The sequence below is a fragment of the Nuphar pumila genome, chromosome 15 (assembly GCF_984573655.1).
Source record: "Nuphar pumila chromosome 15, dmNupPumi1.hap1.1, whole genome shotgun sequence".
NCBI classification, from domain to species: domain Eukaryota; kingdom Viridiplantae; phylum Streptophyta; class Magnoliopsida; order Nymphaeales; family Nymphaeaceae; genus Nuphar; species Nuphar pumila.
In genome coordinates, this window is record NC_143263.1 from 64,495,251 (window position 1) to 64,639,429 (window position 144,179).

The window sequence follows — 144,179 nt, forward strand, 5'->3', positions numbered from 1 at the left end:
GTATTGCTCAACCTCCGTGGATGAAAATCGCAAAAGAGATTTGCGATGTATGCGGTCAACAAAGGCTGGCCAAGTTCCCCCGTCTTAAATGATAATATTCAACAGCGATAAGGCAATTTTGTTGTTCATAAATCATAATTTTTCTCATCGTCATTGAATGCAAATTGCAAAACCCATATGCGATATATGTGGTCAACAAAGACATGTAATTGACGCTCAGAAATGATAAAAGTCAACATCGATAAGAAATATTTGATGTTCAGAAATCGTTGTATTGCTCATCCTCCTTGAATGAACATCGCAATAAGTGATTTACGATTCTTCTGGTCGATAAGGGCTTTTAGTGTTCGCCCTTCATAAATTATAATAGTCCACAAGGATAAAAGATGTTTTTATTTGCGAACAAAATTGATTTATTTTGATGCGATTCATACGACAAATATCACAATTATTGACTCTAGCAAACACATAATATATATTTACAATGATTCATACTTCAAATATTATGCATCGATTTTATTAGAAGTCGCTAACAAAGCAATGATTTAAATACACAAATCAATGTACATATCACATAATGTACTACATATCGATATGACAAACACTAAACCCAAACCCGAACCCTAAATATATTACCCAAAACCCAAACAATAAATATATTACCCAAAACCCAAACAATAAATATATTACCCTAAACCTAAACTCTAAACCTTAAATCCCAAAATCCAAACCCTAAATATATTACTCTAAACCCAAACCCTAAATATATTACCCTAAACCTAAACCCTAAACCCCGAACCTTATATTCACAAACCCTAACCCTTAAACCCTAAACACCAAACCTTAAATCATAGACCGTCAACACCAATCCCTACAACATAAACTCTAAACCCTAGAGCCTAAATGTTAAACCCTAAATGCTAAACCCTCAACCCTTAATATATTACTAAACCATAAACTTCAAACCTTAAACCCTAAACCCTACACCATAAACCCCAAATCATAAATTCATAAACCCAAAACCAACCCCAAATCGTTGCCGCCATACCGGAGCAAGCTCAAATATTCTGCATGGGGTGATGTTAATGTTCATCTATTTGATTTATTCATACATTTTTTGTATTCGTTGGATAGCAATAATTGGAAGTCCTCTCAGCTGAATGACGATTCAACTGATCAAAGTTTGAGGATCAGCGATTTGTTGGCAGCAATTTGTGGTTAGTGATTGAAGCTGCGTAAGTAGATTCTCGTAATCCCTGGATAGCGATTTAAAGTATCGTTGGATCACGATTTGTGGCATCTGCAGGTATCACTGGTTAGCAATTTGTGCTGTCATCTAGACAACGATTTGGGACTTCAGTTGAATAATGTTTTCGGTATTGTTGGAAAGCGATTTTTGGGTTCAGCTGAGTGTCGATCTGTAATATCGTTGTAATACCGATTTTTTATATGGCGTTGCAGGCCCGTCCTAAGTTGTGCAAGACGTTTAGTCTTTTTGCATTTATTGCGAGTCCCGTCCTCTATTTAAGAGTTGGATGAGTGGGAAAAAATTTGTGCAGAACTATCAACGTTGACTGTCTATCTATCGTCATCGTCTTCGGTGCCATCCCTAGACATATTGCTCTCGTCGTCTACTACGTAGATATCGATGTCCCTTTTGCGATGAAGCAATGTTCTTTTCACGGACACGTCGTTCTAAAGAAAAGCTAATGGAGAACCTGCCGAACTGCTTTGACCTATCAGTAAAATATAAAGGAAACGTCGCTTCACATACCGCCCTTTTTCAAAAACCGCACGCAGATTAATTGATTGCGCTGTAAATAAATAAAAAAATATCGTTTTGACTGCCTATTATAACACTAGTTAGGTGGGAGATTGACCCGACACGACCCGTTGTCCAGGTCTAAATCCCTAATCTATTTAACATCTCTTCCTCTTTGTTTTATGCGGCAGAGCTATTCTTCTTTTTCCTCTTACGACCTCGTCTTCTTCTTCTTCTCTTTCTTACTTATTCTTCCATGTTTTTTTTCTTTATTCCGTGTTCCTTTTATATTTGCTTTATTGATGGTGTTTGATCATGTTTTCGTATTTGATTTATGTTGTACTGAAAGATTTGTATAGTCTTTGATGATGATTACAGTGGTTATCTTGTATGGATACATCGATATATTCATGACACATACAATTGTGGCGTATTTGTCGTGAAGTATATCGAAGCTTACGCAGTATATAACGACCATAATCATCCTTAATCTTTGCCGCCATACCGAAAAAAGCAGAGATGTTCTGCATGATAGACAGGTGGGTGCTAATGACCTTCTGTTTGATCTATTCTTACTGTCAGATTGTTATTCGTTCGCATACCATAATTTTCAGGAACAAAAATATCTGCCTAATCTTCGATGTACTTCATGACAAATAGTGTTGGTCTTGTTGTCTGCAGCTTCTCTGTCGTTTAGGATCCATACCCTTATCTGCTGTCAATAATCATCATGTAAAAAAAATTCCAAACAGATAAGGACCATCATTGGTAGAATGATTTGCCTACTATTGTTCCCAGTAACTAGCAAAGGCCACTGAGTAAACTGAAATGACTGTTGTTGATGATGATGATAATGTTGATGATGTATGTTTCGAAGCACATCACTATATGTGTTGACGATAACCCTTCTCACCTCTCTATTAGTGATTTACGGGATGGTACAAGTTGCTCACAAGTCGCTACACAGTGGTAGTTCATAAATCGCTACTCACTTCATGGTGGTAGTTCATAAATCGCTACAATATGGATGTGGGTTGATGTTGTTGATGATGTATGTTTTCTTCGTTGATGATGATGGTAATGTATTGTATCTAAGCCAAACCATTTGTCATTTTGTATTGTAACTAAATACTCTTGTAAATGAATTACGTTGTAATGTATCGCGATAGAGCAGTCTCCATGAAAAACAAAACATTGTCTCTTACATAAAACTGATTGCAATGAAATCGTGATCTCTTATAAAAAAGCCTTTGTTTGGCCGCATACATCGCAAATCTCGTTTGTGTTTTTTATTCATGGAGGTTGAGCAGTGCAACAATTTACGAACAACAAAGTTTTCTTATCGATGTTGACTTTCATCGTTTACGAAGACAGAATATTACAAGCCATTGATGACCGCATGAATCGCAAATTTATTTTATGATTTGTAGTCACGGTGTATCGGCAAAAAAACGACTTCTGAGCAGCAAACGTTTCTTATCGCTGTTGACTTTTATCATTTAAGATGGGCAAACATTACCATGCTTTGTTCACCGCATACATCGCAAATTTCTTTTGCGATTTGCATTCAAGGAGGGAGAGCAATACAGTGATTTACGAGAGGCAAACATCTTTTATCACTTAAAATATTTTTATTTACGATGGGCGAACATTACACGCATTTGTTCGCCGCAAACATCGCAAATCCATACTGCGATTTAAATTTACATAGGTTACGCATTACCCTAGTTTTCAAGATTTACAAGATTTAAATATTTTGTATAGTCTTATTTTCGTTAATGATCGCCTTTCGTAAATGAAAATAGTCCATAACGATTGGAGATGTTTGTTGTTCAGAAAACATGATCGTTCTTACCCTACGTGAATGAAAATCGCAATAATAGATTTGCGATTTATGCGCTCAACAAGCCATATAATGTTCGCCCTTTAAAAAAATATTATCCACACCGATAAGAGATATTTTTTGTTCAGGAATCGTGGTATTGCTCACCCTCTGTGAATGAACATCGCAATATGTGATTTGTGATTTGTCCGATCGATAAAGGCTTTTATTGTTCATGAGGTGGCCATTTGCGTGTTCAAATCGTTGCTACTTTATCATTGATTATTATGGAAATAGCTTACACAAGTGTGCGTACGTGTAACTTAATAGTTGTCACGTGAATCACTATAATCAATAATTCTAAATCGCTATTACATCAAACGTATAAATTGTTCCTTAATTAAACGTATAAATTGCTTCAACAATAAAGCTATCAGTAACTTTATATATAATATATCGTTATTGCACTAAATGTATAAATCATTGTTGTTTTAAGTGTATAAATCATAACTCTTAAATAAAAATTCATAAATGCTGTTACGAAAAATATGTCTCATTCATTTAAAGAAGAAACATCATTTCATATCCCTGTCTTTGTCAACAATCGATATGCCATGTGAGACTTGTATTCCGGTTGACGATTTATGAGATTATGAGATCTATATATAAAACCCCACCCTACCACCATGAATCGAGTAGTGATTTGTGAACTACCACCTTATAGCGATTTAAAGATAGGAAGCGAACACTCTCGCTCTCTTTTTTTTTCTATTGCATCATCCAGGGATACAGTATTTATAATACACACCATATGACTAAATTGGAAAGATCAGTACGATATACAGTTTCCATAACCAACTTGATACGCAAAGATATTTCCTGTAATTGTTTGTATGAGATAAAATCCCATAAATCAAGGAGAAAGAGGTGAGAAGGGTTATCGCCAACAGTCCACATCGATAAGAGATGTTTGTTGTTGACAAATCGTTGTTTTGTATTTACATTATTTATATACATAGACTTATAAATTTTTTTATACATAATTATGTTGGAGATTAGATAAAATCTGAAATATGTCAGCACAGACACCACAATTGCGATGAAGTTGGTTATACGATCCATTCATGATCACGTCGTTTATGAAGGAATTGTCGGTTTGTCGGTTCCTTATTCATGAAGCAAAGTGAAACAAGACATCTATAACATGTGCAATGTGATGCTACAATTTGTTTGATCACGATATCTTTTGACGAGCTTCATTTATTTAATGATTTTCCTATCGAGATTTACACAATCACCGTCGAAAGACCCAAAAGATGATGAAAAACATATCCAAACGAGCCTTGTAATAGTGATTTGACTGATTCGCCTTAACTCTTTCATGAGTTTTTTAAAAGGAAGATGAAATGACATTTTTTAAACTTCATGATTGTGAAATGCAATTTATTGTCTCCTTTATAGACCTTGAGATCGTCATTCGAACATATAACCAACTTCAATGCGAATGGGGTATCGTTGAGTGAGACGACGATAGCTACATGACCAATGATGGCGAATCAGGCGTATATTGTCTAAACATCGTGTCCATTTTCATCAAAATTCGTCTCTTTTATGTAGTTTATGCGATTCGTGTTGTGTACTGTAAAACGTAATTTCAATATTGTTCATTGAAAATTCTGCTAATGTCAGTGAAACATCCACCGAAGAAGTTGGGCAAAAACTCAGCCAATCACTCCGGGACAACATCAAATGGATGCACGATGAATTTGCACAAGGCAACATGATCAGTAATTTTGTTTGTATGAAACCAGTAGCCGTTATCTATTTACCTAAGCCATGTGTATGTACGTTAGCAAGTTCATATTTGCTACAAACAGACTATGTATGATTTTGTCAGTTATATTAAATGCAATGCAACAAGCAAAACTATAAGCATCATCAACCCTTATTTCATGGTATATCGGTTCTATTTTATGTTTATTTTGGTTATTGATTTACTCTTGTTGATTCATGTTTTAACATTGTTGTTAACAATGTTTCGGTCTATAGACTATCATACGTTGATTGCCATACTTCAGTGGATTTTAATCCGGCCTACCATACTGGGTTAACGATAATCATTGCGGAGACCTTTTGTCTAGTGAAAAAGTAAGTAAACAAACTTCTAGTGCAAGGCTACAGTATAACAATCCTAACACCATTTGGGTTAACGATTTACAGATATTTATTCCTACACTCTGGCAATCTGAAAAAGCATTGGGTCTTATACGTGATGAATTTACATGAAAAACAACTATGGTGTTCCAATTCGGTGGACGTAGACGGTGGTTTACGGCTTGACATTTCGCATCTTGTAAGATTTTATCTATAAGAGTATCATATCATGTACGGGTGTCATGAATTTACTTTCGTCTGCATCAATTTCAGATCGGTTTCGTCAAAGACATTTTGGGAGTCGACATTAGCGAGTGGATCTTTCGCATGGCAGACCATGCTCCTTTACAAAATAATAGTGTTGATTGTGACTTATTTGTAATGAAGTATATTGAAGCGATATACAACGGTAGAGAACCTTATTTAGACATTGTATGTCATTTATTGCCCTCTGTTATTGGGGATTCAATATATATATATTGGTGCCACATTGCATTTTTTTTGCAGGTTGATATGCCTGGATTCCGCAATGAACTATGCAAAAAATTAATGGTGTTTCTAATTGCGGAAGAGAAAATAACTCAGTCGGCAAGAGGACCTAAAAGGCAACGAACGATGAGACCCACAACTTGATGTTCATCTATTTCAAGTAGATTTTATAGACGGTACCACCAACTTTTGTATAATCATTTACGGTTGACAACACAGTTCTTAAGTTTTCTGGTTGTCATGTTGAATATGAACCCGAGCCAATCGATGAGCTGCCTCTAAATTTATTCGACTTTGGGTCCTTACTGCACTTGAAGTTGAGTCGTTGTGTTTTTTGTTATCCGGTGGGTGGTGAGGCCCTCCTCTCCTCTCTCAAGACTTTTAGCTTGGGCAATCTTTCTTTTGATATAGATGAGTTATCTGAAATGCTTTGCGCTTGCCCATGGCTTGAAAGCTTGTGCCTATACAATTGTTCGGCCCAAACAGATAATACACACATCTCTGCATGACAACTCTCGACCTTATGGATCGTGGATTCTGAGTTTACCAACATGGAGATTACTGCACCCTGCCTTTAGTCCGAGTTCGACTATCAATCTAAGTGGGTTGAGAAGGGTTGTTCAAGTAAGTTTTTTGGAGGCATTGATCGAGTAAAGACTCTCAAGGCTTGCACCTGCGTTTTTTCAGGTAGGTGGTTGCACAATATTGTACTTGTGAACTGACAATAATAAGAATTCATTTTATGATCTGAGTTTTTTTTTAATTTATTTAAACAAGTTCTTCATTTATTGAATTGTGTTTTACATCCAATAAATAGATACGAGAAAGAATTTGACTGTTATACAGTAAAAGCAAATCGTTGATATGTTCGCCCCTCGCAACTAATAATCATTCAAGCCCTTATCGATCGAAAAAATCACTGGGTATACATGATAAATCATCTTAAAGTATAAACATCTTGTAAAATACATTATTGTTTTATTTTTCGTCATTTACAAATCAGTCATTGTGTAAAACACAAATAAAAACATATCTTATCATTGTGGACTATTATAATTTACTAAGGGCGAACATTAAAAGCCATTGTCGACCAGAAAAATCACATATCACTTATTGCGATTTTCATTCACAGAGGGTGAGCAATACCACGATTTCTGAACATCAAACATCTCTTATCGTTGTGGATTGTTTTTTTTAAAGGGCAAACATTATAAGGCTTGTTGAGCGCATAAATCACAAATCTATTATTGCGATTTTCGTTCATAGAGGGCGAGAAAGATCATGATTTCTGAACAACAAACAACTCTTATCGCTGTGGAATATTTTCATTTACAAAAGGCTGACATTACAAGCCCTTGTTGACTGCATGCATCATGAGTCTCTTTTGCGATTTACATTTACGGAGGGTGAGTAAAACGAGTTATGAACGACAAACATCTCTTATCTTTGTGGTCTATTTTATTTTACTAATTAAGAAGAAGAAGAAGACAACGAGAAAAAAGCAACTAACGAAGAAGAAGTTGCGATGCCACAGTAAAAAAAGAGAAGGAGATGTTAAATAGATTTAAAATCAAATTGCTGATATGTTCGCCCCTCGCAACTAATAATCGTTCAAGCGGTTCTGGTTGTGTAAACTGGAAATGATGAGTTTTTTTTTAACGTGCTTTTATATAAATGTACAAACATTATTTGCAAGATTATAAATAAATGGTGGAATCGGTTTGCACAAGCACTCATTGTGCACCTTTACCACAATTTGTGCTCATGAACAACGTGATTGTTATCCACTTGTGATCGACGTAGAAATGAATTTGTAAATCGTTATACTATGGCATTTTACAAAATGTTGTCTGTCAACTGGACAGAGAGGTTTGTCTAAATGAACGATAACCACATTCGTGATTTACACCATGACCTATGAAAGCTACATGTTGTAGCGATTTGCTAGTACGACAAATGTCTACGTCAATGATTTTTCCTATTTGCTTTTACTGGCGATTGGGAAAGATGGTTTAAGGATTTCAATTTTTTGCTTCAATAATAAAAGTTGAGTTAGATTCTCGAATAGATATATTTTCATTTGAAAAAAAACCCAAAGGCAAATCTTTGTCGTCGTAAATTCATAACTATAAATTCACATGATTTACAACTACTTTCGTATATAAAAATTATTAATAGTCGGTTACAATGTCTATGAGCAGTTGAGGACATATCCTCTCCAATGTAAAGGAGCTCAGCAATAATGGCATCCCACTGTACCCTATTTCTCAGTAAACGAGCTCTACTGTTTTGTTAAACTCTAAACAAATCTGACATTGTTGAAATCGGGTCATGCAAAGAGGCATGACGACTAAATTAATACTCCACACGAGATTCCTGTGTCTCATAGCTCATTTTCGAATTCATCTGAGTCTGTCATGAAAAAAAAAATATAAGACACTGCATTAAGTTTTACAAGAAATGCAAACTTCCTCCCAACATTGATTACATACAAAAGACTTGTAAAACTAAAGCTATCGTTCCCGAAAATCTGGTCAAGGGCAATTAAGGTTACAACGTTGGATATTACGTCTTTAGGGTATTGTTGCATGTTGGACATTACATGAGTTATATATTGACAAGCTTCATATAATGCAAATAACATGGAAAGCAATATAATGTCTTACATATATGTTCATGCGAAGGTCTTTGTTGCTTTTGATTACAGGTTGGTTGTTTCTTATACCGTTTCTTCCTAACCAATTCTAGTGCACCCTTTGCCCTCCGACGACTGCGATCAGATATAGGTTTTCTTTTGATACCCTTCGCTTGATGAATATGTTCATCATAATCAACAACGTTCACTACTGACTTGTTGAAGATGATGTTTATGCTTCGGCACAACTTCTCAAAAGTGTCAAGGGAAGCATGATTTTCACCAACGTTGTTCGATCTCATTATCTTCGACTGGTATTCATTAGCTGCAACGGACTGAAGGTGAATTAACTGCACATTTTTAAGTAACTCCTTTGACGTTTTTCTCATGCATACATAGCCTTCTTCATTTTTCGATGCCAAATCAGCAACATGCATAAATGACCTACACAGTTGTTGGTAACAGGAGGCTATGTAATACTTCTCGTCAATACCAAATTTACTGACATTGTCCATATCCATCATTTCAATTTTTGCTTGTCTCCTCCATCTTTGCATTACATAAGACTCAAGTATTTATTGTATCTTCTCTTGATTAAGTGTCTTTAATGCATGATGGCATAAATACCTTTGAATTTATATATTTTCAACGAACATTCAACTTTTTCGTTGTTAACATTATACGTGACATGTGCTTCTTGCCTTTTCTGATGCTCTTGGCCCTCTCATAAAATATGATATTTGTGCATATTCTCGGTTTGCACGAGTCATTCTATATTGCAATTCATAGCATGTATAACCTCTTTCTTGATCCATTCAAATACAGTTAGTGTATACAGATCTGCACGTCGCATCAATATTTTCATGCCCAAAATTAAAGGTTGTGTATTGAAGCATTTCACGTCTTGTTCAAGCTCATTATGTCTTAGACCGTCTACAAATAATTCATATTGTTCCATAAAGCGAAATATTGTTAAACATGAATACAGGATTTTCTTCAATGTGACATGCATAGATTCATCTCATTGTGTGCTTATCAAACATGCACAAAAGTATTGTCTTCCATATGCCAATGCTCACTTCTTTTTTTCTGCATATAAATTTTGTAACCAAGGACAGTCTTTAAGGTTGTATATCTTAATCATTTCCTCCCAATCTGACATAAAGGTGACCTCGTCTAAGCTCTCAAGTACACACCTTATAAACTTTTTGCCAAACCTTATCTTCTGATTAAATATGTGTCATATGTTCTTTGTTGCATTTTGAAAGATATGCCACAAACATAGGCGATGATGTGCATCTGGCCACACATGAAGCACTGCAGCCGCAATTGCGTGATCACCATCTGTAAGTACAACTTCAGGTTGATTCACATTCATTGCCTGTGTAAATACTCTGAACAACCATTCAAAGTTTTCCTTGGTATGGTCATACAAAAAGATGTCACTTAATATACAACTTTGTGAGTGATGGTTCACTCCGACAAACTGCGCAAATGGCCATTGTTCAGTATTAATGTTCACTGTAGTATCAAATACAAGCACATTATTGAAGCATTTATAATCTACTCTTGACTTTGAATCTGCCCAAAACATATTCACAGCATATTCATCTTCATCAAGTTGCATTGCATTAAAGAAACCAAGGTCAATGCTTGATTTCTTTTGTAAGTAATTAACCAAATAAAATATTTCTTTATTCTTCATGTTATCTGTCCTCTTCCTTCTCAAGTGGTTTCTTAGATCCAAATGTGTGAATGACACATTATCGCGACCACCATCTATGTGGGCAAACAAATTGTATGACTTCCTTGGTGCAATGCCGACGTTATCGGATATTTCAGCCATTGCAACATGCGCTACAATTACTTTACGATGTGACCTTAGCATATGACTCATAAATGATGCAGATAGATCATGATTATGATCACTGATTAAAGTATGGACTAAAAATTTCCCATTCGAAAGTCTTCTTAACATCATTCTCGCTTGACATCCACATCTTGATTCTGGCATACTCCTTGTTGGATTTTCAATTGATTTCTTCCAACCTTACTTGGAACAAACATATGTCTTTCTCACCACGACACCCTGTGCATTTTTTGACCAAGAAAACCTTCTAACACTGGAGCCAACTTTTAAGGCATAATTATTATAAAATCTATATGCAACTTCCTCATTATTAAATTGCATTCCTTCTACTGGAACATAGTCAAGTGTACTTCCATGTATGTTCTAGTGCCTACACTTTTATTAAGTATACTGTCGTGATCGTCTACCTCATTATCGAATTGCATTTTTTCTACTGGAACATTCAAGTCAATAGTGAATCTAATGCATGCACCCTTCTTATCATGTGCATCATTACTGCACATGTTGACTTTTTCAAGTGCGTCATTAGTATAGATGTTCAATTCTTCATATATTTCAAATGATTGAGATAGATCATCTTCATTACAACCAAATGATAAGCTCACCACTGTTATAAGTAAGATATCAATTTGCATTAGCAAGCACATACATTTACTACGATTTAATCAGGTTACATATAACAACAGATACTGATAAGGTTAAGCAAGTCAAATAAATGATTTAATGAATCACAGTATAAAAGCAATTGCGGTATGATATTTGCTTATATTGAGCATCGAGTTGTTACTTACCATGCCAATAAAAGAAACGACATGTCGACTAATATATTGCAAATCGATATGGCAATTCAGCATAGTAACTTACAAATCGACTATACAAAACCATAATATCTTAAAAGTCGATAAATATATCGCAAAATATATTACAAATCGATACGAAAATTAAACATAATAGCAAATAAATCGATATTAACTAACAAAACAATACCTCACAAATCGGTAGTATGTTACTAATACATCGGTTTGAGATACAATGCATATACTGAGTGAATGAAAGATACCTGATGGGGTAGAGGCCCTTCCTAGCATTTGTAAACAAACATTCTTGTCAACAGGTCCCAACGTCTTACAAATATCGATAAGTTTTCAACCATTATAAGGACAAGATCTACCTGTAATAACAGAACCAATACTTAATGACACACAAGACGACATGCGTTCTTCATCGATAGCATGATGAGATGGAAAGCTACTCACGACACCTTAATGGCACTGGTTGGAATGTTTGTGCGTCGTTGCTTTCTTCCATAATGCCTAATGACAACGAAAAAAAAGAGAAGACACAAGAATGTTTTGTAAGCAAGCTATCAATTTGCGTTAACAAGCGCATACGTTTATTACGATTTAATCAGGATGCATATAACAACAAATACTGATAAGGTTAAGTAAGCCAAAGAAATGATTTAATGAATCACAATATAAAAGCAATTGCAGTCTGATATTTGCTTATACTGAGCATCGAGTTGTTACTTACCATGCCAATAAAAGAAATGACATGTCGTCCATGTCTGTTGACGACAACGCTTTCATTATATCCACGAGGCTGTGAAGCGAGTTCAATAAAAATCGCTAACTGAGCAGCAATTTGAATACAAAAATCGCCACCGCAAGCGTGTAAAAATGTGTTTCTGCACGCACACGTTTTCGAAGTCTGTCTACAAATATCTTACAAATACATATTACAAAACATATAATATCTTACAAATCGATATACATGTCGACTAATATATTGCAAATTGATATGACAATTCAACATAATAACTTACAAATCAACTATACAAAATCATAATATCTTAAAAGTCGATAAATATATCACAAAATATATTACAAATCGATACGAAAAATGAACATAATAGCAAACAAATCGATATTAACTAACAAAACAATACCTCACAAATCGGTAGTATGTTACTAATACAACAGTTTGAGATATAATGCATATACTAAGTGAATGGAAGATACCTGATGGGGTAGAGACCCTTCCTAGCATTTGTAAACAAGCATTTTTGTCAACAGGTCCCAGAGTCTTACAAATATCGATAAGTTTTCAACCCTCGTAAGGACAAGATCTACCTGTAATAACAAAACAACGCCTTAATGACACACAAGACGACATGCGTTCTTCATCAATAGCATGATGAGATGGAAAGCTACTCATGACGCCTTAATGGCATTGGTTGGAATGTCTGTGCATCGTTGCTTTCTTCCATAATGCCTAACGACAGGAACGAGAATGAGACAATGTGATGTCGATCATGATAAAAAAATAAGGCGAGAACTTTGACTAGAGAGGACAACAAAGTTTGCGTTGTCAATGAGAGCTATTGTTACAACAAATGGTGCAAGAGTTTAATAAATAGTTAATATCAAACTTTTTGGATGAAATATTTTTTTGTCAACCGTCGTTTCCCAACTTTTGCATGGAGGACTTTTTGTCCTTTTCTCGAACCGTGGTTTACCAACTTTTAAATGGAAGATATTTTTGTCATTTTCTCGAACCATCGTTTTATCGCAATAATAACAAGAAAGAGTACTTAAGCCTTTGCAACCGCAACAGACCCCGATGTTAAGTGATGCAGACATACAGAGGAATACGAGCCCCATGTGCTTACATACGTGACGCTCATTCGAAACCCCGAACACAGGCGTGGGATTCAGTGAATCATCGGGGGAGAACATACACCACCCTCCCATCTGTTTTTGAGCCCACAAGTGACAGACTTTCAGCCAAATATTGCGGGCACCAGGTGCAGCGGCACATTCAAAGAGTGCCATGTGATGGCACCTGATCCTGGCTCAAAGCTAACCAACCAATCACCTGATCCTGGCTCAAAGCTAACCAACCAACAACCGGTGGGACTTTTGCGCAATAGGATCACTCGCTGCGGTAAAATACCAAAATTGCCCCAATTTCGGATCATTCATTCTCTTGCCTTGCCCCTTCCCCATTTCTCGACCGCCTCCCGTCTGGCTCTGGGGTGGAGTCTTTTTCTTCTTCTTCCCATTTGCGAGCCAAAAAGCCTCCTCATCCGATCGCCGTCTTCGGCCAGAAAATCCCCAGAGCGATAGTTTTCCGAGCGAGAGGAAGATGGGTACGTTGGGCAAAGCAATCTACACCGTCGGATTCTGGATTCGGGAGACGGGCCAGGCCCTCGATCGGCTGGGATGCCGTCTTCAGGGAAACTACTACTTCCAGGAGCAATGTACGTTCTCTGCAACATCCCCCTCTGTTTTTTTATGACCACCTTCAAGAAATTGGTTTTCCGCTATTTCGGTTATTCTTAAGACTCCCAATCACTAGATTTGACGGTACCATTTGTTCATGAATGCCTGGTGATTCGGTTTTCTCCTAGCACAGGGATCGATTCCGAGATACTGTTGTACTGCGATGGTTTGTTTCTAATTTCTTTATGCTTAAAACGACAAATTCTTTGCTGGGTGTCGCGAATACCGTTCCCCAGTTGATAAAAAACTCTGGGGATTTTTTTAGGGTATGCGGTCTGTCTGGATTTTGAGGACGCTTGGATGCCGAAAATCTGGGTTTGATAATCAGCTATTTGTAGTTTCAGAAACTCAGGGGCTTCTTTCTCGTATGGTTTGTGGACGATTAAGGCCGCTTTTGGCGCCCCATATTGTGGATGAACTTCTGTAGAAGTCAGTTATGGGGATGACACAATTTAGAGAAGTTCATCTGCAGGATAAAGAAGTTTGGAAACTGTAACTTGAAAGGATTTTTAAACATGAATGGTGTATTTGGTGCATTAGTTAAGGCCTTATAAAGCATTGTTTTTTTTAGTAAAGGAGTAAATTACCCTTTCACACCGGAAACGACGCGTCACACCGACGCCCAGGTGTGGTGTCAAATAGGCAAGGGTTCCCTCACTTTGTTGGACGGGTGAGGGTAAAGAAGTTAGTCCAAGACTATAAAATTAGGTTAACAACTTGGAACATAGGGTCTTTAACTGATAAGTTGGTAGAGTTAGTAGATGCTATGTGTAGGAAAAAGATTGATATTTTATGTCTACAAGAGACCAAATGGGTAGGTGAGAAAGCAAAAAGGATTGAACCTTGGGGATATAAGATTTGGTATAAAGGAACAAATATGAATAGGAATGGAGTATGGATTGTTATGAGTCATGAGTTTATAGATAACGTAGTTGAGGTCCGTAGGAAGGGTGATAGGATTTTACTTATTGAATTAGTATTAGGTGCGGATATTATTAATATTATTAGTGTTTATGCACATCAAGTAGGTTTAAATGATTCCATTAAGCGTCAATTTTGGTAAGATTTAGATGGAGTAGTACAAGGGATATCTTATGGAGAAAAGCTTTTCATCGGCGGTGACCTTAATGAACATGTAGGCATTAGTAGGGATGAATTTGAGAGTATCCATGGAGGCTATGGTATAGGAGAAAGAAACGAAAGTGGTGAAAGAATTTTAGATTTTGGTTTGTCCTATGATATGATCTTAGCAAACACTTGGTTTAGGAAGAGGGAGTCTCACCTAGTAACATTTAAAAGTAGGGTTAATACGAGTCGGATAGATTTTTTCCTACTTAGAAAGAGAGATAGGGGTTGTTGCATCGATGGCAAGGTTATACCAGGAGAAAGTGTAGCTACACAACATAGAGTCTTAATTTTAGATCTTAGAATTAGACAATGCCGCAAAAGGGATAGACATAAGATAGATCCTAGAATTAAGTGGTGGACACTGAAAGGAGCTAAACAAAGAATGTTTGTAGAGCAGGTAGTTAGGGAAGCTGATTGGTGTCTCGAGGAGGATTCATAATCAATGTAGAATAAAATAGCGGGTGACATGAAAAATGTGGCTAAGGAGGTATTGGGTGAGTCTAAAGGCGGTGCACCGCTAGGTAAGGATACATCATGGTGGAACGAGGATGTCAAATTAACTATTAAGGTTAAAAGAGAGTGTTATAGAAATCTAAATAAGAGTCGTGATAATGAGAATTTGGAGAAGTATATGATAGCAAAGAAGGAAGCTAAAAAAGTAGTTCGAAACGCGAGGGATAAGGTATATAAGGAGGTTTATGACAAGTTGGATACCAAAGAGGGCGAGAAGGATATTTATAGGCTTGCAAAGATGAGAGATAGGAAATCGAGGGATCTGGGTATGATTAGATGTATCAAAGATGAAACACAAAGGGTTTTAGTCAAAGATGAGGAGATTAAGGAGAGATAGAAAGATTATTTTGATAAGCTATTTAATAGAAGTCATGCCCAGGATCTTGGAGACTTGTCCATTCCTTTTCATGAGATGAATCATGACTTTATGCGCAAGATTCAAAAGAAAGAAATTGCAGAGGCTTTGAAGAAAATGAAATCAAGAAGGGCAGTTGGCCCAGATGGTATACCTATCGAGGCTTGGAAATGCTTGTGAGAGAAATGTTTAGAATGGTTGACAAATCTTTTTAACAAGATTTTGCGGACAAATAAGATGCCTAATGAGTGGAGGAAGAGTACTTTGGTGCCTCTATATAAGAATAAGGGTGATATACAAGATTACACAAACTATCGTGGTATTAAACTCACGAGTCATACTATGAAACTTTGGGAGGGTGATTGAGTCTAGGTTGAGGAAGGTTGTCATGATATCGGAGAATAATTTGGTTTTATGCCTGAAAGATCAACTATGGAAGCTATACATCTTCTTAGACAACTTATTGAGAGATATAGAGAGAGGAACAAAGATTTGCATATGATTTTTATTGATTTGGAGAAGGCATACGATAGAGTACCTAGGGACGTTCTCTGGTGGACAATGATGAAGAAAGGTGTTTTTCTCAAGTACATTAGTATAATTAAAGATATGTATGAAGGAGTAGTAACCAATGTCCGCACTTGTGGAGGGGTGACAACCAATTTTCCTATAACGGTTGGGTTACATCAAGGATCTGCTTTAAGCCATTTCCTATTTGCTATAGTGATGGATGAGCTTACGAGATCAATTCAAGAAAATGTGCCGTGGTGTATGTTGTTTACTGATGATATTGTTTTGATTGACGAGTCTAGAGCTGGGGTTAATGCTAAGTTAGAATTATGGAGACAAACATTGGAAGCAAGAGGTTTTAAGTTGAGTAAGAGTAAGACAGAATATATGGAATGTTGGTTTAGTAAGCAACGAAGTAGTGATGGGAGTGTAGTGAAGCTTGGTAAGCAAGAAATACCGATGGATGATTGTTTCAAATATTTGGGATCTATCATTCAAAAGTATGGAGAAATTGATGGAGATGTAAATCATAGGATAAAGGTTGGGTGGATGAAATGGAAAAGTGCAACTGGAGTGTTGTGCGATCGTAGAATGCCATTGCGGTTGAAGGGAAAGTTTTATAGGACGACTATTAGGCCCGCTTTACTATATGGTACAAAATGTTGGTCTGCCAAGAGACATCATATTCAAAAAAATGAGTGTAGCTGAGATGCGTATGCTTAGATGGATGTGTGGAAATACAATAAAAGATAAGATTCAGAACGAGGAGATACGTAAGAAGGTAGGCGTTGCACCCATTGAAAATAAGATGAGAGAGAATCATTTACGGTGGTTTGGACATATTCGACGAAGGCCTAATGATGCTCCAGTTAGAAGGATGGAGAAATGGGAAAATATATTAGTTAAAAGAGGTCGGGGTAGGCCTATGAAGACTTGGATGGAGATGATAGAAAAGGATATGAATGCTTTGAACCTCACCGTGGACATGACATTGGATAGAAATGATTGGAGGAGAAGGATTCATGTGGAAGACCCAGAATGATTTTCTTTGTTGGTTCATATCGCCGACCCCAATTGTTTTGGGATGAAGGCATAGTTGTTGTTGTTTGTTGTTGTAGTAAATTACCCTTGGCTTTCTAAAATGGGTTAGGTATAGGTTAAACCCATTCAACCCAACTTGAACCCAACTCAAGGGTATTGGATCATGCTGCTTTTGTAGGCCTTTTGTAATAATAGGTCCGGTTGAATATTGGATCAGTCGGAACTTGAATGCGCAAATGCAGAATTTTTGCAGGGTGAAGTTGTTAAAATACATGTAATCAATATATATATATATATATATTCAATTATACCCGATAGGGGTATTTTAGTCATTTCACATGTACCCAATAGGGGTACTTGTTTTTCTCCTCATTTTATTTTTTGCATTTATTTTTTTATTTTCTTCCTTTTTACCCACTTAAAGGAGCCCCACCATTGAGTTGTTGTGGCCCCCAACGGTCACATTTGTGATCGTTGGGGGCTCCCAACGACTCCATGGGAGCCCCCTTTGTGGCTCTTCTTTTGAGGCAATTTGGCCTCCCCCTTCTCTCATTTTATTTGTATAAATACGGGTGAACCCCTTTGTATATTTTCATTCTTGAGAGCTCCCTCTCTTTTAATAAAGAGGCATTTATATTTTGTGTTATGTTGTCCCTTTGTGGACTTGGCTATTATCTCTTTTGTTTGTCCGTTGGTGGACATTGTAAGTGCTTATAGCACTATTTGTATTTCCACATATCTCATTACATGGTATCAGAGCCTTGTGTATGCTCTTGGTTTTTGATATAACTAGTTGACTAGTTATATTTTTTATTTTGTATCTTTCTTTCTTGGTTTATCTTCTTGAGAGAGGTTAAAATACAAGGAGAACAAAAGATTGATCGCTCTTTCCAACTTAATGGTTCCAACTACATGATGTGGGTCGCCGCCATGGAGAACAATCTCAAGGGTAAAAAGCTTTGGGGATACGTTATGGGCACCATTCCGGAACCGCAACTCCAACTCACTAAGATGGATGGTGATCAAGAAAAAGCTCTTGAAGAAAATGCCCGCATGAAGGCCATTGAAGATCATCAATCTAAAGTCGAAGATTGGGAAAGCAAGCATGCTAAGATTCTTGCTTGATTCATGAACAATGTGGAGCTCAAAATTTGCGCCAACATTGTTAAATTTCGGATGGCTAATGAAGCATGGTTCTTTATGAAAGATATGTATACTCAAAAAGACCTTGCTTGTCAATTCTTTCTCCAAGAAAAAATCCGGATTATTAAGCAAGGGGAAATGAGTGTAAGATTACTTTAGCACTCTTGGACCCTTATGGGATGAGCTATCTTTACTAGAACCAAAGTGGGTTTTTAGTGTAGATGTGAAACTAATAAGAGAACTAATGAAAAAAGAACACTTTTTTCAATTTCTACATGGGCTTAGGCCCGAATATGAACAAGTTAGATCTTCCCTTCTTCATAGATCTAAGCCTCTTCCTTTGGAAGATGCCATAGCCGAAATATGCCAAGAAGAAACTCGTCTTGGTATGATTAAGGGAGAAGATGAAGTTTTGGCCGTGTTTAAACCCGACAATCATTTGAAAGTCTATAAGCCTCCACACTTTTGGAGGCAAAATAACTATAATGACAACTATAGAAAAGCCATTTGCCATCATTGCCAAGAACCGGGTCATATAAGACCTTATTGCCCTAAGCTAAATGAAGCACAAAAGAATAAGGTTGCCTCCGTTGAAGAAATTACTCAAAAGGAGGAAACTATCAAAGGGAAGGAATCCTTCTCTCTTGCTCAACTATCAGAAGCACTTCAAATTCTACTAAAATCGCCATCAACCTCAGGTGCCGCCATATTTTCTTCTTCTCCTCCAGGTATGTCTTCTTGGATTCTTGATTCTCGAGCTTCCTTTCATATAACCCCTTTTGAAAATGGGCTTTCCGATTTATGTAATAACTCTAAAAACTCTTATGTTTCAACCGTCGATGGTACATCTTTACAAGTAAAAAGTTTTGGAACTTTAAATTTTTTCAAAGATTTCTTTGTGCCAAACATAAGAGTGGTACCTCAACTTAATTTAAATCTTCTCTCTGTTTCTCAAATATGTGATCATGGATGTGAAATCTCCTTCTCAACTAAGGATTGCTCTATACAGGATCTCCGGTCCGAGAAGCAGATTGGTCAAGGACATAAGAGGGGAGATCCCTATTATATGATCAACTTGAAACTTCCCACTAACTTTTTTTGTAATCATGTCCAAGATAAAAATATTGAAACTTGACATCAAAGACTTTGACATCCAAGTTTCTAAAAAATGTACTCATTTCCTTTTGGAAAGAAATTTTGTAATAAGAAACATTTTGTTTGCAAGAATTGTATTTTTGGAAAAATGAAATCCACTCCTTTTCCAAATCGAACTTTTGTGTCCAAAATACCTTTTGAGTTAGTCCATTCGGAAGTTTGGGGCCCTTCTCCGGTCATATCGAAAGGAGGATACTCCTATTATGTTACTTTCATTGATGACTACACTAGATATGTGCAAATTTATTTTCTCAATTTAAAATCCGAAGTCTTTGACTTCTTCAAGAAATTTCATATGATAGTCAAAAGTCAATTTTCAAGTAATATCTCTACTCTTAGATTCGATTCGGGTGGAGAGCATCTATCAAATGAATTTCAAAATTATTTGGAAACAAATGAAATTTGTCATCAAAGATCATGTCCTAGGACTCTTCAACAAAATGGTCTAGCCGTAAGAAAGCATAGACATATTTTGGAAACCACTAGGACACTTCTTATTTCCAAAGAAATTCCAAAAAGTTTTTGTGCCGAAGCCGCTTTAACTTCAACTTACTTGATAAATAGAATGATATCATCATCCTTACAAAATACATCTCCATATGAAAAACTATTTGAAAGAACACCCAATTTCAATAGATTAAGAATTTTTGGGTGTAAATGTTTTGTCGTTACACATAAAAGAGACAAAGTATCTCCTAAAGCTATTGAATGCGTTTTCTTAGGATATTGAGAAAATCAAAAGGGTTTTAGTGGTTTTGACCTTAAAAATAACAAACTCTATGTATCCAAAGATATAACCTTTTTAGAAAATGAAAATGATTTTGAGAAAACTAAAGATATTGACGAAAGCGAATATGCTTTCTTATTTGATCTTCTCTATCAAGAAGATGGGACTCCGCAAGAAGATGAAATCTCTAATGATTTGTTGAATGATCTAGAGGATATTCCTCTTAACAATGTTGAAAATGAAAGTGATAGAACCATCCAAACCTATGTTAGGCGTAGTCAACAAGCTCCAATGAGTGCCTTAGAAAAATACTCTTAAGGTTCCAACATAGAAGAAACCTCTTTAAGGAGATCCGACCGAATCTCCAATCTTCCTAATAGGTTTGTTTCCTATGAGTCTCTAACCCCAAGGTATAGAGCGCGTCTAATTGCGTTACACTCTTTTCATGAACCTTCACATTATCATGAAGCCAAAAACATTCCCCAATGTGTTGAAGCCATGAACGTAGAACTTAGTGCCCTTGAAAAGGCAAAAACTTGGGAAATAACTTTATTACCAACTGGAAAGAGATTTATTGGATGTAGATGGGTCTTCAAAATTAAAACTAAAAGTGATGGATCATTAGAACACTATAAAGCCCAGTTGGTAGCAAAAGGATACGCTCAAGAATACAGTATAGACTATGAAGAAACCTTCGCGCCCATAGCTATAATGACTGGTGTTAGAACTCTTATTGTGGTTGCGTCAGTTAAAAAATGGTCTATTTATCAATTAGATGTTAAGAATGCATTCTTAAATGGTGAATTAAATGAAAAAGTTTACATGGATCCTCCACCAGGAGTATGTATTGGTGAAAATAAGATTCTTAAACTTAAAAAGGCATTATATGGTTTAAAGCAAACTCCTAAGGCTTGGCATGATAAATTTAGCAATGTAATGACAAGTTTGAATTTTCGTTCATGCTATACTGACACTGCTTTGTTTGTGAAAAGTGCAGGGTCTTCAGTAGTTATTCTACTACTTTATGTTGATGATATGATCATCACTGGAAGTGATGAGCAAGGAATCAATGATATTAAGAAAGTTTTAAAAGAAAATTTTGACATGTCTGACCTTGGTTTTTTAAGATATTTTTTAGGAATTGAAGTAACGTACTCTCCTCGAGGGTACATTCTCTCTCAGATGAAACTTGTTGCTGACATTTGTTCCAAGTCTGGTATCTCCGATGATAAGAATACAGAAACCCCTGAAGTTATCAATGCAAAGTTAAGGTTGGAAGATGGAACACTCTTCGAGGATCCTACTCCCTACCGCCAACTTGTTGGGTCTCTGACCTACTTATCCATCACTCGGCCAGATATAGCTCATGCAATCCACTTAGTCAGTCAGTTTCAACATGCACCTACAACTGTGTACATGAGTGCAGTCTTAAGGATTGTCAGATACATCAAAAACACCATAACTAAGGGAGTTTTTCTTTCTTCTTCTTCATCACTTGATTTAATTGCTTATACTGATGCTGATTGGGGAGTAAATCCCAATGATAGAGGCTCAACTATTGGTTTTTGTGTTTTCTTAGGTGACTATGATTTCTTGGAGATGCAAGAAGCAACACAAAGTATCATTATCCTCAATTGAAACAGAATATTGTGCTATGGCCACTACAACCATGGAGCTTGTGTGGCTAAGAAGTCACCTCAGTGATATGGGCATAGTCATCTTTACTCCTTCGAAGATGTGTTGTGACAACAAAAGTGCAATCTATATCGCAAGCAATCACACCTTCCATGAGCGTACTAAACACATCGAGATGGACTGCCATTACGTTCGTGATGAATACCTAAGAGGAACCATAGCACTGCCTTACGTTACTTCCGAGTACCAGTTGGCGGACTTCTTCACTAAAGCCCTTGCAGTTCCTCGTTTTATGTTCCTTCTCATCTAGCTTTCGGTTATATCCCCGTAAAGCTTGAGGGAGGGTGTTAAAATACATGTAATCAATATATATATATATATATTCAATCATACCCGATAGGGGTATTTTAGTCATTTCACATGTACCCAATAGGGGTACTTGTTTTTCTCCTCTTTTTTATTTTTTGTATTTATTTTTTTATTTTCTTCCTTTTTACCCACTTAAGGCGGCTCCACCATTGAGTCGTTGGGGCCCCCAACGGTCACATTTGTGACCGTTGGGGGCTCCCAACGACTCCATGGGAGCCCCCTTTGTGGCTCTGCTTTTGAGGCCATTTGGCCTCTCCCTTCTCTCATTTTATTTGTATAAATAGGGGTGAACCCCTTTGTATATTTTCATTCTTGAGGGCTCCCTCTCTTTCAATAAAGAGGCATTTATATTTTGTGTTGTGTTGTCCTTTTGTGGACTTGGCTATTATCTCTTTTGTTTGTCCGTTGGTGGACATTGTAAGTGCTTATAGCACTATTTGTATTTTCACATATCTCATTACAGAAGTGTATGCTGTTACGCTCGAAATCGCCAGGGAGATCTACACTCTCAATTCTCTTACAATTGAATACCTCTGTTCTTGTATGTTCCCTATACTACTCTATTGCATTTATAACCTTGTAAAGAATTCAAGTTTGGGACACATCCCTAGAAGAAATACCTTCAACCTCAATAAATATGTCTCTTTGTAGTTCAAGCGTAGTGACTGTTGTGATAGCCTCCCAATAGTCGCCTTATGGCCATATAACCTAACATCTCCTACTTGGCCATAAGGGATATCCCGTGTTTCTATGCTTATTCTTAGCTGAAACCTTGCATGCACACTTTCTGAGTGATCTTTATTGACTCTCCACTTAGACATATCTGAGTCCCATTTGACTCACATGTTTAGTGAAAATATTCTCAGTGATTGCCTTGGTTAGCAGATCAACTATCATGTCACTTGAAGGAATATAGTCTACTGCTATTTCATTTTTCATAAGCATATCATAAATATATTGATATTTAACTTCGATATGCTTACTTTTAGAGCTATCAACTCCTATTTGTATTAGTCTTATAACAACTTTATTGTCACAATAAAGTTGAACTGGATCTTTTGGAATATCCAATTTAAACTCATTTAGAAAGCGATTTATCTGCACACCAAAAGTGTCTGTCATGTTACAGGCAATATTACTCAACTTCTTGGGTATGTTGTGTCGTACACCCTTATTTGTTGCATGACAATGCAATTGCCCCACCTCCTAACATAAATACATAACTAGATGTGGACTTTGCTTCATCTCTATCACCAACAAAGTCAACATTTGAATAACCTACAAGCTTTAGACTATCTGAATAATAGGATAGCTTGAGTTTTTTAGTTCCCTTTAGATATAAAAAAATTCTTTTCACTGCCTTCTAATGAGAGAGCTCATAATTACTTTGATATTTATTCACTAGACTTACAACAAAACTTAAATCAGATCTAGTGTAAAACATTGCATACATCAGGCTTCCAATTGCCTGAGCATAGGAAACATTCAATTTTTCTTGTCCATCTTTTGGACAGGCATTCTTATTGAGTTTTAGGCCTTTTACTACGGGTTCTTATTGAGTTTTAGGCCTTTTACTACGGGAGTACCCTTTGCCTTCGTATTTTCCATTCTAAATTTCTTTAGAATGTGGTCAAAATATTTTTCTTGACTTAGACATAGCAATTTTGATTTTCTATTTCTCTGAATTTTAATTTCAAGGATATATAAAACTTCACCATATCTTCATTTCAAATCAAGAACTTAACCATGATTTAGTCATATTTATCATGTCTACGTCATTTTCTGCAATTAATATATCATCAATATAGAGAGATAACATTGTAAACTTACTCCCACTATTCTTGGCATATACACAGTGGTCTAGACTATGTCTCGTAACCCAATTTGGTTATAGCATTATGAAAAGTCAAATACCACTGTCTTGGTGACTGCTTAAGTCCATATAAGGATTTATTCAACTTGTATACTTTATTCTCTTGACTTTCAATTTCAAAAACTTCTGGTTGCTGCATGAAAATAATTTTATTTAGTTCACCATTTAAGAAAGTCGTTTTCACATCCATTTGATATATGTGAAGATCAAAATAAGCTACCAATGTCAAAATAATACGAATAGATGCCAGTTTGACTGCATGAGAATAAGTTTCTTTATAATCAATCCCTTCTCGTTGAGAATAACCTTTTGCTACTGATCTTGCCTTGAATTTATTAATAGATCCATCTGCTTTGAGTTTTTTTTTAGAACCCACTTACTATCAATTGCCTTATATCCATTAGGCAATTGACTAGTTCTAAAATTCCATTCTTTTCTATGGATTACAACTCATCTTTCATTGCTTTCTTCCATAGTTCAAATTCTTTTGAAGCAACTGCATCATCAAAACTCAGGTTGTCAAGAGTTTCATCCAGGTCTATGGAATAACATAATTCCTCACTCATGAATGTATAATAATCATTCAGATAAGATGGGGGAGTTCTTAGTCTTTTCTTTCCAATTATTGATTGTGAAGTTTGTTCATTATTCACAATTGGATCATTATGCTTTAACTCTTGAGTAGTGATGCGGTGGGGACGTCGACTGCTGCAGTTCTTGGGTGCTGAAAGGAAGAACTCTCACGGTGCAGAAAAAAACAAATAGCAACCACCGTAACACAGTTGTATAGTTTTTATTCCGATGAACTTTCAAATAAACAATAAACTGAATAGTAATGGGTAGAAAGTAACGACAGTACTAGACTCTGAAAATCAAATGAAGAAAACACTGACAGAAGAAAAGACAAAAGGAAAACCGCTAAAAAAGAAAGGCTGTTGTGTTTTCAATATCCTCCCCCCTCTCACGAAACCCTAGGCAACTTATTTAAAGGGCTTCAGTTTGGATCCGGGTCTCTGGTCCGGACCTGAAACAACGTCTGAGTATTGTTGGGTCTGTGATGCCTGGGTCTGCTCGGCATCATTGTTCTGGGCCTGCTCTGTATCATTCTCCCCGGGTTGGGAAGACGTCGGCTCCGACGACTTATTGTCACCACACTGTTCACAATTCCATCTAAAAATTTGGCCAAGTTTTGGGCATGAACATTTAAAAAGTACATTCCGCCTAAGATAATGTAGCACTCAGTGATATTCGTTGCAACTTGTAAGTGATCAAAACTCCTTCCCATAATCGCCACAAGGTATGTAAAGAGATCTAGTAGCTGCAGTGCCATTGAAGGTGCTTGAATCATTGTGGCTCCCCATAGTTGCATACTGTCCTCTAGAAAAAAGAGTTCATCAGCTGATTCACCCCATAACTTCTGAAAAAACTTAGCCAACTCATTTGCAAATGGAATGATTCTATCACCAAGATGTTCAATGATCAAAGATACCAAGTTTGAAACTACCACCTTCGATTCAAACATTTGCACTGCTCCAAACAACTTAAAACACAGACTCCAACACATTGGGAAACAATCAGAAGGACCTAGTTCGTAAGAGTTATCATCATCAATAAGAGAATACAACAACAACAACAACAACAACAACTACGCCTTCATCCCAAAACATCATCAATAAGAGAATACAATGACCAAATTGTTGCAAGTTTAACTGCTAGATCGTTATCCTAGAGCAAGATAATCAAAGCATACCACATTGGTTTCCTTAAGCCGCCTTTGATCTTTGAAACCCATTTTCCAAAAATCCATGCAACTTTTCGATGTATAATTCGCTGATTAGGATGGTTATTTGAGAGTTCAAGAGACAAAGCCCCTTCATACCAAGTCTTGAAGCTGTGATATTTTGACAGTTCGTGATATGTATGTCCAACAGAACTATAGGCAGCTTCCTTGAGAAACAAGGCAGTCGGTATTTCAGGTTCTATTGCTGAGAATCCAATCATTGCTACATGAAGAGTGGAAACCACAAAAGGGCCCAGAAGATTACTATGATTTTCAAATAACGTAATGAACAGAGCTTGAACGCAAGGCCTAAGCTTTTCAGTTTTCTGCAACAGATCCTGCTCTTGATGAAAGCTTTCAGGATCTCGATTCCACTCCTCTAAGTCATTTGTTTCGGGTCGGATAATGGCCTTGCTTGATAGCTTTATTGGCTTCTTGAGGAAAGCCTCAAAGGTAAGAGACTGCATGACTGATGATTTCAAGATCACCATTTTTTCGCTTGATATATTATCATGGAAGACCTGCCGCTTCTTGCACCATCTCAAGTAGAGGAGGACTGAGAGTAATGTTGCAGCGAATTCAGCAACAGTTGCAAAACGTTGTTTTTGTTCATTGATTGGTTGATACAGTTGCTGATGGTCTCGCTCTCGGGGACCCAAAGGATGGTTCCTTGTCCCGGGCCCGGGTCCCGTTTCCATGAACTTGGGTCTGGACCTTCTCGGGTCCAGACCTGTCCACACGGCCCCCCTGCTCCCACTCGTGGGTCTGCCGCCTTACGGCTCCCATGCGCGGGCTCAAGGGGGAAGGTCACAGCCTTCTCGGGTCGAACAGAGGAACCTGGGTCCCCTGCATTGCCCAGGGGGACGCCGGGACCTTGCAGGTCCGACCCCCCTTGTGGTGCGGGCTCCCCAGCGCGAGGCCACGATCCCTGGCCTGGGGCAGGACCCAGCGTAATGCTGTGGTCCTGCAGCTCGAGCCCAGCCTGCGATGCCGTGGCAGGAACTCGCTGCCACGACTGAGGTGCTGTCGCCCCTTGCTGATTCAGTGGGAGAGAGCCCAGAACAGGGCGATCCACAGTTGTAACAGGGTCCAGTTGGAGAGCGTGTACCGGATGAACACTGCTGCCTCCTGCATCCCTGTGCAGAGTCTCTCCAACGTCTTCCCGACGTGCCGCGAACTGGAGTGTTGACGAGGCTGGATCGACGACGGCAACACCATCAGAGTTGTTCACGCACGAGCCTAACTGGTTCAATCACACCTCATGTGCGTCTATCTTGGACTCCAGTGCTCCCAACCATGCCTCGATCCCATCCATCCGCTTCGACAAACTGGCCACGTCCCGACTGATGCGCAACAAATTTTCATCCATTCGGGTCATCATCTCCATCATTCGCGACATTTGACCCTCGCTGCCGGTGTCATCCCGCTTCTTTCCCTTTGCTGGATCGTTCCTCACGTTTGGTGGCATGCTGCCGGCGACGGAGGATGCCCGGTGCTCTGATACCATTTGATGCAGTGGAGACATCTACTGCTGCAGTTCTTGGGTGCTGAATGGAAGAACTCGGCTCCCATGTCGTGCACGGTGCAGAAAACAAACAAATAGCAACCACCGTAACACAATTGTATAGTTTTTATTCCAATGAACTTTCAAATAAACAATAAACTGAATAGTAATGGGTAGAAAGTAAGTAACGACAGTACTAGACTCTGAAAATCAAATGAAGAAAACACTGACATAAGAAAAGACAAAAGGAAAACCGCTTAAAAAGAAAGGTTGTTGCGTTTTCAATATCCTCCCCTCTCTCATAAAACCCTAGGCAGCTTATTTAAAGGGCTTCAGTTTGGATCCAGGTCCGGACCCGGACCCGAAACAACGTCTGCGTGCTTTTGGGTCTGTGATGCCTGGGCCTGCTCGGCATCATTGTTCTGGGCCTGCCCTGCATCAATTAGGTACCCCAGAATCATTTATAATGTCCAGAAGGACACCATCTTCTTTAGAATCAAAATTACTTTGTTTGGTTTCCAAGAACTCTACTTCTCTACTCTATATAAATCCTTTTTCAGGATTATATAGACGATATCCCTTTGGGTATCCCATGAAGATGCATTTGATAGTCTTGCTATCTAACTTGTCTCTCACCTGACTAGGAATCAACACATGAGCAGGTAACCCCCACTTTCACAAATGACTTAAATCTGGCTTTCTGTCAGTCCATAATTCATGTGGTGTAAGCTCTACAGCTTTAGAAGGAACCTTATTTAAGATATACATAGCAGTGCATATTGCTTCTCCCCAGAATTTTTTGAGAAGATTCGCATGTGCCAACATGGACCTTGTCATATCTATTAGAGTTCTATTCCTTCTTTCTGCTACATCATTTTGTTGAGGTGTATAAGGCATAGTTGTATGAGGAGTTATGTTATTATCATTGCAAAAAGTCTTAAACTCTTCAATTATATTCACCTCCTCTATTGGATTTAATAACTTGGATCTTTCTTTCTAGTGTTAAGATTAGTCGACCATCTGATTCTTCTTTTATTCTTAAAGTTGTTTTTTAGTATTTTATATATAATGAGGGACCCATATGTAATTTTCTTGTTAGACTAACCTCTATTTAAACTAGAGGAGATTAGCCCTAATGAGTTAACAACTTTCCCTCTCTCTCTCTGCCGACCTCTCTCTCTCTCTGCCTCGGTTCCTGTGTGCTCCATTAAAGTTTCAACACGGTATCACATCAACGTGCGATCTTGGGTGCCTGAGTTCCAACATCATCTTCCCTCGAGCAACATCTCATCGGATAGTCGGAGAAGATCGACATCTTTCTCTGCTGATCAATGTTTTGTCCTTCTTTGTGAAGATTAGACCTTGCGACAGATCTGCAGTCAAACCTAGTCACGATTATGAAGATCTGACTAGAGGTTATGACTCAGATCTGGAAGCTGTATAAAGACCCAACATGGAAATCGTGTGAAGGTGGATCCCGTGATCACGTGAAGACAGATCGTGTGTAGAAGATCGGGCGTGAAGGTGGAAATCGTGTGAAGGTGGAGAGAAAGACCCAATGATCGTGGAACCAATTCAAATGGAGATCTGGACTGTTGAAGGTATTTTCTTTTGTCAGATGCTGATTTGGAATCAGATTTGACGTCAGGTCTGGTTGTCGCAAAAGGAAGAAAGGTATTAAATTATTGTAGATTTGTATATTTTTTGTTGGATCAGACTAGTTTTTTTAGGATCCTATCGCAGATCTGGAAGGAAGTTGCACAAAAACAACAAGGTGTTATGGTGATCGCCTATTACAGACCACTATCTGCGTATTGTGGAGTTTTTTTTTTGTCGTTGATCTGATACAGATCTGGGTATTATGGTGAAGGCCTATAACAGTCGTTGATATGCTTAGTGTAGAGCAGATCTTTAGTTCGTGAAGTTTTTTTTTTTGTGGAGTGGAGAGTTTTTTTTTGGGTAATCGATTTTTTAAGTTGTGATAGTGTTGGATCGCGTCCTCCATATGGTGATCCAATCAACCATGAGTTAGTCAGTTAGAACTTTCAAGATTGAAGTCAGAGAGTATAATAGTCTGAAAGCTAGGTAACTTCTACTGAATCAACTGAGTTGAATCTGTCCTCAAAGCATGTCAATAGTGGTAGAGTGGAGGTTGAATAATTCTACAGTTTCGGGCATGAACTAGACACATCTTTATCGTGTTGGATGTGTGGTCTTGATATGCAACCTATAGCCTATGTCACATGGGTGCGGGTGCGGGGATTCGGCACTTCCAAAAAACCCGGGTGCGGGGGTGCAACAAGGGCAAAAATGTAAAAAAAGAATATATATATATATATATATATATATATATATATATATATATATATATATATATATATAGAAGGGGGTCGGGGGTTCCCTCGGCGCAGGTCGGGGTTCAGTTTTTTTTGCTGGTGTGTTTGTTTGAAGACTTGTTACCCACGTTCTGCTTGTTGTGTACTTTAGCTCAACGGGACAAAATTGATGAACCGAAAGGATTGGCAATCTGATCGACCCAACCTGCTGCGTTCTGCTGACTGTGATGATTCAATCATGTCTGAAACTCCCTGGTCTTCACGAAAAAATATAAGCGAAATGTTTGACGTGGTTTGTTGGAGAGACAATCTTCATGAGGCCTATGGCGCCACTGCCACGCCACTGCCTAGGGTTCTTCAAATTTCATTTTATATACAGTTGCACACAGATGATAGCTAAAAGAAATTTATTGGATTTGACATGTGGAAAAGAGAGGTCTACACAAGGCTACGGCTAGAGCACCCATCTCGTCGGGAGAAAAGTGAATACTAATAGCCACCAAGGCTCAACCACCACCATTATCATTTATTATGGAGAGAGAAAATCCTTGACGAAAAAGGATCTGGTTGGTTGAAGCATAAAGACTTCAAAAGGCTCTTGAATTTTGGTTTTAATTTTTGAGGAAGATGGATCATCATTTCCAAGTTAACAGTATGTTTTCCAACGTTGTGAATTAATTGTTTGGAGGTATGTATAGCATGGGATGCCAACAAAGCTCGTCAGATGTTGTGGACACAAGTGCCCCTTTATAAAACAAGAGGAGCAGCAGCAGCAAGCAGCTATCCAGAATTTTTTTTTTAAAAATTCTGCAGCCATTTCGTAGGGCAAAATTTTTTTTTTTTAAAAATCCAAACAAAAATGAACCGAAATGACCCTGGGTGCGGTCAACGCACCCAGGATCGGGTTGACCGCACCCGGTGCCGCACCCGCACCCGCACCCGTGTCGAGTCGCGTCGACGCGGGTGCGGCACCCTGCTAGCCGAATCCCTGTGACATAGCCTATAGCCATCCTTTGTTGAGGTGGAAGGTTTTGGTCAAGTTTCTTTAAAATTATATTTGAAGTTTGGATCTGAACAGTCGACGGTCGTGTATCTCAGAAATCAAAACTTGATATAGTCGGGTTCATAGTTGATTGTTGGTGTGCGCGTGTGGTTGCTTCTGCGTTTTGTGAATCAAGCCCATTATTTTATCTTATGGCTCAAGTGGTTAAATCAGATGCGGATTACTCCAATGATTATGTAACTCTTAGCAGGGCTGAATATGACGAGCTCCTTGGTTTATGCTCATCCACTTTGAAGTCTTTTGTTTAGGAGGTTGCGTGCTCGGCAGGTGATGACCTATCTGACCAAGGTGGTAGGTGGATCATTGATTCAGGAGCATCCAGACACTTGTGCGGAAATTCGTGTAACTTTTTAAGTTTAAAACCTGTGTCTGATAAAAAAGGGGTAGTTCTTGTTGATGGCAGCTCTTCACCAATTGTAGGGCAGGGAAACATTTCTATTTCCCCTACTCTTCAATTGTCGAATGTTCTTCATGCTCCCTCTTTTCCACATAATTTATTATCTGTCAGTCGAATGACAAAAGAGCTGAATTGTAGGGTGATTTTTGATCCTATGGGTTGTACTTTTCAGGACTTGCTGACGGGGAAGATGATTGGTGGTGGCTATGAGGAAGGTGGTCTGTATTATCTACATCAATATGTGGGTTCGGTTTACTCTGTTGTTACATCATCCTTAAGTCCTCTACTGTGGCATCATCGTCTGGGTCACCTTCCAGTACCAAAACTTCGTTGTGTCATTCCTCATATACCTCCTTCAGTCTCTTTTCAGTGTGAAACCTGTCAATTGGGAAAACATTGCCGAAGCTCCTTTCCCTCTAGTCAGAGTCCGTCGAGTCAAAGACTGTTTGATCTCCTTCATGTCGATGTATGGAGTCCGAGTAGGACTCAGTGTCGTTATTATTTGGTTATTGTTGATGATTTCTCAAGGTTATCGTGGGTGTTCATGTTAAAGGATCGATCTCAAGGCCCTATCATTCTTAAATCTTTAATTGCTGAAATAAAGACTCAATTTGACTTGTGTGTTAAGATTGTTCGCACTGATAATGCTCTTGAATTCAAATCCAAAGACTTCAATTCTATTCTACTAATGGGATTCAACCTCAATTTACATGTCCCCATACCTTCCAACAAAATGGTGTGGCGGGAGGAAGCATAGACAAATCCTCAATGTCGCTCAGTGCCTAATGATTCAATCTAATATGCCTGCGTCATACTGGGGCGATGCAGTTTTGACTGCCGGCTTTCTCATAAATCGCATGCCTTCAAGTTCTGTAGAAGACCAGATCCCAATTCAAATTCTCCATCCAGAGGTTCCTCTTTTTCCTATCCCCCTAAATTTTTTGGATGTGTGTGTTTTGTACATAAGCTGGGTCCTAATCGAGATAAACTTGATTCACAGTCCATTAAATGTGTTTTCCTTGGGTATCTTAAGAATAAAAAAGGATATCGTTGCTACGACCCTACTTCCCAAAAAGAGTGTGTCAGTGCGGATGTTAATTTCTTTAAGTCTATTCCATATTTTTCGAGTACTACTCCAAGGCTACAGGAGAGCCATGGAGATCCTTCCTCTGCCAATTCCTCCTTTTCCGTTAGAGTTGTTTTCTCCACAGTCCTTGGCTCCATCCTCTGGTGTGTCTCGCTACTGAAACCCTCCCATAGTATACACTCACAGGATACCACTTACCTCCATGCCCCCAAACTCTCCTTCTCCTGAGGTAAGTATCTCTCAGCATACTTGTAATGACGGAATTTTTTTTTTGAATTGATTTTGGCCAGATCCGGATCTGGACCCGACCCGAGGCCACCGCCTCTCGCTGTCAATAAAAGACAGCGAGACAGGCAGGAGGAGGGTTACGAAACCCCCCTCACCGCCTCTCTCTCTCGTTCTATCTGCACTCTCGTCTGCACCGCCTCCCTGCTGCCCCCCCTCTCTCGTCCGACCCTGCGTGCCGGCAGCTTCTCCATCGGCGCTCCTCGTCCGGCATCGCATCTCGTCGGAATCCCAACGTCTAGGAGCCCCTTTTCCCCCCACGCGTCGACCACCGCCTCCCTCGTGCTTATACAGTGAAGCGAGGAGGGGAGGGGTTTCGATACGAAACCCTCTCTCCCTCTGTCACCCTCTCGCTCTCCTCTCGTCCTCCGCAACCGTCGACGACCACAGTCACAGACGACCGAAGCCGTCAGCCACCACCTTCTTCCCTCTTCTGCGAAGGCATCGACGACACCGCCATCGCCTTCCGCTCCGGTGACCCCCCAGGTACACTCCTCCTCCTTCGTCCGTCTCTCTCTCTCCCTGCTCCCTGCGTCTCATTACGGTAGGGGGGGGCACTCCCTGCTACCTTTGACGGCAGGGGAGGGTCGAGCCCTCCCTGCTACCTCTTTTGGTCAGGGGAGGGGTCGAGCCCTCCCTCCCTGCACCATCGTCTTCTTCTTCTCTCCTCCTTTTCAGTCAGCAGGCCGGCAAGAGCGATGTCCCCTGTCGCCTGTGTCCAACTAGTTTGCAGGGGGTGATGCCCCCCTGCCGCTTGTTGTTGATCGACTGCCAGGGGTTTCCAGCCCCTGCACCTCACTCTCTCTGTTACCATTGATCGGTAGGGGTTGTGGCCCCTACCTATCGTTTTTTGGTAGGACGACAGGGGCATCGCCCCTGTCGCCTGAAACTTTTGGATCGGTAGGGGCTAAAGCCCCTGCCTGTCATTTCTGGTAGGTAGGCAGGGGCTGGAGCCCTGCCTGTCCTTTGTCGACAGGGGGCGACGCTCCCTGTCTCCTGCATCTGTTCTTCGGCAGTAAGGTGTTAAAATATATGTAATTCATATATATATATATATATATATATATATATAATACCCGATAGGGGTATTTCTGTCATTTCACAAGTACCCGATAGGGGTACTTGTTTTTCTTTGTTTATTTTTCTCTTTATTTTTTGTAAAATGTATTTTTTATTTTTTTGTTTTTTGCTCACTCAAAAGGGGCCCCACCATGTAGTCGATGGGGCCTCCAACGGTCACATTAGTGACCGTTGGGGGCTCCCAACGACTACATGGGGAGCCCCCTAGGTGGCTCTCCTTTTAAGGCCTCTTGGCCCTCTCCCTCTCCTCCTCTTGTGTATAAATAGGGGTGCTCCCCTCTTGTATTTTTCACTCTTGAGAGCTCTCTCTCTTTCAATAAGAGGCATTTATATTTTTATGTTGTGTTGTCTCTTGTGGGTTTGGGTATTAGCCCCTCTTTGTTTGTTCATTAGTAGATGTTGTAAGTGCTTAGTGCACTCTTTGCTTTTCCGCATATTTCATTACATGGTATCAGAGCCTTGTGTATGCTCTTCATTTTAATATAGCTAGTGGTGTAGCTATATTTGTTTTTTGTTTCTCTCTCCTTGATATTCTCTTGTAAGTGGTTGTTATGGAAGGAGAACAAAAGATTGATCTCTCCTTCAAGCTCAATGGTTCCAACTACATGATGTGGGCCGCCGCCATGGAAAACAACCTCAAAGGGAAAAAGCTTTGGGGATACGTTATGGGCACCATTCCGGAACCACAACTCCAACTAACTAAGATGGAAGGCGATCAAGAAAAGACTCTTGAAGGAGATGCCCGCATAAAGGCCATTGAAGATCACCAATCTAAAATAGAAGATTGGGAGAGTAAGCATGCCAAGATTCTTGCTTGGTTCATGAATAATGTGGAGCTCAAGATTTGCGCCAACATTGCCAAATTTAGGATGGCAAATGAAGCATGGTTCTTCATGAAAGGTATGTTTACACAAAAAGACCTTGCTCGTCAATTCTTCCTTCAAGAAAAAATCCGGACTATCAAGCAAGGAGAAATGAGTGTTAGGGATTACTTTAGCACTCTTGGCCCTCTATGGGATGAGCTATCCTTACTAGAACCAAAATTGGTTTCTAGTATAGATGTGGAATTAAGGAGAGAACAAATGGAAAAAGAACACTTTTTCCAATTTTTACATGGGCTTAGGCCCGAATATGAACAAGTTAGATCCTCCCTCCTACATAGATCAAAGCCTCTTCCCTTGGAAGATGCCATAGCCGAAATATGCCAAGAAGAAACCCGTCTTGGCATGATTAAAGGAGGAAATGATGTCTTGGCCGTATCCAAACCCGGCAACCATATGAAAACCTACAAACCTCCACATTTTGGAAGACAAAATAACTATAATGACAACTATAGAAAAGCCATTTGCCATCATTGTCAAGAACCGGGTCATATAAGACCTAATTGCCCTAAGTTGAATGAAGCACCAAAAAATAAAGTTGCTTCCGTTGAAGAAGCTACTCAAAAGAAAGAGGAAGCAATCAAAGGAACGGACTCGTTTTATCTTGCTCAACTATCGGAGGCACTACAAACTCTACTCAAGATTCCATCAACTTCGGGTGCCGCCATAGCTTCCTCCTCTCCTCCAGGTATGTCGTCTTGGATCCTTGACTCTGGAGCTTCTTTTCATATGACCCCCCTTGAAAATGAGCTTTCCGATTTATGTAATAATTTTAAAAACTCCTATGTTTCAACTGCCGATGGTACATCTTTACAAGTTAAAAGTCCTGGAACATTAAACTTTTCAAAAGACTTCTTTGTGCCAAACGTGAGAGTTGTACCTCAACTTAATTTAAATCTCCTCTCTGTTGCTTAAGTATGCGATCATGGATGTAAAATCTCCTTCTCAACTAAGGATTGCTCTATACAGGATCTCCAGTCCGGGAAGCTGATTGGGCAAGGCCATAGAAGGGGAGATCTCTATTACATGAGCAACTTGAAACTCCCCATTAACTCTTTTTGTAACCATGTCCAAGATAAAAATATTGATATTTGGCATCAAAGACTTGGACATCCAAGTTTCTCAAAAATGTACTCCTTTCCATTTGGAAAGAAATTTTGTAATGAGAAACATTTTGTTTGCAAGAATTGTATTTTTGGCAAAATGAAATCTACTCCTTTTCCAAACCGGACTTTTGTATCCAAAAGACCTTTTGAGTTAGTCCATTCGGACGTTTGGGGTCCTTCCCCCGTCATGTCTAAAGGAGGGTACTCCTATTATGTCACTTTCATCGATGACTATACTAGGTATGTATGGATCTACTTTCTCAATTTAAAATCCGAAGTCTTTGAGTTTTTTAAAAAATTTCATATGATAGTTAAAAATCAATTTTCAAGTAATATCTCTACTCTTAGATCCGATTCGGGTGGAGAATATTTATCAAATGAATTTCAAAACTATTTAGAAGTAAATGGGATTTGTCATCAAAGATCGTGTCCTAGGACTCCTCAACAAAACGGCTTGGCCGAAAGAAAGCATGGACATATCATGGAAACCACTAGGACACTCCTTATTTCCAAAGAAATTCCAAAGAATTTTTGGGCCGAAGCGGCCTTAACCTCAACTTATTTAATAAATAGAATGATATCTTCATCCTTACAAAATACATCTCCATACTAAAAACTATTTGAAAGAACACCTGACTTCAATAGATTAAGAGTTTTTGGATGTAAATGTTTTGTCCTTACTCATAAACGGGACAAATTATCTCCTAAAGCTATTGAATGCGTTTTCTTGGGTTATGGAGAAAATCAAAAGGGTTTTAGATGTTTTGACTTGAAAAATAACAAACTCTATGTATCCAAAGATGTAACCTTTTTGGAAAATGAAAATGGTTTTGAGAAAACTAAAGATATTGACGAAAGTGAATATACTTTTTTATTTGATCTTCTATCTCAAGAAGATGAGACTCCTCAAGAAGAGGAAATCTCTAATGAGTCTTTGAATGACCTAGAGGAAATCCCTCTTGATAATGCTGTAGATGAGAATAATAGACCAATCCAAACATATGTTAGGCGTGGTCAACAAACTCAGATAAGTGCCTTAGAAAAATACTCTCAAGGATCCGACATTGAAGAAACATCTTTAAGGAGATCCAGTCGGATCTCCAATCCTCCAAATAGGTTTGTTTCCTATGAGTCCCTAACTCCTAGATATAGAGCATGTCTAATTGCATTACATTCATTTCATGAACCTTCACACTATAATGAGGCCAAAAATATTCCCCAATGGGTTGAAGCCATGAACTTAGAGCTTAGTGCCCTTGAAAAAGCAAAAACTTGGGAAATAACTTCGTTACCTACTGGAAAGAAATCAATAGGATGTAGATGGGTCTTCAAAATTAAAACCAAGAGTGATGGTTCATTAGAACGTTATAAAGCACGATTAGTAGCTAAAGGATATGCTCAGGAATATGGTATAGATTATGAAGAAACCTTCGCACCTGTTGCTAGAATGACTAGTGTTAGGACTCTTATTGCTATTGCGTCTGTAAAGAAATGGCCTATCTATCAACTTGATGTTAAGAATGCATTTCTAAATGGCGAATTAAATGAAGAAGTTTACATGGATCCCCCACCAGGAGTATGTATTGGTAAAAATAAAATTCTTAAACTTAACAAGGCATTATATGGTTTAAAACAAGCTCCAAAGGCTTGGCATGATAGATTTAGTAATGTAATGACAAGTTTAAATTTTCATTCATGTTATACTGACACTGCTTTGTTTGTGAAAAGTGCTGGGTCTTCTGTAGTTATTTTACTACTTTATGTTGTTGATATGATCATCACAGGAAGTGATGAGCAAGGCATTAATGATATTAAAAAGGTTTTGAAAGAAAATTTTGATATGTCTGACCTTGGTTTCTTAAGATATTTTTTAGGAATTGAAGTAGCGTACTCTCCTCGAGGGTACATTCTCTCTCAGATGAAACTTGCTGCTGACATCTGTTCCAAATCGGGTATCTCCGATGACAAGAAGACAGAAACCCCAGAAGTCATCAATGTAAAATTAAGGTTGGAAGATGGAACACCTCTCGAGGATCCTACTCCCTACCGGCAACTTGTTGGGTCTCTAACCTATCTATCCATCACACGGCCAGACATTGCTCATGCCGTCCACTCTGTCAGTCAGTTTCAACATGCATCTACAACCGTGCACATGAGTGCAGTCTTAAGGATTGTCAGATATATCAAAAATACCATAACTAAGGGAGTTTTTCTTTCTTCTGCCTCGTCACTTGATTTAATTGCTTATACCGATGCAGATTGGGGAGGAAATCCCAATGACCGTGTCTCAACTACCGGTTTTTGTGTTTTCTTAGGTGACTCTATGATTTCGTGGAGATGCAAGAAGCAACACAAAGTATCATTGTCCTCGACGGAAGCAGAATATCGTGCTATGGCCACTACAACCATGGAACTTGTGTGGCTAAGAAGCCTTCTCAGTGATATGGGCATTGTCATCTCTGCTCCTTCGAAGATGTGTTGTGACAACAAAAGCGCAATCTATATTGCAAGCAATCACACCTTCCATGAGCGTACTAAACATATTGAGATGGACTGCCATTACGTTCGGGATGAATACCTAAGATGAACTATAGCACTACCTTACGTCACATCAGAGTACCAGTTGGCGGACTTCTTCACTAAGGCTCTTGCGGCTCCTCGGTTTTTGTTTCTCCTTAACAAGCTTTCGGTTATATCCCCGTAAAGCTTGAGGGAGGGTGTTAAAATATATGTAATTCATATATATATATATATTTATATATATATATATATAATACCCGATAGGGGTATTTCTGTCATTTCACAAGTACCCGATAGGGGTACTTGTTTTTCTTTGTTTATTTTTCTCTTTATTTTTTGTAAAATGTATTTTTTATTTTTTTGTTTTTTGCTCACTCAAAAGGGGCTCCACCATGTAGTCGATGGGGCCTCCAATGGTCACATTAGTGACCGTTGGGGGCTCCCAACGACTACATGGGGAGCCCCCTAGGTGGCTCTCCTTTTAAGGCCTCTTGGCCCTCTCCCTCTCCTCCTCTTGTGTATAAATAGGGGTGCTCCCCTCTTGTATTTTTCACTCTTGAGAGCTCTCTCTCTTTCAATAAGAGGCATTTATATTTTTATGTTGTGTTGTCTCTTGTGGGTTTGGGTATTAGCCCCTCTTTGTTTGTTCATTAGTAGATGTTGTAAGTGCTTAGTGCACTCTTTGCTTTTCCGCATATTTCATTACATAAGGGTCATTGGACCCTGCCTCGCATTTCTTCAAGGTTGGCGGGAACCGTTGCCCCCTGCACCTTGTTTGTTTTCCGGTAGGGGGTTTCGCCCCTCTGCCTTGATCTTGCTGTCTGTGTCGTTTCCAGCAGGGGCTGCGCCCCCTGTCCTGTTTCCGGTTGAGGCAGGTTCGGCAGGGAGCCTCTGCTCCCTCCTCTGCCTTTTTTGTCCTAGCAGGTAGGCCTGCCTTTGGCACCCTAGTCAGCAGAGTGCAGAGTTCTTGCCTCTGCAGCCCGCAGACAGGAAGCCTTGCTGCCTTTGTTGCTCTTCTGCATTTTTAGGGAGTTGAACTCCCTGCCTACCCTCGTATCGGGGTTCGGTACTGCTGCAGGTCTTACCAGACTCACTTCTCATTTGTATTTTGGCATGCTAACCTTTTTAGCATCACAAGTTGAACAGTGGATCCTGCTCGTCCTTCGTGGCTTGAGCTCGTGCTTACCTACGCCGCTGGCATACGAGAACCGCAAGCCCTCAAGGTAGGGGAAGATTGCACAGAAGACTTTGACAATTGAATTGAGTTCAATTAACTAAAAAGGACAATTAAATAAATATATATGCATATATATCATATATATTTATACGAGTATATACTTAACTCAAAGACGCGGTTTCGCGATCCTTGTTCCTTACTTTGCCGTCGCGCATCGCGCAAAGGTTCTGCATTGCCCTCCTGCTTACAGTCCCTTACTTTGCCATCGTGCATCGCGCAAAGGTTTTGCGTTGCACTCCTGCCTACAGTCTTTTACTTTGCCGTCGCGCATCATGCAAAGGTTCTACGTTGCACTCATGCCTACAGTCTTTACTTTGCCGTCGCGCTTCGCGCCCAGGCTCTTGCTTTTGCATATGTGCTGTTACTGCTTTGCTATTGCAGATGACACTCAGGTTTTCGCTCATTGAATATACGTTTGAGGCATCCTCGTGGAGGATGCAAGAGACATCTACCACTCTCCCTCTTACGACAAAAGTTCAGTCGGGAACGAGCGATACATCATCGTCTAAGGAGAGGGATACCTCGCATGGGCCCTGACTCTTCGAGTACGCAGTTCTTGCATAGTAGACTTGAGATTTAGGGAGCTGCGCAAAAGCATCAAAGACTGCCTCAAATCGAAGCATTTGGAAGGATGTGATTGGCTGGTTCTGTTCGCCTTTTCGGCATATCTTGGGTGATCCCGAATTGGGGGTTCGAGCGAACTTCTTAGCGGGTGTTCTGTTGAGAAACCCACATCCTGTCTATCGAGGCCGGTATCGAGTCATGCGAGGCATGTAGATATCCCGATAGCGGATGAGATTCGAGATAATCACATGCCGATTGTTGGCACAAGTTGCTGGCTGTTTCAAAAGATAAAGAATGTCAAAGTATAGTTTGAGAAGCATTACATCTTTGTGAAACACTTCTGCTGAGGCTCCTATTGAGGAACTATACCCTCTTCATCCTAGAGTACTTGTAGTCGTGCACTACATGCTAGTACTGCGATGATCGGATGAGACAGTTGTGCGACCTCGAATAGTGCTAAATGATAATGCTGCAATCACATAAAATGACCTCACAGGCAAGATGCTCGAGTGGGTTAAAGACCACAACATAGAATGGGTCGTTAGTTAAGCAACCTCTAACGTATCTATTCGCTTTTTGTTGTCTGTCAAGAGAGAGGACAGAGCGGTACAAAACTCCAATAGACAGGTTGTTAACAACCACCCTACGGGCAATGATCTGGCTTCCCCAATCATTGGAGTTAGGGGAAAGGGCTACAATAGTTAGCTCAACACTTCTGCAGAAGTTGGATGCATCTGTGACACTGCTTATCAGCCTCTGGAGAATCCTCTCTCGGCTAAAGCCGTCCCCTTTGGAGCAGACTCAACTAGCTATTCGAGTTATTGAAAATACATAGAATAACAGACGCCCGAACTAGTCTCAATTGTTTCTACGTTTTGCCTGTGCGTACCCGCAGGCCAGTAATATCGAAACATAAAGTCTGTTCACACTGGTCGATTGCTTGCTTGCTCGGTAGTCCAGTATGCTACTCGTTAAGCTGTACCCGCCTGTCGAGGCGTTACTCTAGTTTGTTAAACTGCTTACGCAGTTTTTTGCTAAGTAACATCTAGCTTCTCATACTAGTTAAATGCTTATAATAATAGCATTATGCCAGTTGCTATATAGTAGCATGTGACTTGCTTTACCCCTTGGTTGAACTGTTTGGTGCTTATTGTAGCGTAGCACTTGTTGGCTTGCATCTCTTATGATTGATGTGATTGCATACAACTCGTAATCTACGAACTGATAGCAAGTAGGATTGATGTGACTGTTTGTTTTATAAGCTGCTTACATATTGTGATATAACTGCTGCCGTATGATTGCTTATGAATGACTTGTGATGCAATGGTTTATGCCATACGATTAATTTAATTACTTGCAGATGGACTGAGCCATTTGATGATAATTGTATGTATTACGAGCATTGTTATGAGTGCTTGTCTTATTCAGTTGTTTTGTTTGGCTGTCGGATAGAGTTAGTTACTCTTCGCCTATAGAATCAGTTGGATTGCCATATCTGCATGTTCTCGTGTGTTGTGTTTTACTATATGAAGTGATACGATGCGTATTGCTGATATACGTGCTTGTGCCCATATTGTGGCTACTGACCCCAAGAGCGGTCAATTGTTCGGAGCAGTCGATTGTATAGATGCATGTATCACTGAGTATGGTATCTGTTGAGGACCTGATCTCCAAAGGATTATCTGTGAGGGCGTGTATGATCAAGACCAGGTAACCTGCTAGAGTGGTAGATTCTCTGTGAGGATGTACACTGTCCACAAACGGGTAGCCGCAAAGACGATGAACTTCTGTGAGGAAGTGTATGGTCCAATACCAGGTATACCATCTAGAGCGGAATTCCTTGTTAGGTTATACATTTCCCAGACCAGGTGATCCGGCGTTGATCTTGTTGATTGTAATAGTGGCTATCGACCTTGAGAGCGGTCATTTGTGTTGATGCGTGTATCGCAATGATTTTCATTGGATATGACATTTGTTTGGGGACCGGCTTCCCAAAGGTTTCGCTGTGAGGGTATGTATGATCAAGACCAAGTGACCCGGCTAGAGTGGTAGATTCTCTGTGAGGATGTACACTGTCCACGAACGGGTAGCCGCAAAGACGGTGAACTCCTGTGAGGAAGTGTATGGTCCAAGACCAGGTATACCATCTAGTGCGGTAATTCCTTGTGAGGTACATTTCCCAGATCGAGTAATCCGGCTAGAGCGGTAGAATTTCTGTGAGGATGTACACTGTCTACGAATGGGTAGCCGCAAAGACGGTAAACTCCTGTGAGGAAGTGTATGGTCCAAGACCAGGTATACCCTCTAGGGCGGTAATTCCTTGTCAAGTCGTATATCTCCCGGACCGAGCGATCCGACGTGGATCTTGTGTTTTTGCTTATCATAAAAAGTTATGGTGAGCTATGATGATCTTCTGAGATTGTTTGAGATAGCCAATTATAAATCTATAGTTTGACTTTCTGTTTTAGCATGATTACATGCAGGACTCAGATGTGAGAATCAGATCGTTAGCGATTTTAGATAGTGATCGTGTCTTGGACCTTCTATGAAAGGTTGGGTTTTTTCTAAGAAGTATGACGCCTTAGGTGAGTCATAACAGGTGACAGTTGGTCGCGTAAGGCCTTGAGAGATGAGAATAGATAAAGGTTGTTCAGGACAAAGCGTTTGTTGGAAGTAGTGAGAGCGATAAACAATGTCCTGATACTGATTTAATGCAGAGACTTCGTTCTAGGAACGAGAACAAGCTTGTTGCGTGGTAGTTCACAGCTTACGATCAAATGAATTGTCTTGCTACGTTTTGACAGTTGCGCTGCTTACTTGCTTTGAACTACTTACGCGCTTGCACTACTTACGTGCTTGTATTATTTACTCGCTTGCACTACTTACCCGTTTGTACCAAGGTTTTAAAACCCGTGACTCGGTACTCGACTCGTTCTTTATTGACTCGTGACTCGGCGGGTCAACTCGGTGACTCAGACTGGGTTTTGTTAACTTTTGATTTTAAAAGAAAAACAATATATAAATTGTCAGTCCATGGGAAAAATGTATTATTCAGTGCAAGAGTGATTCATCACGCCTACACCTTCATAGCCCTTGGGAACTACATGATCCCAATGGCACTGGTATTCTGTGTGATTATGGATTGCAGTCACTTGGATTATGCAATATACAGAGAATGACAGGTCGAGTTAAGAGATTCATTATTTTGGACAAACAAAGAACACATAATGGATTTGGACAGATTTTCTGCACCATGCATCACCTTGAAAGAATTCAAACAGCTATTAGCAGCTCGAAAGAAGATAGAATAAAATTTTCAATGCCTAAGATTAGAGGTTAGGAAAAGTGAAATTGCTGCAGGCCTTAAAAAAGATTCTAATTAGACAAAGGGCAGAAACAAAGAGAGATGATGTTGGTAAAATGGCCCAGAAGCTGCACCAAATGCTACAGGAGAAAAGTATCACTGTATAAGATAAGCTATCATTTACAAGAACATAAAGTGGAAAACTAGAAGTTGCCTTGGACCTCTAGTGGTCCACGAAAGGGTGGTGATGGGGCAATGTTAGTTATAAAGGCAGAGTTTTTATGAAGTTGTATCATCATGTATGTAAGTAATATGTGATATTCAGATAAGGAATCCTTAGGTCCTAACTCTCCAATCTCCATGTGTCTTGAAAGAAATCCCTGCTTTTAGATGCATAGAATTCTTTGTTAATTGGGTTTATAGACTAGAATGCTTTGTTGTTTGATTTATATACTATAACAGTTATTTGTTCAAAAAGATCTTTCCTGATAGTCCATGGGAAAGATGTATTATTCAGTACAAAAGTGAATATGTGTGTGTGAAATACCCAAAAAATCAAATTTCAAACATCCCAGAACTCGCCCAAGTCAGGCCTAGTTAGCAGCCGAGTTTTCGCAGCCCGAGTTAAGCTTGCCGGGTTGACTCGCTGGAGGGCCGAGCCGAGTCAGCCGAGTTGACTCGACGAGTTTTAAAACACTTGTTTGTACTGCTTACTTGTTTTAACTGCCTATCTGCTTTTAACTGCATAACCTGCTAAATTAAATGCACTTAATTCAGTTTCCTATAGTCTTTCTTGTGCAACTACTAGTTTTTGCAAAACTAACCCATTCTATGGGTACATGTGATGATTAGGTACACTACGAGCGATGGCGCGATTGCAAGATGACTTCAAGACTTCTTCTTCTTGCTCTTAGCTTGCGTCCTGGACGTTTTGGGTTTGTAACAGATTTTCCTTGGGATATCCGAATTTTGTGAGTTTCGGTTCTTTTAGCTAACGTGCCCAAAGTTGTCAGCTTGCCTTTCTAAATTTAACAAAAGAATAGTCTTCCGTTGATTTCATAAACAAACTTTGAAGGAAAGAGATTTTTCCTATTTCTTGCCTGTTTTCTGAAAGATTCGCAAGTTTGAAATTTTGAGGCGTTACAATACTAAAGTTTTTGCTCTTGATGATGACCTTCCTATTGCTCTGCGCAAGGGAAAGAGACAATGCACTCTTCATCCAATTTTTCAGTTTGTTTCAGAAGTTAATCTTGAGACATCTATGAAGAATTTTATTTTGGCTCTGTCTGCCTCCTCAGTTCCACTTCATCACATATACATATATCATCCTCTTTGAGTTATCTTTCCTTATTTTAGCATTTATCTGTTCATTGTCCTTTTACGTAAAAATCCCCTACCTTGAGGGGTTGCGGGTCCTCGTACGCCTGCGGCATAGGTAAGCACAAGCTCGAGCTACGAAGGCGAGCTGGATCCACCGTTCAACCTGCGATGCTTAGAACATTAGTATATGCTGTAATATAAACGGAAAGCGGGTTCGGTAAGACCTGCAGTGGTACCGGACCCCAAACACGAGGGTAGGCAGGGAGCTTAGCTCCCTGTAGAGAAGCAACAGAGGCAGCAAGGCCTCCCGCAGATTGTAGTGCCATAGTTTGGGGCCTCAGCCCTGCTTGGCAAAAAGCAACAGAGGCAGGGAGCAGGGTCTCCCTGCTTGCCAGAGCAGAGAAGGCAAGGGAGAGAGCAGAGTCTCCCTGCCACACCCGCCACAACAAGACAGGGGGTGGGGGGACACCCCCTGTCGGAACATGAGCTAGGATAGGGGCACCCCCCCCCCCCCCCTACTGAGAAGGAGACAGGCAGAGGCTCTGCCCCTGCTGGCAGCAAGAACAAGGCAAGGGGGCAAAGCCCCTTGCCGGAGAACAAACGAGGTACAGGGGGTTTTGCCCCTTGCTGGGAAACCAAAGGAGGCAAGGGGAGCTTCGCCCCCTGCCGGCAAAACGCAGGAGACAGAGGTAGAACCCCTTGCCGAGAAGCAACAAGGGAGCAGGGGGCTTCAAACCCTGCTGAGGAAAAACAAAGGGCATGGGGAGCTTCTCCCCCTACCAGGAAACAACAAGGGAGCAAGGGGCTCGCCCCCTGCCGGAGACAGGATGGAGGCAGGGGGGCGGAGCCCCCTGATAGAAAACCACAAGAGACAGGGGGCAGAACCCCCTGCCGAAAAAACAACAAAAGGCAGGGGCTTTGTCCCCTGCCGAAAAAACAAGAAAGAGGCAGGGGCTTCGCCCCTGCCGGAAAAGCGAGCCAACACAGGGAGCTCTGCTCCCTGCCGGCAAAAAGGAAGGAAATAGGAGGGGAGAAAGGGAGTTACCTGAGACGGCACAGGAGAAGGCGATGGCGACAACGTCAAGACCTTCTTCGATAGGCGAAAAAGGGACAAAGGAGAGGATGCCCTCGAGGTCACCAGTGTCAGCCTCCAACGAAGGATGGTGTCTGTCGAGGTGGGTTCTAGCAGACACAAAGAGGGAGTGACAGGGCCTCACACCGACAAAGGGTGCCGAGAGGATGCCCTCGAGGTCACCAGCGTCAGCCTCCAACGAAGGATGGTGTCTGTCGAGGTGGGTGCTGGCAGACACAAAGAGGGAGTGACAGGGCCTCACACCGACAAAGGGTGCCGAGGCAGAGAGGAGAGCAACAACGGGCGTCGGCTGAGCTGCCTCAACAAGGGTGGCGATAGGTCAGTTAAGGCATCAGGGACAGGGGGTCGCCGACGCTCGGAGATCGTCGATCGCAACAGAGAAGAGGAAGAAAGTGGTGGTTGGCAGTGTGTCGCCAACGACAGAGGTCGTCGAGGCTCGGAGGTCGGCGACGACGGGCAACTCAGGCGGCGAGGGTAAAAAACTCCGACATTGGGGACTCTGGCGCAGCCGACAGCCAGACAGGAGGTCTGTGGCGATGTCGCTGGTGGCCGTCGGGGAGACGAGGTCCTCGGCAACTCCGATCGCCGATGACGGCACGAGAGAGACGAAAGGGGGAAAACCGACGAGGTTGTTGCCGACGACAGTCATCGATGGTCGCGGGGAAACCAGGCCGTCAGCCGATGGAGGTTCCTGGAGAGCGTGGGAGATGGTGGCGACGATCGTCGGAGCTCGAAGATCGCTGTCGGCTCCGATCGTCAACGTCTGCAGCACCCAGGACGAAGGCGGTGGCCGGCGGCGAGTCGCTAGCGTCGGTGGCCGCAGGGAGGGACAGAGACAAGAGAGGAGAGAGAAGGGGCGAGGGTTTCTACCCCTCGCCCGAGGTGCCTGCGTCTTTTAAAAGACGCACGTTCTCTCGAACCTTCGGGAATCCGGGTCGGGGTCGGGTTCGGATCCAGGCCTGACTGAAACGATTTTTTTTTAACGGGCTTTACATCCTATCACCCTTAAAAGAATTTCGTCCGCGAAATTTCATGCGAAAGTTATATGCAAAGATCGTAGTGTAAGTTAATCGGTCTTAACAAGGATACACAACCTTTGTGTGATCTCCACCCACAAAAGCCTTTAAAGGGATCAGGACAACACATAATGAGTCCCAGAGAAAGGTTCGAAGTCAACAACTTGGTTGACCCAAACTGTATGTGTGATTTCATTAATAAATTTGTCTTCGCAAGAGTTTATACAGAGCCACAAAAAGAAAAAAGGAAGTTTAGCAGAAGTCTATACAAATATTTATTCGTTTTCTCTAAGGATGAAGATACAAGTTATCAAAGAAGAGGAGTCTAGTAGAAGACCATAGGAAAGGTTTATTCATTTTCTTCTACTTGATCTGATACGAATAAAGAGACACAACGAGACTTTGCTCTGGCTTGTTTACGTTCCTTGGACGGGGTCTCTAAATCATCATCAAGGTGTCGTTTGTCGCTCTCACAATTTCTAACAAACTCTTCATCCTGAACAACCTTAATCTATTCCATCTCTCAAGGCCTTATACGACCAACTTCCACCTATCATGACTCACTTAAGGCGTCATACTTTCTTAGAAAAGCCCACCCTTCTATAGAAGGTCCAAAACATGATCACGATCTAAAATCAATAAAGATCTAATTCACACATCTGAGTTGGGCATATAATTATGCTATAACAGAAAGCCAAATCTATAGATTCATAACTGACTATATCAATCAATATCAGAAGATCATCACGACTTACCATAACTTTTTACGGTAAATCAAAATTCACAAGTTCCATGCCGGATAGCCTGGTCTGGGAAACATACGACCTCACAAGGGATCACCGCCCTCGATGGTATACCTGGTCTTGGACAATACACTTCCTCATAGGAGTTCACCGTCTTTGCGGCTACCCGCTATTGGACAGTGTACTTCCTCACAGAGATTCTACCAGTCTAGCTGGATTACCTGATCTTGATCATACATACCGTCACAGAGAATCCTTTGGGAACCTGATCATCAAAAAAGTCCATATTCAATGAAAATCATTACGATACATGCATCATCACAAATGACCGCTCTCAAGGTCGATATCCACTAATATAATTAACAAGATCCACGCCGGATCACCTAGTCTGAGAAATGTACGACCTCACGAGGAATTACCATCCTAGATGGTACACCTGGTCTTGGACCATACACTTCCTCACACGAGTTCACCGTCTTTGCGGCTACCCGCTCTTGGACAGTGCACATCCTCACAGAGATTTACCACTTTAGTCGGGGTCACCTGGTCTTTGTCATACACACCCTCGCAGATAATCCTTTGGAGATCAGATCCTCAACAAATACCATACACAGTGATACATGCATTAATACAATCGACTGCTCAAAACAATTGACCGCGCTCGGGGTCTGTAGCCACCAATATGGGCACAAACATATATACCAACAATATGCATCATATCACTTCACATGGCAAAACAAAACACAGAATCACACGATCTTCCAACAAGGTTCCAAGAACCATAATCATATATCCAACCTAAACATTTACATGCTCTCAACAATTCTATTCAGGTGTCATGACAATCACATCATACTGAAGCTATCATTGCCACAAGGAACATTGCATCCTCAAATAGGACCTCAAAGCATGCGAAATCAAAGCATGAGTTTTAATACACATGGGAAAAACACACACATAATATATAATGAATCAACTTAACTTCAACTTACGTAACTCATACGTAATTCAATAAATTCACAAGATTCAAGTTATATGTGCAAAGATTAAAATCATTGCATTATCATATGCATTCACAATTCTTACCTCAAAGCACATTGCATTCGACCACTTCAGCGTGAAACATACACACATATCTACAAGACATTTTAGTCTAATAATCATGATACTCATCAATCATGCTATACAAGGATGATATAAACACACAACCAATCATAATGCGAACTCTCTGCAACACTGCTATGTAGGCGTGATATATAATAAAAAACGAACTGTTTATAGTCGTGAGATGTCGTTCATATAAATGATTTAAACTAAAAATTTGTAGGCATATAAGTCAACAACCTAAAAGTTAATCATTTGTAGGCGTAACGAGTCAACTACCCAAAAACTAATCAGTTGTAGGCGTGACATGTCATTTACCTACATAGGCATTCTAATCATTAAGATCCCGAAGACACCAAAATGATACATACTTTCATCGATAAACTTTTACTTAATAAAATGACGTAACAAAACACACAAAAAGTCTTAAACTAAGACTATGAAAGTATCTATTCGATGTTTTGTATGTGTTCTGTCATAGAAAAGTAGACATGTGTTACTACTTGAATTGTTCTTGTTGCTGTTGCTGAAGAGGTTGTGGTGTATCGCCCACTCGTTGGAGGTCATCGACCTTCTTCTTGCGACAATCGCGGATATAGTGGCCCACTTTGCCATAATAAAAACAACCACTAGAGTCTCGGAGGCATGGCTGTCCACGATGTACACGATTGCATCTCAAACATTTTAGATTTAACAGTTGTAGTGGCTCATTTTCTCTACCTAATTTCTGTCTTTTAGCAGGTCGACGCTTATTGTCATCACTATTTTCGGCAGACTTTTTACAACAACCATGATTAAAGTGACATTCTTCAGCAGAATGACCCACCTTTCCGCAAAAATTACAACCATCAGGGTCACGAAGGCATATCAGCCGGACAGGACATGAGGGCTAACACTTCGCCTTAGGTTGGTGATCTCGCAACCCAACCCATCCACCTTATGATCCAAGTTCTGGACCATCGCTTGGAGCTGCTCAACTGCTCCGATTAATGAGTCTATAGATTTGATTAGTTCATTGAACAACATCTAAGCAAAAACACATTCTTTAATTAAAATAAATGCAAAATAATTTAAAAGTAATAATAATCACAGTGCGATGCAGATGCCAGATGATCAAGGATTACCACTTTCCCTGTCGCTCTGATACCAAAAGCTGTAATGCCCCAAAATCGTGGACTTGACACCTTTTATGAAAACGGTTGAAAGCTTTGAAATCGATTATTTATCAGAGTTTGAAATAGGAGTTCAGCGAAAAATCATGTTTAAAATAGCAAGTCCCTAGACCTTGGGCGCATTACAACGCAAACACAAACTTTCCCTTACAAACCAATTTGCAACTCGAATATATATTTTATTGAAATGAAAAGAACGTTTTGGTAACACAGTTTTAGTAATCCAGAGTTTTAATCAGAAGAGATGTTTTCAAAGAAGCTTTATACCATATCTATCAAAATGTCCTCAGGAGCGCAACGTCAGGAAAGGGGTCTTGCCTTGAACGCATCACGTCATCGTGCCATCGCAAGCTGTATAACCTGTTCACCACCTTCCCATGAAATGGGTCAGTCTCACAACATATTAGTAGGGGTACAAAAGACAAGAAAGAACAAATGCTGCAATAAGCAAGATAATCGCTAGATCAAGCAGGAAAAGCAAGACTAGCAGATCTGACAAAACGTGCTATGGAGTAAGCAAAGCTCTAGTAAAACAAACAACTACATACAAGAGCAGTGAGGACCATAGTGCTAAACATGCAACTATAGCAATCCAACAGATACTATAGGTGAAGAGTGACTACTCTATCCAACCGTCAAACAAAGCAACTGAATAAGACAAGCATTCATAACAATGCTCGCAATACATACAATTATCATTAGATGGTTCAGTCCATCGGCAAGTAACTATATTAATCGTAAGGCACAAACTATTGCATCACAAGCAATTCATAAGCTACACATGATAAGCAATCATACGGTAGCAGTTATATCACAATATGTAACAACTAGCATAATGCTAGTATTATAAGCAATTGACTAGTATGGGAAGCTAGTTATTACTTAGCAAAGAACTGCGTAAACAGTTTAACCAACTAGTGTAACGCCTTGACCGACGTACATAGCTCAACGAGTAGCGTACTGAACTACCGAGCTAACAAGCAAGCAATCAATTCACGTCACAACACACATATCTCATAATCATGTGTGTGAGTTATATCTTGTCTCATTATGAGCAGGCCGTTGTGGGTATGCACAAGGCAAAAATGTAGAAACAACCGAGATCGATTCAGAGGTCCATTATGCTATGTATTTTATTATACCCCGAATGACTGACTGAGTCTGCTCCTAAGGGTCCGGCCAATGACCAAGAGAGTAAATCACTAAAGGCAAACAAAGGCCCATGGATGCATCCAAACTTCTGCAGAAGTGGCCTGAAGCATTTTCCCTAACCTCCGATGACTTGGGAAGCCAGACCTTTGCCCGTAATAGCCATTAATGGCCTGTCCATCGGAGTTTTGTACCATTTATCCTCTCTCTTGATGAACCGTCCTGAATGAGCACGACAGGGGGGGTTTCTTAACCGTCGTCCCATTCTACATGCTCTGGTCTTTCAACCCAGTTGAATATCTTGCCTGTGAAGGCGCATAGTTATCATTATGTGAATTACATGCGCCATTGCGCGTTCGAGGCAACCACACACCTCTCATCGTACTCACCGCAGTACGCAACGTACCTGTTCAAAAGTACAACCATTATCAGAGGGGTCAACCCATAGTGATGGTAGAAACATCTCTTGTGATCTCAAACACGTGCCATTGCACGTTCGAGGTAGACATAAACCTCTCATTCTACTCATCGTAGTATGCTAAGTACCTGTTCAAAAGTACAATCACGATGAAAGGGGCATGAATTTCTTAGAAAAAATCCATCAATAGTAATCTCGCAATAGAAGGAAGTGCGCCAACTATCTTGGTTTGATCAAAAAGCCTAGAAACTAGGTCACGCATCAGTGGTGATGCGACAACTATCCAACAGGTTCCTTTGTAGAACCTTTGCCTAACTCGTGCACATGCCCCTAAACAGGGATATCCAAGTCGTATTGGATACGCGAACTGAAGTTGTAGAACACTTCTCCCAAATGCATCAATTTGGGAGATACAGTCGCTATCTCATAAAAAGCTTTCGAAATTTGCTTTGCAAAACTATACGTTTCGAAAATAGGTTGGTGCTTAAAAAGTCATTCTTTGGAGAACCAAAGTGCATAAGTGTGCATCGTGTCCTTTAAGACAAATAAGTGAAATAGTATACACTATACACTCGAAGCTGCACTCAGGAAGTGCAAGCTGACAAGGGGCAAACGCGTGCACATACTAATACAATGGCAAATCGAGGGGCAAGACTCGATGTGCGAAACTGCACCTCGAGCGTAAAACGCACAAGACACACACGAGGTATGGAATCATAACTCGACCATCGAAACACACAAGCAGACAACTATGTAAGCAACTCACGAGGTATGAGATCCTAAGCAAGTGTAAACGACGACTCACGAGGCATGGGGTTGTACCTTGCTAAAACGATAAGCGTAAGCAAGTAAAAGAGCATACGACAGAGATAAGAATACATGCACAAAGGGCAACAACAAAGTAAGGACGAACACATACAAAAAGTAAGTGCAATAGAAGTACGACAACAACAGGAAAATAAGGTACGAAAAGCGGTAGTAAGGCCATGGTACATAAAGCGCGGGGCAATAAAGGTAAATGCAGAAAGCAAAGTGCGAGAACGTAAAAGAGGACCAAGATTGCATCCTGGAGTAAAAAGACAGATATATACGAGTAATGCCATGGCGCAAAGCGTGGGGCAACAGGAAAGTAAAGTACGAAAAAGTAGAGAGGACAAGGATCGCGAAACCGCGTCCTTGAGTTAAAAGACATGAAATGTAAGGACATGAATTAAAGGCCTAGGCACATATAGCGCGACGGCAACAGAAAGGAAAGTGCAAGAAAAGTAAAAAGGACAAGGATCGCGAAACCGCGTCCTTGAAGGTAAAAAAACATACGTATATATATTATACGTATACATATATCATCCTCTTTTAGTTATCTTTCCTTATTTTAGCATTTATCCGTTCATTGTCCTTTTACGCAAGAATCCCCTACCTTGAGGGGTTGCGGGTCCTCGTACGCCTGCGGCATAGGTAAGCGCAAGCTCGAGCCATGAAGGCGAGCCGGATCCACCATTCAACCTGCGATGCTTATAGCATTAGTATATGCCGTAATATAAACGAAAAGCGGGTCCGGTAAGACCTGCAGTGGTACCGGACCCCAAACACGAGGGTAGGCAGGGAGCTTAGCTCCCTGTAGAGAAGCAACAGAGGCAGCAAGGCCTCCCGTAGATTGCAGTGCCAGAGTTTGGGGCCTCAACCCTGCTTAGCAAAAAGCAACAGAGGCAGGGAAGCAGGGGCTCCCTGCCTGCCAGAGCAGAGAAGGCAGGGGAAAGAGTAGAGTCTCCCTGTCACACCCGCCACAACAAGACAGGGGGGGACACCCCCTGTCGGAACATGAAATAGGACAGGGGCACATCCCCCCTGCTGTGAAGGAGATAGTCTGCCCCTGCCGGCAGCAAGAACAAAGCAAGGGGGCAAAGCCCTTTGCCGGAGAACAAACGAGGTGCAGGGGGCTTTGCCCCCTGTTCGAAAACAAGAAAGCCGGGGGGCTTCGCCCCCTGCTGGGAAACCAAAGGAGGCAGGGGGAGCTTCGCCCCCTGTCGGCAAAATGCAGGAGGCAGGGGGCAAAACCCCCTATCAAGAAGCAACAGGGGCGCAGGGGGCTTCAACCCCTGCTGAGGAAAAAATAGAAGGCAGGGGGAGCTTCTCCCCTTACCAGGAAACAACAAGGGAGCAGGGGGGCTCGCCCCCTGCCGGAGACATGATGGAGGCAGGGGGCGGAGGTCCCTGACAGAAAACCACAAGAGACAGGGGGCAGAACCCCCTACCGAAAAAACAACAAAAGGCAGGGGCTTTGTCCCCTGCCGAAAAAACAAGAAAGAGGCAGGGGCTTCGCCATTGCCGAAAAAGCGAGTCGACACAGGGAGCTCCGCTCCCTGCCGGCAAAAAGGAAGGAAACAAAAGGGGAGAAAGGGAGTTACCTGAGACGACACAAGAGATGGCGATGGCGACAACGTCAAGACATCCTTCGATAGGCGAAAAAGGGACAAAGGAGAGTATGCCCTCGAGGTCACCAGCGTTAGCCTCCAACGAAGGGGGGTGTCTGTCGAGGTGGGTGCTGGCGGACACAAAGAGGGAGTGACAGGGCCTCACACCGACAGAGGGTGCTGAGGCAGAGAGGAGAGCAGCAGCGGGCGTCGGCTGAGCTGCCTCGGCAAGGGTGGCGATAGGTCAGGAAAGGCATCGGGGACAGGGGGTCGCCGACATTCGGAGATCGTCGATCGCAATAGAGAAGAGGAAGAAAGTGGTGGCCGACAGTGAGTCGCCAGCGACAGAGGTCGTCGAGGCTCGGAGGTCGGCAGCGACGGGGAACTCAAGTGGCGAGGGTCGAAAACTCCGACGTCGGGGGCTCTGGCGCAGCCGACAGCCAGACAGGAGGTCAGTGGCGATGTCGCTGGTTGCCGTCGGGGAAACGAGGTCCTCGACAAGTCCGATCGCTGCCGACGACACGAGAGAGACGAAAGGGGGAAAATCGACAAGGCTGTCGCCGACGACAGCCATCGATGGTCGCGGGGAAACAAGGCCGTCAGCCGATGGAGGTTCCTGGAGAGCGTGGGAGATGGTGGCGACGATCGCCGGAGCTCGAAGATCGCTGTCGGCTCCGATCGTCAACGTCTGCAGCACCCAAGACGAAGGCGGTGACCGACGACGAGTCGCCAGCGTCGATGGCTGTAGGGAGGGACAGAGACAACAGAGGAGAGAAAAGGGGCGAGGGTTTCTACCCCTCGCTCGAGGCGCCTGCATCTTTTAAAAGATGCAGGTTGCCTCAAACCTTCGGGAATCCGGGTCTGGGTCGGGTTCGGATCCGGGCCTGACTGAAACGATTTTTTTTTAACGGGCTTTACAGGATGAGATGGATGCCCTCTGCTCTCGGGACACTTGGAACTTGGCTGATCCTCCTACTGATGTAGATATTGTTGGTTGCAAATGGGTATATACCATTAAGTATAACTCAGATGGGTCACTTGAACGGTACAAAGCCCGGTTGGTTGCAAAAGGCTATACTCAGACTTATGGTGTTGACTTTTTTGAAACCTTTTCCCGAGTTGCTCGCCTTGGCACTATTCGTCTCGTGCTTTCTGTTGCTGTGCACTATGGTTGGCCCTTGTCTCAGTTGGATGTGAAGAATGCCTTTTTGTATCGGGATTTGCATGAAACAGTCTACATGCAACAACCCCCAGGTTTTGAGGTTAAGGGGGAGTGTCAGAAGGTGTGCAAGTTGAAGAAGGCTATTTATGGCCTGAAGCAGAGCCCTTGGGCATGGTTTCACAATTTATTTGAGGTTATGTCGTGTTTTGGATTTGTCAGGTCAGCTTTAGACCACTCCTTGTTTATCAAAAAAACTAGTGCTGGAATTGTTGTTATGGTGGTATATGTCGATGACATCATATTGATAGGGAGCAGTGCCCAAGATATTTCTACAACAAAAGATCATCTCCTGAAACATTTTGTTACTAAAGATCTTGGTTCCCTCCGATATTTTCTGGAGATCGAGGTGGCAAGAAACAAAAAGGGCTTAGTTTTGTCGCAAAGAAAGTATGTTTTGGATTTATTAAAAGAGACTGGAATGCTAGGAGCGAAGCCAACTAGTATTCCGATGGATCCCAAAACTCATATGTTCGAGGAGAAGTCTGAATATGTGGATAGTACCAGTTTCAGATCCTTGGTGGGTAAGTTGGTATATGTGACTGTTACTAGACCTGCCATTTCATTAGCCGTGAGTAAAATCAGTCAATTCATGGATAAACCTACCAAAGTTCACTGGGATGCAACTATGATGGTTCTCAGGTACTTAAAGTCATCTCCTGGTAAAGGACTGTGTTTTAAACAAAATTCCTCCTTAGATGTTGTTGCTTACACTGACGCAGATTATGCGGGTCTATTGAAGATAGAAAGTCAACAACATGATTTTGTGTTTTTGTGGGAGGAAATCTTGTTACCTGGAAGAGTAAGAAACAAACGGTTGTAGCCAGGTCGAGTGCTGAATCGGAATACCGAGCTATGGCTCAGACAACAGCTGAAATTATGTGGGTAAAATCAGTTTTGACTGACCTTCAGGTGAAAGTATCCCTACTTATGTCGATGGTATGTGACAATAGGGCTGCTACATATATTGCCAACAACCCAGTTTTTCATGAAAGGACCAAACATATTGAAGTTGACTGTCACTACGTACGTGACCTGGTTTAGGCTGGTTATATTTGCACAGATCATGTATCCTCCGAAGATCAAGTAGCTGATGTCTTCACCAAGGCTCTAGCGAGGCCTAATTTTTCTCGTTGCTGTGACAAGCTGAGCATGATTGATATCTATGCTCCAGCTTGAGGGGGAGTGTTAAGATTAGTCGACCATCTGATTCTTCTTTTATTCTTAAAGTTGTTTTTTAGTATTTTATATATAATGAGGGACCCATATGTAATTTTCTTGTTAGACTAACCTCTATTTAAACTAGAGGAGATTACCCCTAATGAATTAACAACTTTCCCTCTCTCTCTGCCGACCTCTCTCTCTCTGCCTCGGTTCCTATGTGCTCCATTAAAGTTTCAACATCTAGTAATCCTTCAACTTTATGTTTATATGCCTTAAACTTTTCTAGAGCTTCAGATTTCTTAGAGATTAGGTATATGTATCCATACCTTGAGTAGTCATCTATAAATGTGATAAAATATGATTTCCTTTCATGTGTTTCTACTGTTAAAGGTTCACAAATATCTGTGTACTAAAACTAGTAAGTCACATGACCTACTTCCCTTAGGAAAAAGGTTTTCTAGTCATTTTTTCCTGATATGCATGGTTTATATCTTTCAAATTCTACATTTTTAAGAGAAGGCAATAATCTCATGCTAATTATTCTTTTCATTTTATTAACATTTACATGACCTAACCTTAAGTGCCATAAATATGCATCAACATTAAATGAACAATCAATATAACCAGAAATATCCATTGCATTATTTATAGAAAGAGCTACATTTAAACGAAATAGACCATGGTCAATTTTATAGTGACCCCTGAGCTATGTTACACGAACTCTTCTAACAGGGCACCGCACCCACGTCGCACCTGCACCCAGGTGGGCGTGACACTTGGACAAAACTTCCTTTGTGTTAGGTGAAGTCCACCACACTGAGGTCCATTTCTATCCAAAAGTAGATTCAGTTAACCCTAATCAAGTCCATTTTTATCTATATTATATATATAAATACATAAATGCACACATACACGTAGTGTTAACTTAAAACTATATATATATATATATATATATACCCTCCCCGCACCCAAGTTTTTTTAAAGCGCCACATCTGCACCCGTATCCGCACCCGCATCTATGTGACATAGCCCCTGAGCTTCACTTTTCCATCTTTTTCAATAGTGACCTTGTTACCCCGAAAGCAGATTTCAAAGCTCTTTTTAGTAAAATCTTCTACTGCTAAAAGATTTTTTTTTCTCATAGAAGGTACATAAAGTACATTTGTTAGTAGAAGACTAGTCCCTTCTATTTGGAGCCAGTAGATCCCTATCCTAATCATATTACTATAGGTGTTATTTTCCATATACACCTTGTGATCTCCAGGTTTCAACTTCTTTATCTCCACGAGTCCTTCCCTTGACTTAGACACATGTCGCATCACCCCTGAATCAATCCACCATCGTGGGAGATCACTATCTGCAATCATTGATTCAGACACAGTGTAGACTATTTCACGTTCTCCATTTCCTTTCCTGGATTTTCTTTCTTGGTTCTATTTGGGCAATTATTCTTGAAATGCCCAATCTTTTCGCAAGAAAAACATGCTCCCTTGATTGCAGTCGTGAAGTTCTTGGTTTGCACTGGACGCTTCTTGTTGAATTTATTCTTCTTAAATTTCTTAAAAAATATGCCTTTAGGCTTGAACCTGTGAGAGGTTGTCGAGAAGGATTCGTGGGTATTCATGATTTCTTATTTCTTTTGACATGTGCTCTTGCTCAAGAGCTAATTGCAGAAGAAGCTCAATTAGAGATAGACTTTTCTGGTTTAACCTCATGGCAATTGACATCATCTTCCAAGTTGGAGGAAGGCTATTCAGTATGGTGGATATTTGTATCCGCTCAGGAATATCATTTTCAGTTATGACTGAATCCTTAGCCATTACCAGCATTCGATTCACATGATCGACTACATTGTCTGACTCTTTTATTCTGCATGAGTTGTATTTTCAGAAGAAGTTGAATATGGGTTTATGAAGTCATATCATACTTCTTCCATCATTTTCTTTACAGTGTCAAAGTCTTCAAATACTCCGATGAGGACATCTTGAATGAATGTTAGAAGAGTTGCTCGATCTAGTTGATCGTCCTCGATAAATTTATTATAAGCTTTCGTCTCTTCTTCACTAGATTTATCAATTAATGAAGATTTCATATTATTCAATACATGCAGTCTTATCATGTGTTAATAGATATTCTATCTTCCTCCTCCACATTCCAAAATTCATCCCATTGAGTTTTTCGTTTTTGGACAACTCAGCCATGACTACTCGATTTGCCATTTTTCTAGTTATAAACAAATATTAGGATTAATAAAACTTATTTCAACTAATATTTATGAATGCAACTAGTTTTGATCCTTCTAAACAAGTTTAGCATGTAACAAGATACTTAAATATGCAAGAAATGTACACAAAAAATGCTAAATTTTAAACACTTTTGACAAAAACAAGTACTAGGTGGTTTTCAGAAACTCAAGACCACCTTTCTGCAATTTTAGAAAACAAATGAAGAGGCTTTGTATAAGCAAAAATACATAAACCTCTTTCTGCAACTTTTTGAGTTAAACAAAAATTTTTGACTCTCTTTTTGTAATATCAGAAAAGATCAGATGCCTTGTTCTGCAAAAATTCAATAAAGCAAAATACTTTTTGAAAATTTTGAGTTTATCAGAAAAAGAGGAACCACCTTTCTGCAATTTCAGAAAAGCAGAAGCCTCTCTAAGAAAAAAATAAAACAGAAACCTCAAACTGAAAATTTTCTGAGTTAAGCAGAAAGATTCAACCCTCTTTCTGTAAATTCAGAAAACAAGAAGCCTGTTTTTGTAAAAAATGATGAGCAGAGACTTATTTCGGAAAAAATAAAAAAATAAGCCTCTTTTTGGAATTTCCAGAATACAAACCCTTTGAGCAGAATTTTTCAAGGGATCCTAAATGGAATTAACTAAAATGTATGGACTTAAACAAATTTTTATTTTATTTTATTTAAAAGTTGTTGATGGTGAGGAGAGATGCACAACAACCAAGGTAGAGAGAGAGAGAGAGAGAGAGAAAGATAGAGAAAGAGAGAGAGAGAGACGACTGGAGAATAATCTAACTTACACTTTTCAATTAGGGCTACTCTCTATATTAAATAGAGATAGTCCAAAGAACACAATTACACCCAGGTCCCTTATTAAATAATAAGACTCAAATAACCTCTACTTTAGAAAAACTTATTTACTAAAAGCATCATAAAAACATCTTAGTCTCAACACTCCCCCTCAAGCTGGAGCATAGATATCAATCATGCTCAGCTTGTCACAAGACTTTGAGAAATTTGGTCTCGCCAGGGCTTTGGTAAAAACATCAACTATTTGATCTTCGGAAGATACATGATCGGTGCAGATATACCCAGCCTGAACCAAGTCGCGGATATAGTGACAATCAACTTCAATATGTTTAGTCCTTTCATGAAATACTGGATTGTTGGCAATATATGTAGCAGCCCTATTGTCACACATCATCAACATAGGTAGGGATACTTTCTCCTGAAGCTCGGTCAAGACTGATTTTACTCACATAATCTCAGCTGCAGTCTGGGCCATTGCTCGATATTCAGATTCAACACTCGACCTGGCTACAACGGTTTGTTTCTTACTCCTCCAGGTAACAAGATTTCCTCCCACAAACACACAAAATCCAGATGTTGACTTCCTATCTTCAACAGATCCTGTATAATCCGCGTCAGTGTAAGCAACAACGTCCAAAGATAGATTTCGTTTAAACAACAGACCTTTACCAGGAGATGCCTTTAAGTACCGAATAACCATCATAGCTGCATCCCAATGAACTTTTGTAGGTTTGTCCATGAACTGACTGATTTTACTCACAGCTAATGAAATGTCAGGTCTAGTAACAGTCACATATAGTAACTTACCCACCAAGGATCTAAAGCTGGCACTATCCACATACTCAGACTTCTCATCGAACATGTGAGTTTTGGGATCCATTGGAATATTAGCTGGCTTGGCTCCTAGCATTCCAGTCTCTTTTAATAAGTCCAACACATACTTTCTTTGATACAACACTAAGCCCTCTTTGTTTCTTGCAACTTCGATACCCAGAAAATATCGTAGGTGACCAAGATCTTTAGTAACAAAGTGTTTCTGAAGATGATCTTTTGTGGCAGAAATATCTTGGGCACTGCTCCCTGTTAATATGATGTCATCGACATATACCACCATAACAACAATTCCAGCGCTGGTTTTCTTGATGAACAAGGAGTGATCTGAAGCGGACCTGACAAAACCAAAACTCAACATTACTTCAAATAATTTGTGAAACCATGCCCTTGGACTTTGCTTCAGGCCATAAATTGCCTTCTTCAACTTGCACACCTTCTTACATTCCCCCTGAACCTCGAAGCCTGGGGGTTGTTGCATGTAGACAGTTTCATGCAAATCCCCATACAAAAAGGCATTCTTGACATCCAACTGAAACAAGGGCCATCCATGGTGCACAACAACAGAAAGAACAAGACGAATAGTGCCAAGACGAGCAACTGGGGAGAAAGTTTCAAAAAAGTCAACACCATAAGTCTGAGTATACCCTTTTGCAACCAACCGGGCTTTGTATCGTTCAATTGACCCATCTGAGTTATATTTAATGGTATATACCCACTTGCAGCCAACAATATCTGCACCAATTGGGAGATCCACCAAATTCCAAGTGCCCCTAGAACATAGGGCATCCATCTCATCCTTCATAGCCTGCATCCATTTGGGGTCGAATAGAGCCTGACTCTGATGAAGCAGAACAGAGGAGGCAGACAAAGCCAAGATAAAATTCTTCATAGAAGCCCCAAGATTAACTTCAGAAACAAACTGAGAAATGGGATGAAGGGTGCACTGTCTTTTCCCTTTTCGCAGAGCAATAGGAAGATCCTCATCAACAACAGAAACTTCAGTATGCTCAGAGATACTAACTTCAGGAGAAGGAGATAATGGGGGCATGGAGGTAGGTGGTAACCTGTGAGTATACACTATAGGAGGGTTTCTGTATCGAGACTCCCCAGAGGATGGAGCCACAGGCTTTGGAGTGAACGACTCTAAAGGAAAAGAAGGAATTGGCATAGGAAAAACATCACCCTGACTATCTTGTAACCTTGGAGTAGTACTCGAAAAATAAGGAATAGACTCAAAGAAGGTAACATCCGCACTGACATACTCTTTATGAGATATAGGGTCATAGCAACGATATCCTTTTTGGTTCTTAGGATACCCAAGGAAAACACATTTAATAGACTGAGCAGCAAGTTTATCTCGATCAGGACCCAACTTATGCACAAAACACACACATCCAAAGACTTTAGGGGGGATAGGAAAGAGAGGAGCCTCTAGATGAAGAATTTGAATTGGGATCTGGTCTTCTACAGAACTTGACGGCATGCGATTTATAAGAAACCCGGCTGTCAAAACCGCATCGCCCCAGTATGTAGCAGGCATATTGGATTGAATCATAAGGCACCGAGCAACATTAAGGATTTGTCTATGTTTCCTCTCAGCCACCCCATTTTGCTGGGAGGTATGGGGACATGTAAATTGAGGTTGAATCCCATTAACAGAGTAGAATTGAAGTAAGTCTTTGGATTTGAACTCAAGAGCGTTATCAGTGCGAACAATTTTAACACATATGTCAAATTGAGTTTTTATCTCTGCAATTAAAGATTTAAGAATGACAGGACCTTGAGACCGATCTTTTAACAGGAACACCCACGATAGTCTCGAGAAGTCATCAACAATAACTAGATAATAACGACATTGAGACCTATTCAGAATCCTACTCGGACCCCACACATCTACATGAAGAAGATCAAACAATCCTTGACTTGATGGACTCTGACTGGAGGGAAAAGAACTTCGACAATGTTTTCCCAATTGACATGTTTCACACTGAAGAAAAACTGAGGGAGGTATATGAGGAATGACACGAAGAAGTTTTGTCACTGCAAGGTGACCCAAACGCTGATGCCACAAAAGAGGACTTGAGGATGATGTAACAGCAGAATTGGCCGAAACCTCTGGTTGGTGTAGGTAATACAGACCACCTTCCTCATAGCCACCACCAATCCTTCTCCCCGTCAGCAAGTCCTGAAAGGTGCATCCCATAGGATAAAAAATCACTCTACAATTCAACTCTTTTGTCAATCGACTGACGGATAATAAATTTTGTGAAAATGGAGCATGAAGAACATGCGACAATTGAAGGGTAGGGGTAATAGACATGTTTCCTTGCCCTACAATTGGGGAAGAGCTACCATCAGCAAGACGTACCCCTTTTTGACCTGTCACAGGTTTTAAACTCACAAAGTTGCTCGAGTTTCCGCACAAGTGACCAGAGGCTCCAGAATCAATGACCCACCTACCACCTTGAGCAGATAGGCCACCACCTGCCGAGCACACAACCTCCGCAACAGAAGGCTTTGAATTGGATGATCGTAAAGCAAGAAGCTCGTCATATTCAGCCCTTCTAAGAGTTACACAATCATTGGAGGAATCTGCATCTGATTTAACCACTTGAGCCATAATATAAACTAATGGGCTTGATTCACAAAATGTAGGAGCAACCACACACGCATACCCACAATCAATAACAAGCCCGACTATATCAAGTTTTGACTTCACCAATGAAATATGAGAAACACGACCTTCGACTGTTCAGATCCAAACTTTAAATATAATTTTAAAGAAACTTGACCAAAACTTTCCACCTCAACCAAGGATGACTATAGGTTGTAAATCAAGATCACACATCCAACGCGACTTAGAATGTGTTACCATCACACATCCACCACTACGACAAACAGTAGCAGCACCCAACACAGAATCTCACTTCAAAAGACAAGGTTCCCACGAACAGAATATTTTTCCACATGCTGTTTTCAAACATCAACTGAGTCAAAAGGATCACGACACAGCACCCAGCTGCTTGCTAAATAAAATCTAAGCACAACCAGCGATAACATGAGCAAAAACAAAATAATTTTCCCTGTGCAATTTCACGACTGCTTTTCTGATCAGTAGCAGCCTCAACGCAATACAGTCACAGCACCAACACACACGACCTGTGCAGCAGGTTCCCTTCTGCTTTACCCTTCACGACTGCGTCATCCACGACCTCGACAGGATGAATACCACGACTACAATAGGCTGTCTACTACGACTATATATCCACCACTATCGAGATGCATATCACAACTAAGATAGAGATGCATACCTCGACTGCACATCCACCACGAATATGCCTCTGATTCATGCTAGAAACTGGAGTCACTCGACCCACGATCTGAGTGCTTCCAAGGACAATGGATCAGATCTCTGCTGTATCTGATTCTTCACAGCCTTTAACAGAACCGACCCCCACTTGATTTGATTTCGCGACTTCTCTGCATCAGATCTTCACTCGATCTGAACTTCTCCACCATCCACACGCCAAAGATCATTTGTTTTGAAGCCCGCAACATTCAATCAATTTGCAACGATCATATTTTTTTTTAAGTAAAAATCTGTGTCGACAACACAGAGAATCAAATCAGACCAGCGGCATCACACGACCCACGATCTGAGTGCTTCCACGATCAGCCATGATCTGAGTGCTTCCACGATCAGTCACTTTCCACGTTTCACGACACATGATGCAGCTTGCTGCAGTTTTCCACGATCAGCCACAGCAGCATTACACGACCCACGATCAGCAACTGTATCCCAGGAGGGGACGCTGCTTTGATACCATGTTGATGGTGAGGAGAGATGCACAACAACCAAGGTAGAGAGAGAGAGAGAGAGAGAGAGAGAGAGAGAGAGAGACGGCTGGAGAATAATCTAACTTACACTTTTCAATTAGGGCTACTCTCTATATTAAATAGAGATAGTCCAAAGAACACAATTACACCCAGGTCCCTTATTAAAGAATAAGACTCAAATAACCTCTACTTTAGAAAAACTTATTTACTAAAAGCATCATAAAAACATCTTAGTCTCAACAAAAGTAACGAAAGAAGAAGGGTTCTCGACCCTTCTTATTCTCGAAACCCTTGCAGATCCTCTTCTCCGGCGATGAGGCCACGCGGCTGCAGAACCGACCACTGGTCCAGTGGCGGCTCGCTGCACCAGGCAGAACCGGCCACCGGTCCAACGATAGCACGTTGCACCAGAGGTGGTGATCGGCGGTCACCGCAAGACCTCAGGCAATGAGACCACCACCAACGACCGAAAAGGAGGTTTTGAGGGCTGAAAAAATCCGGCCAACAGTGTCCTGTCTACGACGTCACTACCGGCACCTCCAGCGTCGAATCCGGCCACCAAATCGGTTGAAAAAGAAATGAGCAAAAATTCTGAGCCCTTTGATTTTTTTTTCTCTTTCAGCCATCGCCCCTTATTTGCCGACATAGGCGATCTCCGGCGGGTCGAGGCCCTTCCCTTGGGTAGATCACCTCACGGTGAACCCCAGGCCGTCAACCGATGGTGAGAGGAATGCAGAGAGAGAGGAAAGAGGGATTCGAGCCCTCTTTCTCATGATTTTTTTCGTTTCTGGGGTTTTTCCGAAATCCCAAATTTCTGCGATTCGTCCCCTTCACCTTTTTCGGCGACGAAGTTTCTTCGCGGGTGGCCGGTGGTTTGAGTCCTTCACAGAACCCGCTGCCGCGTTTTTCGACGAAGAGCCCTGCCGAGTGAAGTTTCTCTGGTGGTAGCCGACGGTTTGAGTCCTTCACAGAACCCACTGTCGCAATTTTCGGCGAAGAGCCCTGCCGTGTGAGGCAGCGCTTCTTCTCAGCTTACCACCCGCATCGGTTCCGACGGTGAAAACAGAGGTAAGCCAATTTTTTTTCGAGTTTCCGCAATCGAAAACCCTTGGTTCACCGATTTTCCCAAAACAGAACAAAAATAAAATTGACCTTTTTCGCTAACTTCCTGTTTGTTTTTGATGATTTCTTTTTTTGATTGTGTAGTGATCCACACGATTTCGATTGGCACACATGATCACCGATAGGGGTTCTGACGAACCTCGCTCTGATACCAATGTCGGAACTTGAATGCGCAAATGCAGAATTTCTGCGGGGTGAAGTGTACGGTGTTGTACTCGAAATCGTAGGGAGATCCACACTATCAACTCTCTTACAATTGAATGCCTCTGTTCTTGTATCTTTCCATACTACTGTATTGCATTTATAACCTTGTAAAGTGTTCAAGTTTGTGACACATCCCTAGGAGAAATCCCTTCAGCCCCAAGAGACACGTCTCTTTGCAGTTTAAGTTTAAGCATAGTGACTGTTGGGATAGGGATCAAGCAGTTTTTGTGGGTCTTTTGTAATAATGGGTCCGATTGGATAAGCACATTGCACACAAGAGATACAATTTGCAAGAGCATACAATGGTGAGACCACATTGTTCTGCCTTGTCATGATCTACTTTGGCAACATTTCTCACAACACAGGATGACTGCAAAATTCCCACGAAAGGGATGCCTGTCAAGAACTAAGTGGGCCCCCAGTGGCCTCATGTTTGTCCTCAAAGAAGTGGGGTTCTATGAAAGGTTCTCATATGGAAGCCCTCTAGGGGCCCATAGTAAGCCAAATGAGGCCTTTCATTTTCCAGTGAGAACCGTTTATTTGAGCCGTCATGGAACCATGGCCTATTTTCATATGAAATGGGTCATTGCACAAGAAATAAACGGACCTAGTTGGCAACACATACAGTTTATACAAGATAAAATATAATCCCCTGCCAAAATAGGCAAAGAAATGCACAAAGTTCAAATATGACACCAGTTTGTACATGGATACAAGGATACAAGACCTCTTCAGCCTGAAAGTAAATGACATATTTGCTTAAGCCAAGTCTCCGTAAAAACAAAGCCATGTCTATCCTGTAACAACATAAGGAAACTTGTCTTTCACAAAATTGAAAAAAACGAGTGCATATTTCAACTAATGAGAAATCACAGTCAATCAACATATGCAAATCATTTTTTTGTGCTCTATGTTTCTTCAAATCAAAGTCACAAACAGTAAAGTCACAAACAGTATGAGCATGATGAGCCATTCTTTTGATCTCAATGGCCATGACACCAAATAAAAGCACCTGTGAAGAGTGCATAAGAACAATTTCATTATAGTGAAACATGTCCCATTACATGGTGAAAACATTACTGCACCATGATCCATGTTAGAGGACCAAGGTTGGTCAGCCCCATAAGAAGCAGCATTAAAACCAAATAGGCAAGAACATAAATGGAATTACAACAACCTCTAGTTACCTTTATCAACAAATGCCTCAGACTAAAATATGGATTTCTTTGCAAAGAAATTGAATTACAAATCACTGGCAATCTAACATGTATGCTATATATGCTCATGACCAACTAGGCTCATGCACCAATACAAGTTGATCAATGAAATCCTCATGTAAAAGAACCAGCATGACCTGCTGCTATGGATGATCCCACTGTTCCAGTACCATCATTAAGACCATCACTCACAACCATTAACGCTAATATTAACGTCACATCATGACCTTTGTTCCCTTCTTCCAACCAGGCTTGACATCAATGGTCAAGATCTCATCCACAACTGCCACTTTACTGAAAACAAAAAACAGAACTATATCCAGTACTAGGGAATTGTAGAAAGCATTTTCATTCTTCTATAAGAAAAGTACCTACTCAGCATTTAACCAAGAAATGAACCTATCTAGTAATAATTTTTTGTTTATGTTATTGTTCACGCAGAACTCTCAACCAAAAACATCATCTAAAGGCAATTTGCAGTTAGCTGATCTGGCCTAAAACTTACAACAACAATATTTGCAAAGTTGTCATCAGCTGACACCATATCTGCAGCACTCTGATATTCACAAAAGGAAATAAAAAAACATTATAAACTGGCATTCACAGCACTCTGATTCCAATGTTATGATGGCCAAGCCTCGTAAGCCTACCAAACATAATGTCATATTAACTTCTAAGTAGCTCCAAATTAAAAAGATACTATGACAACTGTTAAGTGCTAACTAACATCAAATTCTAACATAAGCAAAACAGGCTCAAGCAACAAAATGAGTATCTCCAGGTTCACGAATTGCAAGTTGTAAGCTGATAGTTTGTAGCAGTTCTACATGTGTGACCCTGTGCCTATATGTGCTTGACCTGGTGCAACACTCTTTATGTTGAAACTTCAACTGGCATTCACAAGCACGTTCATGGGTCCAGGTCACAGGCCATGCTATGTAAAAATATGTATATCTAACCAGTATTATAGTAAAGTTGCCAGGAATTTTCCTCTTCTCTGCAGACTTATGTAAACTTCAATTTGTGATCAGTTCAGTCCAGACTTCAGATACAGTGAAAACTAAAAGAACACTTAAAAACCATCAAATGGAAAAAAGGATAAGGCACACATATTCATGCAAGATGAAATCTGAAAAAGCAGAAAGCAAATGCTTCAATACAAGTGCAATCTTACAAATACAAATTCTTCAATACAAATGCAATCCTACAAATAGTCTCTTCTCCTTTTTTCAGGCTGGGGACTGGCATTGGTCGACATGTCAATGGCGAAGTTAAAAACTTTTCCTGCAACATGTGTTACTAGAATTCATTTAAATAAGATTCTGACAATGATGCATTCTTGTGACAACTCTAAGTCCTCATTAGCTATAGATGATTAGTTTTCATTTGTCCTGTGATTCACAATTTATCCATTGGGTAAGGGATGAAAGTTCCAGCCCACACATCGATTTGAATAAGGTTTCAACAGCCCAACAAGTTTGATGCAACAAACCAAGCTGGGGCCAGGTCTAACTGGGCCTGCTAATCTGTCTGGTTAGGACAATTAAAGAGATCCTGACCAGGGTTACCGGAAGCGCCATAGGGCATGGGAAAACGTACTTTCCCGAAGCACGTTTCGGAAGCGCAAAACGTGGCGCTTCCGAAATGTGCTGGAAAGCACCAAAAAAATTAGAAGCACGCTTTCCCATTAGGGGAAGCATGCTTCCCCCTCGCTTCCCCTTCTTTTTTTCATTTTTTTTGTGTTTTTATTTTTATTTTTCTTTCTTTTTTCGCTTTCCCCTCGCTTCCTAGGTCGCTTCCAGTTCGCTTCCAAGACAATTCTTGGTTCGCTTCTAAGTCGTCCCGTGCTTCCTGCTTCCTAAAATTTTGAAAGTGCCTCACTTCCCGCTTCCGCTTCCTGCTCCTGCTTCCCCGACTGGCAACTCTGATCCTGACCCCAGGCCAAAGCTCAACCCAATTGTTCACTAGGCCTATGTAACAAATAATGATGTTAAGTGCCAATAAAGTCATGGAGGGAAATGAAGCTTTATTCAGTCATAATGTATCCAGTAGAAGAGTAATTAACCAGACCCAATATGTAAATTGCTTTTAAGATTCCAAATTACTATCATATGCAAGGCAATCACAGTTCTCGGTATAATGGAAACAAGTGCAAAGACTAATAGGAGTTTGAATGAAACTTGGTGCTTCTCTTATTTACATAATTAGTCAAACATATTGCTATATAGATTTATGGAAATACAACAAAGCACAAATGTAATTTATAGCTGCAAACAAGCCCCTAAAACAAACTATTGATTGACAAATAATTTCTGGTATTAAGTTTTGTAGGACATAATCAGTAGGGTTTCAACAAAAATGTTGGCTCAAGTTATATCCCTCATGGAACAGGTATCTAGTTGACTGGCCTGGGTTGATGCATTTAGCTCTTGTTGTAATGGATCTAGCTGTGAAAACATATATCATTTCAGACCAAAATTTGATAACCCAAATCTGCCTGATAAATCTCAGCATGGCAGGATGGTAACCTCAACCACTAAAACTTGTTCATGATAGGTTTTCGCACAGGACATATGAAAAATAAACAGTTTTGATCCAGATGCAACATAGGTCCAACATGAACATACTGATCAAATCATGCTCCTAATTCATCAATACATATTTAGATAGATTCAAAACAATTAGCTTCAATTTCACATAGACAAATTTAGTTTTTTTTTGGAAAATCGATTGGATTAAAAAACCGATTATTAACAGATCAACAAGGACAAAAACAAAACCAAAAAAAATTGTCGAGTACCAAGGAATTCAAAAACAAAGCTACCAAAAGAGCACAAACAAAGAAAAAACCTAGATCAAAACGAACCATCTTCACCTAAAAAAATCCAAACAAAATAAAGAAAAACCCCAAACAAAATAAAGAAAACCCCCTAACCATCGAGAGAGAGAGTATGAAGATCACCCTGCCATCGATGGTGAAGTGTCGAGGAGGCCACGATGGTGTTCTGTTCACACAAGCAAGCCACAAGAGGCATCGTGAAAGTAACCCTAATGCCAGAAGCATCGGAAAAGTAACCCTAATGCCACATTTTTATATGTGACATATGGGTAATTAACGGGAATGAGCTTGGACATCATTATTACCTTACCATCCCGACGATGAAAAAACTCTCATCCCACCCCTTCCTACAGGAAGGAGCTTTTTTCTCCTTCCTGAAATCTCAGTCATGAATCACCGTTACAGATGAGGAGTTTTATTTAAGGCTTCCAAACTCCTTCCCATATGGAAAACGTGGGGCCCACGTCCTGGAAGACCTTCCTGAATCCAGGACGGGGCGCCAAATGTGACCTAAGCCAATGAATGCGAAGTTGAGTTGAGCTGGTAGTTGTTCATTGCATTGACTAAATTTTTGCTGGTGGATGAGCTTGCAGTCTGATTCTGGTATTGTTGATTGAGATGTAGAGCTTGCATTACTGTGCAGACAGTTTATTTAAGTTGCTGATCCAATAAATTAATGCATGTGGATTTTCGTTGTATTTGTGTGTTTGAGATTCTGTGATTGAATTTGCGGCAACTTCACAAGTATTAGGATCCTGGAGAGCTGTTGTCAATCTTGTAGATTTTTGCGTGTTTAATGTTTGAGAATGCTGCCATGATAAATCTGTCGTCGGCATCACCCTTTTCTCTTCATCATTTTGTTGCATCTGTTTGGTTTATGTTTGTATGTGAAGACATGGATCGGATTGATCATGTTTAAGGAGTGTATACCTCTTAAATTCTTAACTGTCTTTTTATTACTTTTGATGATCTCATATTGTTTTTGAAATATTTGATTTTGATTTTTTTTTTCATTCGGGAATTTTGACATCTGGGTGCTCAACAATTGCTTTTCTTGCCCCCCTAAACCCCTTCTAGTTTGAAATTTGTTGGGCTTAACATTCCCAATTTTAAGATTTTGATTTTCCCACAAACTTTGTAGCCTTTTTGGGTTCTGCTTGTGTGTGAAAACTTAGGTTAATTTGTATGGTGCGGAAATAATACTGTTTCTTCTGCAACAGAACCGTTTTCGTGGGCTGAGAGAGGCTCCACATGGGATAGTGCGTGGGTCCCCTTTCTGTGTGTTTTAAATGCACCCTTAGTTCTTGCTTAGGTGCCAAACCTTCAGGATGCAGTTTGAATTTCAAGTCCTACAACCTTATTGATCAAATTATAGTGGAAGTGAAATAGAACTCAGCCTCTCAGAACAATTTCATATATTCTGAAAAGAAAGGTTCATGGTAGATTATTTTTAGAATTTACACAACATTTTTCACACGTGAATTTTGATTTTTTTATAATGTTTTATTGAACAAACTAATTGTACACAACATGCAGTCTGCTTAGCAATAATTGTCAGCCACTAATCAATTACAAGGTTGTTATATGCCACACTATATATTGTGCATTGTGAGATTTTTTAGTGTATGAAGTAAAACTGGTTGCTCTTCTAGAAATTTATTCTCTAATATCTTTTATTTAACGTCCACAATATTACATTTTGCTTTTGTAAACTACCCGCTGCCATTTTTCTGTTTAAGTGGTGCTTTCTTGAATTTCTTTGAACAGGAAGATATACTAATAGTCATCCAGAACAAATATATCTTTGGAATCAACTTTTGAACATATTTAGCATGGTAGTTTAGATGTGATAGCTGGATTGGTCAGGGTCATGCTATCTTAATTGGTTTTAGTTTGAACACCTTGAGGTCTATCAAGGTGAGATGATTATGGCTATTTGTTGATTCTCTGGCCATGAACGTGACCTGTTTATGGCCATACGACCAACATGAATCTCGATCGTGAAATAGCATGTTCTTCCTTTTCATATTATAAATAAAAGAGCTTCAAAGCCATTTGAGATTATTTGTTCTGATGTTTGGGGACCCGCACCTATTCCCTCTCTTTCTGGCAGTCGTTACTATGTTATCTTTATTGATTCCTATTCCCGTTATACTTGGATATATTTCTTAAAACACAAGCATGAAGTTTTTCAAATATTTCGGGAATTCCATTCGATGGTCAAAACAAAGTTTGCTTGTGATATTGTGTATTTACAATGTGATGGTGGAGGAGAGTATTCATCGAACGAGTTTATTGCCTTTCTTCGGGATAAAGGAATAAGTCGACAGGTTTCTTGCCCTCATACTCCTCAACAAAATGGGGTTGCAGAGAGGAAACATAGGCATATTGTTGAGAGCGCGATGAGCATGCTACATGATAGCAATGTGCCCGTTAGTCTCTGGACAGAAGTTTTTCACACATCTGTTCATATCATAAATCGTCTTCCTATGGCACTTTTGGATCGGAAATCTCCCTATTATACTTTATTCGGGCAACATCCCTCTTACGATGAGCTGCGTGTTTTTGGTTGTGTATGTTATGTACATGTTGATTCATCTCTGCGGAATAAGTTTCAGGACAAGGCTGTCAAGTGTAGATTTGTTGGGTATGTAGATGAATACAAAGGTTATCGATGCTATGACCCTACTACAAAACGTATTAGGACCTCCAGAAATGTTGTTTTTGACGAACGAAATTTTCAGGTTAATGACTGTGCAGCGTTGCCATCTCGAGAATTAAAAGTATATGATCCATGGATGAGCGCAGATCTTTTTGCTAATACCGGAGAAACATGTCAGACAAATTGTCCTCCCTTCAGCTTGAGTAGGGAATTGAATGACTCACAGATGCATGTTGAATTATCTCCAATTGAGTCTCCAGCTCAGCCAACCCCAGTAGAACGCTTCTCTGGACAGATATATACTAGACGGGACAAAAATACAGAGCCGAGGAATGTGGAAAGCATCGCCAATGATTCGGCTCAAAGGCCGTCAAGCATTAAGCATCCTATTCAACGATGGGTGAGTTATGAGACCTTCTCCCTTGATTTCCAGTTGTTTATGTCTCAGCTCACAAAACATGATGAACCCACTTGTTTTAATCAAGCTCTTCAATCCCGTCATTGGACTGAAGCTATGAATGAAGAAATGGAAGCTCTTCATGAATGCCAGACTTGGGAAATAGTCCCTCGGCCAGAAGCAAAGAATGTAGTTGGCTCCAAATGGGTTTATAAAACAAAGTATAAGCCTGAAGGAAGTATTGACAGATATAAGGCGCGACTTGTTGCTCGAGGATTCACACAACAATATGGTGAAGACTACGATGAAACTTTTAGTCCGGTAGTCAAAATGGGTATTATTCGTGTCATCATATCCCTAGTAGTCGATCGAGGTTGGAGCCTTAGCCAGATGGATGTTAAAAATGCATTTTTGCATGGAGTTTTAAAGGAAGAAGTGTATATGGAGCAACCTCCTGGTTATGCCGAGAAGGATCCTACTGCCTGGGTGTGCAAACTAAGGAAATCTCTGTATGGGTTGAAACAGGCGTCTCGTTCCTGGTTTGAAAGTTTCTCTATGCAAATTCAGAGTTATGGTTTTAGAAGATGCTCTCTGGATCACTCACTTTTTATTTACCAAAAGGCAGACATTGTTATACTTCTTCTTATATATGTTGATGACATTGTGATCACTGGGAGTTCAGATAATCATGTGCAAGACGTGAAGCAGTTTTTAATGAAAACTTTCAAGATGAAAGATTTAGGGGAGTTGAGGTACTTTCTTGGTGTGGAAGTTGACAGACAACAAGACACGTTGACACTCATGCAACACAAGTACACTCTTGACCTTCTGGAAAGAGCCGGCATGACGAATTGCAAACCAGTCAGTACTCCTAGTGTATTACATCAAAGGCTGAGCTCTGAAGATGGTCATTTTTATGTCAACCCTACAATGTATAGAAGTCTCGTGGGAATGTTATAGTACTTGACCTTTACCAGACCTGATATAGTTTATGCTGTCAATCAGGTATCCCAGTTTATGCATGCTCCAACGGAGGGTCATATGGAAGCTGTGAAGCGCATTCTACGCTATTTAAAAGGAACTATAGGAGACGGACTTGTTTATCGCAAGAACGATAATCTGCATAGAGGACATGAACTCATCACTTATACAGACGCAGATTGGGCAGGGGATCCAGATGAGAGACGATCTGTCTCTGGATATTGTGTTTATATTGGACACAATTTAGTATCCTGGAGCAGCAGAAAACAAAAGGCAGTGGCACGATCGAGTACAGAGGCTGAATACAGATCGATGGCTGCAGGCACGGCAGAAGCCACATGGATTAGACACTTATTGAGTGATCTTGGGGAGACAATTATTCAATCCTTTCTTCTATGTGACAATCAAAGCGCAATAAACATTGCATGTAATCCTATCCAGCATAGCAGAACGAAGCACATTGAGATTGATCAACATTTCATACGGCAGAAAGTCGAGATGAAGGAGATAGAACTGCATCATGTTCGAACAGAAGATCAAGTGGCAGACTTGTTTACCAAGGGGTTAACAGGACGTCAATTTTGGCTATTGAAGAGCAAGTTGTACATGATCCAAAATCACGTACAACTTGAGGGAGGGTGTTAAAATATATAGCTTGCGTATGGATCTGGATCCAGATCCATACGCATGGTATGTTAATATAACACATGCTGTATATTTCTCATTAATGGCATCCTTGTAATATCACTGATATTACAAGGATAGTTGTATAACTGTTTATTTATATATTGATTAGGGCTTGGAGGTCGAGCATCTCATTGCCGCCCCAGCCATTGCTCTCTCTCTCTCTCTCTCTCTCTCTCTCTGTGTGTGTCCTGTAGATGCTATACCAGCCAGATCTCAAAACTCGCACATATCAATTATCCAAGTTTCATTTACTTGTACTAGTTCCAAATACCAGTCTAGGCTGTATCTCTGCAAGGCAATGTCTTACAATAATATAGGTTTAGTTGATAAATGTCGAGAAAATCTCAGGAAGAACTTTACACTTAAAAGGCTTCAAATATATAAAAATAGCAGAAATAAGTAAGAAACTAGCATGTCTAGATAATAAAATACACATATAATAGAAGAAATAAATAAATAATGCAAAAGAAGGAAGAAAACATATTTAAGATACCAAAAAAAAAGTGAACAAACTGATAATATTGTGATATTATCCTGGTATATATAATTTTTGATATTTTCAAAATATCATGAGATTTTGCCTTTAATATAGTTTATGAATTTACAGTGATGTTATCATGATATTTTAAAAATATCACCTATATCTATGGCAGTGGTTCAACTTGAAGTATAAGCACCAATCCATAGAGTGGTAACCCTCACAAGAGCTTGCTTACAAAAAAAAAGTGCAGCTTTCTCAAGCCTTTGGTGATCAAAAAATGGAAGGGAAGTAGTTGGAGGTGGTTAGTAAGAATCCAATTAGAGCATACTTATTCTAATATGCTGCCATTACTTCTATTTTCTTGGAGATATGATTTTTGATCTGGTGATGCAATATGCAAGCAGCAGGACACCAATCCAAATGTAGATTCTATATGCAGTTCAAGAATTGAAGCCTTCAAGGAGGTTCAGGCAGATAGTGGGTGATTTGGACTTGAACTTGATTATTCCATATTTAATGTCTGGAAATAGGTTCTCTTACTGAAAAGGGATTGGGGTAAATTATGGTTGGAGAAGACTGAAACATTAAGAATTTTGTCTGTTCTTTGTGTTCTGCTTCCTTTCCAAGTTTTGTAGTTGGATGCCTTGGGTTGGAGAAAGTTAGATTAATATTGGCCCTTATCCTACAACAAATTAGAATCAGATCTTTGATGTCTTGCTCATGATCCCTTGATCTTCACGGCAGGACAACCCCACCATCTTTGTGATATATATTGCAGGTACTACATATCATTTGGGATGCTGTCTTGTGTTTGAGCTTCTAAGGTTTGTGAAAAATAGAGGACCCTTGAGTCTCTATCAGGATCAATTTTGGTGGCACCCTTGTCAGACTCTCAAGGGTGAAAGAGAGCATGGTGAACTATTATATCCGATCAGGCTTAGCTGGATTTTAATCAAGCCCGTGTAATGGCCCAGCTTATTATAGCCAAAGTGAAAGGAAAGGTTAATTTTTTCATCTGTATTATTGAATTGGGCTTCATTTGGATGGGTGGACCCGTTTTGGCAAAATTTCTAGCAAACCTGTGCCTGGGTCTGCTTCCATGTTGGGTCTGTCTGGTTCTCTGAGTTTGGGCCCAAGCGTGGACAAAAAAAGTGATCTGATGGTCTTGTTAGGAAAGCAAATTACGTTGTGGTCCAAGCTGAGCTTCATTACTTTTGCGTGGGGCTAGGCCTAGATACAATGACCTCATGGAATATTTATGATACATCCTCCTGGTAGAATCTTATATAATGGTTGAGGAAATCAGTGACGATCTAGTCTTGCTTCTTTTGTCAACTAAGGGGAAAAACATTGTGTATGATTTCCTCTTTCCTGAACTGGATCTTGAGCAGATGGTGGTCAATGTACACAAAATTGAAAAGCCAATGCCATTGGCCATCATCCAGTTTCTTTAGGTCTCAAAATTTACGCCTGAAGTAATTGGAGGCTCTCTAATGGCTCTATTTGAATCATATCTGGGCGCATTAGCTTCCATCTTCTTAATCTGCTCAATATGATGTCTTTCCTTTTTCCTAGGCTGTCCAGACATGGATATGGACATGGGACATGGAATGCCAATTTTGTCAAACATATGGCACAGTGGTATGTGCACAAAGAATCTACATTCTTATTGCACAATGAGGTTATTGAGTCAATTGACTAAAAGTTACAAGTTATTTCAATGTTATGAAAACAATAATAGCGAACAATACAAAATAAAGATTTAAATCAGAACATAGATGAAATCATGGGCATAGCGTTGTCTGGGTCCATAAAGGTGCTGGATTGCCAGGGATGCACAAGCTAAGTGAAGTGTCAGCATGACCTTTTATGCATCTTCATCCTCCATCTCCTCTTCTGCACTTATATCTTTCCAGTTGCTTCCTAGCTTCACATGCTATGATTATTGCTATCATTGTTCTCTTTTCCAAGAACTGATGCCCCTCCTAATCCATTGGAGGTCGTGCATGACGTGGAAAGCCACTCATAGACCTTGTATTTCATTTCTTCAGAATATAACTGTTGTACTAAACTCTTTCTTTAGACATCATCTTCAAAATCTTAACATAGGAACCTGGCATATCTTGTTATCCCAGTAAATACTGGACTATTGTCTGAAACTATCCTGTCAGATACTGAACCACCTTTGGGCTTTTGGGTTTTCTGGTGTCCTCTTGTTTACATTGGATCTGGATCAAATGTAATTCAATTACTCAATTAGATGAGTAATTCATGAACTATCATTTCCCATTGATGCCTCAGGTTCTATGTGCCTGTTATAACTTCCTATATATCTATGCAATTGCCTATATATTCTCATGTTTGACTAATAGATGTAGCTTTGCCTGATTTGCTCATTTTTTTTCCATTACTTGTATTCTTAAATCTTGACATGTCTATGTGTTGATGCTAGGGCCCTATGACAAATATTTAGCATCATGAATCTTATGATTTTGGATTTTCTCTTTTGATTTTTCTCTTGTTTTATCTTTTTAATTTTTCTAAGTAGCCATTGCCCTAATCAATCTCTTTGTGTGCCACATACAAAATGCATGTTTTTTAATGACAAATTTGTACTGTTTTTTAACTATGAAGGAAAATATTTGTTTTCTTAAGACACATTTCTTTGATTTTGTTTTGTTTCTTGTGAGAAGCGTCACATGCAATTGTAAATGTTCAAAGTATCTGCTATGCAATTCTCTGAGGTTCTGCATTTCTGTTGATCCAAAAAAAAAGTGACTAACCATTCAATGTTAAGAAATGTTCTAATTTGTTTAATTTTCAAATGATTATAGTATCAAGGCACCGGACACTCATGAATATCTTTGACAAAGTCCCAAGTGTTCATAAAGAAGCATTTGTTGCTCCAAGTGCTTCAGTGATTGGAGACGTACAAGTGGGGCCATCATCATCCATTTGGTATGGCTGTGTTTTGAGAGGTATGCCGTAATCTTGAAATGTTGCCATCTTGATTTTGTATGTATCATTAAAACAATCATTTTCAGTTTTTTTTAGTATAGAGATTGTTGTATTTTGAAACTGTGTGGTATTTAAGTTCAACTAGTATCCTTTCACAAGAAAGACTTGATGAAAGCTTACATCTTGTCCTTTTCTTATCCTTTACCTTTTTTATAGCTCTGGCCTAAGAAAATTTAATTATATAGCATTGATTACCAGTCAATGAGAGAAGGAAAGCAATTTGGAGCCTTATCTTTATCTTTCCAAACAATTATTCAACCAAAACTAAAAGCACAATGGTCAAATTGGGGGGCTAGAAAAAATGGAGGCAAACAGTCTTAGTGCGGCTTTTGCTTTTGGTGAAGATTGCAGAAAATCTGAGGGACAATCTTGCCTAGAGTTACTAGGTCACATGATGATTTGCATTAGAGTTGTCTCTATTAAGCCTTGCTGCTGCTGAAAATTGCATAAGGCTACCAGAGTGTAGGTGATTGGGGCTGCCAGAAGCTGGAATAATGATGACCAAAAATTTATGTAGGTTGAGTATGTGATAGTTGAAGAGTCACCTGAGATAGATGGGGTTCTTGAATTTAGGTGACCTCTCACCGGCAGGCTGGGGTGTTGCTGCACAACTTCAAAGTTGTAGGGCATCATTTTCTAGTATAGTCCCTTGTCAATGTTGGCAGCTAGGTCTGGGCGGGATTCTCGAGTTTTTGGTTTCAAAGAGTTATGCAATCTACCGAGGTTGTAGACTTGGGTCCTAGATCTAGTAACGTCTACAACATGGAATCATCTCCTAGTGACAACCTTGAATGATCATTTTATCATTGACTACTTTCGGAGTATCAACTTTCTTATCATATGTGATTTCAGATCTGAAGACAATATCAAAAACAAATTTGGACTGAGACATTAGATAACCCCTAAGAGAGTAAGCAACTTTAATTCTTAAGTATTTTAAAAAACTCAAATCAGTCATTTCAAAGTAGTTTTAAAGAAGTTATTTAATATTTTCATCTCTCTGTTTGTCTCCTTCGGTAAAATTAGATCATCCACATAGAGGAGAAGGATGATGATACTTGCATCAGAAGTCTTAACAATGTTGTGTCAGTCAAACATGATTGAAATCCAATATAAAGCATAACATGACTAAACCTATCATGCCAAGCTTTCGGTGCTTTCCTAAGTTTACAGAGAGCTTTGTTCAAATGAAGAACTTTTCTCTTGAGAATAGTTATCCCCGATAGTGCTTCTATATAAGCTTCTCCAACTAGGGTTTCATTAAGAAATGCATTTTTGACATCCATTTGGTACATAGGTCATTTTCTAACAGAATCTAAGCCTACTAAAGTTCTAACAGTGGTCATCCTAGCAATTGGACAAAAAGTTTCTTCATAGTCTAATCTGGCTTTGTATTTTTCAAATGTTCCATCACTCTTGGTTTTCACCTAATATATTCATCTACAACCTATACGTTTCTTTGCATGTGGAATGTCTTGAATAGTCCATGTGATGCCACTGACTACTTGGGGTTGGTTCGCAAACGCGCCTAAATATCAAATTTGAATGCGGAAGCGATTTGGTCTCAAAACAGGATATAATTTTTTAAAACAAATTCAGATTTGATGGATAAATACAAATCAGATCGAGTATAGGTAGTTTGCACGATATATATGTACATATATAGATAACGAGTACGATGCAACTTGCAGCAAAACACTCCAAATATAACCTTCTCCAACTTCCACCAAACGCCAAGAATCAAGATAAAATGCACTTCAATAGTTGTCCACAAAACAATCTGATTTGCCACAGAAATTTAAAAAGTGATACAATCAACAAGCTAAGACGGCAAATACTGATTAGAAAAAAAAAGATAATCAATAAATGCAGTTTGGCAGACTATGTTAACAGGTCTGATAATCAAAGATGGTTCCAAATTTTACGAATGAAAACAGGTAAGTGCACACGCACATATGCAGTCTAAACATGGACAGATTCGAATTCTTAAGCAAAAAAAAACACGAAAAATCAATGTCCAGTATCACACCGGCTAATGGAGGGACTGGCTGATGCTGGACTGGTTCAGCGTGGCCGTTCCAAACCAACCCAGAGCGTGTATGATGCCCAGCAGGTAACAAAACTAAAATTGAGACAGCTCGCCAAGCAACACAATACAACCTCGAATGTGAAGGCACGTTGAGAGTTTCAATCGCGCGGTATATATTGGAACATGGATCAGTCAACAGAACAACAGTTAAACATGATGCAACAGGGAACAAATCAGGTTGCTGGGGCAAGTTCAGATCACACAAAATGAATTCAGTCAGAGTCCAGCTAACGATGTTGATGAAACAGAAAAAAGACTTTAGATTTGATTTTCCCAAACAGAAAATTCAAGCAAAGATAGTACCAATTTGGAGCATGCTAACAATTTCAGTAAAACAGAGATTCATTTTTCTTTGCAGGAACAACAATTGTGATTTTTCTTTCACACACTACGATTATGCATGCATCAATGAACGGAATATAGAAATATATATCAGGTTGCAAAGTGTATCTATTAAAATATGTAGCCACACATTACGGTTCAACGACAACTGTCCACCATGATAGGGATCTTGTCCGGCTCGGTTTAGCAAGGGCCTGCTTCACGTCCCAGCCACCAGTTGCAAGGTTCACAAATAATAACTGGTGCACTTTGCACCCAGCTATGTCACCTGGGTACGGGTATGACACGGCAATTCCAAAAAATGTGGGTGGGGACATGGCTAAATATATACTAAAAAATATATATTATATACAACAACAACAACAACAACAACTACGCCTTCATCCCAAAACAATTGGGGTCGGCGATATGAACCAAAAAAGAAAATCATTCTGGGTCTTCCACATGAATCCTTCTCCTCCAATCATTTCTATCCAATGCCATGTCCTCGGTGAGGTTCAAAGCATTCATATCCTTGTCCAGGTACCAGTACCCGTGTAGACACAAGTACAACACCCTAAGTGTTGACACAGTTTCGGCACCCTAAGTGTCATGTCCCGGTTACATAGGCACCCAACTTCTTCCTAGATGCCACACCAGTTGGTCTTCACACCAAGCTCCAAGTGAAGTGCAGCAAGATTCCAACGCCAGGGTTCCAAACAGCAGCAAACACGACAAGGTAGGGCATCCTTCACGTCCAGCAAAGACTTCCAAATAAAGGACGTCCCACTCGGTTCCTTCAAGTGTGGACGTCTCCAAGAATAACTCCAAAGCCCAATCACAGTTTGCAACAAAGCATTCAAGTTCCTTTCTTCTCCAAGTTCACCCACAAGTTCACAAAATCTCTCCCAAACCTCGTTCTTTTCCTCTCTATTTTTCCTTTCCCCTTTTCCAGAATTTTTTCAAAATAAACAAAAGTCCCTTTTCTTTTTTTGCTGGAATGGTTTTAAATGTGGAGTTGTAGCATGGCCTCTCATTGGCCACAAGGGAGGCCACCTCCTTGATGGTCAATGAGGAGCCATTCTTTGAATTTTTTTGTCCCATTCTCCTCTTGGTTGGCCAATGGAGAGCCACCAAAGGAGAAGGGGCTGGCAAGCTTGGGCAACACTTCTTTTCCAGCCCAATGGGGTTTGAAGAGAGGTGACTAACCCATGGTTGGCCACCTCTCAAGGCTCACACCCTCTAGTACCACAAAATGGATCTTACAAGGTACTAAAAGTCTAGAACTATCCAGATTCGTAGAATCCAACTCTTATAAAAAATAAAAATAAAAATTACAACTTAAAATTTAAATATAACATAATTTGGAAACTAAATAACACAAATAGTTTATGAGATATGAGTGATCAAAATTCTCAAAAAAATTAAAATGTGAAATGACAATTTTGCCCCTAGACCCCATTTGGACCCAAATTGGGCATTTTTGGCTTGGGGGTCATGGGCATGGCAATCTGGATTGGGTCCCGCTCCTCGCGTACATCCAGATTGGTCTAGATGCACTGCATCACTAGGTCTTAGCTTTCTCAAAGGCAGAATTCTAACTCTATTCTAATGGCTTCTACTCACTCAGAATGTTCTTTGGCTTGAGCATAGGTTGAGGATTCAATATATGAATGGATTAAGGCAATAAAAGCTTTGGAATTAGGTGAAAAAGAATCATAGGTCACAAACTTTTCAGGTAGTTTTGAAATTCTAGATGACTTTCTAGTTTGAACTTTAAATTTATTTTCAAACCATTTTGCTGTGGTGTGCGAGAACAAGATCTTTGGTGTGTGATGCCATGAAGGTTTAGATAATCTTTAAATTTCTTTTGATACAAACTATCCCCCTGAATCAGTACGAAAGCTAGAAATATCATTTTTAAATTTATTTTTGACTAAGTTGTAAAATATTTGAAAATGCCAAAAAACTTAAAATTTATGTTTAAGAAAATAGATCCTAAGTGTTCCAGACCGCCATGTTTTTCACTTTTTTGCTCTGATGTGTATACCTCTTTGGCACTCTAGAGTGCCCCACAAGGCCTTACGGCCTAAGTACCCCGTGTATTCGGACCCTCTCTTCCCCTCTTGATGTAATTTGCTTTCAAGTATCTATAAAGAAGCTTTTTGCATCTCTCTCTCTCTCTTGTGCTTGTGCATACGCGTACTCTTGCTTCCGCTCGTGCGCGTGTGTTGTGCGTTGCTTGTGCGCTTAAAAGGCCTGCCTTCGGTGTGTGATTGCCCGAAGCTACGTCACGGGGGCCTTCGCTTCCCAGCCCGTGACAAGTTGGTACCAGAGCCTTGTCGACATTGGGAGTGACAATGGCGCCGAAGAAGATTGCCATGACTCCTTCAAGCAGTGTGGTTCCTGCTGAAGAGGACTTCATGGCCGATGATCGGGTGTCAGCCATCTCGCGCGATGTGGCGGAGCTGACTGGGTCAGTGACCAAAATGGAGAAGTTGGTTAATGGAACTTGTGTTGCTTTCAGAGATCTCAATACAGAGATCAAGACAACAGTAGAGGGAGTGGAAGACTCGGTGGAAAGTCTTGCCACTAAACTTAACTACTCGGTGGAGGACTTTTCCACCAGATTTGATGATTTGTTGGGTCGGTTCAACATCATGGCTGCTGAATTGGATGTTGTTCGACGAAAGAATGAACAGTTAGAGCGGCAGTTGAGAACTGCCCCGGCTGGCGGTGTTGCGACATATGTGGAGAGACCACGTTACAGGCTACCTGAGCCCGCAAAGTATAAAGGCACGCGGCACTCAAAGGATCTCGAGAATTTTATCTACGAGATGGACCAATTTTTAGAAGCTGCGAGGATAGAAGAGGACGCAGATAGGCTGCTTACCGCAACAATGTACTTTGCGGATGAAGCGACCCTTTGGTGGAGATGTCGCTTAGGTGATGTTCGACGGGGATTGGTTGCTATAACCTCATGGGAAGACCTCCAGAAGGAAATGCGAGACTACTTTCTACCTAAAAATCAAGAGAAAATGGCCCGCAAAAGGTTATTGGCATTGAAACAGACAGGGTCAGTACATGACTACGTCAAGGCATTCTCTTCGATAATGTTGGAAGTGGAGAGAATGGATGATGAGGATCGGTTGTTTTACTTTGGCAACGGGTTGCAAGGATGGGCAAACCAAGAACTTATCCGGCATGACCCCACAACACTAGCTGAGGCGCTTGCGGTTGCAGAGAAACTTGCCGAGCTGGATAGGAATGACCCTGCATTTCAAGGCAGACAGCAGGGAAATGATCGCAACAACCGAAGGGACAATCGGAGAAATGACCAAGGACAAAATGCTGGTTGGGGAAACCAGCAGAATCATGGCCGTCAAGATGGCCAAAATAATAATCAGAATTGGAATAACTTCCAAGGCGGTAATTATCGCCGCCGCGACTGTCGCATCTGCCATGGGGATCATTGGCAGGATACATGTCCCAATAGAAACCGCGGTCAAGGGAATGGAGATAACCGCGCACCCCGAGTTGCGAATGCTGTTCAGGGTGAGGAAGATGATCAACTTGCAGAAGCGCCAACAGTTGGCGCAATGCAGATGATGAATGCCGTAAAGGTCGCAACCAGTGTGGAACCGATGGTATGCAAAGAATTGATGTATTTGGAACTTTTGCTCAACAGAAGACTTACCAAGGCATTGGTAGACACGGGTGCCACGCACAATTTCATCTCGCGTGAAGAAGCAGAACGGTTGGGATTACAGTGGGAACAAAAAGGGAGCCGCATGAAAGCGGTTAATTCAGAGGTTAAAGCCATCTATGGCGTTGCTCGGGATGTACTAGTGCGGATCCACAACTGGTCAGGAAGGATCGCGCTATCAGTCGCGCCCATGGATGATTTTAAAGTCATCCTCGGGATGGAATTCTTGAGAAGCAACAAGGCAGTGCCGATGCCCCACCTCAACGTTGTCAGCTTTGAGAGTGAGAGTCAGCCCTGCATGGTTACTGCGATGACAGAAAAGCCTTGTGAGCGTTTGGTGTCTGCGCTCCAGTTGAAGAGAGGCATGAAAAGTGGTGATGAGACTTTTCTTGTCACAATCCGGGCTACAGATGAGGTAGAAAAAGTCGCGGATGTCTCAGAGGCCTTAGCGCCAGTATTAAAGGAGTTCGGTGATGTTATGCCCGCCGAGATGCCGAAGAAGCTACCTCCGAGGCACGAGGTAGATCATCAGATTGAATTAATACCGGGTGCACGGCCACCCGCAATGGCTCCTTATCGCATGGCAATTCCTGAGCTGCATGAATTACGCAGACAATTGGATGATATGCTCGAAGCAGGAATCATCCAACCATCCAAAGCTCATTTTGGAGCGCCCGTGCTCTTTCAAGCAAAGCACGATGGGTCGAAGCGGTTGTGCGTCGACTATAGGGCACTGAACAAAATGACGGTGAAGAACAACTACCCGCTTCCTTTGATCGCAGACTTGTTTGATCAACTTGGAAAGGCGAAGGTCTTCTCTAAGTTGGATTTGAGATCGGGCTACTGGCAAGTGAGAGTTGCAGAAGGGGATGAGGCAAAGACTACTTGTGTAACGCGATATGGGGCGTTCGAATTCCTTGTCATGCCCTTTGGCTTGACGAATGCGCCTGCTACCTTTTCGACCCTAATGAATAAGATCTTCTACCCGCACCTTGACAAGTTTGTCGTCGTCTATTTGGACGACATAGTGGTGTATAGCGACTCGATGGAGCAGCATGTTCAGCACCTTCAGATTGTGTTTCAGACTTTGAAGGACCACGAATTGTATGTCAAGCGAGAGAAGTGCCTATTCGGTCAAAAGGAAGTCCATTTTCTGGGGCATATTGTTGGAGGAGGCACTCTCAAAATGGACCACAAGAAGATTGAAGCTATTCAAGCATGGGAGCCGCCCTCTAAGGTTCCTGAGTTGCGCTCTTTCTTGGGGCTTGCAAATTATTACCGACGCTTCATCAAGGGATACTCGCAGATTGCGGCTGCACTCACATATCTGTTGAAGAAAGATAGACCATGGCTATGGTCTGATGCCTGCCAGAAGGCTTTTGATGGGTTAGAACATGCCTTGACAAGGGAGCCAGTGCTGAAGTTGCCTGACTGTTGGCAACCCTTTGAAGTGCAGACCGATGCATCTGACTTTGCTATTGGTGGGGTGTTGCTCCAAGAAAGACATCCCATCGCATTTGAAAGCAAGAAGTTGAACGACGCTGAACGTCGATACACGGTGCACGAGCGCGAGATGTTGGCGGTCGTGCATTGTCTCCGCACATGGAGACACTATCTCTTGGGATCACAATTCGTTATGCGCACTGACAATGTTGCGACAAGCTACTTCCAAACTCAGAAGAAGCTGAGTCCAAGGCAAGCACGTTGGCAGGATTTCTTGGCAGAATTCGATATGGTCCTTGAGTACAATCTAGGCAGGACCAATGTTGTGGCCGACGCCTTGAGTCGAAAGGCGGAACTTGCAGCTTTGCTCGCTTGGGAGGGCAGTGTGAGCCAACCGACGAGCGATCTCCTTGAACAAGTGCGAGAAACTTCGAAAAGTGATCCAATGGCTCAACAATTGATTGCATTGGTAAAGGAAGGAAAGACGCGGAGATTCTGGTTAGAGGATGGTTTGCTCCGCGCTGCGGGCGATCGTCTATATATTCCGCGACAAGATACCTTGAGGAGGCGCTTGATGCAGGAGTGCCATGATACTACTTGGGCAGGTCACTCAAGACAACAGAGGACCTTGGCATTGTTGGAACATGCATTTTATTGGCCGCAGATGCGCGATGACGTAGATGCCTATGTGCGGACTTGCTTGATTTGCCAACAAGACAAGCCCATCAATCAGAGACCCGGTGGACTACTGGAGCCTCTACCTGTGCCAAGTCGCCCGTGGGAGTGCATAACCATGGACTTCATTGTAAGCTTGCCGAAAGCACAAGGTTACAGTTCGATTTATGTGGTTGTGGATAGGTTCTCGAAGTATGCTATCTTCGTGCCTGCCCCGGCCACCTGCTCAGCCGCTAATACTGCAAAGTTATTCGTGCGGAACGTAATTAAGCATTGGGGAATTTCAGAGAGCATCGTCAGTGATCGTGATGCACGCTTCACTGGCAAGTTTTGGCGAGAAGTGTTTCGCTTAATGGGGACGAACTTGCATTTCAGCACAAGTTTCCACCCCCAAACCGACGGACAGACAGAGAGAATAAACGACATGCTGGAGGAATACCTGCGACACTTTGTTAGTGCCAACCAAAGGGATTGGGTTGATTTACTTGATGCGGCTCAATTCTGCTACAACCTTCAAAAGAGCGAGTCATCCGGCCATAGTCCATTTGAAGTCGCAACAGAACAACAGCCGTAGACTCCACACTCCCTTGCTGTGCGAGGACGTGGAAAAGCACCTTATGCATACCAGTTTGTCAGGAACTGGCAAGATCAGACAGAGTTGGCGAAGGCATATCTAAACAAGGCAACCAAGCGCATGAAGAAATGGGCAGATGAGAAGCGTCGCCCAGCAGACTTTCGAGTTGGAGACAAAGTGTTGGCCAAGCTCTTTCCTGACTGCACAGCTATCTTTCGGGGCCACCACCGAGGCCTTATTCGCAAGTATGATGGCCCCTTCACCATTATCAACCGTGTGGGAAACTTGGCGTACCGGCTGGACTTGCCAGCAAACTTTCAAGTGCACCCGGTATTCCATATATGCAACCTGAAGCCATTCCACGAAGATGAAGGAGATCCTCAACGGAGCATGCCTCAACGTGCTCCGATTCCGCAGCGAGCTCCTTCAACAGTTAGTGTACCAGGCAGAGATCCAGATATCATCCTCAACCATTCCAACAACTATCTAGGGGAAGTCAAAAAGTACTTAGTGCAGTGGAAGGGATTGCCAGAATGTGAAGCCACCTGGGAGAAAGCCAGCAGCATGTTTCAGCATCGATAGCTTGTAGAAGACTACCATGAACAATTGGCGTCGAGGACGACGCCAACTTAGGCGGGGGAGCGTGTTCCGGACCGCCATGTTTTTCACCTTTTTGCTCTGATGTGTATACCTCTTTGGCACTCTAGAGTGCCCCACAAGGCCTTACGGCCTAAGTACCCCGTGTATTCAGATCCTCTCTTCCCCTCTTGATGTACTTTGCTTTCAAGTATCTATAAAGAAGCTTTTTGCATCTCTCTCTCTCTTTTGTGCTTGTGCATACGCGTACTCTTGCTTCCGCTCGTGCGCGTGTGTTGTGCGTTGCTTCTGCGCTTAAAAGGCCTGCCTTCGATGTGTGATTGCCCAAAGCTACGTCACGGGGGCCTTCGCTTCCCAGCCCGTGACACTAAGTATGCTTAGAGAAATCATCAACAAAAATTACATAGTAAACCACCCTTTGATATAGTTGGTGCCTAGCCCCACACATCTGAATGCATTAACTCAAGCGGTGTAGAAGCAACAAAAGTTCTTTCTTGAAATGGTAATCTCTTCATTTTCCCAAGAATATTGTCTTTACAAGTAAAATTTTAAGATTTATAAAATTTTTCCAAACTTGAAAAATATTGAATTTTGAATACATTAGGATGACCAAGTCTTTTATGCCATAAATTCAAATCTATTTTCTGAATGTTATAACAAAAAGTCTTCTTGGGTATTTTTAAAAAATCTATGTAATATAGGGCTCCTTTCCTATGGCCTTCCTTAATCAGCTTCCCTGACTGGCGACCTTACACCCAACAGCCATCAGAGGAGAAGGAGACGTTATATTCATGATCATATATTTGATAAACTGATAAAATATTTAAATTCAATTTAAAAATGTCTAATTTTTGGAATAGTAAATTTCTTTGAGTTTTGAAAAGAGCTTTTGAAATTCTATGTTCTTTTTATCTCAAGAGATGTACCATCAACAATAAACACATTAAACTCGCTTGAGTTAGTATAATATTCAAATAAAATATCATCATTAGGTGTCATATGAAATGAAACACCAAAGTCAAGAAGCCAAGGAGATTTACCGAGAATGGAGAAGGATGAAACAACGGCTCCAGTAGATGAAGATGCTCCTTTGAAGAAAGGTTGAAGGGATTCCACAAGTTAAGCCAAAGACATGTTTTCAATGGATGAGTCTTGAGTTGGAGCAGTGTCATTCAACTCTTGTGCAAAACTAACCGAGACAACCTTCTTCTCATAACTCTTTCTCAATTTAGGACATTGAAGCTTGATGTGTCCCAATTCACGACAATAATGGCAAATTATTATTTTTTATTACTCATTGCCTTGTCTTCCATAATAAGGTGGCTTGTAAGTATGCATGTAGTTTTCCGATCTAGAAGTGGCTATGACTGAGTCATCCTCATTTTTTGCAGTATGGTTTTTAAGCCTATTCTCCTTCATACTCAATTTTTCAATAGTTTCAACAATAGAGGAAATTTTTCCTCTATTTAAGAGAGTTGATTTGGTGGACTCAAATTCTAGTCTTAAACCATTAATGAATTTATAGAAGTGCTCCACATACATTTGTTTTTTGCAGAGTTCAATATCTTCAGGGCAATGCCATTTTGGTTCTAGAAGAGTCAACTCTTTTCAAAGATCGGATAATTCATTAAACTATTCTCTAATATTTCTCTTTCCTTGGACCATAGTTTGAATTTTATCTTGTAAATTGAACACATGTGCAATATTCTTAAGGGAATACATCTTTTAGAGGTATTGTCACGCCATGTTTGCATGTTCAAACTTAGCGGAACTAGAGCATTTTTAGATATCTACACTATTAATAAGCCAAGACATGATTTTGGCATGTCCCATCCTTCATTCCTTCAACTTTTTCTCATAAGTGGCTATGGCCTTAATTTTATCTCTTTGTAAAAAGTACTTCGTTCTCATTCTCTACCTTAGTGAGAATTAGTTTAGGTTTCGGTTCAGAACCATCCACTAGTCCAGATAACCCTTTTCCTCAAATATTGTGCTTTATAATTAACGACCATGTTACATAGTTAGAATCTTTGAGTTTAATGAGGATGACGGTGACATTAACTTTGTCATCCATTTTTACAAGGGATAAAGAGAGAAATAAAGAGAGAGAGAGAGAATGATGTGAAAAGTGAAGAAAGAGAGGCACAAACACTCTGCCACAAAATGGAGAAGAGGCACCACAATGGATCATATTAGACAGGGCAGATATCGTGTATTTGTATTTGTATTTAAGTTTGGATCCGGATCCAAATTACTCTTGTGTAACATGTATAGCATATATTGGACATACTTGTAAATACTTGTAACTTATTAGGGTTACTTGTAAAAACCATGTATTAGGTTTTGTTTCATATATTAAAAAGGAAGAGATCACGATTTTTCTATTATGGAAAAATGTGATTAGTAGCAGCCTCATTCTCTTTCCTCTCTGCAGTTTCCTGATTACCGATTTTGGAGAAGTCTAACATGGTATCAGAGTAAGTCTGATCCGAGGGCTGAAAGTTTTTCCAGCAGGTGTGTCTCTAAGAGATCTTATTTCCTTTCTTATCTTCTCTCTAATCTTCTACTGTTCTGTGTCCTTTTCATTCTGCATCCATCTTTAATATTCTGTTTTCTATTTCTTCTTCCCTAGATTCTTATTCTTATAACCTTTTCATTAAGATCTGATCTGTGTATCAGATCTGATGTCTGACTACTATTTTTCTGCCTTCTTTTTCCTGAAACTGATTTGGGTTTGTGTCAAATCAGTTTCACGACATCCTTATTTCCTGAAACTGATTTGGGTTTGCGTCAAATCAGTTTCATGACATTCTTTTTCCTGAAACTGATTTGGGTTTGCGTCAAATCAGTTTCACGACATCCTTTTTCTTATTTCCTGAAACTGATTTGGGATTTCATTCACGTTGATCTCTACATATTGGGTTTGTTCACCGGATCTGTGTATCAGATCTGATACCTCACGGTCTTTCCCAGATCTGTGCATCAGATCTGACGGCTGGTTAGAATCATATCTGCAGTCTGACATTTTCAGATCTGTTTTTTCCTTAATTCTCAGTCTCATCTGTTTTTGTATTCATTACTGTTGTGTGCAATTTCACATATAAAATTTTCATAATTTTCACTTGATGAAATCAGATTAGATTTGTGTATCAGATTTGACATTTTACATTCACGTTGAATACTTGAGCTTTCTCCTGTTAAAAAAAAGAGGAGACGAGTCTTATTTTGTTGCATCGTGATCTGTGAAAATTTTACATATTAATTGCACACGCCAAAATTTTAAGTCATGGATTCTTCTTCTCTTACCAATTCAAATTTCTTGATTTGGAAAAAGACAAATTCTTCCATTCATTAAAAGTCAAGGTCTCTCTGGACATCTAAATGGATCAATTCCAGCTCCTCCAAAATTTATCATACAAGAAACTAAGGCTGAAAATGAGGCTGATTTTATACAACAAATTCCAAATCACCAATACGAGAATTGGATAAAGCGTGATCAAGCTACAATTGCTTTTATTATCTCTACTATCTCTCAAGAAGTATTGGTGGGAATTCCAGACGAGTGTTCAACAAAAGAATTATGGGACAGGCTAGTGAAGACATACTCTCAGATATCAGAGGCTAGAATTTCCTTTCTTCAACGTGAATTTCAACTCCTGACTAAGGGCTTCATGTCTATCATGGAGTACTTGAACAAGGTTAAGAGCATCAGTGATCAACTAGCCATTGTAGGGTATGAAGTGGCAGATAAAGACAAAGTCAGGCAAACCTTGAATGGATTGGGATCGGAATTTCATGTCCTTTCGATTTCATTGCTATGTTTACCCGACTTACCAACATTTGAGGACTTGCAAGCAAAACTACTTCAATATGAGATGACTTTGAAGGGGATGTCACATGAGACTGATGGAAAGGTTCTTGCTACTGGCATTTCTTTTGGTCAGGGACGTGGGGATAGTAATTTTGGTGGCGGCAGAGGACGAGGACGAGGTACTCCAGGGGGGTGTGGGTTACTGCCTACCCCGAATGCTACACCTATTTATAATGTGAAAAATGTAACCACATGTTACCTCTGTAACAAGCGAGGTCACATCAAAGCCAATTGTTGGCACAATCCACATAACAAAGGAAAGTTCCAAAAGGGTGAGAGCTCCTCAGGACGAAAGGAGAACTCTTCAAAGTTTGGTGGGGATGTGAAAGAGCTTCTCTTGGCCACGTTGTTTGAACTTGATCTGAAGCGCGATGATAAAGGAGTGTGGTACATTGATTAGGGGCAGCTACTCATGTCACAGGTAATGCGGGTAAATTCTCTACTTTAACCCCCTATTTTGGAAAAAGTAACATCTTCACTGGAGATGGGTCACACCATCCCATCACTCACATTGGAAATGCTTCTATTCCCTTGCCTAAATCTCCACTTCATCTTTTCAATGTCCTTCATGCCCCAGATATTAAAAAAAATATCGTTTATATTTCTAAGCTTGTTGATCATACCAATTCTTCCGTTGAATTTACTTCATCTTTTGTTTATGTCAAGGATCTACAAACGAAGAAGACGTTCGAAGAAGGGGAACGCCAGGAAAATATGTATGTCTTCCAGGAGGATCCTTCTACTTGTGTCACCTACCTTGAAGCCCTCTCCTCAGTCTATGTCGTCAAAGAGTATTCGTGTGTTTAGTTTGCAACCTTCAAATAAATGTAATGAGCCTGATTTTTGGCATTCACGTCTTGGTCATTGTGGTCGAGTCTTTGTTGAACGACTGGTATCTAATGGGCTTATTCTTGAATCTAGCTTGAATCCTAGATCAGATGATAAAATATGTTCCAGTTGTCAACTGTGTAAGAGTCATATTCATCCTTTTCATTCAATAAATGAGAGAGCTTCAAGGCCTTTTGAAATTGTTTGTTCTGATATGTGGGGACCAACCCCTGATTCCTCTAATTCTGGCAGCAGATATTATGTTATTTTTATTGATAATTTCTCTCATTTCACTTGGATATATTTCATGAAGAATAAATCGGAAGTCTTCTCTATTTTTCGTTGTTTTCATGCGTTTATTAAAACTCATTTTTCTTGTAATATTTTACATTTCCAATGTGGTGGTGGTGGTGGTGGTGGGGAATACTCCTCTAGGGAATTTATCAATTACCTCCAAGATAGTGGAATAAGTCGTAGAGTATCTTGCCTGCATACGCCTCAACAGAATGGAGTTGCAGAACGGAAACACCATCATATTGTGGAGAGCGTTATGAGCATGATGCACAGAAGTCGTGTTCCCATAGGATTATGGACATGGGCTTTTCATTCTGGTGTTCACATTATTAATCGCCTGCTCATGAAGATTTTAGAAAATAAATCACTTTATTTCGTTTTATTTGGGAAGCATCCTAATTATGATGAACTAATTTTTTTTGCTGCTTGTGTTATGTTCATATTGACTCTTCTATGCGAAACAAATTTCAGGCTAAGGCATCAAAGTGCAGATTTGTTGGATATGCAGATCATCATAAAGGGTACAAATGTTATGATCCTGACAGCAGGCGAATCAAGATATCTAGAAATGTAGCTTTTAATGAAAATGATTTTGGAGATGGAGAACATGTTTCTGCCCAAACCAATATGAATGCGCTTTTTTATAATCCATGGCTCAGTGCAGAGCTTTTTCCTTAAACAAACGAGTGCTCTTCCTCCTGCGCTCAAGGGATATCCTGTCAAGATGGAAACAGTGGAATGCAGTAACTTGAAATAGAAAATCCTCTAGAGATTAATAAGTTTGTTGGGCAGGCTTATAGGAGAAGAGAGAGAGGCTCCCTCTTGACCCCGAATGATATTGAACAAGAAGCTCTTACATCTCATTCACCCAATGACACCACTTCTCCAGTTTCTAATACAGTGGCACTCCCGATCAGACGATCAGAAAGAGCCCGACATCCTATTGAAATGTGGGTTAGTTATGAGAATTTCACCATGGATTTTCAGTTATTTTTGTCACAGATTGAGAAAGAGACCGAGCCTAGACATTTTCATCAAGCTATTAACTCCAAAAAATAGATTCAAGCCATGAATGAAGAGATGAAAACTTTGTACCAATGTCAAACATGGACAATTGTTCCTCGACCTTCAGATAAAAATGTTGTTGGGTTGCGATGGGTTTAGAAGATCAAATACAAACCGGATGGGAATGTTGACCGATACAAAGCTCGTCTCGTAGCAAAGGGATTCACCCAAGAATTTGGACAGGATTATGATGAAACTTTTAGTCCAGTCATGAAAATGGACACAATTCACATTGTTCTTTCATTGACTGTAGATTATGGTTGGAGAATAAGCCAGCTAGATGCGAAGAATGCCTTCATGGGGATTTGAAGGAAGAAGTATACATGGAACAACCGCCAGGATATACAGAAGGAGATTCAAAGGAGTATGTCTACAGATTAAATCGAGCACTCTATGGCCTGAAACAAGCGTCTCGATCTTGGTTTGAGAGTTTCTCCCTAGAAATTCAAAGGCATGGTTTTTATCGATCACAATTGGATCATTCTCTTTTTATTTTTCGAGGTAAGGAGTTTACTACCTTCTTGTTGATATATGTTGATGATATAATTATTACAAGTAGTGAGAACCATGTTCAAGAGACTAAAGATCTTCTAAGCCAAAGATTCAAAATGAAGGACCTTGAAAACCTTCGGTACTTTCTTGGAGTAGAGTTGGATAATCACGAAAATAAGCTTATTTTGACCCAACATAAATACACCCTGGATCTGTTAGAAAAGGCTGGAATGAAGGATTACAAACCTCTTGCTATTCCTAGTGTGTTTAACCATAAATTAAGTACGCAAGACAGAGACTTGTATCATGATCCAACCAAATATAGGAGTTTAGTGGGAATGCTTAGGGATGGCAGTGGACCGGGGGAAAGCGGGGCCCCGCCCCGCCTCGCCCCGTTTGGACCGGGGATGAAGGGTATGAAACGGGGATGGAGGCGGGGGTGGAGGATAAAATCCACCCCCGCCGCGGAGGCAGGGCGGGGGTGGACGTGCACTTTTCCCCGCCCCGTCCCCGCCACGATGCCCGCCTCATCCCCGCCCCGACCACTTTTCCCCGCAATATCCCCGCCCCGCCCCGCCTCATCCCCGTTTGGACCGGGGATGAAGGGTATGAAACGGGGATGGAGGCGGGGGTGGAGGATAAAATCCATCCCCGTCGCGGAGGCGGGGCGGGGGTGGAGGATAAAATTTTGAGGCGGGGCGGGGGTGGAAACCTTGTCCCCCGCCCCGCCCCACTGCCATCCCTAGGAATGCTTCAGTATCTTACATTTACCAGATCTGATATCACATATTCAGTCAATCAAGCTTCTCAATTCATGCATGAGCCAAGGACGGGACACATGGATGCAGTAAAAAGGATACTGAGATACTTGAAGAGTACTGTTGGAGATGGACTTTTTTACACCAAAAGCAGATCCCTAAATACTGCTCATGACATCATTGCTTATTCAGATGCAGACTGGGCCGGAGATCCTGATGATCGAAAATCAGTTTCAGGATATGGTGTTTTCATTGGTGCCAATCTTGTTTCCTGGAGTAGTAGAAAACAGAAGGCAGTGGCTAGATCTAGCATAGAAGCCCAATACAGGGCGATGGTTACTGCTACAACAGAAGTAACATGGACTAGACATTTGTTAACAGAGTTAAAGGAGCCAATTGCTAGTTGCTTTTTCCTTTGTGTTGTGACAACCAAAGTGTTATTCAAATATCTCTTAATCCTATTAATCACAGTAAGACCAAGAACATTGAGATTGATAAACATTTCATCAGGCAGAAGATTGAGGAAAAAGAGATTGAGCCTCATTATATTAGAACAAAAGACCAAGTGGTTGATTTGTTCACTAAGGAACTCACAAAGTGCCGTTTTTGGTTCCTAAAGAGCAAGTTGTCCATGATTCAAAATCATGCACAACTTGAGGGAGACTATTAGACAATGCAAATATCGTGTATTTGTATTTGTATTTAAGTTTGGATCCGGATCCAAACTACTCTTGTATAACATGTCCAACATATATTGGACATACTTGCAGATACTTGTAACTTATTAGGGTTACTTGTAAAAACCATGTATTACGTTTTGTTTCATATATTAAACGGAAGAGATCACGATTTTTCCATTATGGAAAAACGTGATTAGTAGCAGCCTCATTCTCTTTCCTCTATGTAATTTTCCGATTACCGATTTCGGAGAAGTCTAACAGATCACATGAGCATTTGAAAAGAATCTTCAAATGCACGACCACGATCACGAACACTTGGATGTGAATCACCAATGAGCTCTAGCACCACCAAGCTCTGATACCATATACAAATGTGGGTGTCTTCAAATATTACCAACAAAATCCCTAAAGATGAATAAACACCAAAAGGAACTCACTGTGGAGCTCACTCACAAAACCCACACAAGGGCACACGAGAATAAAAAAATAATAATATTTTATTGATGAGAGCATGCAAGAAGCACACAAGAATAAGGGGTTTCAACCCCTTTTATATACGAGAACTAGGGCTCTTAGAGCCTTTGGAGCTAGTCCAACAACTATAATTGTAGCCATTGGATTAGCTCCAACGGCTAGTCAGCCCAACAATCAACTTAGTTTTGACTGGTCAAAGCATGGAATAAAAAAATAAAATTACAAAAACAAATATATACATATAATATATACACACACACACACACACACACACACACACACACACACACATATATATATATATATATATATATATATACATTTTAACATGTCACCTTTTTTGTTGGTAAAGGGTGGGCATCGGGCCCGTTTAGAGCTCGGCCCACCAGGCTTTAATTGTGGCCCGGCCCGGAGATGGCCGATTCTTAATGGGCTCGGGTTTGAAGAGCGGTCCATGACCCAGCATATTGGCCCAATGGGCCAATGTGAAGCGGGACGGTCCAGACTTGGCCCAGTCCAAACCCAACTAATTAGTGCAACTCTATGTCACATAGGTGCGGGTGCGGATGCAGCGATGCGGCACTTTAAAAAAACTTGGGTGTGGGGAGGATACATATATATGATTTTTAACAGTTTTAAGTTAACACTATGTGTATTTGTGTGTATTTATGTATTTATATATATATAATATAGATAAAAATAGACTTGATTAGGGTTAATTGAATCTACTTTTGGATAGAAATGGACCTCAGTGTGGTTGACTTTACCTAACACAAAGAAAGTTGTGTCCAAGTGTCACCTGCCTGGGTGCAGGTGCGACGCGGGTGCGGTGCCCTGTTAGAAGAGTCCGTGTGACATAGGTGCAACTAATTAGGTAAATAATAAATAATTAACAAGTTTCCATGTACTCAACTAATTATTTTTCTAATTTTGTAAAATTAATGCAACTAACTAGGTAAATAATAATAGTTATCAAGTTATTATGCAAATAATTATTTTTAATTTTTTTATATTATTAATAACTAATAAATAGACCAGGCCCGTTGAGCCAGCCCGGTAGCCTGTGGGCCGACCCGGACCCGGCCCACGTATATAATGGGCCGGGTTTTGGCCCGGTAGCTAATGGGCCCGAGCCCAAAACCTTGACCCAAACCTGGCCCATGGCAGGCCGGGTCGGCTTGGGCCATTGGGCTACCCAGCCCGTTTCCCACCTTTACCTGTTGGGATGGATATTTCTTGTGATCTGATTATTTGACTCGGGATGGACTAATGCATTTGATCCAATTGAATACTTATAAAGGAATACGTGAAGAATATTTATTCAACTTTGTTTAAGGAGTCTGCTTGTATTAGATCAAATGCTGTTTTGACTTGTTGCATGGTTATGCTATAAACATTTTTAGTGCAAAAACAGAACTTTGAACATACATTTTATGCAACATAAATTATTTTCCTTCCATTTTGTGTCAAGATGGAAAGGGATCCAACTATATGAAAAATTCATTCTAATACTGTGCTGCTGTAGCTGCTCTCAAGGGCCAAGTGGTCTTTTGCTTTTATAAGAGGGACTGATATGATATGTCTTGTCTCAACATCTCCATTCCTTTAACTGTAAACGGGTTCATGTATTTTGTGGCAGTGTGGCAACAGCCACCAGGTATCAGTTTTCACGCTTTTCGTTGTCAGTGAGCTCATGTAAATGTGGTCATTTCTTTAGCCAAGGTACACACAAATAAGATGGAATTCTCTAAAATGTTTCTCAATCAATCTCAATTAGCATATTCACAATGATTAAATGGTAGGAGCTAGTAGATTTCCTCTGCTGTCACAAGGACACTGCAAAATAGACACTGGATACGTCATTTTTGTGTAGTTTTCGATGAAGAGTAATATAGAAGCGGACACAACACGAGGGTAAGTTGTAGTATCTCTGTGACATAGTTCCTCTGTGCATAGGCTGACGTAAAAACTAAATTGATATCATTTCACTGGTTGCAGATTCTGCTCATAGTTCTATCTGAAATCTTTCTATGATTGAACTTTTTGTTACTTACATTTATTTCTTCATATATCGACTATTTGAGACCGTTACAGGAGATGTGAACAGTATCAGCATTGGATCGAGAACAAATATCCAGGACAATTCACTTGTGCATGTTGCAAAATCCAATCTGAGTGGAAAGGTCCTACCTACTATCATCGGGGACGATGTCACTGTGGGCAAGTACCTTTGTTCAGTTTTTGTTTTTCAATTTTCAGTTATCCCAGTGTCAGGTAGATGTGATATATATTGAAATGCTTATTTCCTTGGGCTGCAGGGGCCTAGCCTAACCCAGCAAGACTAATAAAGTTTTATATTATGAGTAGGTCATAGTGCTGTTTTGCATGGATGTACTGTTGAGGATGAAGCCTTTGTTGGAATGGGTGCAACTCTGCTTGATGGGGTGGTCGTTGAGAAACATGGAATGGTTGCCGCTGGGGCACTTGTGAGGCAAAATACCAGAGTTCCATCTGGAGAGGTACTGCCATCCTTTTTCACTTCACAAATTATCCAGTAGGGTATGGACTATTGAGTCGTTTGCCTATACGTCTTCTTCCCCACTATTTTCCCTAGCCATGGTTAAATACATCTAGGTGATGTTATATTTAGAGGGAAAATAGTCATACTGATAGTTGATGATCAAGCTTTGTTGGTCATGCAACACTGATTAGTACTTCCCTGGAGATTCATCAATGTTTTTCCTTGGACCAAGTAACTGAATTTCAGTCATCCAAATCCAGGTTTGGGGAGGCAACCCAGCAAAGTTCCTCCGGAAACTTACTGAAGAGGAGATTGCTTTTATCTCTCAGTCAGCTACCAACTATTACAACTTAGCACAAGTACATGCATCCGAAAATGCTAAGACTTTCGATGAGATTGAATTTGAGAAGGTGCTGAGGAAGAAATTTGCTCGACGAGATGAGGAGTATGACTCTATGTTGGGGGTGGTGCGTGAAGTTCCACCGGAGCTTGTTCTTCCAGACAATGTTTTGCCCGCTAAATCAGCTAAATAAGCTCATTGGTTTGCATGGTTTACTGTTTTTCTTTGCCAATTTGGCAAATGAGTTCTCTAATAAATTTGAGAACAGTTAACTGAAATTTTAGTGTTCAAATTGATCAACGTGATAATGCATGTGCTGCACTGCCCTTTGAGGGGGCTAGCTCTGCTGAGAAATTATGTATTTTTCTGATTTACCAATTTCAGAATCCTGGTTTGGCACACTTGCATTATCTGGGAAATGGCGCGAGGAAAACACATAAATTTCATCACAACTAAATGTACGGGAGCAGCATTTATTTGTACGTGGAGTTATTTACGTTCAGACCCTTTTGCTATTATGGACAGCAAATATGCAAAAAAAATGTGCCCAAGCCTTGATCAAGAATGGTTTGGACTGGTCTAACAAAAGCTAACGTGCATTCGATCTATTTGCAATCTTTGCACCTTCTGACCGATCAAAGTGTGCGAACATTAGGATATTTGCACAGTTGTTTAACCTCTTAATTCAGTGATATTAGCATATTACAATAACTTAACCTCTCAATTCAGTGGTGTCAGCATATGAGCATATGTCATGTTGTTCACAATGAAATATGCAAATGTCACCGAATTGAGAGGTCAAGTTATTGCGTGAATGTTCTGCCACTCAGGTATGCGAACACCGTCGAATTGAGAGGTTAATTAACTATGTGAATGTCTTAATGTTTGCATATTAGACTATGTGAACGTCTATTGTTTGCACACTCTGGTGTACGAACATCATTTATTTACATAAAATCTTATTTTTTATAAAAAGTTCACTTTAAAAAATATCAATACATTCATTCCTTTAAAGCTTGTCAATATATTTATTCATTTAAACCTTGCCAATACATTCATAATTCAAACATAATTTTACAAATTTATTATTTATGTTAATCTCATATTTTTATCAAAATACATTAAAATCCTTACAATACACTAGTTCTTTAAAATCTTACCAACATGTTTATTCATTTAAATCTTGCCAATACATTATCTCATTCAAACTCTACCAATACATTTATATATTCAAACACAATATAAAAAACATATTGTTTACATGTATTCTCATAAAAGATTACAACATTATAAAAGGTATGTTACAATTTAGCTGTCAATACATTCATACATATCAATCATAATATAAAAATGTTTGTTATTTACAAAACATTGCATGTTTCTTTATGAATTAAAGTACACAACAATTCATCTCAAATCATTTCACAATTATTTAAGAGTAGTTTTTTCATCGACTTCCCTTTGAGCGTGCTAACCCACATGTTTCGATGATCTAGGGGGAATATGTGACTGATTTTGTGTGTTTTTCTTTTTTAGGTATAATGTTGTCAGCAATAGAAGAGTGGTGACGTCCACTTCTCTATTGGATTAGGCCACCAAAATTAAAGACTTAAAATCGATCACTTTGCTCTCTAAGGAAAGGAAAAGGTGACTTTCGAATCAAAGGTAATGAATAAAATAGGAACTGAATAAAATCATATTCAGCTCTACATGACTAGTTGTTGGAGTTACTTCATATACATTATTACAAATATACCATAATTATACATGTAATAATTGTATTTGTCAAAGACATGTACATGTATATCTTGAGTTAACAATCGTATATGAAAGTAATTACTCATTATTTTGTTGAGAAATCTCTTGCATGGGATAAACTTGTTATTCAATATAAAAGTCATAGTCAAACTGTTCTGCAAAATAATATGCTTGAAACCCAACATTAATCATACATAATATAAGAGCAAACTAAAGACATTATTGAATAAGTTAACAATTCATACTAGATATGCGACATCTTTGTCTGCATTCGTTGTGGTTCCAGTAGAATTATACAGTTTGAACTCCCTTGAATTCATGTTTATCTTTCAAAGAACTCAATGTTGATTGCTCTAATTGAGAAGAATAAAGATCTGCAACATAAATCGGGTTGAAAGTATAAGCATGCATCTTATGTAGTGTAAATGTAAGTATGCACTATAATAGAGACCCAATACACTATAGATACCTTGTTATATTTCATAAAAAGATATCATAAGTTATAACTCTCCAAGATAAAACAAGTCTAAAATCGTCTTTCGGGTTTTCCAATCATTTGTTATGAACAATAATATTAAGCAATTAGTTTTTGTGAGTCCGGAGAAAAACATGACTATCACATTCAAAATTCACAAAGAACTATAGGTTAAGGTAACTGGTCTTTGGTAATTTCCTTTTTGTCGATTGATCTCATATATGGATGTGTTCAATTTTAGTTATGAATATTTCTAGATGCAATATAATCAATATTTGTGATATATTCATATTAGATTTAATTCGATCTATATATACAAACAAAGAAAATTATAAACCTAACACTTACATCACTGGTCAACAATGTCTACATGCCAAACTAATACCAGTGCTCCACTTGTTTTGGCTGTTGATTTGGCTGGTTTTCATTCACATGTTTTCATAGCAATTGCAATTGAATATAAATACATATATGTGTAACAAATAAATATATACACACACAACTTGTTTTTCTATATATATTACCAAAATTTGCTGTGTTTCTACAAATGGTTGTTTGACTACAACTTTTCTTCTGTTATATTTTCTTTTAGGTTCTTTATTCATATTATGAAAGACCTAAAATATACATAGAAGATATAAGAGCAGTAAATTTTTCATCTCTCAATAAAGATATTGGAGCAGTTTATTAAAAAACTCTTGATAAATATATAAAAGCAATTAATTTAATAATTCCTAACAAATACATGCACACATAAACACACACACATTTTGCAACAATAAGTACTCAAATATATTGTTATATGTGCTTCTGTCTGTTGTAACCAATCTCACCACATATAGTGAACTTGTATGGCACAACAACCTTTGGTGTTGTTTAACATCTCATCACCTTAGGTCATCTTAGTTTACGTGTCACTTTTTTGTGGATAGACTGAAATAAGAGTCAATGAAGGGTTGTGTAGGTCATTATCTGATATTAGAAAGAATGCAAATATATAATACATAAATATATATGAATCAACTTTAAAGTATTTGTTATAGTAATCTTTTGAAAGTTTGTCCTTATACAGAATTCATGCAATCACATGTTCACATAGAATCATACTCATCTATCACTCATTACAAGAGAATTCTGCTTCTCAAGATCAACACTACAACCATGACATTAGTCGTGAGTACTGACGTTGATAGCAATGTATGACAAACACACGTAGTTGTGTATTTTTTTTAGTGCCTCTATATTTTCTTGACCTTAGGCACAACAACATCTGACATTTTTTGTCCGATAGTCTTTCTTTTCTCAAATAGTGTCATCAACATGATATAGAGCCTCTCAATAAGATGCACTAGGGACTTGTTACGTTTGGGGAGAATCCACAAATTAAAGCTCTCTGCTATATTAGATGATAAACACCTATTTTTCTTTTTGAAAAGTGAGATATAGCAAAAAACTTTGGTGACAATATAATCATATGTGACTTGATTTTGCTTCCGTATTTTTTCAAAAAAATATATACATTATTATTGCATGGTTGCTCAAGTTGCATTAAACTAAAGTGCATTGAGTAGTGCACCAATTTTTTAGCAAAGTTCTCTATCAAATATTTCATTTAATATCCAATGTGTGGGGGACAATATACAAAAGCTCTGGATGCCTATCGAAAATAACTATTAATTGTGTTTTTTTCTCTAAACTCGTAGCGTATGAGTTCTTGCTTTTGACACTGTAAAAATCATGTCTATGACTTCTTGGACTCCTTATCTACGGTTTTAAATGTTGCAGGATACATCTTATGAGAAGCATCAATATTATGTGTCGACAACAATATACCAACGTATTTTCTTTTTAGGAATGTGTCATCTACCATAAGAATTCGAGAGCATACTTTTAAAATGTCATCAATGCATGTACGAAAATATACTTAAATCAATTTTCCTTATCAATCTCAATGGTCTCTAGAGTTTATGAATGCAAATATGTGACGCGAACATGCAAAGCTTGAATGAGAAAATATGCAAGGTTAAGGACTTTCACATATTTTCTACTATATGATAAAATGGATGTGTGGATCCAGACATTGATATCAAAACTTGATATGGGAAGATTCAAAATTGTAACAAGATCCAGGTTTGGTGTGGATGCTACCAGCCAGCTCCAATATGGTTTATTCCCAAATCTCTTACCTAGGATCCATCACGAGTCTCATGTGGTGACCAGTAGGTGAGTGTAACATCTGTGATTTTGTTTTAGTTTAACTTTTAAATTCATATTAAAATCAATTTTTAATTCAGGCAAAATTTGAGAGTCTAAGTTGACTAAACAATGTTTTGGACTCAAACTAGGGTCCATGAGAGGCTCAGAGGGGTCATGCCCAGCCCAGTGGGGTGCCAGGTATGGTTAGGGTGGCTCACAGAGGTTCAGGGGTGGCTCAGAGCTATTTGGATCTTGGATGAGTTAGGTTCAGATCCAAACCTGAGTTTAGATCCATCGTTGATTTGGATCTTTTGTTGAGATATAAATCTGTGATTTGATTTTAGATTTGGATATTTTTTGTTTGGTTCCTAGATTCAACCCAATTGAGGGATTGAATCTGGATCGGGTTTTAGATCTGAATCATTTTTTGATCTAGAGCCAAGTGGGATCCACCAGGTTCTAGAGATCTCATTAGGAGGGGTCTTTAAACGCTAGAGGACTCTAGAGAGGGTGTGACCCCCCCCCCCTTAGTAGACCTGATAACTAAATTGGTTAATTAGTAATTAATTAAGATAAAATATTAGATAATTAAATTAATTAAGAAGTTAGTTAAGGTATTTTTAGAATAAGACTCTTAGGGATCAACCTAATTAATTTGAGGTTGGTTTTGGACTCCAAGGAGGGGATGCCCCCCCCCCCCCTTGGTGGGTTTTTCTAATATAAAAAGGAAAAAAAAGTGGAGTCTCTCTTATTTTCTTCTTATTCTTATTCTTCTTCTTCCTCTTCTTTCTTTCTTCCTTCTTGGAGTTTTTTCACCAGTCATTGAAGCTTATCTAAGGTTTTAAAATGAGAGACGAAGGCAGATCTATGTTTGAGAACTCGATTAAAGTAGGTACATCAATCGCATAAGCATAGATTTTTTCAAACGCATGGAATATGCGTGAGACGATTTTCAGATCTAAACCAATGAAGGATCGGACCTTGAAACAGCTCTCTAAGATTGAGTTTCAATCTGGAAAACACATTTTTAGAAATCTGTGTTACCATGAAATCAAAGAAAAAAATGATTTTCGAGCTTCTATTATGAAAGACGATTTGGGAAAAACTTTTTTCTTGTTATTTGCTAGATCTTATTTATTTTAGCATGTGTAATATGTTAATCTTAGTTTATATTGATTCTAGAAATTCAATATATGCTTGAATCCATGTTCTTGTATGCAAAAAAATGTTTTAAAGATGGTTTTAGCAAAAACGTTTTTAGGGTTTTGATGTTTTTGACAAAAAAAGTTGATCTGAGCATATAGGATAGATTATTTTATGTTTAACATGATTAAACAACTCATTATTGCATAAAGAAACTATGTTTTTGTAATTGTTTAGGGTTTCTTATGATTCTTGCATAGATGAAATCATATTTGAGTTATTTTTTGATGGTTTTGTGATTCTTAGATAATGTATGTTATTGTTTTAGCAAGATTAGTATTAGTCTGAGCAAATATGTATTGTATGATGATGTAAAGATGTTTAGAGTATCAAAAATCATGATTTTATAGATTTTTACCTTGAATCTTGTTCTTGCTTAATGGATCTTGCATGAGTTTGAATCTTAGCTTTTCAATCATTTTTTATCCCAACCAATTTTAGAAATAAATTGATATCTCTATGAAAACAAAATTAATAAATTACAATAAAAATATTGGAGTGTTCTACACATTCAGCGCTTGAATTTAGAATCTTTTTTCACTTTATTTGGATCAGTATTGAGGCCAAAACTTCCATTACAATAGAGCATATGTTTTCTGTCCTATCTGCATGACTGTTCCGACCAACAATTTTGATGGTTTTAAAGACCCAACCAAGACTAATCAAAATAAATTAAGAAAAATCTTGGTGAAAGGCAACATGTATAAGAAGATCTTGTAAAAAGGATTTTATCGAAAGATTTTTCTGTAGATCTGGAGAAATTTTCCAAACCGGGATAAATTTCTGCAGTTGACAGGATGTGTCTTATATTTTTCCTAAACAGGGTTTAGTCCTAGAATTTTCCTGATTTTATTACAACAAATTTTCCGGTTTTGTTTCTTGGACTGTGTTTCTAAGATATGTGGGCAATCCCAGTAACATTAGAAGATGTAAATTTGATTTCTGTGACTTTTAGTGGGTTTTCCAAAAATAGGTTAATAGGGATCTGAATTTACACATTATAATATGTATGAATACCTAATTATATTTTACAATATGCAGCATGGTTATGGATGTTTATCTTAAAATTTGAGCTCATATGCATTCAAACTAAATATATTCTATGTTATTTGTGATTTACAACCATTCATATGACATGCATGTTAATGAACCATTGTATATAATAAGGCATGATCAGTGTAAAGTAAATTGTTACACATGTTGTTTGCTTGTTTAAGCATGATCATGATTGCATGTGGTTGTAGCCTTTATGTATGCATATGGGCATATAACATAGTGATGATGATGTGTGATATAAGCATGTGTGTGGCTCATGTGTAAGCCTGGGTTTGGTAGAACCTATGGGTGCCTATGGTGCACCAGAGATAGAAAGGATATCCATGCACATAATCACATAATTGCCTTATGGTGGCTGGGCTCACAGTGTGAACTGTGAGTTTTTGAATGGGTCAAAACAAACATGATTATATAACGTGTAGTGGGGAGATTGGGCTTGTGATCCCGGGTGTATATGCTGTGAGTACATGTAATTTAATTGATGAGCCTAATAATTAAAATAACACCTATGACCCATTCAGACCGGGTCTTTTGGATTGAGGATCACTTTGAAGAGAGTGGAGGTACACAATACTGGTTGACCGTTGTTTGGTTTTGGAGGGCAATGGCGTCTCCTTGATCCCCAGTCTCCGGTTGTAGGAGGCTCAAACTACCAGGTGTCATAGGTGTTATATCCAAAATCTCTACAGAGTTGGAATCGATTTCGTACTGAACCACTGGGAGTTTCTCTCGATCACGGATCGCTCCAGTGGAACCTCGGTGTGAGGTTATAGATTCTTCAATTCAATGAGGTTAATAAAATATATGGCATAATATACCCCCTCATTGGATTGGTTGAATCAAAGTTAGGAACCCAAGAGTGTACCTTCGAGAGGGAGAAAAAGTGAAACATAAGAAATCAGAATAGAATTATTGCAATATTTTAGTTTGTGCATAAATTATTATTTCATTGGCATGATGCATTATAGCATGTTTATTTCTTGAATATGAATGCAAGCATGATTAGTTGTGTAAATGTAAATTATGCTTAATTGTGATATTGTGATGTTGCATGATTTAGATGTTATCTAAAAAATGTGTCAATACTTATTTATGTGATTGGAATAATTGTATATGTATTTTAGTGATTACCTACTGAGGCTGTGGACTTATGTCTCTACTTATAATATTTTAGGAAATGAGTAGACCGAAAGGTGATAACAATAAGCTCGGGGTGGTGCCAAGAGGGTCATGGTTCTTTAAGGCTTTCGAGAGAGCTTGATAGTTTCATTATTTATTTAATTAAGTAATGTAAACTCTGATAATGCTTGAGACTAGTATTTGATTTATTTAAATACAAATTATAGTTTGATTGAGTTATTCTAGTCTTATAATTGGTGTGTGTTGTATCTGTAACCCACCCAAGGCTTGAACCGTATTCAAAAAAGTTTTCATTGTGTTTCTTGAAAATCATGTAAAAGAGTTTAAAAAAAATCTATAAAATTTTAGTTTAAAAAATTAACGTGTAACAATTTTGGTATCAGAGCCTAAGATAAAGAAATTATGACTCTTGGCCCGTCGAGCATTCAGTCATCACTGTAAGTATGATCTAACTTAAATTCTTGATTGTTTGATTCCTGTTGTTGTGTGTAATGTAATGCGAGAACCTAGACATATGTTAGGGACACTACTTGGAAATTTGGTTAGAAATTTGCTCAATTTTCTTGTTGGTTTAGATGGCGTGGGCTAGTCGATGCAACAATATTATGGACATTCTGAACAACCTCACAAAGGTTGTAGGCCGTGCAGGCTATAGGAGCCAACCCGCAGCAGGTGGCTCAAGACAGGCCGATCCTCGGGGGTAGCAACATGTCTTATAAGTGATTTATGGATATGGCCCCACCTTCGCTTGTGGGAAAGACAGGTCCCGAGGCAATATAGATATGGATTAGGAAGATTGAAAGAATATTCTCGGTCCTTGAGATTCTAGAAGGCTAGAAGGTCGACTTCGGAACCTACAGGCTGACAAATGATGCGGGGAGGTGGTGGGAGACCACCCATGCGGTTCGTTTCTAGAATGAGCCTATGACTTGGGCACAATTATGCAAAGTCTTCAATGCGACATATTTTTTGAAGCATGTGAGGGACAAAAAGATGCAGAAGTTTCTTGATTTGAGGTAGACTGGTACTCTAGCAGAGTACATTTTGAGATTTCACAGTTTGGAGCGCTTTTTGCCCCAATCTGTACACAAAGGATCATGATAGGGCCATGAAGTTCACCCGAGGTCTGTAGTCAGCTTTGAGGACTAAGGTCTTTATGCGAGGACCAAGGTCATTGGATGAGGCCATTGAGGTGGCGACTGTGTTGGACGATGATTGGGCAGAGATGCAGAAGTCTGAGGGGAAGTAGTTCAATCAACCCTCTGGCAGTCAGAGGAAGCATTTTGGCAGGAAGAGATTTGCACCACCTGCCAAGAAGGGCTTGAAGTAGTATCAGTGTGAGGAGCAGGGCGTATTATGCCCTAGGTGTCATCGTAGTTATCTGGGAAAGCCATGTGTGATCATTGCAAAATTTTCCCTCTTTTCCTTTTTCTCTCTTTCTCTTTCCTTTCTACCTCTTTTCCCTTTTTGAAGGGGATAAAAGAAAGAAAGAAGAGAGAAGATAAAGAAAAAAAGAAGAGAGGAACTCTTTTGCAAGGTCTCACTTGACCTTAAAAAATATTTTGAAATTACTCTCCTCCGTTTTTGAAAATTTGGAAAAAAAGATGGAGAGACGGGATTCGCTCGTCGATACGAGGTTCAACCGTTCCTGGTGCCTTTACCAAGGGGTAATTGAACCAAGGATCGAACTTATGTTTTTTGCTTTGCCTAAATAATGTCTAAGAAATTATTCTAAATCTAAAAATGCACAAAGAATCATGCTTGTGTAATGCAAATGCAAAGATGTATGCTTTTAAGAAGAATAATTCAGAAATTTTGGGATTTTTTAAGTGATTTTGAAATGAGTTTGAAAATATTTTGAAGAAATGTTTTTATAAAGTTGAAAATCGATTTGAAAAAGTTAAACTTTGAATCTAAGCTTAAGAGTTGAAATGGTTTTGAGAGAAAAGACTTTGAAGTTTCAAGTCTTGGAATAATCAGAGATTGAAAAATGGGTTAGAATTTGAATTGAAGGAGAAAGACTGGGTTTAGAGTCTTGAAACTGATAAATTGAGAGATAATATTGATTTTGAAATTTCAGACTTGGAGTCTGAATGAAATCTGATTCTGGAGTTCAAAAATTGATTTTTGATTTTGAAATAGAGATTATATCTTTGAATTTGATCTTTGGATTTTGGAAATTGAATTTGAAATTTTGAATTGGTTTCAAAATTGAATTCTGATTCAGAAATGGGAAATGGATTTGGGAATTGGATTTAGAGTTGAAAATCAAGATGGGATGCAGAAATGGAATTGAATTCTGGAATTGGAAATAGATTTTAAAATTGGAATTGGATTTGGGAAATCAAGATGGAATTTTAAAGATGGAATTGGATTTGAGAATCCTGAATCGATCTTGAAATTTGTCTTGAATTTAGAGAAAACTGATTTTTGAGATTCAGAATCGATCTCAAAACTTTGATTTTGGATTTAAAAAAAATGAATTAGATTGAGAATCAAAACTCAAACTTAGATAGAACTTGGAGATTTTGGAATTTGAAATGGAGAATAGAGATTAAAACTTGATTTTAAACTTGAATTTTGAAATTAGGAGATGAACTTGAAATTTCAAAGTTGAACTAGACTTTGGAATTTGATTTGGAATATTTAATTGATTTTGGAATTGAATCTTGATCTGGGAAATGAATTTGGAATTTCAAAGTTGAATTGAACTTTGAAATTTGATCTGGTTTGAAAATTGAATTTTTGAACTTGGAGATGAATTTGAAATTTCAAAGTTGAATTAAACTTTGAAATTAGAATATTGAAGTTTGAATTTTTAAATAAGATAGAATAACAAGATGAATTTGAATTTATAAATAAGAATTGAAGATTGATTAGAGAAATGAGAAAAACATTTGAAAATTTATCTCAAAATCACTTGAATTTTTGAAGATAACTTGAAAAAGAAATGCAATTCTATCCTAAATGATGAATGATTTGAGAAGATTTGAAAATTTGATTTGAAAAATATATTTCATTCTTTAGGAGAATTGAAATAAGATTAAAATTATAATACATTCATGACTATGGTCACAAATGTGTTATAATATAATCTATACTTGAATTCAAATAAAGAATAAAATCAATTTTTGGTGCCTTTATTGGATTTGAAATGAAATTAACCCTCAATATATCCTGACTATGGCCATGAATATATTTTAAGTTAATTTACATGTCAAATTCTGATAAAGGAAAAAAATTTTAGAAAATATGATGATTTTCAAAAGAGACCCAAGTGAGGATCAAATGTTATTCCATAAAAGATAAAAATCCTAAGTATTGTTCACATTGACTATAGCCATAAATGTGAATCATTTACTTAGGATTAATTACCTTCTATTAGAATGGTGCTCGTGCCATTCGTGTTTCACCATTTATGAATTTTTGAGAAATAAGATAAAAAAATGAGATGGAATACATGATTTATGGGGTCTATATGCTTATACATTCTACTCTAAAACGGGAAATGTGAAGAATTCTCATTATATCTAGCTATTACAATTTTGAATGGAATTGAAATTCAAATTCCTAAACTAAGGAGGAAAATGATATGTTCTACCTAATTCCTGCAAAATTCAAGTTAGCACAGGATGAAAGATGAATATAGAAAGAAATATTATATTTGAAGTTTAAGATGCCAATGATGGAATGATCATGTCTATGCTCTGAGCTAATAAAACTTCAATGCATCATGGATGAGAAAATATATACTTTGGAATGTATTAAATGTGGAAATGAATGTCCAAAATGCATATGTGATATGCAAATGTAAAGATAATGTATGTATGATATGATAGTGAGGATGGATATAAACATGGGTATATTTTGAAGATTCCATCAAGCATGCCGATTTCAGCAACATGGGATAATGAATTACCAACACAAGAAGATATGGACTTCAGCAAAATGAGATCATGGATCAATCATTATAACAACACTTTGATTTCAGCAAGATGAGATTGGTAATACAACAACATATGGATTTCAGGTAACACAATAATATATTGAATTCAACAAGATAAGATCAATAGCACAACAACATGTTTATTTTCAGCAAGGTGAAACAATGAACATTACAACAATACAGTGATTTCAGCAAGGTGAAGGCAGTAGCACAACATCATAACTTACCTTGTTGACCCATTGTCATGGATTGGTTTTTAAAAGAAGGACCACCGTGATGGTTGGTGATATACTGGAGGTTGGAGTGTGCAGGTAGATGTGAATGTAGCACATGGAGTAGAGGGTGTCGGGTATTGGTGTAATATACATACAGGTGGAGATGTGGTGATAGGTGATAATGCAGGTAAGTGGGTTGTTAACTGGTTGCAGCAGGGGCTATGGATGCTGCGAAGGGATGAAAGGATGAAGGTATACAACAATAGAGAATGGGAGATGAATCTGCCGTAGGCATAGCAACAAAAAATACAAATGATGGCTGGGCTGCAGTGTGGTGTATTAAACATGCATAGAGCGTGGGAAGTGCTGATGGTGTACATGAGATGGCTGTAGACATCAGCTGTGAGGAGGGATGTGCAACATGGTAGGTGTTGAAGAGCTGGAAATGGGGAGATGGTGATGGTAAGTTTTGTGATGAGTTGATCATCTATGACTTGAGTTATTGCAAAAAAAATGCAGGAACATGATATGACCTATATATGGATGACAACAAAATGCAAATGGACCCTGGATAAGCGACAAAATGGAAGAAAAAAAAGAAAGGACATGGAATGTAGGTGCTGGCAATTAGGAAATGTGAAGGTGTTGGTATGTGAAGGTGCAGTGAAATGCTGAAGTGGTAGAGATTGAGGGAAGATGTAGCTGTGGTGTTGTGACACTGTGCAACAGTGAGAAAGACATGGTAAACATGTATAGGAAGTGCAAGAAAGGTGCACAAGTGGAGTGTAGTGGGGTGGCTGCAACAGTGTGCAAGAGAGAAAAATACTAAACACATGAGGTGATGCTACAATAGGTGTAGCAGGGGTATGATGGGTGTTACATACGAATGAAGACCATGCTGAGTGAAATAGGTGTTAGGCAGAAAGTCTGGGGGGTGTTACAACAAGTGAGTGCAACATGGTGAATGGCGTGTGCTGGTGCACAGGTGGAGCTGGAAAGGGCTGTGGGATGTAGAAATGACAAATGCTAACCTTGCTTCAGTGGGTGTAGCATGAATGTAGTAGGAGGGAGGTAGTGAATAGTATGATTTGTAGGAAACACAAATGGTAAAAGATGCTAAATGCTGGAGATATAGTGCTGTGGTGGGTTGAGATTGAAGTGGTGCAATAGTGGATGTGTACGGTGGATTTAACAAGTGGTATACGCTGTGAAGGTAGAGTAGCATGAGATGGATGCATTGGTGATTGCGACTATATAGGGGATCACAGCTCAATATTAGAACCTTTTATGCAAACTCAAATGTCGCTGCAAGTATTTCAAGTGTCAGCTTGACACCACCATCATTTAAGACATAACAAGCAAATTTTTGAACAGGGTAGTTCACTGCAATAATGGACAGAACAATATTGGCAATAACCAATGGAGATTCCTTCATGAGATCCACTATACTGATAAAGTACCAATATCAGCAAACTCTGATGGTCTGCCAGTGCTTTCATACCTTAATGAGGGTCGATCTGGGTATGTCTCTCTTTCAATAGGGGACCATTAGGAAACTTGTCCGGAATCCATTACCATATAAAACATAACTCACAGATAACAAAAGTGAGCCACATCCCAAATGTATCTGGAACAGGATGGAGAAGTCTGGATAATTGTTGTTTTTCTTCATTGTTCCTATGATTGTTGTGCTTTGGTGTCCTTCTGCAAATGCTCCTCAAACAATAGGTGAGAACAAATCCCAGCTGCCAGCTGTTGTACCACTTGTGAATTTGAACCTGGGCTATTTGAGCTTGCGCTCATTCATCCCAAGTTTTTATGTTTCAGCGCCAAATGCTCCTAATAACGTTAGAGATCAAACTTTTCAAGCATGATGGTATTGAGTCTATTGACCGTATCCAGAATTTCAACCACTGTTGGACATGGCAAGCTAAATGAAAAAGTGCTTGATGGATATTTCAGAAGCAACTTGCATATTATTTATGAAATCACATCTCTCCCATACTCTAACACAAGGTAGACCAACTTACCAGACAACACTCCCTCGACCTACATTCCATCAACAAGGACTGTGGCTTTATCCACAATCTCTTTGACTACAATCACCAAAGACTAAAGCCGAGTAAGGTACAACATCAGGCGCTAGTCCCCTTTTCTTTCATTTCGCTGAACAAGGTAGGAGTCTTGGCAATCAGAGTTCAAAATATTATTTTAATTACCTACGGCTGTTAGCAATAACAGATCACGACCTCTTGATTCCAACAACTAATTAATGGAGGATTTTAACTCAAGAGGAATTCATTAACCCCCACTTCTATTAAGCTTTTGCAGTGGGGATTAACTCTTGCAATGCTTGCAATGAGCCCTTACGATAAACTCTCAGAAATGAGGCTCACCACTTGTAACCCGATCTGGATTGGACTCACGATGCCATGATAATATGCAACAAAACAAATCAAGGTAAGGGATATACAAATGCTAATAGGTACTGCAACCTATGATTAATAATTCCAGGCAGACTGATGACGCTGAACATGTAAGATGGAGATACAAAATACTATGCTGGTCACAAGCATCAAATAAAATGAATGAGGGGGAACAAATGTGATGCACGATGCTGTATGAATGTGGGATGCTACATGAAATATCCATATGAGACATACATAAATTGATGCAAAATGCCACAATTAGAGATGATGCACACGCTGAAAATAGGAAATAAAAAAGAAGTTGTGCATAATGTAGTGAAGAAATGGCTATGCATCGTGAAATACTAAACAAGGAAACAAAAAATGCTCATATGATACGACAACAATGAAGCAATCAACCATCGATTCTATGAAGCAATTAAAAAAATGCAGAAATATCTAACAGAATGATGATTTATAAAAGGGGAGAAAGAGGATGAAAGTATGGACAAGGAAAAACAATCGATCATCGACAGGAAGACAGGAATTAAATGCAAACCAAAAGAATAAGTAAAAGGGAAAACAGAATAAACCGTAGACTGGAATATAATGCTAAACAAAATAACAAAAATACAGGAAAGGGGAAACGTGAAATCAAAATGCGATAGATGGTTAAGATTAACAGATGAGCAATAAGAAAAACATCAGCAGATCAAGCCCTCCCCCCCCCCCCCCAAAAAAAAAAATGCAAACAGAGAGCCAAACATCAAAACGTAAGCCGATTGTCAAAAAAAAGAAAAAGGAAAAAAGAAATGGAACAAAAATTTCGATGCAAACAAGGAATTGAAATAATGAAAGGAAATCAGAAATAAAATCAACCATAGATTGGAATGTAACAAAACGTGAAATATAGAAGAAAATGAAAAGAAATATGTTGGAATATGCAATTCCATTAATGTCGCTCTGTATGAGCCGAGGCTGCTATATGCAGATCGGCACCATACATGAGACATGCTATTTAAACTATGCAAAGAAACTCAAAAAAATAAAGAAAACAAGAAAAAAGAAGGGGGGGTGCGATAAAACAAGAAAACTTACAAGAATTTTGAAATGAAAAGAGGAAGATGGTAGTTACTTACCGTGATTCGATGAAAGATCTGGTTTGCAGAAGTTTTGAAGAAGGGAGTTCCTTCTTTGTTCTACTGTAGAAAGTCCTCTACTGAAGAAGAAGAGGGGAAGGAGAACGATCGAGAAGAAGAAGAAGATGGCAGGGTGAAAAGCGATGAAGATGAAGGACCCCTTCGGCTCATTTATATAACGGAAAACCGTTAGAAGTTTTTACAAAAATGGTCCCCTAAGTTTTAAAATTTTCAAAATAAAGGTTATATTCACAAAGCTTTTTAAAAAAAAGGGGGTGTCTAAGCTAATATTTTCAAAATCTTTTTATATTTTTGAGAACAATTCTAAAAATAAGAGGTAAATTTTGTGAAAATGGGACCTAAACGAGGTTTTTGAAGTATTTTTACAAAATTTTTATTTTAAGATATAAGGATTTTCAAAATGAGGTTTTTGTGAAAAATACATGATTTATTTCGAAAAATGAACTCTAAAATGGATCTAGATCCAAGATTTTTAGAAAATATTGGGGTTGGATCTCAAATTGCGATTGGATCCAGATAAAATGTCTGAGAAAATACAAAGGATTGATTTTTTTTTTGAGAAACAGAAAATCTGGGTTCAGACTTGGATCCGGATATCAGATTTGGATCCGAGGTCAGGTCAGACATAGGAATTGAATCTGGATTTCAGTGAATCCGAGAAATGAATGAAATTTTGATCAGAAGTTGACCGATTTATTTAGAGGATGGGGCCAGGGGCAAAAAGGGAATTTTTTGGATTTTTTGGAAAATTTGGGGGTTCACATCGTGTCCTTTTGACATGGGTGCATGCCTACAATGTGGACAGAAGGGTCACTTCACGAAGGAGTATCCCCAACGGAGGAACGACAGTGGAAGACAAACAGCGGGAGGCTAGCCTCAGCCTCAGCAGCAGCAGCAACAACAACTACAACATCAGGGGCAATAAAAGAAGGCTACTAAACGAGTGTATGATACTATAACATCCAAGTTAGAGCACGATGCTGATATCATCAAAGGTACTATTCCTATAGCTAGTTTTAGTGCTCGAGTGTTATTCGACAATGGAGCAACTCACTCTTTTGTAGCCATATATTTTGCTTCTTTGTTGGATATAACATATGTTACTTTGGGTTACACCTTTAAGCGGTAGGACTATCGCTCGTGAGTACCTATCAGAGGTAGAGGTGTTGATTGCAGGGCATAATCTATCTGCCAACCTGATTATCCTGGATATGATTAGTTACGACATGATTTTGGGGATGGATTGATTGCACAAGCACTATTCTTATATGGAGTGTTGAAGGAGGCGAATATGTTTTGTTCGCTTGGACCAACCCATCTTCGATTATAAAGTAGGTAAACTGATGGAAAAAAGCAAAGTTGCTTTCAGCGATGAAGGCTCAACATCTGGTTGGATGTGGTTGTGAGGCTTTTCTTACTATTGTGTCTTTCGTTGAGCCCACACCGACCATGATAGAAGAGTTGAAGGTTGTGAGAGAGTTTGCAAATGTTTTTCTTGAGGAGCTACCTGGGTTACCTCCTAGGCGAGAGATGGACTTTGCTATTGAGTTGGTGCCTAGAATGACCTCAATCTCCAAAGCTCCATTCAGGTTGGCGTCAGCTAAGCTCGAGGAGCTTAAGAAGCAGTTGTAGGAGTTGTTACATAAGGGTTTTATTCGACCGAGTGTGTCACCGTGGGGAGCACCTGTGTTGTTTGTTAAGAAGAATAACAGTTTTATGCAATTATGCATCGACTATAGGATGTTGAACCAAGTGACGATCAAGAACAAATACCTTTTGACACAAATTGATGACTTGTTTGATCAGCTTCAAAAGGCTAAAGTAAATTCTGACTTGTAATTTGGGAAATTAAAGAATCGTAAAGACATAGCTTTTGACATGATTGTTGATAGATTGTAGGTATTTTTTAAGATCGACCTAAGATCAGGTTATCACCAACTCAGGATTAGGGATGACGATATCCCTAAGACAGCGTTCCAGACTTATTATGGGCATTATGAGTTACTAGTTATGCCTTTTGGACTCACAAATGCCCCAACAACATTCATGGACCTTATGAATAGGATATTCCGACTGTATTTGGATGCGTTCATGATTGTCTTTATCGACAATATTCTGATCTATTCTGAGAGTAAGAAAGAGCATGAGGAGTACTTGAGGATCGTTTTGAGCACCCTTAGAGAATATCAACTTTATGCAAAATTCTCTAAGTGTGAGTTCTGGCTTAATCAGGTGATGTTTTTGGGTCATGTCATCTCTAAGGATGGTGTTACGGTGGACCCTACTAAGGTGAGTGATTTTTCTCATGAGCATTAGTATGAATTTTTAGAAATTCTTGATCTTTAATGGATAAAATGTTGGTATTATAATAGGTGGAGGCAATATTGAAGTGAGAACAACTTTAGAATGTTGGTGATATTAGGAGTTTTCTTGAACTAGCCATATATTACAGACATTTTATACAGGATTTCTCACGAATTGCTTTGCCGATGACAAAGCTTCTTCGTAAGAGAGTGAAGTTTGTATGGGATGCCTAGTGTGAGGAGAGTTTTCAAATGCTGAAGCAGAAGATTACTACTTCACCAGTGTTGGCATTGTCGTCAGGGAAATGTAGCTTTGTCGTGTACACAAATACTTCAAGCACAAGTTTGGGGTGTGTTCTGATGCAATACGGGAAAGTTATCGTGTATGCATCTCGTCAGTTGAAGGTTCATGAGAGAAACTACCCTATTCATGATGTAGAGTTGGCGGCAGTGGTCTTTGTGATGAAGATTTGGAGGTATTACTTATATGGTGAGAAGTTTAAGGTTTTCACAGATCATAAGAGCCTCAAATACCTCTTTGTGCAGAAAGAGTTGAACATAAGACAAAGGAGGTGGCTTGAGTTCATCAAGGATTATGAGTTCACGATCGCTTACCATCCAGAGAAGGCAAACGTCATAGTAGATGCTCTTAACTGCAAGGCAAGAGGAGTTTTAGTAGGTTTATGGAGTTTGACTCAGGATCTCATTGAGTAGAGACCCTTTAGTGCTAAGGACGGCAAGATCAACATCACTAGTATGGCTATGATGACAAAGATTATGGAGCGGATCATAGATATCAGAAGAATGATCATAATTTTCTTAGATGGTAGCTACATGTCAGGAGGACAAGTCAACTCTGCACCTTTAGGAAGATGAAAGCATCTGGTATGAGAAGAGGTTATGGGTACCTAGCGACCCTCAGATCAGAGAAGAAGTGCTTGGTGATGCGCATAAGAGTAAGTTTACTATAGACCCTGGTAGTACAAAGATTTTTGAAAACTTACAGAGGAATTAATGGTGGAGCGGTATGAAGCGAGACATGGCAGAATATATTTCAAAGTGCTTGACCTGTCAGCAGGTGAAGATAGAACATCATCGGCCTGGTGGTTTATTGTTGTAGATTGAGATCTTTCAGTGGAAATGGGAAGCTATCATGATGGATTTTGTGGTTGGTCTACCCAGAACCCGTAGGGGTAAGGACGTGATTTGGGTGATTGTGGATCGATTCACTAAGTCGGCTCATTTTCTTTCGATCAGGACCAACCAATCTTTGGAAAGTCTGGCAGATTTATACGTGCAAGAGATCGTGCGACTTCACAGAGTACCTCTATTGATCATCTCGGATCAAGACCCATGTTTTACGTTGAAGTTCTGGGGACAGTTGCAGAAGGCTTTGGGGACTCAGTTGAAGTTCAGTATGACCTTTCATCTTCATACAAATGGTCAGTCGGAGATGACGATTCAGACTCTTGAGGATATATTGAGAGCTTGTACCTTGGATTGGAAAGGTGAGTGGGATAAGCATATTGTGTTGGCAGAGTTTGCCTACAACAATAGTTACCATGCGAGTATTGGTATGGCACTATACGAGGTACTGTATGGATGACCGTGTAGGTCACTAGTATATTGGATTGAGGTTGGTGTGCATACTCTAGACACACGTCAAAAGCTCACATTCGAGGTTGGAGATTTTATTTTTGTGCGGGTTTCTCCTACCAAGAGTGTGTTCAGGTTTAAAAAGAAAGGGAAGCACAATCCTAGATTTGTAGGACCGTTTGAGGTTTTAGAGAAGTTAGGCGCAACAACATATAGGATGGAGTTACCACCCCAGTACGCAAAGATCCATGATGTGTTTCATGTGTCAATATTAGGGAAGTACATACCAAACCCGTCACACATGATTCAGTATAAGGATATTGAAGTACGGAAAGACTTGACTACAGAAGAGTACCCAGTAGAGATCATGAATCGTAAGGAAAAAATGTTGAGATCGAAGACTGTTCCCTTAATAAAGGCGTGTTGGCAACACCACGGTATTGAGGAGTGTACGTAGGAGCCTGAGGCCAACATGAAGGAAAAATACCCTTATATATTCGAGTAACTACAAATTTAACGAACAAAATTTCTTTAAGGGGGGTAGAATGTAACATCTGTAATTTTGTTATAGTTTAACTTTTAAATTCATATTAAAATCGATTTTTAATTCAGACTAAATTTGAGAGTCTAAGTTGACCAAGCAGTGTTTTGGACTCAGGGTCCATGAGAGACTCAAAGGTGTCACGCCCAGCCCAACAGGGTGCCAGGTACAGTTAGGGTAGGTCATAGGGGTTCAGGGGTGGATCAAGTCTATTTGGATCTTGGATGGGTTATGTTCGGATCCAAACCTAAGTTTAGATCCATTGTTGATTTGGATCTTTTGTTCGGATATCGATATTTAATTTGAATCTTTTTGTTTGGTTCATAGATCCAACCCAATTAAGAGATTAGATCTGGATCAGATTTTGGATCTAGATCTTTTTTGGATTTGGACCCAAATGGGATCCACTCCATGTTCTAGAGACCTCATTAGGAAGGTCTTTAAACCCTAGAGGAATCTAAAGAGGGTGGGACGCCCTCCCCTAGTGGACCCCATAACTAAATTGGTTAATTAGTAATTAATTAAGATAAAATATTAGATAATTAATTAAAAAGTTAGTTAGGGTATTTTTGGAATTAGACCCTTAGGGATCAACTTAATTAGTTGGAGGTTGGTTTTGGAATCCAAGGAGGGGACCCCCCCCCTCTTGGTGGGTTTTTCTAATATAAAAATAAAAAAAAGAGAGGAGTCTCTCTTATTTTCTTCTTCTTCTTTCATATTCTTCTTCTTTTTTTCTTCCTTCTTAGAGCTTTTTTAGCAGCTATTGAAGCTCATCTAAGGTTTTAAGATGGGAGACGAAGGCATATCTATGTTTGAGAACTCGATTAAAGTAGGTACATTAATCGTGTAGGCATAAATTTTTTCAAATGCATGGAATATGCATGGAATAATTTTTAGATCTAAACCAATGATGGATCAGACCTTGAAACACCTCTCTAAGGTTGAGTTTCAATCTGGAGAATACATTTTTAGGGATCTTTGTTACCCTTAAATAAAAAAGAAAAATAATTTTTGAAACATGACAATTTTCGTGCTTTTTTTGTGAAAAATGTTTTGGGAAAGCTTCTGTCTTGTTATTTGCTAGATCTTATTTGTTTCAGCATATTTAATATGTTAATCTTAGGTTATATTGATGAATTATAAGTTTTATAAGCTCTGAAAATTCGATATATGCTTGAATCCATGTTCTTGTATGCGAAAAATCATTTTAAAGAAAGTTTTAGCAAAAACATTTTTAAGGTTTTGATATTTTTGATAAAGAAAGATGATTTGAGCATATAGGATAGATTATTTCATGTTTAGCATGATTAAAAAACTTATTATTGCATAAAGAAACCGTGTTTTCATGATTGTTTAGGGTTTCTTATGATTCTTACATAGATGAAATCATATTTGAGATATTTCTTAATGGTTTTGTGATTCTTGGATGTTGTATGTTATTGTTTTAGCAAGATTAGCATGAATATGAGCAAATATGGGTTGTATGATGATGTAAAGATATTTAGAGCATCAGAAATCATGATTGTATAAATTTTTACCTTGAATCTTATTCTTGCTTAATGGATCTTGCATGAGTTTGAATCTTAGCTTTTTTGTCCTTGTTTCTTATCCCGACCTGTTTAAAAAATAAAGCAATATCTCTATGAAAACAAAATCAATAAATAAAAATAAAAATATTAGAGTGTTCTACACATCCAGGCTTGAATTTAAAATCTTGTTTTGCTTTGTTTAGATCAGTATTGAGGTTGAAACGTCTATTGCAACAAAGCATAGGTTTTTTGCATTGTCTATAAGACTATTTCAACCAACGATTTTGATAGTTCTAAAGTCTCAACCAAGACTAATCAAAATAAATTAAAAAAAATCTTGGTGAAAGACAACATGTATAAGAAAATCCTGTAAAAAGGGTTTTGTCAAAAGATTTTTTTGTAGATCTGGAGAAATTTCTCAAACCAAGATAAATTTTTGCAGTTGATAGGATCTGTGTTATATTTTTTTTTAACAAAGTTTAGTCCCAGATTTTTTTTTATTACAATGAAATTTTCAGTTATGTTTTTTGGATTGTGTTCCTAAGATATGTGAGCAATCCCAGTAGCATTGAGAGATTGAAATTCAGTTCCTGTGATTTTTTGTGGGTTTTCAAAAAATGGGTTAACAGGGATCCGAATTTGTAGATTATGATATATAGATGCCTAATTGTATTTTACATTATGCAACATGGTTATAAATGTTTATCTTGAAATTTAAGCTGATATGCATACAAAGTGAATGTATTTTATATTATTCATAATTTATAACAATTCATATGGCATGCATGTTAATGAACCAATGTACATCATAAGGCATGATTAGTGTAAAGTAAATTGTTATACATGTTGTTTGCTTGTTTAAGCATGATCGTGATTGCATGTGGTTGCAGCCTTTATGTATGCATGTAGGCATATGACATGGTGATGATGATGTGTGATATGAGCATATGTGTGGCTTGGGTATGAGCTTGGGTTCGATAGAACCTATGGGTGCTTATAGTCCACCAAAGACAAAAGGAATATCCATGCAAATAATCACATAATTGCCTTATAGAGGCCGGTCTCATAGTGTGAACTGTGAGTGTTTGAATGGATCAAAACAGACTTGCTTATGAAATCTCCAATGGAGAGATTGGGCTTGTGAGCCCAGGTATGTGTGTTGTGAGCACATATAATTTAAATGATGAACTTAATAATTAAATAACACTCATGACCCATTCATACCAGGTTCTTTGGACAGGAGCCTACTTTGGAGAGAGTGGGAGTACACACGACCGATTGATCGTTGTTTGGTTTTATAGGGCAATGACGTTTCCCTGGTCCCTAGTCTCCAGTCATAGGGGGTCCAGACTACCAGTTATCCTAGGTAATATGTCCAAAATCTCTGCAGAATAGGAATCAGTTTCGTGCTGAATCTCTGGGAGTTTCTCTCGGTCACAGACCACTATAGTAGAACCTCAGTATGATGTTGCAGATTCTTCAATTCAATGAAGTTAATAAAATATATGACATAATATAGCCCTCATTGGATTGTTTGAATCGAAGTTATGAACCCAATAGTATACCTTCGAGTGAGAGAAAAACTGGAACATAAGAAATTAGAATAGAATTATTGCAATATTTTAGTTTGTGCATAAAGTGTTATTTCATTGGCATGATGCATTGTAGCATATTTATTTCTAAAATATGAATGCATGTATGATTAATTGTGTAAATATAAATTATGCTTAATTATGATATTATGATGTTACATGATTTAGGTGTTATCTGAAAAATGTGTCAATGCTTATTTATGTGATTAGAATAATTATGTTTACGTGTTTTGATGATTAACTACTGAGGCTGCGGATTTATGCCTCTACTTATAATATTTCAAGTAATGAGTAAACTGGAAGGTGATGACAGTAAGCTCGGAGTAGTGTCAAGAATGTCACAATTTTTTAATGCTTTCGAGAGAGCTTGATAGTTTCATTATTTGATTAAGTCTTGTAAACTTTGATAGTGTTTGAAACTAGTATTTTATTTATTTAAATATAAACTATAGTTTGATTGAGTTATTTTAGTCTTACATGTGATGTGTGTTATATGTGTAACCTGCCCAAGGCTTGAACCGTATTTAAAAGAGTTTCTGCTGTGTATATTGAAAATCATGTAAAAGAGTTTAAAAAAAAATATTTCCAAAAATTTCGATTTCAAAAATTGAGGCATTAGTGAGCACTGAGTTTATCTACACTTAAATAAGTGCATAATCTGCACCAACATCAAACTTTTCATGTGTTAAGCACTCTTAAGATCCCGCCTTACAATAAGGCAGGAGGCATTCATTTCATGCTCTTTCCGGAATGGGTGAAACAAACATGCCATGAGAAAAATGTGGTGGGACCCACACAAATAAATGCAAAGACAACTTTTCTTGTCAAAGTGCGTTCTTACTTCCCTTCATCCATGGGGAAACACTTTCCCTCCAAAGTGGCCCTTTCAAATGAAAGAGGCTTCTTTTGGGTGGGAGTGTAACAAACGAAATACAGCAATGAAATGGAACCCTGACCCAGAACTCGACTGCCCTTTCTATTCTGAATAGGTCGGTTTTAGTACTTCAAATCAAAGGTCTTTTTGTATTTTCCTAGGTTGGAGGGGGCTCGTGAGCATCACCAAGTGTTGAAACGTCGTGGCTTCGATACTCATGGGTGTAACTGGCAGGGATCTGCCTAACCTCAACTTGTCTATTGAGAAAAAAGTAAAAACAAAGTTTTTTTTGGAATTCCAGTCCAAATCCCTTTTCATGTTTCTATTCACTCTAATGCCCCTGCTGAACATGAACCTGCTAGTACTTGGAATCAACTGGTCATGGATCCCACTGCATAATGTTCTAACAAGATCCAAAATCCCATCTTGTGGGATCTAATGTAGTTGGAAATTTACACTTGCCCAGATCGCTTGAGTGGCAGCAGGCCTGGTGGGAAGGTGCTGACCCTTTCATTCCAGGTTCAACTCCCACAGGTGTGCAGATGCTTTTAACCTAAGAGCTTGGGTGTCAAGTGACTTCACTTGGGGTTTAGGTTATTAATTTCTTTATTCTCAAAAAAGAAAAAAAGTTTATTAATTTCTTATTCTTATCAATAAAAAATAAAAAAATACCAAAACTAAACAATAAACGTGCTTTCTGCCATTCTAGGTGTTTTTCTATACTATTATTATTATTTTTGTTTAGTTATATCATAAACCACAGAAACGGAAAGACAGAGAACAGGGGAGCAGTGAATCGTATGCACCGCTTCCGAGAGCAAATGACGAAAAAAGACTTCCATTCGTTTTTTTTGGCTTCCCAAGAAAGAACAAAAATCAGAACGTGGCCGATTTCTCTGGTTCACAAGTTGCCACACATCCTTCTATTGTAGTCCCTCCCCTCCCCTTGGATGATGATGAGCATCTCTTTTTCTTCTTCTACGTTCCTTTCCTTCAGAGACGATGCCCAACAACTTGACGATCCGCTCCCCGTAAACTCTCACCATGGATCTCGCTCTCAGGGTATCCACGTCGTCTTCCTTGTCTCTCTCGTCGTCTCCCAGATCGGAGGAGTTGGTTTCCTTTCGTCAGCCCCATCGGATAGGTTGCAGCGCCCGACTCCATCCCGGTTTCCCACCTGCCCTCTTCCTCCTCTTTCTTTGTTTCTTTCTTCTTCTTCTCTAGAATGTCGTGTTTTTTTGTTCGTGAACTGCTTCATTTCTTGCAATTTTAAAAATTTTGGTTTAAGTAATGAGTTGGGGATTTCATGGTTTCAGGGATTAAGCAACGTAGAGTGTTGAGAAGGGGTTTCATCTCCGAGGGGCTTAAGATCGCCGCAGTTTCAGCATCGGCCGCTTTGACGGAGGATGCTCCTACTCAAGGTGGGAGTTCCCGATTTCCCTTTCTTTTTTATTTCTTTTGGGGTGTTGTAGAATCCAATCTGTTGGTTTGGTTGGATTTCTTTTTTCAGTTCCTCAAAATTCTAAGTTTGGTCATGTGGTTTTGCACTTGCGACAGCCACGGAGTAATTCCCATCCATTTGAAACTACGTTTTCATGCGTCGAACGTCTGTAGGTAGAGATAACGATGAGTTTTGTCCCTGCCATTGAGTTCTTATTGCCCAATTGTTTGGTCTTCTGGAGCTTGAAGAAGCCTAGCTTTTCCTGCTGTAGCAGAGAAATATGGCATGCTTGTCACAAGTTCGTGAAATATTTCATGTTGGTTTTGCAAGTTTATTCTGGGTGTCTCCAATTAGAACCCAAATGTAAAGGCCTATTTTAAGCTAATTGATCATTCAAAGCATCCTATTGGATAGTGCATCAAGCATGAATCCAATTTTATAGATAAACCTTTTATTGGAGATAATCTTTTGGACTAAATGTTACAGATGTTGAGGGGGAACCAAAAGATGCAAAAAACTTTCCCGTTATATGAATTTCTCAGTAGATTCGACAAAATTTTTGTGGGCACGAGCACATAAACCCCAAAATCATGGTAAAAAAAAAACAATAGAGGAGCTAAAAGCTCTCTCTCACCTTAATTACTTGAAGAGTTAAAAGCTCTAATACCTAGAACTTAAGGTAAAAAGTAGACCTCCATAAATTAAAATTCATTACTATATACAAAAGAGGACTCGAGGTGGGGCCACTGATATTACGGTGGACAAGCCATAGTTACTGGGAGCACTTAAAGTAGGAATCCTAATTCCTAAGAAGTGGGAAGTGGAAGCGGTAACATGGCCCTGATTCCCAGTCATTGGAATCCTGATTACCATGACATTTTTACTTTACATTTGACATTAGATATCATTTCACAAGTTTATATCTACAGACACTTTATACCCTCGGCATTTTTTTTTTATTGTTCAAAAGTATCATGTAGCAGTTGACTTGTGTTGTTAGGCTTAGTTGAATTTTCTTATGTTCATGATATTTGTGATAAAGTGCATAAATTATTCCACAAAATAATCCTTTTATTATTTTAATGTTCAGTATCCAAAGTCTATTAATTTCAACTTCCTGCTTTCCCGATCCTCTAAGGATTTGAATTGACTGCTCTCTGATTCTGATCCTGTATTCATTCCTGCTTTTGATTCTCGTATTGGCAACAGTGGGACAAAACCAGATGGATACTCTTCCCCCTTGTCAAAAGGATTATTGGAGGATTTTTTCCTGAGGTTTCCAATGTCTTGATAGGGATATCTTTGTTTGGGATCAAATGAGATTTTTCTGATTTTCTTTCAAAAGTCTGCTGTAGGGATGGAGAGATTGCCGTTCAGGCCCGAAGGCTATAATTATTGGACATGGCGTGGTCATAAAGTGCACTACGTAGAACAAGGAGAAGGGGATCCAATTGTTCTTATTCATGGATTTGGTGCTTCAGCATTTCATTGGAGGTCTGTTATTTATCTTCGTAGTATTTCTTGGTTGCTAGCTCTGTTTATCCATTCATACAAAGGCCATTTCATTATCAGTTCTCCTGTTTATGATAGTGGCAGAAATTTATTGCATTAAAGTGATAAGTTTGATAGAGGAAAAAAAAAGGAAAAGATCTGTCCCGTTCTTAATGTTTCCTTTAGGCAATTATGGTTCAGTTTTGATAGTTTTTTAAGGGTTAATATTTTGTGCCACTGAAGGCACAGAACTATTGAGTATAAATCACCTTCTTTTCGTATTCCTTAGATTTTTTTTTTTAGATCAGACCTTTTGGATGTGATCTAAAAGGTTTGTTTAGTAGATAATGAGTTTTGAATCATGTGATTGTGATGTGTAAGCAGGTTTTTTAAAGTGCTGCAAAAACCAATGGCCCACAATACATTAAAGTTTCACAACTCAAGATATCATATTTTACAATCAAAATAACATGATCCAAGTTTTGATCCTTAGCAAGCAAACCATGCTGAACACATCTATGTGGTCAGTTTGAGTCAATAAAAATTGAACTTATGATTTCCAGTTCAATAGTTTTGTGCCGTCAGTAGCACCAAATATTAACCCGTTTTTTCCTGTTTATTATACTTTGGAAAACAAAAACTGTACAATTAAATTATATTTGCATTGTTGTAATAATATACCATCAACACTTGCACAAATATGTGCTGTATTTTCTCCTTTTCATCCATTGTGTTGCATGGATGCTTTAATTAACAATGTATAGTCCCATTATTGTATTGTTTGTCATGTTATGTTCATATTTATAGTTCCTATTTTTTAGCAATGTGTGGCCCATTTTACTTGTTAAAAAATCAAATTGCTTATTTTTCTTCCATTATGATAATACTGCATTCTAGACGACCATAATCCAGGCATTTTTCTAAGCTATCATGGTCATATACCAGATATATTGCAGCGTGTGCACATGTTGACATATTAGCATGCATGCACAAACACATCATACCTCAGTGTCACACTTGCATGCTTATATTTTTTTATTTTTAAGTCTTTTTTTTTGGGACCCTTTGCAATTTTATCAGAATATAAGGTCACTGGATGTGTCACAACTTCATGAGTTCTATCTTATTGAACTGTGATTTTTCTTTTTGAATTTTCTTTTGCACATGGTTTTTGGTTGTAACAAATAAAACTGTTTCGATACTCATGAAACAGATACAATATACCAGAATTGTCAAAAACACATAGGGTCTATGCAGTTGATTTACTTGGATTTGGATGGAGTGATAAAGCAGTGATCGAGTATGATGCCACTATATGGAGTGACCAGGTAGCTGATTTTTTAAGGGAAGTTGTGAAAGCACCAGCATTCTTAGTTGGAAACAGGTATCTCATCCCCTATTTGTTCTCCACCAGATAGTTTTAGTGGCTTCTTTTGAGTACGAAAATAGTATCCACATGAAAAACCAAGAATTAATAAAGTACAGAGCTACAGACTTTTTCTTCTACAAACATGTTTTTGGCATTTGCTATTTTACATTTTCAATTTTTATATTTGAGGTAATTTACTGTTTGTACTTTGTAATGTTATAGAAATTGTGTCGTATGGCTATTTTACAATTTACTTGAGACTCTGAGTTAATCTATTGTTTGTATTCTCATAAATGTTGTGCCCTCTAACTATTTCCCAATTATTTGAAAATTTTCAGCCTTGGGGGGTTTACAACATTGCTGACAACAGCACAGGTTCCTGAGCAAGTTTGTGGAGTTGTGTTACTGAATTCTGCTGGACAGTTTGGAAATGGTAATAAAGAAATAAGAAATGAGGATGAATCTCCAATAGAGAAGTTTGTATTAAAACCATTAAAAGAGGTCATTCAGCGTCTTATCCTTAGGGTTGTATTTTGGCAATCAAAGCAACCTTCACGAATCCGATCTGTCTTGAACAGTGTATGACATCTTTCTATGTTTGCTTAAAAATTTTCTGCTAACCATAATTGATGGCTTTAATAAACTCTTCACTGTTCTAATTCTTGGCTATTTAAAGGTGCAGTTTATTGTCATTATAATGGTTTTTTTTAGATGTATTTATCTATTTATAGTGCAAGCTGGCTTTCTATGACATTAAAAGCTTTCTTTTCCAATGCAGGTGTACCCAAATAGTAGCAATGTGGACGACTATCTTGTTGAATCAATCATTATGCCAACTGCAGATCCGAATGCAGGTGAAGTTTATTACAGGTATGTGTAGATTGGAAATGATCACATGAATTATGAACTAGATCCTTTTGGTGTTCGCATTCTTAAGGTCTAAGCATGAAGTTTTATTTGTATAGTCTGTGTTAGGAAACCAACAAGATGTATGTCTTATTAGGAGAAGTACCAAAAAAACCTAACAGGTCTAAGTTACCAGCTAGTTTCTATTTTCCTCAGCTGCTATGCTGCAAGCTGTATAGACATTTGGATGTGTTTCAACTTTCACCTTCTTTATTGTTATGATGGGAGTATGTGATCGTTGCAATTTTTTTTCTGTTATTCCTTTTTAGTGGAATAAAGAGAAAAACTCTCGCAAGGCCTCACTTGACCTTTTGTAAAGATATTTTGAAATTACTTGCCTCCGTTTTGAAATTTACGGGAAAATGGGGAGACGGGATTCACTCGTCCTAGATGCACATAGAATCATGCTTGTGCTATGATTTTGAACTTAGAAATGTGTATGCCTTTGAATTTTTTTTTTAAAATATGAATTTTCCAAGTGATTTTGACATTGAATTTGAAAATGTCTTTTAAGAGATGATTTTGAAGTTTCAGAAATCGAAACTGAGAATTTGTAATTTGAATTGAAAATTTGAATTTTAAGTTTTTGAACTTGAATTCAAAGTTAAATCTTGAAATCTGAAATCTGGATTGAATTGTGATAGAAAATCGAAATTAAATTTTGATTTCTGAATTGAGAATTGAATTCAAAAATCAAACTTAAAATTGCATTTGGATTTTTAGGATTTAGAAGTTCAAAAAGGAAATTCGAAATTTGATTTGGAATAAAAATTGAGAATTGAAATGAAATTCCAAATTAAGAATTGAAGTTTTAAAATGGAAATTTTGAAATTGAATTTGAAGTGAAAATAGAATTCAAAACTTTAAAAGAAATAAAGAATTGAACTTGAAGTGAAATTCAAAGTAAGAATTTGAAATTCAAAAATGAAAAATAAAAAATAAAATTGATATTTAAAATTGAAATAAACCAACATTTGAAATTTAGAAATTGAATTTAAAACTTAGAATTGAAAATGAATTTCAAAGTTAAATTTAGAAATTCAAAAATGGAAAGTTAGAATTGAAAATAAGAATCGAAAATTGGAAATTGAGAAGTAACTTTGAATTTAGAAATGAAAATTATTTCGAAAATTACTTGAAAAATACTTTGAAATTAAAAATGTTTTGAATAATTTTGAAAAATGGAAAATAATGATGCAATTTTATCTTAAATGATGAATGCATTTAAAAAGAATTTATTTAAAATTGGAATTAAAATCAAATTTCATTCTCTAATAGAATTAAAATAAGATTAAAACTTTAATATATTCATGACTATGGTCACAAACATATTCTAATTTAATTTTTATTGAAATTTCAATAAAGAATGAAATAAATTTTTGTGCCTTTATAGAATTAAAATAAAATTAAATTTTTATATATTTATGATTATGGCCACAAATATACTTTGATTTAATCTTTATTTTAGATTTTAATAAAAGAAGAAAATGTATTTGAAATATGATAATTTTTTAAAATGAATTGTATTTTAATAAAGAATAATAATTCTAAGTATTATTCATATTCTGACTATGGCCATAAATACGAACTTTACTTAGTTTTATTTACACTTTATTAAACGGTGCACGTGTCATTCGTGTTTTCCCATAGTAAAAACATAAAAAAATAGGTGCAACAATTAATTATGAGAAATTAAAACTAATCTATATGTTCATTCATTCTAAACTAAGCATAAAGTAAATTTCTCATTAATTGAATGATTACAACCCTTAAATTGAATTACAATAATTGAAAAAAAAAATAAAAGAAAAAATCCTGCAAAATGAGCAAACATGTTAGAAATAAATGTAGGCTTTTATGGATTTTCTTCAATTATTGAAAAATCCAAGTTTTAGCCTTTTATGCCCCGAAAAATAAAAGAAAAATCCATAAACATATTAGAAATTGATGAAACTTGATTTCAAGGTTCCTAATAATCTTAAAAGCATCTTAGAGTCAAAAAATGCAGAAAAAGTTTGGAGGAAAACTCGAATTTGGGTTTTTTTTATCCAAGTAGAACAAGATATTTCAAAATTGAGATATGTAAATCGATCCTGTCAAAGTATTTCGAATGAATCGAACCCTAAAACAACTTCGATTGAGTTGAAAATTGATTCCATGGATTCCTAACTCTTCAAGGAAGCATCTCCTATTTACATATCTCAAAAAACATTTTTAAAACTTGAGATATGATTAAAAGATTGAGAAATAAATTTTAAAATTAGGAAATTAAGCTTTGACATATAAGTTTTTGTAATTTTCGAGTTTCATTGGGTAAAATGATTCAATTTCTCCCAAATTTGTGGGAGAAGTTGCTTAGTTCAACCATGAAACATTTTCAATCTACAGATATAAAAAATGATCTCCCATTAGGGAGGTCTCATCTTATCAAGTTGATCAAAAATCTGTAAAAACCTGTGAAAGAAAATTCAACAGGTTTTTGATTTTTGATCCGAATGACAAATGAAACTTAATAGAAATTTCTGAAAATTGGCATGCATAAACTAGACATTCTAGGGAGAAAACTCTTTTTTACGGATCTAAAAAATGATCTCCCATTAGGGCGATATGAATGCAACAAGTTGGTTTTAAGTCGGAATAATGCCTGAAATTGCAAACAAATAAGGTTCCGACTTAAAATACAAAAGAAATAGAAATATTTCATAAAAATAGATGAAAATTTATACGAGGAAACTAGACATGCGGATGAAAAAGATCCTTTTTATAGATCTTAAAAATGATCCCCCATTAGGGAGAAATGATTCTGATAAAATGGACAAAAATCAGAACCATAAAAGTGCCACAGTATAACAAAGTTTCGTTTTTTAGCTAAAATCAGATACCAAAACACCATAGAAATTGATTTAAATTTACATGACGAAACTAGACTCAATGCTGGAGATTTCCCTTTTTACAGATTTGAAAGATCATCTCTGGTTAGAGATAAATCACTCAAACAAGTTGGTCTAATTTCAGGGAAAATCCGGACGAGACTAAACAAAAGGGTTCAAATCTCAAATTTTTTGAGGGATCAAACCAACTCAGAATAATCTGATTTTTGGTGTGGATCCCGAAAATATACTAATAAAGATGTGGTAAAAAAATCAGATTAAAATAAGACCTAATTATATGCAAAATGATGAAGGCAAAAACATATCAGAATTGAAAATATCATCTCAACACAATTGAATGAAATAGAATCTCAAAATTGAATTGATCCAATGATCAAAACGTGAGATCTATTATTCTAAATCATTGATGATGATGAAAATGATATAAAGACACAAATGAAAGCATATAAAATGAAATCAAGAGCATTGGGGTATAAATTGAAATTGATTTGACCCATAGAATGTAGAATTTGATCTATTGAAGATCAAATCCTAATTCTAAATGGCTAAAATGAAAATGCACAAAGTAAATAGCAAATTGAATTGATTAAAACGTAGAAATGAAAATTTACATGGAATTAAACTAGATCTACAATCCTATTACACAAAATTGAAAGAAAATGCAAGAAAGAAGGGAAGAAAGGGGGGGGAGGGGGCGAATTTGATAAATTGAAAAAAAAAATAGAAAGAAGAAAAAAAAATCAAAAGAAAGGGAGAGAGAGGGCCTACCTTGAGCTTCTTCTTCTTCTTTGCTCCAGCCACCAAGAGAGCCAAGAGAGACCCCCAAGGGGTCTATTTATAGTGTGAGAATGGGGATGACTTTTGCAAAACTTTAGATATGAGACTAAAAATCTCAAGAAGGAGATGCCCAAGCCCATGTGGACATTTCTATTTTGTTAAATGGGCAAGAATGCCCTTTTGTGAAAAGGGTTGACATGTGGCACCTATGTGAGTCATTTTCAATTTTCTAAATGGGTAGAATGGCCTTTTTTTGAAAAATTTGACACATGGTCTCACCTTGTGGGTGAGGCTCATGTGGGTTTTTAAAGACAAGAGGGTTTTTAAAGGTTTGCTAAAATGATTTTATTTTGGTTTTTTTTAAAATGCCAAGTGACGCCCCTCTTTGAAAATAATATTTTTTATTTTTGATTTTGAAAATTAAGAAAAAGGGAATGAAATATGGAAGTAAAAAAGGGGAATTTTTGGAAATAATTGAACCTTAAAATTCAATTTTTGATTTAGAAAATCCAAATTGGGCAAAATCGGATCCAGATTGAAATTTAGAGAATTTTTGCAAAACACAGATTTTGGTTTCTGAAATTTCAAAGATTATTTTGAAATTGGGGATAAAAATCAAATTTTGATTTTGAATTTAAAATCCCTCAATTGATTTTGAATAAAAATTAGATTTTGGAACTGAATCTGGATCCATTTTGACATTTCGAAATCCAAACTGAATTTTGAACAGGATCCAGGATATTTTTCTAGAGATTTTTGAAATTCAAAGGTTTATTTTTTGGATTTGGGGATAAAAATTGGATTTTGATTTTGAATTTGAAAATCCCCAATTGAATAAAAATTGGATTTTGAAATTGGATCTAGATCCATTTTGAGATTTCAAAGTCTAAACTAAATTTTGGACTGGATCCAGAGTATATTTTCAAAAGAATTATGCAAAATGATGGATTTGGATTTGAAAATCCAAAGATTGATTTTGAAATTTGGATAAAATTGAATTTTAAAAAGGATCTGGATCCGAAGTTTTGAAAAAGATTGAATCTAGATCTCGATTTTAAAGAAATTTGGTTCGAAATGGGAATCGAACCTTGAATATAGATTTCTGAAGAATTTGAAAATGTGAAAAACCCCAAATTCATAATGAAGAATTGGGATTTTTGGATTTGGATCTTGGATCCAACTCAGAGAATGGAATTGAATCTTGGATCTAGATCAAAATCCAAGAAGTGAATACTGAATCTGAGATTTTTAGACGAATCAGAGTTCAAAAATTGATTGAATTGAACTTTTGAACGGATCAGAAGGTGGATCCTGACTGAAATCGATCCAAAATGACTTAATTGGATCCTGGATATCTGATGAGATATTCTAGGTTAGATGAATAAATTGGACTTTGGATATGGATCTCTGAACGAATCAAATAAAAAATCCAGGTCCAGAAAGAAATTAGACACCAGATTCAACATTGGATCCAATATCCAAATTAAAAATGGAGCGAATCTTGGATATTGATAAAATATTGGATGAAGGAATTGATTCGAGTCCGAATTTGGGATCTGTCCCAGTTTAAAAGTTGTTGGAAACAGTGTCCCGAGTAATTTTATTTTTTTGGTCTTTGCCCTACAGGGGCAGAAACACAGTACTAGACTGGTCTGAACTAATTTGAACTAGACTAGATTGTAATGAACTGAATTTGAAGCCAGTTATACTCAGGCGAACTAAATTCGGAGCTAAAACACTAGCTTAACCAGTTGGGGCTAGCTCAATTTGGATTAAATTAAGCTGAAATGAGTTAAAACGAAGGTCCGAGTGTGTAGAAAGTGATTTTGAACTGAAACTGGACCATTCAAACTCTTGATGCACTTATGTCAGACTCCTGGGGATAGGATCTACTAGGTTTGGTCGACTCGGAGATATTCTGACTGAAATTCGAGCTAAAAATGAGCTTTTTTCGCGAGAAATGAAATAATTTTAGCTGAAATGGACTGACACAACTCATCGTAAGCTGAGTGGAGCTTGAAATGATTGACATTCTAACTTTTCTGAACTTAGAATGAGCTTGGTTAAGTTGGATAGACGAAAGGGGTAAAGGTGACTCAGGGGTAAAATGATAATTTTATTATCAAAACGGGGCAAACTGACCTTTAGACTGCGGTAAACCTAGGGGTAAGACTCTACACTGCCCTGCAGGGGTTTGGCATATGTGAAAAGAAATGTCCGGAATGGACTTTGAAAAATTTGGGGTGTTTACATAGTATCACTTTACAAATTTAGGTTAAGAACCCATTCACAATTGGGTGGAACTATTCAGAAAAGGTTTAGCTATTGAGATGGGTAGACTGAACGACCTGACAGTGGATCTTGTTTTTGCTGAATATGATTTAAGTTCCTTCAGTTTACTTACCATTCTAAGAGAATATGAATATTTTTCCTAAGATGGTTATAAAAAGGGCACAATAATGTAACAAATTTGTGGTTATCAATCTTACGAGTTGTGCATACAACCCCATCTGGGAGTAAGTTTTTGCAGTATGATAGTCATTCCAGCTATTGCATCTTTCCAAATGCAGCCAGGTGACCTAAATATGGTTGCAATCAATTGCCATGCCTATATTGTTTGATTAGGCTCAGCCACTTCCCACTTAAAGTGTGTCTGAGCTTACTTGCTGAGAAGAGCATTAGCAACATTTAAATTGAAATCAGCTAGTAGTACATATTTAGAGTATTTTAGCATTGTAAAACCTCATCCATCAAACTTAGGATTTTTACACTAAAGGGGTTTTCTGAGTCACATGAATCTTGTCCACCTGCAAAATGTTTTTGTAGTTCTGAGAGTTTGAACCACACTTGAGTTTTTTTGTTTGGTGATCTTGTAAATATGCCGTGTATATTCATGATTTGTGCCACATGGTCACAGCATCTGCATAGGGACGTTTCATGGAGGATAATCTTGCGTTTTGGCGAGTGACTCAGTTGCTTTATGTTTTTTCTTCTAATTAATTTCAATCACCTTTCACTTGACAAACTAGACCTGCAAAGGAAAATTAATAATATGTTCTTTACCATCAGACCTACCCCATCGTTTGGATGTATTTGGAAACGACTTTTCTCTATTGTATTTACTTTTAAAATAATTGTTTTCATGTTTGGCGGTTCTATTTTTTTAACAAGTTTTTATAAGTAGATATAGACCCAACCTTTTTTAAAATAAGGACCTATTATTATTATTATTATTATTATTATATTTCTCTTTATCCCATTCCAGTACCTTTACAACCACCCCTTCACCACCATGGCCACACCACCACCGTCTTAACCTTCTTCAACATCAAGGCCACCATCACCACCACTGTTGCCTCACCCTCTTTTTCAACTCCAAAACCACGGCCACCACCCCCACCCCCACCCCCACCCCTTCTTCAACACTAAAAGTACTATCACTACAGTCTCCATGCCCTTTTTCAACACTAAAACCACCACCAGCATCCCTTCAATACCAAAACTGCCACTGTCGATATCCCTGCCTTTCCGATTTTCATCCTCTCTATACCTCTTCTGCCTTCATCCTCCCCCACCCACCACCTATCTTTCTCCTATATCATAGTTTAAATAGTTTGTGATCTAGATACCGACTAAGTTATAAATAAAAATAAAATTCTTATTTATAAAATATGATTTTATTTATGTTTACAAACAATAACTAAAAACACAGCCAAACAGGGCCTACATTTCCTAATCATTTTCTTTCAATTTTTCTCAACTTTTGTTTTTGCTGGGATACATTCTTCACAAAATTCTTTGTGCTTCTTTTACTTGTTTAGGATATACAGTTGTCTGCTGAATGTGAAGTATCTAACAAATGTGAAATGAATTTAATTGCTGTTTTGTAGGTTAATGACTCGATTCTTGATGAACCAAACGAGATATACTCTTGATGCGGTCTTGTCTAAACTCTCATGCCCCATTCTGCTACTGTGGGGGGAGTTAGACCCTTGGGTCGATCCCACAAAGGCTAATAGGATCATAGAGTTCTATCCAAATTCATCGCTGGTAAGCTTTCCTGCTGGACACTGCCCACATGATGAGGTTCCTGACCTGGTAAACAAAGCTCTGCTCAATTGGTTGTTATCATTGAAAGTAGACATGCTCCCTCAAACTCTTTGAGCGGGTATTATTTTGTACACAGACACAGATACATTGTGGGCTCATTTAGTTAATTGTTTTAATTACACCAAATGTAGTATTCTTTCAATGAAATTATGATCATCCAAATTAAACAGCCTTTGTTTTGGTTGGGAATGTTGCACTTCTTTCCTTTGGTTTTCATGATTTTATTAGCAAGGGATAATCTCAGAATATTTTACTAAAGGTGGTTTCGGGCATTATTGTTGTGTTCTTCCAAGCTTCGCCCCGTCCTCTAGATAGGGGTGGGCATCAGGCCTTTCCTGGGTCTGTTTGGAGCGTTTGGAGCTCTGCCCGGCCCATTTACTAATAGGTCAGATTTTGGCCCGGTTCTTAATGGGCTCGGGTTTGAAGAATAGCCCATGACCTGGCCCATTGGCCCCAATGGGCCAATGTGAAGTGGGCTAGGCCCGGCTGGGTTTGTAGGTTTTTTAATAAATTAATTTTTAAAATACAAAAAATTGAATTAAATGAATAAAACATCTCCATCACCCTTTGCTCACCAACGTTTGACAGTATCTCTCTCTATGCCTCATTAAATGGACTTATGCTCAAATATGCGTTCAGCCATTTCCACCTGCTCCATAGGTGTCTGGTCTGTGGTTGGTGGTTACTTGATGGAGGACTTGCAGTTTGCATTGCGAAGGTGATGGAGAAAAAAGTTCAGAAAACCTAATTCTTAAATAAACTCAGTCTCATAAAGTTATTTTTCTCTTTCTCTTAAAATTAGTGCAATTAATTAGGTAAATAATAAATAATTAACAAGTTCTTATGTACCCAACTAATTATATTTCTAGTTTTCATAAAATTAATGCAAGTAATTAGGCAAATAATAATAGTTATTTAGTTACTATGCAATTAATTAATATTTTAATTATTAAAAATTAATAAATAGCTCAGGCCCGTCGAACCGGACTGGTAGCCCTTAGGATGACTCAAACCCGGTCCACATATATAACGGGCTGGTAGCTGAGCTAAAGATCCATCCTATTGGTGTGGGATTCTGCTCGGATCTGAGAGTTAGATGACGATGGACGGCCAAAATATTTTCTTCATGCACGAGAAGTGAAACGTAACATTTGGACGTAAAAGTGGCAGTGACCCGCAACAACGATTTGGTCTTGTTTTGTTTGCAAACCTAAAAAAAAAAACCTTACCGAATACTTTTTTTTTGAAAGAATGTAGTTCATGAAACTCTCTCTCTCTCTCTCTCTCTCTCTCTGGTCTCGTAGCTTACCGTGGGAGGTAAACACTTGAGGATACGTCTGCGTCACAAGGAGATCCTGGATCAGACGGTCAGGATAGTAGAGTGCATTGCCAAATGTACCTGATAATTTATCTCACACACACACACAAGTCTTTGGTGCGTCTGTGTATTTTATTGCCTGTTTATATGGTTGAACGGCATCACCTCAAAAAAAAAATGGGTGTAGGGTAATCAGCAGAAATATATAGGGCCCAAAAGGAAATTAACTTCCTCATCATGCCAATCATCTGTAAAATAAGTCCCCTCTCTTGCATTTCTTCAAAAACTAAAAAAATAAAATAATCCCGTCTCCTTTTTTTTGGATTTATAACCCCAAGAAACCACATTAGGGATGAAGACCTGGTTGTGCTGGCTCCGCCTGCCATACCTATGGTCTTAAGTGCAGGCATCATAAAACTTAGAGGCTAGGACCCCTGGCCCCGGTTCTGGCTTGTGCAGAGGAGTGACACCTAGGGGTGGCAATTTCTGACACGACCTGCCAACCCGCTTCTTAGCCGAGTTTGGGTTTGGCTTAAACGGGTTCGTGTTGTAAACGGGTCAACCCGTCTAACCCGTTTATTAAATGGGTCAGGTTCATGTTAGGGGTATGCCAACCCGTTTAATAAACGGGTTAGGCGGGCGGGTCAACCCGTTTACCTGAACCCGACCTGTCAACCCGCCAACCCGTAAACTTTTCAATGTAAAACCCTGAACCCGACCGGCTAACCCGCCAACCCGTTTACCCGACCCGTTGTTTATTAAACAGGTTAACCATGTCATGTCGGGTTACCCGTTTAATAAATGAGTCGGGTTCCTGTTTGCCACAGCCGGAACCCGACCCGTTTATAAACGGGTCAGGTTCGTGTTGAGGTATGCCAACCCGCCGACACGACCCGCCAACCCGACCCGATTGCCACCCCTAGTGACACCCATGGAAATCGAACCTTGACAGCCCTGTCTAGCAGCCAAGGCTCCACCCCACTACGCACAGGGTGAATAAGAATTTCCTTTTTCTTTTTCCAGAAGTTTATTTTGGTTAAAGATGTTCTTGTGTTACTCTGCCATATGGGCCAGAATTGGGGGCTTGAGTTTTAGGCTATACTCAAGGTGATTGATCTGAATATAGTCCAGATCATGACAGATCTGAATCGAACTAGGTTTTTTAAGTGGATGTTGATGGATCAGGTTGGGATCCCATCAACACTATCCGATTAATGATGGGATTGAGTTGAGGTTTGATTTGCAGTTTTGCAACGAACCTCAGCCAAATCTGATTACATTTAAAATATATGAGATTAGCTACTCCAATCTGATGCAGTATAGCTGTTTTCGATTTGACTCCAAATCCGAACCTGAACCGGATCTGTGACAGTAATGCTTAGATCTGAACCGAGGCCAGCCTGTACATCCCCAAGACAGGCCTCAATGCGAATTTGGATTGAATAAGATCTGACAAGGTAAAATCGAATCTAGATCCTAATGTTATACGATGATATTGGATCTAGTATAAAAAGCTTGGAGACGGGCATTTTACATGTAACAAATTATAAATGTTTTGATTTAGGTATAGATTTTAAAAGGATTAATATTTATCCATATCCATCTCTGAAAAATGACAGCTTGCAACACCAAATCCGTTTCAATTACACAACCAGATCTTATCTTAATCACTGTATCTCAGAAAATTGCCATACCTGGATTGGAGGTCCAGTCGAATCTGATCCGTTTGCACCATTAGCTTGGGGCCTTGCTGTTAGACACTCAAAGATCTTTGTCAACCAGATGAATGGAGTCACTTAGTCCAACTTAGCTAGGGATGTAAAGGGGTGGGACTTGGATCAGATTTAGGCATTTACCAAGTCCGACCTAATTGGGGATCTAATCAGATTCAGAGTTGCATGAAATCATATAAAACCAGATCCGGATCTGCTAACCTAAAACCTGATACTTATACTTGATCGGTCAGGGTTTTAGTTGTATTTAGGAAAGTTTTAAAATTGGTGATTTCTTTCCACCAAAAGTGCTTTAAAAGGTTTAGTCCCATACCTAAGAGAAATCAGTTTTTCTAGTGGTTTAAATACAGGCTTTGTTCTTTATTCTTTACTTTGGTAAGCCATGAGTCTTTGGGTAGCTTGCGGAAATGGACGTGTCGCTCGCGTGTGTGCGCAAGGGTGCTTGGGACGCAATGTGGCATTTTGATGGCGCACTTTGCACTTTACACGCTCGCAGCGGTGCGAGGCGCAAATGTTCGTTTTGACTTTTCGGTTTTGAGTTATCTGGCCGTTTAAACGGCTTTAAGTTGCATGTATATTGAGTTAATGTTGCATTGTGACTGTTGGACGATTTTGAAGGTCTTTGATTGACAGTCAAAGGTGGGTGACCATTCAGGTACCTTTTCGTCCTATTTTCAAATTGTCAGATTTATGGCCATTAATCTCATTTATCGCAAAATGTATTGGCCTCTCTAAAAGTCTATAAATATCTTCTATTTTCGTCTTTTGAAAACACAAGAATTTTCTGACTCTCCAATCTTCTTCTTCTTTCTTCTCGATTTGGCTTGCTGAGTACAAGTGTGGTAGAGATCATCTGTCCTTGCGAAGCAGTGACTCTCTTGAGGTTCAAGCCTAGTTGTATCCTGGAAACTCAGTCACAACAAACCCCTTTTCGCTTCTTCGGACTTCCCGGAGTGGGGCGATTGAAGTTTTAAAGATAGCGATCTTAAGAACGTGCCTCTAGGCTTGAGATCTCTTTTCATTTTTCACAAGGTTGGACTAACAATATTCGTGTTTGAAAGCAAAACTAAATACCAAACCCGAATCCAATTATTAATTGGATCCGAATTTGGCCGCCGAATCCGGGTCAGGTTACATTCAACCCGCTCACATCCTTAAACTTAGGGGCCCATGTTTTCTTTATTTCAAAAAAGTTGTTAATTGAGCCAGCAAATTGAGCTTGCGTCTAGCCCTGCATCCCTTACCATAAGGCTATGCTTTTCATCCCTTACCACAAGGCTGAAGCTTGGATGCACTCTTTGGTTGGCAAGGGGGACAAGATTTGTTTTGGTAATGAAGAACTTAGCCTAGGGGATGCTCGATGCGACGACCCTAGCTTACTGAACTCCCAATAAATGGGTTCAATAAGACAGCTAGGTCAGGGTTAGGGCTGGGAAACAAGATGAGCACAAACATGGCAAGCTTGGCTCGGCTTGTATAGGCTCATTTTACATTATATATATATTATATGTATTTTATAAATTTATTATATATATATTATATGTATGAAAAACTGGAATATGTAAACTAGCAAAATATGTTAACTGGTATGAACCGAGATTTTTATAGTTTTTTTGCAAATCTAATCATGCTGATGCATTCAGCATGGTCCATTTGGTTGGAATCGAGTATTGGATCACTTAATCGGATCAAGAAATTTGATTTTTTATGCTTGAATATTTACGAGCCATTGATTTTTAAGCCTTAAAAGGTCATTCATATACATTGTAATTGGATGATCCAAGAGTCTGGTTCTATAAAACCAAGCATCTAGATCACATCCATACAGTGAAATTTTAGGAAAAAAAAGCTATGAAAATCTCAGTGCATACCAGTTTATATATTCCGGTTACCCTTATATGTATTGTATATATTTTACATATTATCAAGCTTAGAAAGCCCTTAAAGATAATTTTTTAAAGAAAATGATCCAACTCATGATCCGCTCCCCAAGTTTGGTTGTAATGAGCTAGGGCTCACCTCTTGTCCTGAGCCATAATGAACCAAGTACAACCCATTCAGCTCGTTTACCAACCCTAGTTAGGGCTGGAAAATGAGACGAGCAACTCACAGTTTGGATTGGCTTGGTTGATGAGAAGCTCAACTTGGCTTAGAAATTGAGCTCAGAGAGCCACTTTGTTTAGGTAAACGAGCCAAGCACTAACATGGCAAGCTCGGCTGGTAACCTTGTTTTACATATTATATACTTATCTATTATATATTTTATACATATATTATATATATTATAATATATGTGTGTGTTTTATACATTTATTATATACATTATATATAATATATTATATCAAGCTTAAAATAATTTTTTAAAGAAAATGAGCCAACTCGTGATCGACTCGCCAAGCTCAGGCTTGACTCAGCTCATGAAAAGCTGATGAGCCGAGCTCGAGCTAGGGTGTACCCTTAATGAGCCAAGCTCGAATAGCCCAAGCTTGGCTCCTTTACCAGCCCTAGCCCTAGTCAGGGTATTGGCTATTTTAGCCTAGTGATCTCAAGTTCAAATAATATCATCAATATCGTTGATATTTTGTCACAGTATTCTTGAAGGTCAATATAATACCAAAAAAACAAAATATTTTCAAAATATCACTAATTTTAAAATATCACGCTTTTATGACACGAATAATTTTTTCAGGTTTTCTCCGCACCCTCGTCGGCGCGACGCGATGCGGGTGCGGTGAACCCAACCTTGGGTGCATTGACCACACTTAGGCTCATTTTGGTCCAATTTTTTTTTTTTTAAAATTGCCCAATGAAATGGGTTGCGAAATTTTAAAAAAATAAAAAATATGCGACCGCGCAACGGGACTCGCCTCTTGCTGGATTTTGATTTTGATTTTGGCCTTGATAGCTTCTGTCTCTTTAGAGTTGCCTATTCCCTGACAAGGACTTCCAGATTCTTCACCTCTCCCCACCCCTTGCTGGATCCCTGCAGGTAGTGATGAGAGAATGAAAGGATGGAACAAACCGAAGCGTGGATGCCTGCTTGCTGCTGCTGCTCTTGTTTTATTAAGGGGGCACTTGTGTCCACAACATCTGACGAGCTTTGTTGGCATCCCATGCTATTCCTGCCTCCAAACAATGAATTCACAGCGTTGGAAAACATACTGTTAACTTGGAAATGATGATCCATCTTCCTCAAAAATTAAAACCAAAATTCAGGAGCCTTTTGAAGTCTTTATCCTTCAACCATCCAGATCTTTCTTCGTCAAGGATTTTCTTTCTCCATAATAAATGATAATGGTGGTGGTAGACTTGGTGGTTATTAGTATTCACTTTTCTCGTGACGAGATGGGTGCTCTAGCCATAGCGTGGTGTAGACCTCTCTTTTCCACATGTCAAATCCAATAAATTTCTTTTAGCTGTCATTCAGAGTCCATGCCGGAGATCTGGGTGCAACTGTATATAAAATGCAATTTGAAGAACCCTAGGCAGTGGCGTGGCAGTGGAGCCGTAGGCCTCGTGAAGACTCTCTCTCCAACAAACCACATCAAACCTTTCGCTTATATTTTTTTTTGTGAAGACCAGGGAGTTTCAGACATGATTGAATCATGACAATCAGCAAAACGCAGCAGGCTGGGTCGATCAGATTGCCAATCCTTTCAATTCATCAATTTTGTCCCGTTGCGCCAAAGTACACAAAAAATTTGTCCCGTTATAAGTCCTAGGAATATATATATATATATATATATATATATATATATATATATATATATATATATATATATATATATATATATATATATATATATATATATATATATATATATATATAGAGCGAGAGAGAGAGAGAGAGAGAGAGAGAGAGAGAGCTGTATGGTCATTTTCATTTAGCACCTAATGTGTGATCGAGCAACATTTTGTGGTCGTTGAGATTTGTAACTATGACTGTATGGTCGTTTTCATTCCATGCATTGTGTTTATTAGGGAATTACCTCACTCACTTACAACCCTTACACCCATATGAAACCAATGATTGTGTGGACTTTGTGTTGTATTTGTTGCTAGTGTTCCTCGTTGTTGTGCTTAACTTTGTTGCACCATGTGAGATGATGCTTATATTCTCTTGGGTGTCAACGGGTCTGGTTTACCCGGACCCAATCCGTACCAAACCCTATAAAGTCTGGGTATGGTGATAAATAAGACCCGATTAAGACCGGAGCCTGGACCCGAAGATCCGATTAATACATGGAGCCCGGTATAGTTTGTGAAATTTTATACCAGACTCAGGACCAACCTGAGTTTCGATTAAGACCCACAAGTTTTTAATGTAAAAATGATAAAAATATATTATTTGGTATAGCTTGGGTTTGGTTCATGTAGTTCTTATCAGGTCTGGGTATGGTTTCTCTTATGGAGGGTCCGAACCTGATACCATACACAAAAATTGGGGTCAGGTTTCGTTCTACCTGGGTTTGAACCACACCCGACCCGTTGACACCCTACAACTGCTGGTAAACCCATCAATGATGTCAGTGGCTATTAGGGTCAAAGAGAGGACTAATAGTTGAGCACTCAGCAAAACTTCTTATCAATTAGCAGGGAAATGTACAATGCAATCTTGAGGGTACAAGCAGCATAAATAAAATCTCTGTCAGGTTAGGAACTTCTTCATTGGCACCCTCAAAGGTTGGCCAGAAAATTAGGAAGCCAAGAAATCAAGGATCCTTGAGGGCTTGTTTGATGGTTTGTTTAGGATTTTACGAAATGAACAAAATGAAATGAAACTGTAACAACTATACCAAGTTCAACATTTGCTTCGACTTTACAAGAGGTTATCATTCTTTCTTGGATAGCGTCTTTCTTGGGATAAAGGATAGATCTTAAATGTCCTGCCAAAATGGTGAAGAAAAGTTAAGTTGTGTGATATGTTCAATACTCTCTCTCAAGTTGGAGTGAAGATAAAAACTGAAGGCAACTTCGCTAGCTAGATGCCTTGAAGTTAAGCTTTAAAAACGGATGTTAGCGAGCTGGTCTAAGGTTTTGGTGTAGGGAGTACACATCTCCTTAGCTTAAACTTTCTCTCTGATATAGTGACAATTTATTTCTCTGTGCTTAGTCGTTTCAAAAAATATTGAATTGGTTGTTGTCTGTCATAGTGCATTCTCATTGGTATGTTAACCTCAAATCCCATCTCGTTAAGTAGAGATTTCATCCATATAGGTTAGCATGCGGTGGTCTATTTCAAGATATTTTGCTTCGGCATTGGAACAAGAGATGACACTCTATTTCTTGCTTTTTCATGAAGTTAGATTTTTGTCAACCAACACACAACATCCGATCATGGACTTTCTATTAGTATGACTTCCAACCCAATCTATATCATAGTATGCTTCAACTTCGTGGTGGTTATTTCTCTTCTTCTATATTCCATGTTCGAGAGTTTTTTTTATATAGCTTAGTATGTGTTTCGCTAGGCATTCATGTGATGTGGTTTTGGAGCATGCATGAATTGGATCACAAAGCTTACAATAAGAGTGATATTGGGTCTGGTAACCGTGAGGTAGATGAACTTGCCAACGGTTTTTTTGATAACTCTCAACATCTTTGAGACGTTCTCCTTCACTATCAAGTTTGTAATTGGGTTCAACAGGGGTGTGCGGTTTTGTCAGTTTCTTTGAGTA

At 38.9% G+C, this 144,179-nt stretch overlaps 2 protein-coding genes across 3 annotated transcripts; both read left to right on the top strand.

Annotated features, from left to right (window-relative positions):
* The first annotated feature begins 13,716 nt into the window (after nucleotides 1-13,716).
* On the top strand, nucleotides 13,717-98,880 carry LOC149815467 (gamma carbonic anhydrase 1, mitochondrial). The gene is made up of 5 exons (XM_089990337.1): nucleotides 13,717-13,994; nucleotides 77,562-77,705; nucleotides 97,707-97,832; nucleotides 97,980-98,131; nucleotides 98,394-98,880. Exons 1-5 carry the CDS (start codon nucleotides 13,880-13,882, stop codon nucleotides 98,664-98,666), a joined length of 810 nt encoding a protein of 269 aa, XP_089846463.1. The 5' UTR covers nucleotides 13,717-13,879; the 3' UTR covers nucleotides 98,667-98,880.
* A 24,521-nt stretch (nucleotides 98,881-123,401) lies between these two features.
* LOC149815468 (pheophytinase, chloroplastic-like) lies at nucleotides 123,402-135,619 on the top strand. Of its 2 annotated transcripts, XM_089990140.1 has the most exons (7): nucleotides 123,402-123,633; nucleotides 123,782-123,886; nucleotides 125,262-125,400; nucleotides 126,611-126,781; nucleotides 127,105-127,345; nucleotides 127,545-127,636; nucleotides 135,231-135,619. In XM_089990140.1, exons 1-7 carry the CDS (start codon nucleotides 123,510-123,512, stop codon nucleotides 135,502-135,504), a joined length of 1,146 nt encoding a protein of 381 aa, XP_089846266.1. In that variant the 5' UTR covers nucleotides 123,402-123,509; the 3' UTR covers nucleotides 135,505-135,619. The 2 variants fall into 2 exon arrangements, with proteins under 2 accessions (XP_089846266.1, XP_089846267.1); XM_089990141.1 differs by lacking the exon at nucleotides 126,611-126,781 and having other exon boundaries at nucleotides 123,420-123,633.
* Nucleotides 135,620-144,179: the final 8,560 nt, after the last annotated feature.

Coding starts and splice junctions, on each gene's coding strand:
- LOC149815467 (XM_089990337.1), top strand. CDS start 13,880: ATGGGTACGTTGGGCAAAGCAATCTACACCGTCGGATTCTGGATTCGG. Junction 13,995..77,561: donor CTACTACTTCCAGGAGCAAT/GTACGTTCTCTG, acceptor AAATGATTATAG/TATCAAGGCACCGGACACTC. Junction 77,706..97,706: donor GTATGGCTGTGTTTTGAGAG/GTATGCCGTAAT, acceptor AGACCGTTACAG/GAGATGTGAACAGTATCAGC.
- LOC149815468 (XM_089990140.1), top strand. CDS start 123,510: ATGGATCTCGCTCTCAGGGTATCCACGTCGTCTTCCTTGTCTCTCTCG. Junction 123,634..123,781: donor CAGCGCCCGACTCCATCCCG/GTTTCCCACCTG, acceptor TCATGGTTTCAG/GGATTAAGCAACGTAGAGTG. Junction 127,637..135,230: donor GCAGGTGAAGTTTATTACAG/GTATGTGTAGAT, acceptor GCTGTTTTGTAG/GTTAATGACTCGATTCTTGA.